Here is a 143,550-nt window from a genome sequence, read left to right as displayed (position 1 = left end):
GTTGAAGCCAGATGTCCTGCAGAAAAGATGTCCCTTCCCTTCACCCCTCTCTGGGGTTCCTTTCTCTCCACAAACAGAAGTAATGCAGCCGTGATGGTACCTGCCTCTGGTGTCAGGATGCAATTTCAAACTCTGGGCTACTGTCAGCCATTTATCTTATTGGATTATAAGCCTTCCTTAATGCCGCGAGTGTGCCTGACCTACTGTTCAATTCTCTTGTTCTTTGTGCTTTTTTGTTGCAACATTTTTGGGTTATTCTTACATGCCCTTCCTGAAATGTTTGTTGTGTAGATATTGTCATGAGCCTCTGAGCAGTCACTTGCCAGGGTGTTCCTTGCAAGCCTGAGTGCAGGAGGCCTTTGGGGCAAGAAGGGCTATTTTGCAGCATGGAGCATCTTAATCTGAATCATCCCGTGTCCAACTACTGCATAAGGAAGGATCGATGTTCAAAGGCACAGAAAAACAATCCAAGACCAAAGAGAAACATCAGGCTTCCGGAAACATCTCCATGGTTTAATTATGGCTCAACTCAGAGCCAAGTTTTTCTGTCCATGAAAGTAGAAAGCACACAGGATGCAATAAATCCTGGTGCAATGATGACCACCTTTATCATCACAGACATTAAATAATGCCCTGCCCAGGCATTTAAATCACAATTTTCTCATGATTTTATTTCCTGGCTTTCATGACTTGTGCACAATTCATACCACCAATGGCCTGACCCATTTAAAAACTTCTGAACACATTTTATGTTTTACATAAGATATCCATAATACGATTTGTTCCTTTTGCATTAAGTTAATGAAAACCTGTGCATTTTCTAAAAATGAAAAAAATTATTTTATGGAAAGTATCAACAGTTTCTAAAGCCCTTTGTATCAGCGATAAGTATATCTAGATCGGCTAGTAGGAACCAATATTCTGACTCACATTTTTCTGTGCCAGATTAGTCTTTACATTTGTTTTGATAGAAAAGCAGGCAACAGCCTATTTCATGGACAATAAATTCAAGGTAGTAATGAGGAGATAGTATTGCCTCAGCTAACTGCACACAGATTTGACACAAATCTAGTATGGCCCTTAATGAATCTATAGACTTGATTAGAGTTCCTGTCTTTTGTAGGACTAAATAGCTTTGCACAGAAAAGTAGCTCATTTCAAATAGGGTTAAGGGAGTCACTCTGTTCTAAAAGAAAATAAACTTTAGAAACTTTCAAGAAAGTTCCATGTTTCTTGTGAATTGTTTCGAATCATTTCCTATCAAAAAATTCAGAGAGATTCTTCTCTCTGGGATTCGGAGACAAAGAATGTCTCCAAATATAAAAACGTCAATGAAACACTAAGTGGCCGTATTATAGTAAAAGATCTGGGTTATTTTAGCCTGAAATCTCCATATTACCCACTTTCTTTTTTTACTTGTCAGAAATTTTTCCTTTTTTATCGTCTTCTTTATTATTTGCAGTGAGCACTTTTTCTACCGCAAATAACCCTGGTCTATGAATTTCTTAAAATTTCCCTTTCTCTCATCTTGATTTCACACCAGTTGTCAGTTTCCCACTTCAAGATCTTATTTTCTTTTCCAAGATATTTGTCTCCATCTTCCAACTCTTTTTTTTATTTTTTATTTTCTCTCTGCTGTTGTAGGTTGCCTATTTTGTAAATCTAATTTTCCCTCAGGAAATGTAACTCTCTTCCTTTATTAGCTTATATAAGACTTCATATTAAATAGAGGCTAACTTGGAGGGTGAAAATATGGCTCCGCAAAGATCAATAGCAGACCTTGTCCCGAGTCAGGACTTCAACCTAGGAATGGAGGTGGCATCATCAACAATTTCAGCCTACATAATACGACTGGGCTAATAACTCAGCAAAAGGAATTCCTGTCTCTAATTTAACAGATCGTAAACGGCTCATGCCCTATTCCAAGCCATTTCCCAAGAAAGCTGCACGAGTAGCAATCCACGCATGTCACATATGGAATCTGCATAAAATCAGAATAATAGGGTGCAATTTGTAACTCTTTACAGGTGAACCATCCCACACATAAAGAGCAATTTCCAGCTGAGACAAGCTTGGCTTGGCCGGGAAGATAAACCCCTTGTGGCTCAACCTACTAAAGCTGCTGTCTACGCACGAAGCAGGGTCCCATGTGGAGCTGTAGCTCTTGCAGCGCAGGGCACAAGATGTACAGGTTATAGCGCAAGCACACAGTTTGGGATAAAAAACCCAGTTACAACATCTAACCTCAGATTACAGCAGAGAAGTTTTAGTCTCAAATTCCATCTGTTTTGTAACAGAGCCCCAGGACAGATTACAACCAAATTTGAGAAGAGCATATAGAAAACACACTTCCCTTGATGATGTCTGACCTTATTCCTTGGGGAAATATCCCTATGTTTATACATCTTGGAATAAATTGCTCTTTTGCCATGTAGATAATTTTTGTCACCGGTCTTGATGGGTAGGTGCCTGAGAAGAGCCATTTTACTGTAAGACTAGATAGAGTGAGACCTGTCATAAGCTTTGTTTTTCTTTGTACTCTGGGGAAAGCAAAAGATTTGCTGTGCCATCACACCCCTTTGAATCTCTACTTCCAGGCCAGCTGTGTGAAAATGAACAGTTGGACTATGATTTATTTCTCTTTGTATCACCCTAGCAATGTGTTAAGGACAAGTGTTTGTCTTCTATTGAAATATCTCTGTCTCGCTCTTAAAACTTTATGGTATTATGCCACAAGGCTACTAATTAGGGTTTGGGTTTGGTTTGGGTTTTTTTTTTTTTCTAATGTGTTTCGTTTTTTTCATCCCTGACAAAAATCTTAACCCCTTTCTGCCTCTAAAAAGTACCTATAGAAATAAAGAAATTGAGGTGTGCATATTCCTAGACAGTCTGGCAGGACTGTCATGGTTTAGTTATCTGAATTACACAGACACCACATGGAGAAGTGCAGAATGAAATAAAAATAGCTGCCTTAGTCTTTTCCCAGAGATGACCAGGCCCATCCTTCTGGGATTCTCACTCGTATCACAAACAGGTTCATAAACACATGTAAAAAATGATGTGTAGAATGTTACAAAACCTTCTCTGTTTCAGATGGAACAGAATATTTTGGTTCCTAAATATAAGATTTTAAATCCTTATATAGAAGTATTTGAAGTATGTGCATTCACATGCATGTATATGCACACAGACGTTGTAAATACATTAGTTTTAAAGTGGATTAATCAGCTCAGGTAAATCAGCCTACCACTTCTTGTGGCAAAAAATTATGCTGCATTTTACTCTGGATCTCACTTACAAAATATCCCTTTGCAATGAAACTGAGACCAAGGGTCTGATGATCCAACCCCACTTGGCTTACGTCTAATGGACAAATACACTTCAGATTGCTGATACATAACACCATAGAAAGGGAGATGCAAGACTAGCATTGAAGAAGGGGTTCTGGTTGATACCAAAGTGATTCTGATTGATTGGAAAATTTTGTTCAGGCTCACAGTTTTTGAGCTCTGAAAGAAGGAGAAGAACCCGTATGGAGGTTAGCCTGTGGTTCTGCACAGTGCAAGCATCTCTTCATACCCAGTATCACAGGCTGCGCTAGGTATTAAATATTCTGTTTTCTACTCAAAGAGATAGACGGAGAACTACCAAAAACAAAACAGGACATGCAATTTCATGATGCTGAGTATGGCCCTCGCTCTGCATTCATAATAGCACTTTGGTTACACAAAAAGCTCCTTAAGTTTCCAGAGAAATCCTGACACATACAACATTAAACATTATTTACATATAATTAGGCAGAATCAAATCCTGCAAGTTAGTTCATCAGATTTCGCCAAGGCCAGTTGTTTCTGTAAGCACTGAATCATTAATACATTAATATGCAGATACTTCTATAATTATAAGGCTGTCAGATAAGAAACCTGCTGCCTCAGACAGATAAAGAAACTTGGAGCTAGTCACAGATAGAAACTTTGATTCAGCCCAACTGTGTTTGGACAAACCTACACTTTTAGATGTAAACCAGCAGCAGAGAAATGAAACAATGAATCCCACATTAAAGAAACTTGGACAAAGAAGCAGAAGATAAAATAATGATCGCAAATTCTCACTGCATTTTTGGAAAGAAGAAAAAGTCTAAGAAGGAGAGCTATAGTGTTATGTATAATTCTGCATTCATAAAGGCAGTGAAACCATATTTTCTGCTTTGCCGTGCAAGAGTTTTCTTTTTTGTTGGATCTTTATTTAGGCAGCAGCATCTCTGAACGATATGGTCAAATTGAAGACAGGGACAGTATTTTCCTACAGAGTGCAGCCCAGCATACTTGGGAAAGTGACTTAAGAGGAGAAAGACAGATCTAAAGAGACACACATTTTTCCCACGTCTTGTGTCCTATCTGCCAGTTTCGTGCACATCCCTGGGACACGGGGCTTTAAGACAGTGCTACCTCGGTATGTTGAATGCCTGAATTGCTTCCCAGTGTTTAGACACAAAATTTGTGTCAGAAATAGCGTGGACAGCAGGACTAGGGAATTGGCCATCCCTTTGTACCAGGCACCGGGGAGGTCGCACCTCAAGGGCCGTGTCCAGTTTTGGGCCCCTCACAACAGGAAAGACATTGAGGGGTTGGAGTGTGTCCAGAGAAGGGCAACAGAGCTGGTAAGGGGTCTGGAGCACAAGTCTTGTGAGGAGCGGCTGAGGGAGCTGGGGGTGTTCAGCCTGGAGAAAAGGAGGCTGAGGAAAGACCTTCTCGCTCTCTACAACTCCCTGAAAGGAGGGTGTAGCCAGGGGAGATCGTCTCTCCTCCCAAGGAACAGGCAATGGGACAAGAGGGAACGGCCTCAAGTTGCACCAGGGGAGCTTTAGGATGGATATTAGGAACTATTTCTTCACACAAAGGGTTATTAAGCGTTGGAACAGGCTGCCCAGGGAAGTGGTGGAGTCATCATCCCTGGTGGTATTTAAAAGACACGTAGACGTGGTGCTGAGGGACATGGGTTAGTGGTGGAGTTGGCAGTGTTAGGTCTATGGTTGGACTCGATGATCTTAAGGGTTTTTTACAACCTAAATGGTTCCACGATGCTGTGACTTATGTGACTGCGCCATCACGCTGAGCTCCACCTGGGTCTGCCCTGGCCCTGGAAGCCAGGATGAGGCCCAGGGGACAGGGGTGAGGCAAAAAGGTGAGGGGCAATGAGACGACCACACTCCCGAGTCAAGAGGCTGTCACCGCACAGACAGGAGTGACCCTGACCTCTCAACAACATTTGTCCCATTGGACTGAGTTACGGGCTTTGTCCATGCCGCTGTCTCTAAGTAAACGCTGAAGCGTGACAGCCATTTGCCCCAGGCAGCCAAGGCCTGAGCCTTCCATCACCCCTGGACATGCTGTGGCCATGCAACAGCGAAAGAATGCTGGAAGTGGCCCTGTCACAAAGCGTTGCTGGGAAGCACGGGCGGTGAGCTGTCACAGCGTAGAGGCCAAGCAGACCAGTGAGAAGCCAGACAGCCAGCTATTCCATGCGTTATAAAAGCACATGGACAATAAGTTAAGGATTCAAGAGTATGGCAGAAAGCTAGGCAGGGATTCTGCATGGTGTCAGATGCCCTCTACTGCCTTTCTTAGTTGATATTAACCTGCTTTTTATGGCAGAAGACTACAAAGAAAAAGGACAAGACCATGCGACACTATCACACTCAGCCACACAGCCACAGATTTTCTACCTTCCACACGGACAGAGACACAAAGTTAAGGATACAAGACTGTGGCAGAGATCTGTGCAGAAGTGTTCATTGTGACTATCATGTCAAAGCCTATCATGCTTTCTCTTTTTTAAAATTTCCTGCCATTTAGAGCTACAGAGACAGAGAGGAATGGGAGAGGAGCATGCTGTACTCCAATTCTCAACCACCCAGGGATTCTATACCTTCTACAAGAACACGGGCAAAAACCGAAGGATTAAAGAGGGGGCAGAGACCTTGTCACTGGTGTCAAGGGTCACTGATGGCCTCTGCTGCCTTAGTTTGTTGCTATTATCCTGATTGTTTTGGCAGAAGGCCAGACAGGGAAAGGACAATACCATGGGACACTCTTATGTTCAGTAAGAGCGATAGAGATTCTCTACCTTCTACGAAGACAGAGAAAGTTAGTGATTAAAGAGTCCGGCAGAGACGTAAGCAGGGGTGTCCATCGCAATGGATAGTCTCTAATGCCTTTATTATTTCCCAATTGCCTGCCATTTAGAGCTGCAAGGAGAGATGGGAACCGGAGCAGAGCAGGGTGCACTGCCATCCTCAAGCACCCAGAGATTCTCTACCTTCCATAAGAACACTGGCACCAAGTTAAGGATTCAAGAGGGTGGCAGAGACCTGGGCAGGGGTGGTCTGTGGTGAGTCAGGGTGCATGCCCCATTGTTTCTATTCTCTCTCATACAGCCACAGGCCCCGAAAAGGAGAGGAGCAGACCATGGCACAGTGCCATCCTCAGCCAGAAATCCAGAGCTTCTCTACCTTCTACGAAGACACAGAAAGTTAAGGATTCAAGAGTGTGGCCGAAACCTGAGCAGGGGTGTCCTTCGTGAACGGATGGTCTCTAATGCCTTTATTTTTTCCCAATTGCCTGCCATTTAGAGCTGCAAGGAGAGATGGGAACCGGAGCAGAGCAGGGTGCACTGCCATCCTCAAGCACCCAGAGATTCTCTACCTTGTGCGAGAACACGGCCACAAAGGTAAGGATTCAAGAGTGTGGCAGAGACCTGGGCAGGGGTGGTCCGTGGTGAGTCAGGGTGCATGCCCCATTGGTTTTATTCTCTCTCATACAGCCACAGGCCCCGAAAAGGAGAGGAGGAGACCATGGCACAGTGCCATCCTCAGCCAGAAATCCAGAGATTCTCTACCTTCTACGAAGACACAGAAAGTTAAGGATTCAAGAGGGTGGCCGAAACCTGGGCACGGGTGTCCATCGTGACGGATGGTCTCTAATGCCTTTATTTTTTTCCAATTGCCTGCCATTTAGAGCTGCAAGGAGAGATGGGAAGCGGAGCAGAGCAGGGTGCACTGCCATCCTCAAGCACCCAGAGATTCTCTACCTTCTACAAGAACATGGACACAAAGTTAGGGATTCAAGAGTGTGGCAGAGACCTGGGCAGGGGTGGTCCGTGGTGAGTCAGGGTGCATGCCCCATTGGTTTTATTCTCTCTCATACAGCCACAGGCCATGAAAAGAAGAGGAGCAGACGATGTCACAGTTCCATCCTCAGCCAGAAATCCAGAGATTCTCTACCTTCTACGAAGACGCAGAAAGTTAAGGATTCAAGAGTGTGGCCAAAACCTAGGCAGGGGTATCCATCGTGAACGGATGGTCTCTAATGCCTTTATTTTTTCCCAATTGCCTGCCATTTAGAGCTGCAAGGACAGACGGGAACCGGAGCAGAGCAGGGTGCACTGCCATCCTCAAGCACCCAGAGATTCTCTACCTTCTACAAGAATACTGGCACCAAGTTAAGGATTCAAGAGTGTGGCAGAGACCAGGGCAGGGGTGGCCGTGGTGAGTCAGGGTGCATGCCCCATTGTTTTTATTCACTCTCATACAGCCACAGGCCATGAAAAGAGGAGCAGACGATGTCACAGTTCCATCCTCAGCCAGAAATCCAGAGATTCTCTACCTTCTACGAAGACACAGAAAGTTAAGGATTCAAGAGTGTGGCCGAAACCTGGGCAGGGCTATCTATCGTGATCAATGGTCTCTAATGCCTTTATTATTTCCCAATTGCCTGCCATTTAGAGCTGCAAGGACAGATGGGAACTGGAGCAGAGCAGGGTGCACTGCCATCCTCAAGCACCCAGAGATTCTCTACCTTCCATAAGAACACTGGCACCAAGTTAGGGATTCAAGAGTGTGGCAGAGACCTGGGCAGGGGTGGTCCGTGGTGAGTGAGCATGGCTGACCTCCTGTTTGTTATCCTGTCTCTTACAGTTGCAGGCCCAGACCATGACAAACTCCCATCTTGAATCACAGCGATTCTCTACCTTTGAAAAGGACCGAGACACAAGGTTAAAGATTCAAGAGTGTGGCAGAGACCTGGGAGGGGTGGTCCGTGGTGAGTCAGGGTGCATGCCCCATTGGTTTTATTCTCTCTCATACAGCCACAGGCCCCGAAAAGGAGAGGAGCAGACCATGGCACAGTGCCATCCTCAGCCAGAAATCCAGAGCTTCTCTACCTTCTACGAAGACACAGAAAGTTAAGGATTCAAGAGGGTGGCCGAAACCTGGGCAGGGGTGTCCTTCGAGACGGATGGTCTCTAATGCCTTTATTTTTTCCCAATTGCCTGCCATTTAGAGCTGCAAGGAGAGATGGGAACCGGAGCAGAGCAGGGTGCACTGCCATCCTCAAGCACCCAGAGATTCTCTACCTTCTACAAGAACATGGACACAAAGGTAAGGATTCAAGAGTGTGGCAGAGACCTGGGCAGGGGTGGTCCGTGGTGAGTCAGGGTGCATGCCCCATTGTTTTTATTCTCTCTCATACAGCCACAGGCCCCGAAAAGGAGAGGAGCAGACCATGGCACAGTGCCATCCTCAGCCAGAAATCCAGAGATTCTCTACCTTCTACGAAGACACAGAAAGTTTAGGATTCAAGAGTGTGGTCGAAACCTGGGCAGGCGTGTCCTTCGTGACGGATGGTCTCTAATGCCTTTATTTTTTCCCAATTGCCTGCCATTTAGAGCTGCAAGGAGAGATGGGAAGCGGAGCAGAGCAGGGTGCACTGCCATCCTCAAGCACCCAGAGATTCTCTACCTTCCTTAAGAACACTGGCACCAAGTTAAGGATTCAAGAGGGTGGCAGAGACCTGGGCAGGGGTGGTCCGTGGTGAGTGAGCATGGCTGACCTCCTGTTTGTTATCCTGTCTCTTACAGTTGCAGGCCCAGACCATGACAAATTCCCATCATGAATCACAGCGATTCTCTACCTTTGAAAAGGACGCAGACAAATAGTTAGGGATTCAAGAGTGTGGCAGAGACCTGGGCAGGGGTGGTCCGTGGTGAGTCAGGGTGCATGCCCCATTGGTTTTATTCTCTCTCATACAGCCACAGGCCCTGAAAAGGAGAGGAGCAGACCATGGCACAGTGCCATCCTCAGCCAGAAATCCAGAGATTCTCTACCTTCTACGAAGACACAGAAAGTTAAGGATTCAAGAGGGTGGCCGAAACCTGGGCAGGCGTGTCCTTCGTGAACGGATCGTCTCTAATGCCTTTATTTTTTCCCAATTGCCTGCCATTTAGAGCTGCAAGGAGAGATGGGAACCGGAGCAGAGCAGGGTGCACTGCCATCCTCAAGCACCCAGAGATTCTCTACCTTCTACAAGAACATGGACGCAAAGTTAGGGACTCAAGAGTGTGGCGGAGACCTGGGCAGGGGTGGTCCGTGGTGAGTCAGGCTGCATGCCCCATTGGTTTTATCCTCTCTCATACAGCCACAGGCCATGAAAAGAAGAGGAGCAGACGATGTCACAGTTCCATCCTCAGCCAGAAATCCAGAGATTCTCTACCTTCTACGAAGACACAGAAAGTTAAGGATTCAAGAGGGTGGCCGAAACCTGGGCAGGGGTGTCCTTCGTGAACGGATGGTCTCTAATGCCTTTATTTTTTCCCAATTGCCTGCCATTTAGAGCTGCAAGGACAGATGGGAACCGGAGCAGAGCAGGGTGCACTGCCATCCTCAAGCACCCAGAGATTCTCTACCTTGTGCGAGAATACGGCCACAAAGGTAAGGATTCAAGAGTCTGGTAGTGACCTGGGCAGGGGTGGTCCGTGGTGAGTCAGGGTGCATGCCCCATTGTTTTTATTCTCTCTCATACAGCCACAGGCCCCGAAAAGGAGAGGAGCAGACCATGGCACAGTTCCATCCTCAGCCAGAAATCCAGAGATTCTCTACCTTCTACGAAGACACAGAAAGTTAAGGATTCAAGAGTGTGGCCGAAACCTGGGCAGGGCTATCTATCGTGATCAATGGTCTCTAATGCCTTTATTTTTTCCCAATTGCCTGCCATTTAGAGCTGCAAGGAGAGATGGGAACCGGAGCAGAGCAGGGTGCACTGCCATCCTCAAGCACCCAGAGATTCTCTACCTTGTGCGAGAACACGGCCACAAAGGTAAGGATTCAAGAGTGTGGCAGAGACCTGGGCAGGGGTGGTCCGTGGTGAGTCAGGGTGCATGCCCCATTGGTTTTATTCTCTCTCATACAGCCACAGGCCCCGAAAAGGAGAGGAGCAGACCATGGCACAGTGCCATCCTCAGCCAGAAATCCAGAGCTTCTCTACCTTCTACGAAGACACAGAAAGTTAAGGATTCAAGAGTGTGGCCGAAACCTGGGCAGGGGTGTCCTTCGTGACGGATGGTCTCTAATGCCTTTATTTTTTCCCAATTGCCTGCCATTTAGAGCTGCAAGGAGAGATGGGAACCGGAGCAGAGCAGGGTGCACTGCCATCCTCAAGCACCCAGAGATTCTCTACCTTGTGCGAGAACACGGCCACAAAGTTAAGGATTCAAGAGTCTGGCAGTGACCTGGGCAGGGGTGGTCCGTGGTGAGTCAGGGTGCATGTCCCATTGTTTTTATTCTCTCCTATACAGCCACAGGCCCCGAAAAGGAGAGGAGCAGACCATGGCACAGTGCCATCCTCAGCCAGAAATCCAGAGATTCTCTACCTTCTACGAAGACACAGAAAGTTAAGGATTCAAGAGTGTGGCCGAAACCTGGGCAGGGGTGTCCTTCGTGACGGATGGTCTCTAATGCCTTTATTTTTTCCCAATTGCCTGCCATTTAGAGCTGCAAGGAGAGATGGGAACCGGAGCAGAGCAGGGTGCACTGCCATCCTCAAGCACCCAGAGATTCTGTACCTTGTGCGAGAATACGGCCACAAAGGTAAGGATTCAAGAGTGTGGCAGAGACCTGGGCAGGGGTGGTCCGTGGTGAGTCAGGGTGCATGCCCCATTGTTTTTATTCTCTCCTATACAGCCACAGGCCCCGAAAAGGAGAGGAGCAGACCATGGCACAGTGCCATCCTCAGCCAGAAATCCAGAGATTCTCTACCTTCTACGAAGACACAGAAAGTTAAGGATTCAAGAGGGTGGCCGAAACCTGGGCAGGGCTAGCTATCGTGATCAATGGTCTCTAATGCCTTTATTTTTTCCCAATTGCCTGCCATTTAGAGCTGCAAGGAGAGATGGGAACCGGAGCAGAGCAGGGTGCACTGCCATCCTCAAGCACCCAGAGATTCTCTACCTTGTGCGAGAACACGGCCACAAAGGTAAGGATTCAAGAGTGTGGCAGAGACCTGGGCAGGGGTGGTCCGTGGTGAGTCAGGGTGCATGCCCCATTGGTTTTATTCTCTCTCATACAGCCACAGGCCCCGAAAAGGAGAGGAGCAGACCATGGCACAGTGCCATCCTCAGCCAGAAATCCAGAGCTTCTCTACCTTCTACGAAGACACAGAAAGTTAAGGATTCAAGAGTGTGGCCGAAACCTGGGCAGGGGTGTCCTTCGTGACGGATGGTCTCTAATGCCTTTATTTTTTCTCAATTGCCTGCCATTTAGAGCTGCAAGGAGAGATGGGAACCGGAGCAGAGCAGGGTGCACTGCCATCCTCAAGCACCCAGAGATTCTCTACCTTCTACAAGAACATGGACACAAATGCAAGGATTCAAGAGTGTGGCAGAGACCTGGGCAGGGGTGGTCCGTGGTGAGTCAGGGTGCATGCCCCATTGGTTTTATTCTCTCTCATACAGCCACAGGCCCCGAAAAGGAGAGGAGCAGACCATGGCACAGTGCCATCCTCAGCCAGAAATCCAGAGCTTCTCTTCCTTCTACAAAGACAGAGAAAGTTAAGGATTCAAGAGTGTGGCAGAGACCTGGGCAGGGGTGTCCTTCGTGAAGGATGGTCTCTAATGCCTTTATTTTTTCCCAATTGCCTGCCATTTAGAGCTGCAAGGAGAGATGGGAACCGGAGCGGAGCAGAGCAGGGTGCACTGCCATCCTCAAGCACCCAGAGATTCTCTACTTTCTACAAGAACATGGACACAAAGTTAGGGATTCCAGAGTGTGGCAGAGACCTGGGCAGGGGTGGTCCGTGGTGAGTCAGGGTGCATGCCCCATTGGTTTTATTCTCTCTCATACAGCCACAGGCCCCGAAAAGGAGAGGAGCAGACCATGGCACAGTGCCATCCTCAGCCAGAAATCCAGAGCTTCTCTACCTTTTACGAAGACACAGAAAGTTAACGATTCAAGAGGGTGGCTGAATCCTGGGCACGGGTGTCCATCGTGACGGATGGTCTCTAATGCCTTTATTTTTTCCAAATTGCCTGCCATTTAGAGCTGCAAGGACAGATGGGAAGCGGAGCAGAGCAGGGTGCACTGCCATCCTCAAGCACCCAGAGATTCTCTACCTTGTGCGAGAACACGGCCACAAAGGTAAGGATTCAAGAGTGTGGCAGAGACCTGGGCAGGGGTGGTCCGTGGTGAGTCAGGGTGCATGCCCCATTGGTTTTATTCTCTCTCATACAGCCACAGGCCCCGAAAAGGAGAGGAGCAGACCATGGCACAGTGCCATCCTCAGCCAGAAATCCAGAGCTTCTCTACCTTCTACGAAGACACAGAAAGTTAAGGATTCAAGAGTGTGGCCGAAACCTGGGCAGGGGTGTCCTTCGTGACGGATGGTCTCTAATGCCTTTATTTTTTCTCAATTGCCTGCCATTTAGAGCTGCAAGGAGAGATGGGAACCGGAGCAGAGCAGGGTGCACTGCCATCCTCAAGCACCCAGAGATTCTCTACCTTCTACAAGAACATGGACACAAATGCAAGGATTCAAGAGTGTGGCAGAGACCTGGGCAGGGGTGGTCCGTGGTGAGTCAGGGTGCATGCCCCATTGGTTTTATTCTCTCTCATACAGCCACAGGCCCCGAAAAGGAGAGGAGCAGACCATGGCACAGTGCCATCCTCAGCCAGAAATCCAGAGCTTCTCTTCCTTCTACAAAGACAGAGAAAGTTAAGGATTCAAGAGTGTGGCAGAGACCTGGGCAGGGGTGTCCTTCGTGAAGGATGGTCTCTAATGCCTTTATTTTTTCCCAATTGCCTGCCATTTAGAGCTGCAAGGAGAGATGGGAACCGGAGCGGAGCAGAGCAGGGTGCACTGCCATCCTCAAGCACCCAGAGATTCTCTACTTTCTACAAGAACATGGACACAAAGTTAGGGATTCCAGAGTGTGGCAGAGACCTGGGCAGGGGTGGTCCGTGGTGAGTCAGGGTGCATGCCCCATTGGTTTTATTCTCTCTCATACAGCCACAGGCCCCGAAAAGGAGAGGAGCAGACCATGGCACAGTGCCATCCTCAGCCAGAAATCCAGAGCTTCTCTACCTTTTACGAAGACACAGAAAGTTAACGATTCAAGAGGGTGGCTGAATCCTGGGCACGGGTGTCCATCGTGACGGATGGTCTCTAATGCCTTTATTTTTTCCAAATTGCCTGCCATTTAGAGCTGCAAGGACAGATGGGAAGCGGAGCAGAGCAGGGTGCACTGCCATCCTCAAGCACCCAGAGATTCTCTACCTTCTACAAGAACATGGACACAAAGGCAAGGATTCAAGAGTGTGGCAGAGACCTGGGCAGGGGTGGTCCGTGGTGAGTCAGGGTGCATGCCCCATTGGTTTTATTCTCTCTCATACAGCCACAGGCCCCAAAAAGGAGAGGAGCAGACCATGGCACAGTGCCATCCTCAGCCAGAAATCCAGAGCTTCTCTACCTTTTACGAAGACACAGAAAGTTAAGGATGCAAGAGTGTGGCTGAAACCTGGGCACGGGTGTCCATCGTGACGGATGGTCTCTAATGCCTTTATTTTTTCCCAATTGCCTGCCATTTAGAGCTGCAAGGAGAGATGGGAACCAGACCAGAGCAGGGTGCACTGCCATCCTCAAGCACCCAGAGATTCTCTACCTTCTACAAGAACATGGACACAAATGCAAGGATTCAAGAGTGTGGCAGAGACCTGGGCAGGGGTGGTCCGTGGTGAGTCAGGGTGCATGCCCCATTGGTTTTATTCTCTCTCATACAGCCACAGGCCCCAAAAAGGAGAGGAGCAGACCATGGCACAGTGCCATCCTCAGCCAGAAATCCAGAGCTTCTCTACCTTCTACGAAGACACAGAAAGTTAAGGATTCAAGAGGGTGGCCGAAACCTGGTCACACGTGTCCTTCGTGAAGGATGGTCTCTAATGCCTTTATTTTTTCCCAATTGCCTGCCATTTAGAGCTGCAAGGAGAGATGGGAACCGGAGCAGAGCAGGGTGCACTGCCATCCTCAAGCACCCAGAGATTCTCTACCTTCTACAAGAACATGGACACAAATGCAAGGATTCAAGAGTGTGGCAGAGACCTGGGCAGGGGTGGTCCGTGGTGAGTCAGGGTGCATGCCCCATTGGTTTTATTCTCTCTCATACAGCCACAGGCCCCAAAAAGGAGAGGAGCAGACCATGGCACAGTGCCATCCTCAGCCAGAAATCCAGAGCTTCTCTACCTTTTACGAAGACACAGAAAGTTAAGGATGCAAGAGTGTGGCTGAAACCTGGGCACGGGTGTCCATCGTGACGGATGGTCTCTAATGCCTTTATTTTTTCCCAATTGCCTGCCATTTAGAGCTGCAAGGAGAGATGGGAACCAGACCAGAGCAGGGTGCACTGCCATCCTCAAGCACCCAGAGATTCTCTACCTTCTACAAGAACATGGACACAAAGGCAAGGATTCAAGAGTGTGGCAGAGACCTGGGCAGGGGTGGTCCGTGGTGAGTCAGGGTGCATGCCCCATTGCTTTTATTCTCTCTCATACAGCCACAGGCCCCAAAAAGGAGAGGAGCAGACCATGGCACAGTGCCATCCTCAGCCAGAAATCCAGAGATTCTCTACCTTCTACGAAGACACAGAAAGTTAAGGATTCAAGAGTGTGGCCGAAACCTGGGCAGGGCTATCTATAGTGATCAATGGTCTCTAATGCCTTTATTATTTCCCAATTGCCTGCCATTTAGAGCTGCAAGGAGAGATGGGAACCGGAGCAGAGCAGGGTGCACTGCCATCCTCAAGCACCCAGAGATTCTCTACCTTCTACAAGAACATGGACACAAAGTTAGGGATTCCAGAGTGTGGCAGAGACCTGGGCAGGGGTGGTCCGTGGTGAGTCAGGGTGCATGCCCCATTGGTTTTATTCTCTCTCATACAGCCACAGGCCCCAAAAAGGAGAGGAGCAGACCATGGCACAGTGCCATCCTCAGCCAGAAATCCAGAGCTTCTCTACCTTTTACGAAGACACAGAAAGTTAAGGATGCAAGAGTGTGGCTGAAACCTGGGCAGGGGTGTCCATCGTGACGGATGGTCTCTAATGCCTTTATTTTTTCCCAATTGCCTGCCATTTAGAGCTGCAAGGAGAGATGGGAACCAGACCAGAGCAGGGTGCACTGCCATCCTCAAGCACCCAGAGATTCTCTACCTTCTACAAGAACATGGACACAAATGCAAGGATTCAAGAGTGTGGCAGAGACCTGGGCAGGGGTGGTCCGTGGTGAGTCAGGGTGCATGCCCCATTGGTTTTATTCTCTCTCATACAGCCACAGGCCCCAAAAAGGAGAGGAGCAGACCATGGCACAGTGCCATCCTCAGCCAGAAATCCAGAGATTCTCTACCTTCTACGAAGACACAGAAAGTTAAGGATTCAAGAGGGTGGCCGAAACCTGGGCAGGGGTGTCCTTCGTGAACGGATGGTCTCTAATGCCTTTATTTTTTCCCAATTGCCTGCCATTTAGAGCTGCAAGGAGAGATGGGAACCGGAGCAGAGCAGGGTGCACTGCCATCCTCAAGCACCCAGAGATTCTCTACCTTCTACAAGAACATGGACACAAATGCAAGGATTCAAGAGTGTGGCAGAGACCTGGGCAGGGGTAGTCCGTGGTGAGTCAGGGTGCATGCCCCATTGGTTTTATTCTCTCTCATACAGCCACAGGCCCCAAAAAGGAGAGGAGCAGACCATGGCACAGTGCCATCCTCAGCCAGAAATCCAGAGCTTCTCTACCTTTTACGAAGACACAGAAAGTTAAGGATGCAAGAGTGTGGCTGAAACCTGGGCACGGGTGTCCATCGTGACGGATGGTCTCTAATGCCTTTATTTTTTCCCAATTGCCTGCCATTTAGAGCTGCAAGGAGAGATGGGAACCAGACCAGAGCAGGGTGCACTGCCATCCTCAAGCACCCAGAGATTCTCTACGTTCTACAAGAACATGGACACAAATGCAAGGATTCAAGAGTGTGGCAGAGACCTGGGCAGGGGTGGTCCGTGGTGAGTCAGGGTGCATGCCCCATTGGTTTTATTCTCTCTCATACAGCCACAGGCCCCAAAAAGGAGAGGAGCAGACCATGGCACAGTGCCATCCTCAGCCAGAAATCCAGAGCTTCTCTACCTTCTACGAAGACACAGAAAGTTAAGGATTCAAGAGGGTGGCCGAAACCTGGTCACACGTGTCCTTCGTGAAGGATGGTCTCTAATGCCTTTATTTTTTCCCAATTGCCTGCCATTTAGAGCTGCAAGGAGAGATGGGAACCGGAGCAGAGCAGGGTGCACTGCCATCCTCAAGCACCCAGAGATTCTCTACCTTCTACAAGAACATGGACACAAATGCAAGGATTCAAGAGTGTGGCAGAGACCTGGGCAGGGGTGGTCCGTGGTGAGTCAGGGTGCATGCCCCATTGGTTTTATTCTCTCTCATACAGCCACAGGCCCCAAAAAGGAGAGGAGCAGACCATGGCACAGTGCCATCCTCAGCCAGAAATCCAGAGCTTCTCTACCTTTTACGAAGACACAGAAAGTTAAGGATGCAAGAGTGTGGCTGAAACCTGGGCACGGGTGTCCATCGTGACGGATGGTCTCTAATGCCTTTATTTTTTCCCAATTGCCTGCCATTTAGAGCTGCAAGGAGAGATGGGAACCAGACCAGAGCAGGGTGCACTGCCATCCTCAAGCACCCAGAGATTCTCTACCTTCTACAAGAACATGGACACAAATGCAAGGATTCAAGAGTGTGGCAGAGACCTGGGCAGGGGTGGTCCGTGGTGAGTCAGGGTGCATGCCCCATTGGTTTTATTCTCTCTCATACAGCCACAGGCCCCAAAAAGGAGAGGAGCAGACCATGGCACAGTGCCATCCTCAGCCAGAAATCCAGAGCTTCTCTACCTTCTACGAAGACACAGAAAGTTAAGGATTCAAGAGGGTGGCCGAAACCTGGGCAGGGGTGTCCTTCGTGAAGGATGGTCTCTAATGCCTTTATTTTTTCCCAATTGCCTGCCATTTAGAGCTGCAAGGAGAGATGGGAACCGGAGCAGAGCAGGGTGCACTGCCATCCTCAAGCACCCAGAGATTCTCTACCTTCTACAAGAACATGGACACAAATGCAAGGATTCAAGAGTGTGGCAGAGACCTGGGCAGGGGTAGTCCGTGGTGAGTCAGGGTGCATGCCCCATTGGTTTTATTCTCTCTCATACAGCCACAGGCCCCAAAAAGGAGAGGAGCAGACCATGGCACAGTGCCATCCTCAGCCAGAAATCCAGAGCTTCTCTACCTTTTACGAAGACACAGAAAGTTAAGGATGCAAGAGTGTGGCTGAAACCTGGGCACGGGTGTCCATCGTGACGGATGGTCTCTAATGCCTTTATTTTTTCCCAATTGCCTGCCATTTAGAGCTGCAAGGAGAGATGGGAACCAGACCAGAGCAGGGTGCACTGCCATCCTCAAGCACCCAGAGATTCTCTACCTTCTACAAGAACATGGACACAAATGCAAGGATTCAAGAGTGTGGCAGAGACCTGGGCAGGGGTGGTCCGTGGTGAGTCAGGGTGCATGCCCCATTGGTTTTATTCTCTCTCATACAGCCACAGGCCCCAAAAAGGAGAGGAGCAGACCATGGCACAGTGCCATCCTCAGCCAGAAATCCAGAGCTTCTCTACCTTCTACGAAGACACAGAAAGTTAAGGATTCAAGAGGGTGGCCGAAACCTGGTCACACGTGTCCTTCGTGAAGGATGGTCTCTAATGCCTTTATTTTTTCCCAATTGCCTGCCATTTAGAGCTGCAAGGAGAGATGGGAACCGGAGCAGAGCAGGGTGCACTGCCATCCTCAAGCACCCAGAGATTCTCTACCTTCTACAAGAACATGGACACAAAGTTAGGGATTCCAGAGTGTGGCAGAGACCTGGGCAGGGGTGGTCCGTGGTGAGTCAGGGTGCATGCCCCATTGGTTTTATTCTCTCTCATACAGCCACAGGCCCCAAAAAGGAGAGGAGCAGACCATGGCACAGTGCCATCCTCAGCCAGAAATCCAGAGCTTCTCTACCTTTTACGAAGACACAGAAAGTTAAGGATGCAAGAGTGTGGCTGAAACCTGGGCAGGGGTGTCCATCGTGACGGATGGTCTCTAATGCCTTTATTTTTTCCCAATTGCCTGCCATTTAGAGCTGCAAGGAGAGATGGGAACCAGACCAGAGCAGGGTGCACTGCCATCCTCAAGCACCCAGAGATTCTCTACCTTCTACAAGAACATGGACACAAATGCAAGGATTCAAGAGTGTGGCAGAGACCTGGGCAGGGGTGGTCCGTGGTGAGTCAGGGTGCATGCCCCATTGGTTTTATTCTCTCTCATACAGCCACAGGCCCCAAAAAGGAGAGGAGCAGACCATGGCACAGTGCCATCCTCAGCCAGAAATCCAGAGCTTCTCTACCTTCTACGAAGACACAGAAAGTTAAGGATTCAAGAGGGTGGCCGAAACCTGGGCAGGGGTGTCCTTCGTGAAGGATGGTCTCTAATGCCTTTATTTTTTCCCAATTGCCTGCCATTTAGAGCTGCAAGGAGAGATGGGAACCGGAGCAGAGCAGGGTGCACTGCCATCCTCAAGCACCCAGAGATTCTCTACCTTCTACAAGAACATGGACACAAATGCAAGGATTCAAGAGTGTGGCAGAGACCTGGGCAGGGGTAGTCCGTGGTGAGTCAGGGTGCATGCCCCATTGGTTTTATTCTCTCTCATACAGCCACAGGCCCCAAAAAGGAGAGGAGCAGACCATGGCACAGTGCCATCCTCAGCCAGAAATCCAGAGCTTCTCTACCTTTTACGAAGACACAGAAAGTTAAGGATGCAAGAGTGTGGCTGAAACCTGGGCACGGGTGTCCATCGTGACGGATGGTCTCTAATGCCTTTATTTTTTCCCAATTGCCTGCCATTTAGAGCTGCAAGGAGAGATGGGAACCAGACCAGAGCAGGGTGCACTGCCATCCTCAAGCACCCAGAGATTCTCTACCTTCTACGAGAACATGGACACAAATGCAAGGATTCAAGAGTGTGGCAGAGACCTGGGCAGGGGTGGTCCGTGGTGAGTCAGGGTGCATGCCCCATTGGTTTTATTCTCTCTCATACAGCCACAGGCCCCAAAAAGGAGAGGAGCAGACCATGGCACAGTGCCATCCTCAGCCAGAAATCCAGAGCTTCTCTACCTTCTACGAAGACACAGAAAGTTAAGGATTCAAGAGGGTGGCCGAAACCTGGTCACACGTGTCCTTCGTGACGGATGGTCTCTAATGCCTTTATTTTTTCCCAATTGCCTGCCATTTAGAGCTGCAAGGAGAGATGGGAACCGGAGCAGAGCAGGGTGCACTGCCATCCTCAAGCACCCAGAGATTCTCTACCTTCTACAAGAACATGGACGCAAAGTTAGGGATTCAAGAGTGTGGCGGAGACCTGGGCAGGGGTGGTCCGTGGTGAGTCAGGGTGCATGCCCCATTGGTTTTATTCTCTCTCATACAGCCACAGGCCCCGAAAAGGAGAGGAGCAGACCATGGCACAGTGCCATCCTCAGCCAGAAATCCAGAGCTTCTCTACCTTTTACGAAGACACAGAAAGTTAAGGATTCAAGAGTGTGGCCGAAACCTGGGCAGGGGTGTCCATCGTGACGGATGGTCTCTAATGCCTTTATTTTTTCCAAATTGCCTGCCATTTAGAGCTGCAAGGACAGATGGGAAGCGGAGCAGAGCAGGGTGCACTGCCATCCTCAAGCACCCAGAGATTCTCTACCTTCTACAAGAACATGGACACAAATGCAAGGATTCAAGAGTGTGGCAGAGACCTGGGCAGGGGTGGTCCGTGGTGAGTCAGGGTGCCTGCCCCATTGGTTTTATTCTCTCTCATACAGCCAGAGGCCCCAAAAAGGAGAAGAGCAGACCATGGCACAGTGCCATCCTCAGCCAGAAATCCAGAGCTTCTCTTCCTTCTACAAAGACAGAGAATGTTAAGGATTCAAGAGTGTGGCAGAGACCTGGGCAGGGGTGGTCCGTGGTGAGTCAGGGTGCATGCCCCATTGTTTTTATTCTCTCTCATACAGCCACAGGCCCCAAAAAGGAGAGGAGCAGACCATGGCACAGTGCCATCCTCAGCCAGAAATCCAGAGATTCTCTACCTTCTACGAAGACACAGAAAGTTAAGGATTCAAGAGGGTGGCCGAAACCTGGGCAGGGGTGTCCTTCGTGACGGATGGTCTCTAATGCCTTTATTTTTTCCCAATTGCCTGCCATTTAGAGCTGCAAGGAGAGATGGGAACCGGAGCAGAGCAGGGTGCACTGCCATCCTCAAGCACCCAGAGATTCTCTACCTTCTACAAGAACATGGACACAAAGTTAGGGATTCAAGAGTGTGGCAGAGACCTGGGCAGGGGTGGTCCGTGGTGAGTCAGGGTGCATGCCCCATTGGTTTTATTCTCTCTCATACAGCCACAGGCCCCAAAAAGGAGAGGAGCAGACCATGGCACAGTGCCATCCTCAGCCAGAAATCCAGAGATTCTCTACCTTTTACGAAGACACAGAAAGTTAACGATTCAAGAGGGTGGCTGAAACCTGAGCACGGGTGTCCATCGTGACGGATGGTCTCTAATGCCTTTATTTTTTCCCAATTGCCTGCCATTTAGAGCTGGAAGGACAGATGGGAAGCGGAGCAGAGCAGGGTGCACTGCCATCCTCAAGCACCCAGAGATTCTATGCCTTCTACAAGAACATGGACACAAATGCAAGGATTCAAGAGTGTGGCAGAGACCTGGGCAGGGGTGGTCTGTGGTGAGTCAGGGTGCATGCCCCATTGTTTTTATTCTGTCTCATACAGCCACAGGCCCTGAAAAGGAGAGGAGCAGACCATGGCACAGTGCCATCCTCAGCCAGAAATCCAGAGATTCTCTACCTTCTACGAAGACACAGAAAGTTAAGGATTCAAGAGGGTGGCCGAAACCTGGGCAGGAGTGTCCTCCGTGACGGATGGTCTCTAATGCCTTTATTTTTTCCCAATTGCCTGCCATTTAGAGCTGCAAGGACAGATGGGAACCGGAGCAGAGCAGGGTGCACTGCCATCCTCAAGCACCCAGAGATTCTCTACCTTCTACAAGAACACTGGCACAAAGTTAAGGATTCAAGAGGGTGGCAGAGAGCTTGGGAGGGGTCTCAATAGACACTGATGGCCTCTGCTGCCTTAGTTTGTTTATATTATCCTGCTTTCTATGGGAGAAGGGCAGAGAAGGGAAGGATAAGAGCATGGGGCACTCTTATCTTAGGAGAAAGCCACAGAGATTCTCTACCTTCTAGAAGGACATAAACAGAAGTTAAGGATATAGTGGTCTGCAACAGACCTTGGGAGGAGAGGACAGCAGCTAAACAAGTGACCCCAGTTCAGCGTTTCGCCTTGCAGAGATGTCTCACAATCTTGGGGGAGGATGACAAAGACAAGCCCCTCCAAGGCCACTGTCACATTTGCTTTCGGTGAGGGAGGCTCCTCTTGGTCTTCCCCCTTTGGATGCTCGGAATCTGAAAACACACAGACCTCTCTGCTCTCACTCCTCCCGATGGAGATTGAAGAACTACCAGAGAGACAAGCACTCCTGTGTCACTGCCCTACAGCACCCAGCAGCAGCAGCACTGGCCTTTAGGATCGAGCAGCACAGCCACAGCAGGGGGGCCTCTTCCATCACCACCATTTGCTGACACCCCTCCATTTCCCACCCCTGGGTCCGTGAGCTCCCCCCTCCCAAGCACCAACTTCATCTTTGTCTCCCATCACCCTGCCCAAGCCATACCCACCTGTGGGGGTCATCATGGGGGCATCTAGTCCTGACAGTGGCATCCAGGGCTCTAAGGTGGCCTCAGAGAGACAGAAAACACTACAACAGCCAAGGGCTAACTTGGGCAACGCGCCCAACTCCCCACCATACTGGTCCTAAGGGCAATATGCAAACAGGACTCTTAAGTCATCATCTCAGCCCCATCAACACTGAACAGCTCAAGAGGCTTTGGAGCTCTCCTGAAGGGCAGGGGCTGCACACCAGCATCTCCCCTCAAGCAGGGATGCTGCTCAGGATTACTCCTCCAGGTTAAGAGGTCCCTGGCCACAACAGACCCTTGCTAAGTGCTTTAGAGCAGGCTGAGCTTTGCAATTCTGTGACAGAAAGGATTGATTGCGCACACAGAATCCTGTAGCCATGAACCACTGACCAAGCCTGGGACTAGGATTGGATCCAGCCGCACCCAGACCCCTCTCTGAGAAGGAGGTCAGAAAGGGTCTTTTCTGAAACCTTGACTCAAGGGGAGAGTCCCCAGCAGCTCTGTCTGACCCTGGCCTCTGTGCAGTGAGTAACCCAGTCTACCTTGCCATCGAATCGTGTTAAACCTGTCGCTTCTACTATCAGCTTTGTTAAACCATTGTTTCATATCAATAAACATATTGCTGCTTCTCTTTTCCGAGTGAAGGCTATCGCTCTGTCCGCGACAGCTCCTCTCTTCTGCTCCTCAACACCAACACATCCTCAACACCACCACAACCTTCTCACTGCAAGGCCTCTAGGCCAGAAATAAAACACATTCTCGTGCCACGCTGGCATCACCTCGGACATTCCCGCAGCTCGTCCTCACCTCACGTTCCCGGTGCCATTCTCTCTCCTTCGCTTCCAGCTCCTCCCGTGCCCTCATCCGATTCGACCTCAGTTTTCCAGCATCTCCTTTAAGGGCTGAATTCACCTCATTCGCGTTCTCGAGGTGCTCCCGCAGGACAGCATTCCCTTTGGCCAGATCTTCACACCTTGGGAAAGGAGGAACAGCCAGGGGGCCACTGAACAACCCCCATCCACAAGCAGCAGCCCCGGGATTTCCCTGCTCCCCCAACACTGACTTTGGTGTCAAACTGAGAGGCAGGAAAAGCGCTTTCTCAGGTGAACTAAGATCTCTCGGGGGGCGGCAAACTCATGTGCTTCTCCTTTAGCCTTCAGTGTCCATCTACAATTCTGGTTTCCCTTCCTCTCCAACTCGGATGATGCCCACGGGTAACGGCTGCCTCCCCTTCGTGCTGCCTCATCACTGGATGCATCACCTTTCTCTGGCCTTGTCCCCACTCCCTAACCTACTGCTCCAGGGCATAACTTACGCTGGAAAGGGACCCTTGGAGCCCACCCGGAAGAAACCCCCTGCTCAGAACAGAGCCATGCAGCACACACCCCTATTACTGCCCCACAGAACAGGTTGTGGACCTTTCTCCTTTCAAAAGGGCTTGCCCCACCACTTCCCTTGGGGACACTGGGGAGCTCTGACACCTTTTCCCTTGAAACAGAAAACAGAGGGATTAACCATGACAGGGACGTATATCTCAACCTTGGAGGGGAGGAAAGAAAACAAAGAATTTCCCAATTAGCGGAGGCGGGCCTCAGCCTTGAAGGAACACTTCGCAAGCAAATGGGAACATCCTGACTGATAACAGGAGAAGATAACCAGAGACTTTACGACCCCTGCCAGACCACGCAGAAGACAAGCGGAACATCCTGATCGACTACAGGAAGATAGCAAGAGACTTTTACGGCCTCTATCAGCAAAACAATCGAATCGGTTCAGTGATCGTGGAACTTACTCCCTAAGACGCCCCCCCAAAGAAAAACACCAGGAGAAGATACGCACATGCCTGAAGGAGGAGACTTATTATAATGAGGCTCCGGAAATAATTAACATAGTCACACCTATTGTTAGAACTTATTGTATTAGCCCATCCCATAGTTTGCATATGTATGATTTACCTTATAAATAACTACGGGTTTAGCCGAAGGGTGTGCAAGTTAGGAGGAGAAATCCCCCTTGCACCCGGCGCCGCAATAAACATACCTGCTTTATAACTCTCTGCGAGTTGTAAGGTTTGTTTCCGCGCGTCACCCTCCCTTCCAGGAGCATCCAGGACACCCAGTAGGAGGAAACGCTTCTTCCTTCTGCCTTTGCTGTTCCTCTTCCACCCGAGGCAGGGCTTTCTCCAGGCTGTGGTCTTCTGTCGCTTCCCACCTGCCTGGGAAGGATCCCTGAAGAAGAAAGGGAATGTTTAGTCCAATTCTTGTGTTCCCTTCACTGCTGTTCGCACCCATCGCTTTCCCCTCCATTCCTGGGGTAAGCCCAAGCCCCGGCGAGCGGCTCGGGGGGAACGGCGGCGCGCCCCCCGAGGGCTCCGCCGTCGACTCCCCTCTGCGGGCGGCCCGGGCACCCCGACCCCGCCACCGCGGCGCGGCCCCGCCCCGGGCAGCTCCCCCCGGGCGGGCGCCCCCGCTCCTCACCTTCAGCTTCCGCACCAGCACCGCTTGCCGGGGCCGCCCCTCCTGCCAGCTCTGCCGCCGGCGCCGCAGGGAGCCCGGGCCCGGCGCCGCCGTGGCCCCGCTCGCCAGCCGGGCTCCGCCGCCGGACGGGCCCCGCGTCGGGGGCTGCTCCGCCGCCTGCCCCGGCGGCCCGCCGCCTGCCGGGGCGGGCGGAGCGGCTGCCCCTGCCCGCCGGGCGCCGCCGGGAGCCGCGGGGCGGGAGGGCCGGGCTCGCTCGGGGCCGCTCTGCGGCGGTGCTGCCTTCGGGGCTGCCGGGCTGCCGCGGGGGAGAGGCCGCCCCGGCCGCGGGTGGCTCCGGCAGCTCCGCTCGGAGGCCGGCCACGGCCCCGGCGAAGCGGGGGGAAGCGGTTCCCGCCAGCGGGGGGTCCCCCAGGGAGGGAGGGCGAGAGCCGGGGCCGGGCGGCGGCCGCCCGGGGAAGGCAGCGGCGCCGCCGGAGGCTCCGCCGGAGGCTCCAACTCCAGCCTCGGCTGCCGCGGCAGCGGGAGGCCTCAGACGAAGGCGAAAGCCCGACGTGCCCGGGGGCAGCTCCCGAACCTTCTCCTCCCCGACGGGCAGCGTGAGGGGCACCGGCTGCCAGCAGGGAACGGCGGGGTGCTCTCCCCTTTTTTCCCCCTCTTCCTGTTACCGCAAACCGGCAGATAAAACTCTCAGACTCAGTTTGGAGTTTCAGAAAGCAGGCATTCTTTATGGCAGCGCCGGGCGCACAGGGGATCGCTCCTCCTATTGTGCACCCCGAATGCTGTCGTCAAACCTGAGTTATACACCAGGTACACATTTTCTGTGTAACTCCAAGAAAACGTTAGCATATTCATTACATTTCCGAGAAGTCATTTACGTATTATAATGAGCTTTGGGGCATGCGTAGTCACGCCTTCTGGTGGTTCTCATGTTGAGTGAGGGTCCTTTCTTCCTCCATCTTCTTCGTCTGTCCTTTGGCTCGCTTTTCTTGATGGCAAAACAGTCTAACTGTTTAATTAGCCCTTAAAACTAATGATCTTCTTGCTACCTACCACCTGTTTGTCAGACAATGTCCATATTTATTCCATCCTTGTCTTAGGTCGCCATGTTCTCAAGGCCACGTACATCCTTTCTTACCTGACTAAGTCCTTGAAACAATTTGGGATGGTTACTAGAGTAGCTGCATTTCTGCTCTAAGAGAACATTCTCTACAGCTTAACCATTTATAGAATACATAAAGTCTGCTTCAGGTATCAAAGGAAGTAGCATGGCTGTCATCTGAAAGGTATTCAAGGGGAATTTGGATCGATGCGTTATGACATGGAAATGACCCACCTATTTTAACTTGGATTTCAACTACAAATTAAAATGGGATATAACTTACTTTGTTTCTAGCATCTGTAGGGATGGATGGAACGTAGCCGAGGGAGACAGGCAGTTGTAGCGGAGCAGCCTGCTCGGGGAATCCTCAGATTTTCACTGGTGCACAGCAAGTCTCTTGGAAAAACACACAGACTTTGAGAAGTCGCTGTGAGAAGCCTCCCTTTTCCCTAAGGCAGTGGACACACACAATAAACTGCACTCTTCAAACAGCTACAACAACCCGTCCTAAAGCTCCTCCTCTCTCCTCACATGCTGCCCTGCCCCAGCAATTTTGCCTTTTGTGTTTGAGAGGCAACAGGAACAGTTACAGCTGTTTTTATCCAGAACTGGCAAAAGGTTACAGAAAATTTGGAAACACCCGCGAAGAGAACACAGAACTATTGGAAACAAAGCCAAGGCTCCCAAGGGTTATGTTCTGGGCTCATCCGAAGGAAGCGCTGCTCGCAAGGTGGAAACCTGCAATCCTGATGCCCAGGCTTTCCTGAGAGAAGGCTCCAAAACAAAAGTTCCTGGTGAACTCGTGCCAAAACCCAGCAAAAGGATGGAGAGCGGCTGCGTATCAAAGGCAACTTTCTAGGGCAGAATTAAATACGGAGGACAGAAAGCCTCTGTCCCCAACCCAAACAAGAGCTGCAGGGCTTCTCTCCAGGCTAAAGGCATCTCTTGACAGAAGGCACCCGGCAACAGCTGCCTTTTCCCTGGACTTCCTGGAAAGAGTAGGAAAGGAAAGAGAGGAAAGAAAGAGGAAAGGGACAAAGAAGGAAAGAAGAGGAATTAAATCAGACTCGCTGATCGTCAAAGTAGAGCCATCGAGGCTGAAAGGAGCACCCTGGCATTTCTTTAAATCCTTCCTTTCTGCCCCTTGGCTCTGTCATCATCCTGCCAGCCTCTGCTTTCAGCAGCAGCTCTTCTCTCCACGCTGGAAGCGGAGCGCTTGAGCTGGTGCTTCGCTGCCCTTGAGCATCTGCCGGTAACAGCACAGTCACCAAACTTCACACATCTCCAGGCGCAGGGAACCCAATCCCAAAGGAATGCGCCCAGCAGCTCTCTCCTCCCCCAGACACCCTCCCTGGAACGTCACCGAATTCAGCAGGGATGATGTGAACCCAGCAAAACTTAACACGCGCACACACACACGGAGAGAAAAGTCCTTCCCAGCTCGTCCTCCACCTGGTGCTTCATCCCGTGGTTTGTGAACTCCTCTCTGCACTTGTTTTACCCACTGATGCTTGCAAACAGGATTCAGAGCGCTGACAGCAACCCGCTGAAAAAGGCCAGCAAATCATCCCTGTTCCATGCAAAGACAAAATGAAGAGTCGGGGCTGGCAAAGTTTCCACAGAAGGCCAGCAGCAAGCCAGGTCCCAGAAATCTGGGCAAGCCTTTTCTTTTTTCTGTGAAACACAAACATGGTACTGAAGTGCTCCAGATTTTCTGGTCCCCAGGCACGCATTCCAGTCTGCTTTCCCAAACGACCCCAACAGAGTTCCCTGCAGGTACAGCACATCTTCCGTGCTTCCACTGCCAGGCGGGACCAATATAGATTGGTAGGCAGGTCTTGGGGCTGCAGTTCAGTGCCGTGCAGAGCAATCCATGGATGTCATTTGCAGACCACCTGGGGATCCTGTGAGATGAAAAGCACAGTGTGAGTTGAAACTATCTAGTAGTAGAGGAATGAAACCAATGATGCATCCAACCTTCCGTCCTCCAACAGACGCTAGAGGATGGTGTGAAACTACAGCCACCTCAATGAACAAAAAGGCAACACCCTCTTCCTGTCCCTAGTCCGTCTGTTTCTGCCCCGCAAGGGAAAAAGCCAGATGATTCCTCTAAATTTGTCTCAGCGAGAGTGAAAGGTTTTTCATTGCAGTTTACACCCAAATACTTTTCCCAGGATAAGCTTTGGGAATCAACTGGAGAAATGGGTGATGTTTCTGTCTCCAGGTGTGACTGGTGAAGCAGGAATGCTTTACGGCTGATGAAGAACAGGATTTCAGCTTTCAAGCAGCAACTTAATGGGGGAAAAAAGGAACTGGGCTTTCCAGGCCACACCTCTAGACCTGGACTGCAATTCCACAACCATGCTCTGTCTGCCCCTCTGCAAAAGGACAGAGTGCAAATGGCAGAAAAACATGAGGCACAAGCGCTCAGGAACAGGCAGAGCAAAGCTCGAGGACACAGGCAGAATTCCTAGCGGACACGCCAGCTGGTCTGATGCCACCACTTCAGACCTTCTGGGCATCCTCTGGGCACAGGAGGGGAGCTGGAGGGCAGACCTGGTGCCCCAGGGGCTGCCTTGTTCTCTGGCAAGCAAGAGGGCTGGCCAGCATGGGGCCTGCAGGGCCTCATGGGCCACCCTCCCAGACACAGAAAGGTCCGTTGGTGACGTCAGCGGCCGGCCGTTGGCCAACTGGCACCCCTGTGGCTGACCCACAGCTCGCCCAGCAGCCAGAGATTCCGGCACCAAGCCTGCTTGGTAGAGGAGGAGGTGGCAAAGGGAGGCCAGCGCCGACATTGGGTGGGACGAGTGCCCACACTGAGTGTGCCCAGACACACGGGGCTCATTGGAAGCCCGGAGGATGCCCAAACAGCTCCAGAAACGCAAGTGGGCTGAGGCCCGCAGCAGCGATGGCCAAGGAGTCGAGCCCATGGAGGTCGACCCACCCCAGAAGAGGGAGAAGGAAGAGCCCATGGAGGTCGACCCACCCCAGAAGAGGGACGAGGGAGAGCCCATGGAGGTGGATCCACCAGCAGAGGAGCCAATGGAGGTGGATGCCTCTCCGGCAGGCCTGATGGGGCACACCTCCACTGTGGCCAGGCTGCCTCCAGCAGCACCGGGCCCAAAGCGCCGCAGGACCCCCGCCGGCTCAAAGGGGCCCTCCGCAAAGCCAGGGCCCAGGAAGCGGCGCCAGCCCCGCGGCCGACGCTAACCGTAAGTGGGCCATCCACACCGCCATGCGGCAGGCTCAGCAGGAACATCAGCCGGCTGTCAAGCCGCTGAGGAGCCCTGCTTTCCCTCCCCACACCCCTGCCCCTCAGCAAGGGGGGCCATCTCCTCTGCCCTCAGGCCTGGGCGAGAGGAGAGGAGAGGAGAGGGGCTGCCCTCTTCTGCCCGGCAGCCCCACAGCACCAGCACCAGACCTTACCAGGAGCCAGGTGGCTGTCGCTCTCTTCTCCCGAGGCATGAGGGACAGGGCAAGGGGAAACGGCCTCACGTTGCACCAGGGGAGGTTGAGATGGGAGATGAGGAAAGAGTTCTTCCCTGAAAGGCTTGACAAGCATTGGAACAGGCTGCCCAGGAAAGGGCTTGAATCACCGTCCCAGGAGGGATTTCAAAGACCTGTAGATGTGGGCCTTAGGAACGTGGTTGAGCTGTGGACTTGGCAGTGCCAGGCTAACAGCTGGACTCCATGAGCTTCGATTTCTTTTCCAACCTAAATGATTCCGTGATTTCTATTTCAGAGCCATGGGGAAGAGGCGAGGAGAGGGGCTGCCTTCTTCAGGCCAGCAGCCCCACAGGACCAGGAGGAGTCCGTTGGAGATGGCTGAGACTGCTGGAGAGCATCAGAGACCACGAGAGACCGTTGGAGACCACAGGACACCATGGGAGACCGCCGGAGAGGACCAGACACTGGCGGTGTCCTGCGGCCTCCGGTGGTCTCACACTGGAGACCACTGGAGTCTGCCGGAAACCGCCAGAGTCCATCGGAGACCACCAGAGACTGCCAGACATCGCTGAAGACCGCTGCAGACAACCAGAGACCATCGGAGACCGCCAGACACTGCTAGAGATTGCCAGAGACCATCAGAGAACACCAAAGACCACCAGAGACCGCCAGAGACCACTGCAGCCAGCCACAGCCTGTTGGACTCCCCTGGAGCGCCACCCAGGTTATTGGGGCCTGGAGTTGGCATTATTTCAGTCTGAGGATGAGAAAGCCAGTGGCAGGGTGCTGTCCTCAGCCAGATCTCGCCTCAGCCACCGCATGGGTGGGGGAAAAAAGCCAGACCCGCTCTGGCCGTGCACAGAGAAGAGCATCAAAGACAGTAGATGCCAGAAACATGCCAGATGCAGAGATAGCTCTTCCTTTGGAGAATCAGAAGAGTTGCCTTCTGACAGAAAGAAGTTTGGCCAAGGCTGGCCAAGAAACAATTCAAAACCCAATCAAATACAATAAAAGCCCACAAAAACACAATCAAAAAGCCAGGAAAAAGGGGCAGCCCTTGGCATTGCACAGCTTCCTCCAAAGCATCCCCACCAAGTTCCTCATCATCGATGTCTAATGAGGACTGGATGCCAGCCATGGAGAGGAGGAGCAAGCAGGCCGACATGGGAGAGCTGAAAGCGTAAGCGTGGGCAGCAGCCTGCCTGTTGAGCAGGAGCCCTGAGTGCTGGCTGAAAGCACCTGGAAAGCTGGGCAACACAGCCACTGGCTCCCAGCTTCCTTGGCCAAGCTTTGGGCATGGCTGTGGGAAACCTCTGCTTTCTTCACCTTGTGCTCCTGTTCCCCCAGGGTGGCTGAGAACTTGCCAGCAGCAAATGGCCTCTTCCTGAGACGGCTGCTCCCCTTCGTGCACAACATGGGCCACAATGCCTCCACCAGCAGGATGAGCTGCAAACACCTGGCCTTTTGAGCCTCAACAGATCCTGGGGTCATGCAACTTGGCCAGCACCGAGGGATTCTCGGAGCGAACCCTGATCCCCGGACTGACCAGCCTCAAAGCAAGGATCACTGATTTGCAAGTGTAAGGTACTCTTTTAAAGTCCCTGCTTGAATTAAAAAAAAAAACAAAAGGGGGAGTTAGAAACTTAAGTGATTGCTATAACTGCAGTAATTGCTATTATAACTGTATGTTTGTTTATTGTAATTGTTGGATGTTGGTACAGCTATAGCTGTCAGGAAAATTCCTGTGAGTATATTATCCCGTGTGTATAATAATGGGTGTGGGATTATCTACAGGTGGAATTTTGAAAAAGTCCCCTTTGGGTTGTATTTTGAGTCACTAGAAACAAGTTGCTTGACTCCCCTGCTGGGGTTGCAAAAAGAGGTGATTTCATTAAGTGTTGCAATCAGTGGTGGCCGCTATATAAATTCGGGAGTGGAGAGAAGTGGCCAGTAAATGGTACTATAAGCTATAACACCTTGTTACAATTAATGTTGTTTTAAGGAGGGAAGAAAAATGGGATGAGGTAATGTATGCTGAAATGTTGTTTACATTACGATAGCATCCTGCGTGGCAGAAGAAGTGTGGAACCAGTTTGGCCCCAACGGATCCTCTAGTGTTGGCATTAGAAAATGACAGGCGAGAGAGAGAGAGAAAGGGAAAGTGTTCAAGAGGTGTTGTTCGGCACGAAGTATTGGACAGAGGGAGTTGACTCAGAGTGAGGGGGAAGAGGATGTGGAGATGTTGATGGCTCCAGGGTTGAGACAGAGGCCTCCAAATCATGGGCCTGAACCCTCAAGAGTGGAAGGATCAGAGGACGAGTCCGAGGGAGGGGCTGCAGGAGCAACGCCGGTGGCAGAGAGAACTGGCAGCCGGCAGGAAACTGTGTTGCAAGACCCCTTGAGGCAAGCAGTTGGAAAGAATGGTGCGGTTGTGGTGAAGGTGCCCTTTTCCATTCCGGATGTAAATAATTGGGGTGTAGCTGCAGGTAGTTATAGAGAAGATCCTGATCAGGTGGCCAGTGCCTTTGAAATGATGATCAAGACACAGAATCCAGATTAGAAAGATATTGAAACAATCCAAGTCTTATTTGATAAATAATTGGGGTGTAGCTGCAGGTAGTTATAGAGAAGATCCTGATCAGGTGGCCAGTGCCTTTGAAATGATGATCAAGACACAGAATCCAGATTAGAAAGATATTGAAACAATCCAAGTCTTATTTGATAGTACGGAAAGGGAGATGATTTGTAGACCCACAAGAACTCAAGTGAAGCACAGATAGTAGCAGGGGGATTACAAGGACGCCAGAACACCATTTTCCCTCAGTAGATCCCGGTTGGGACCCTAATGATGCTGGAGACAAATTGTGATTAACACCACATCAAAAGTGGGTTTTGTTCGGTATAAGAAATGCCGTACCAAAAGCAGTGAATTGGTCAAAACTACATGAAATTAGGCAAGATAGAAAGGAATCCCCAACCGATTTTCTAAATGAATTGAAAGATGCTGCTCAGAAGTATGCAACTCTTGATCCCGAGTCAGAAGAAGGGAAGAACCAGCTGGCGACTTTGTTTACTGCACAATTTACTGATGACGTTTGGAGAAAGTCACAAAAATTACAGGGAGCAGATTGTAGAGGCTTAGGGAAATGGCTGGATATGGCTTGGGTAGTCTACAGGAATAGAGGTCAGCGGAAGGAAAAAGGGAAAACGCTCGGCTCATTGCTGTCCTAGGAGGGACTTATAGTCCTCGGGGAGGACCCAGAGGTGGATCCAGAAGTAGTTATCGAGGAAGCGGACGTGGCAGAGGATTCCCTAAATCCAGAGTAGAGGAGAACTGGCATGCTTATTGCAAAAAGGAGTGGCATTGGAGACGAGAATGCCCATCTTTACAGAGCTCTGGGGAACTAGACGCTTCCATGCTAGCTAGAGAAGCTAGAGATTGACGGGGACCGGAGGAATCTTCCCCAGCAGAACCTCGGGTTAGCATTAAGCTGGGGAAGATGAAACAGAGACAGAATGCTTAGCTGATATAGGAGCTTCCTATTCGGTTCGCAATACAAAAAGATATGAATTAGGTTACGACACTGGAAGAGTTATTGGTGCGACAGGGAAGCTGGAAACCAGACCTTTCTTTAAACCTTTAACATTCAAGCAATTCAACACCCATGGAAAGCAATGGGTGACACACCAGCTTTTGGACTTGCCAGGGGCACCGAGGCCCTTGATTGATCGGGACTTGTTAGAAAATTAGAAGCTGAAATAAGATTGAAAAACAGAGATGCAGAGGTGCTTCTACCTGAGTCTAAATTTGTGGAAGCTATGGTATTATTGTCACAGGAAGTCGAGCAGGTAAAGAAAGGAATCCCACCCGAAGTTGAGGCTGCCGCAGTACCTACCATCCGGGCAGGAGAAGTGCCGGGAAAATCTGAAAGAGCTGAACCAGTAAGGACAGATCTAAAACCAGGATCAGCACCGGTAACATTGAAGCAATATCCTATAAAGTTAGATGCTAAGATTGGATTAGTACCTCTTATACAGAAATTCTTAAAATGTGGTTTGTTGACGAAATGCGAATCTAAATATAATACCTCCATTTTACCAGTTAAGGAGGCAGATGGAAAATCATATAGATCAGTTCAAGGTTTAAGAGCTATTAATCAGATTGTTCAGGACATCCACGCTGTAGTGGCAAATCCCTGCACATTATTGACCGCTCTAACTGAGGAGCAAGGGTGCTTTACTGTATTAGATTTGAGAGATGCCTTTTTCTGCATTCCCCTTGAAACTGAAAGTCAGGTATTGTTTGCTTTTGAGTGGGAGAATCCAGAGACAGGAAGGAAAAACCAACATACCTGGACTGTATTACCACAAGGACTTAAGAATCCTCTGCCACGTCCGCTTCCTCGATAACTACTTCTGGATCCACCTCTGGGTCCTCCCCGAGGACTATAAGTCCCTCCTAGGACAGCAATGAGCCGAGCGTTTTCCCTTTTTCCTTCCGCTGACCTCTATTCCTGTAGACTACCCAAGCCATATCCAGCCATTTCCCTAAGCCTCTACAATCTGCTCCCTGTAATTTTTGTGACTTTCTCCAAACGTCATCAGTAAATTGTGCAGTAAACAAAGTCGCCAGCTGGTTCTTCCCTTCTTCTGACTCGGGATCAAGAGTTGCATACTTCTGAGCAGCATCTTTCAATTCATTTAGAAAATCGGTTGGGGATTCCTTTCTATCTTGCCTAATTTCATGTAGTTTTGACCAATTCACTGCTTTTGGTACGGCATTTCTTATACTGAACAAAACCCACTTTTGATGTGGTGTTAATCACAATTTGTCTCCAGCATCATTAGGGTCCCAACCGGGATCTACTGAGGGAAAATGGTGTTCTGGCGTCCTTGTAATCCCCCTGCTACTATCTGTGCTTCACTTGAGTTCTTGTGGGTCTACAAATCATCTCCCTTTCCGTACTATCAAATAAGACTTGGATTGTTTCAATATCTTTCTAATCTGGATTCTGTGTCTTGATCATCATTTCAAAGGCACTGGCCACCTGATCAGGATCTTCTCTATAACTACCTGCAGCTACTCCCCAATTATTTACATCCGGAATGGAAAAGGGCACCTTCACCACAACCGCACCATTCTTTCCAACTGCTTGCCTCAAGGGGTCTTGCAACACAGTTTCCTGCCGGCTGCCAGTTCTCTCTGCCACCGGCGTTGCTCCTGCAGCCCCTCCCTCGGACTCGTCCTCTGATCCTTCCACTCTTGAGGGTTCAGGCCCATGATTTGGAGGCCTCTGTCTCAACCCTGGAGCCATCAACATCTCCACATCCTCTTCCCCCTCACTCTGAGTCAACTCCCTCTGTCCAATACTTCGTGCCGAACAACACCTCTTGAACACTTTCCCTTTCTCTCTCTCTCTCGCCTGTCATTTTCTAATGCCAACACTAGAGGATCCGTTGGGGCCAAACTGGTTCCACACTTCTTCTGCCACGCAGGATGCTATCGTAATGTAAACAACATTTCAGCATACATTACCTCATCCCATTTTTCTTCCCTCCTTAAAACAACATTAATTGTAACAAGGTGTTATAGCTTATAGTACCATTTACTGGCCACTTCTCTCCACTCCCGAATTTATATAGCGGCCACCACTGATTGCAACACTTAATGAAATCACCTCTTTTTGCAACCCCAGCAGGGGAGTCAAGCAACTTGTTTCTAGTGACTCAAAATACAACCCAAAGGGGACTTCTTAAGGATTTCTCTATGCGTAGACGATCCAGCGCCCATTTTAAATACAAGGGAAAACACACATGGAGGAGTCTTTCATACACCAATAATACAAACAATCAATTGCTATAACAAACAAACAAACAAACACTTACAGTAACAGTTACCATGGTTACATTCACTATTTACCTTAAACGGGGACTCTAACCCCAGCCCTGGTCCTAAACACAACCCTGCAAAGCTTTCACTGCATCTTATGGGCAGGAATCCAAAACATCCGAAAGAATGCCTTAGTAATTACAAAACAGTCGTCCTTGCTCAGGGGCTCTTCGGTCCAGGGATCAGGGTCCTCTCGGAGAATCCCTCGGTGCCAGCTAAGGTTCCGCAATCCCACAATCCATCGAGGGTCAAGGGCAGTGTCCCAGCTGGGTCGCCAAAACTGTTACCGCAAACTGGCAGATAAAACTCTCTCAGACTCAGTTTGGAGTTTCAGAAAGCAGGCATTCTTTATGGCAGCGCCGGGCGCACAGGGGATCGCTCCTCCTATTGTGCACCCCGAATGCTGTCGTCAAACCTGATTTATACACGATGTGTATACATAGTCAATGTAACTCCAAGAAGACATTAGCATATTCATTACATTTCCGAGAAGTCATTTACATAATATAATGAGCTTTGGGGCATGCGTAGTCACGCCTTCTGGTGGTCCTCATGTTGACTGTGGGTTGTTTCTTCCTCAATCTTCATCTTCTTCATCTGTCCTTTGGCTCGCTTTTCATGATGGCAAAACGGTCTAACTGCTTAATTGGCCCTTAAAACTAATGATCTTCCTGCTACCACCTGTTTGTCAGACAATGTCCATATTTATTCCATCTTTGTCTTAGGTCGCCATGTTCTCAGGGCCAGGTACATCCTTTCTTATCTTACTAAGTCCTTGAAATGATTTGGGATGGTTACAAAAATAGCTACATTTCTTCTCTAAAAAGTTTGATTCAAATGGAGGGTGAAAATTTGCCAATCCACAGGAGAGGCCATTGTCTTTGGTAAGGGTAGATGTGCTCTAATTTGACTCACATTGTAGATTTTCCCAAATGACTGCATGAGCTGCAAAACTAATTTATTATTACAGATCTGTATATTTTGATAAATCAGCATCAGCAACATCATCCTGACCTTTCTTTTTGACTCTTCCTGTTTCTTTTATACAGAATTTTTGAAAAAGTTTTTTTTCTACAAATAGCGGTCAAAGGCACCATAAACCAAATAGTGAAAAAATCCCAATCAATAAACAGCCATTTTCCCAAATACAACTCATTAAATTTTGGAAAATTTCAGTCATAAGGGTTCTGTCTCTTCAGATTTCCAGTAATTTTTTACACTCATACCTAGTGCATGTGCTCCTGTGTGTAGCTCCTGCTGTAATCTTTTGAGTAGGGCTTCCACCATCTTCTCAGAAATCAATAATTGTTTTAATGGAGTCACCCACCATCCTCGATCATTTTTGGAACAGTCCGATTGCTCTGCCAACTGGTTTTCTTTTTCAGTATATTTCAGGGGGATGACAGTCCTAAATGAGGTGCCAAAATCAGTGCTCCTTCGATTTTTGATTCTTTCAATGGGACCTCCTTCACCAACTGATCTGCTTTCCGATTTCCCAATATGATTTCACTATTTGCCTTTTGTTGGGCTTTACAATGCATTATTGCAACTTCTTCTGGCTGCAAGACCGCTTATAAAAGTTTCTTTATTTCTGTTCCGTATCTGATTGGAGCTCCCTGTGAGCTTACAAGTCCCCTTTCTCTTGAAATGGCTCCACGTGCAGGAACTACTCCGAACGCATCTTTAGAATCTGTGTAAATGTTAACTCTTTTTCCTTGACTGAGTTCCAAGGCCTGTGTTAATGGACTCAGTTCAGCCTTTTGAGCAGAAGTATTATGAGGCAGAGATTTAGTCTCTAGGGTCTGAGTATCCAGCCCTTCGTTTTCCTTCTGACGTGAAGCTGCTTCCGTCCGTCAATAGCTCCAATTCCGCATTAGGAAAGGGTTCCTCCCGTAGGCCCGGCCTGCTGGAACGTGCTTGTTTGATAGTGGTTAAACAAGCGTCCAGTCTGAGTTTCCTTTTTAGAAACTTGATATCCTGCCAGTCCCAAAAAATTAAGCAACTTAATTAAGGTGGCTTCCAAACATGTTTTGTAGTTACCGGTGCCAATTAACAAATAATTCCCACACTGCAATAATGTCACAGCATTACGGTCACTTTGCCATTGTTCGAGTTCTGTGGCAAATCCATCACCAAATAATGTTGGTGAGTTGGAAGAGTTGTTGCCAAAGAATAGCCATGAGCAGGTAGAAAGCTTATGGGTAGGAATTAGAGATCGGGACAACAAAGGGAACTTTGTGGTAGGAGTCTACTACAGGCCGCTTGACTAGGCAGAGCCTGTCGACGATGCCTTCTTACTCCAGCTGGAAGAGGCATCACGATCACAGGCTCTCATCCTGCTGGGCGACTTTAACCACCCTGACATCTGTTGGAAAAGCAACACGGCTGGCTGCAGGCACTCCAGGAAGCTTCTAGAGTGCCTAGACGACAACTTCTTGAGACAAGAAATCACCAGCCCTACTCGAGGAGATGCATTGTTGGACCTGTTGGTCACAAATGCAAGTGAGGTCATCAGGGATATCAAAGCTGAAGGCAGTCTGGGCTGCAGTGGTCATGCTCTAGTGCAGTTCACTCTCTTAAGAAGTTTGCAGCCCACGAGAAGCACAGTTAGGATGCTCAATTTTAAGAAAGCAAACTTCCAGCTCTTCAAGGAGTTAGTAAATAGGACCCCGTGGGAAACTGCCCTTAGGGCCAAGGGAGCAGAACAAAGCTGGCAGATCTTTAAGGATGCTCTCTATAGAGCACAAAAGATCTCAATCCCGACATGTAGGAAATTGGGCAAGGAAGGCAAGAGACCACCATGGTTGAGCTGGGAGCTGCTGGTCAAACTAAGGGGCAAGATGGGGCTACACAGGAAATGGAAGAAGGGACAGGCATCCTGGGAAGAGTATAGGGACGTTGCCCGGCTGTGTAGGGGTGAGGTCAGGAAGGCCAAGGCACAGTTAGAATTGAACTTGGCAAGGGACGTAAAGAAAAACAAGAAAGGCTTCTACAGGTACATTAACCAGAAAAGGAAGGTTAAAGAAAACGTACCCCCCCCTAATGAGCAGCAGTGGGGAACTTGTATCAACGGAGGAGGAGAAGGCGGAAGTTCTCAATAATTTTTTTGCCTCAGTCTTCACTGGCAACCCCTCTCCTCCTAGCTCTTGTGTTGATGGCCCACAAGTTGAGGACCCAGGTGACAAAGTCCATCCCACTATAACTGAAGACATGGTACGTGATCACCTAAGGAATCTGAAGATAGACAAGTCCATGGGACCTGATGAAATACATCCCAGAGTCCCGAAGGAACTGGCTGATGAAGTTGCAAAGCCACTTTCCATGATATTTGAAAAGTCATGGCACTCAGGTGAAGTCCCTGCAGACTGGAAGAAAGGAAACATCACACCCATTTTTAAAAAGGGTAGAAAGGAGGACCCTGGGAACTACCGACCTGTCAGCCTCACCTCTGTACCTGGGAAGATCATGGAGCAGATCCTTCTGGACGCCATGCTTGGGCACATGGAGGACAGGGGGATGATTCAGGACAGCCAACATGGCTTTACTAGGGGCAGGTCCTGCCTGACTAACCTAGTGGCCTTCTATGATGGAGTGACTATGTCACTAGACAAGGGACGACCTATGGATGTGATCCATCTGGACTTCTGTAAGGCCTTTGACACGGTCCCCCATGACATCCTGCTCGCCAAACTGGAGAGATACGGATTTGATGGGTGGACGGTTCAGTGGATAAGGAATTGGCTGGATGGTCGCATTCAGAGGGTAGTACTCAATGGCTTTAAGTCCAGATGGAGAGCAGTGACAAGTGGTGTCCCTCAAGGGTCTGTGCTGGGACCGGTACTGTTCAACATTTTTATCAACGATATAGACAGAGGGATGGAGTGCACCATCAGCAAGTTTGCGGACGACACCAAGCTGTGTGGTCTTGTCGATACACCAGAGGGACGGGATGTCATCCAGAGGGACCTGGACAGGCTGGAGAGGTGGGCTCAAGTAAACCTCATGAGGTTCAACAAGAGCAAGTGCAGAGTTATGCACCTGGGCTGGAACAATCCTCGCTATCAGTACAGACTAGGGGATGAGGTATTAGAAAGCAGCCCTGAGGAAAGGGACTTGGGGGTGCTGATGGATGAAAAGCTGGACATGAGCAGGCAGTGTGCACTTGCAGCCCAGAAGGCCAATCGTATCCTGGGCTGCATCAAGAGATGTGTTGCCAGCAGATCCAGAGAAGTGATTCTGCCACTTTCCACTGCTCTGGTGAGATCTCACCTGGAGTACTGTGTGCAGGTCTGGAGCCCTCAATATAAGAAGGACATGGACCTGATAGAGAGGGTCCAGAGGAGGGCCACGAAAATGATCAGAGGGTTGGAGCACCTCTGCTATGAGGACAGGCCGAGGGAGCTGGGGTTGTTCAGCCTGGAGAAGAGGAGGCTCCGGGGAGACCTAATAGCAGCCTTCCAGTACCTGAATGGGGCCTACAGGAAGGCTGGAGACAGTCTGTTTACAAAGGCCGGCAATGACAGAACAAGGGGTAATGGCTTTAAACTGGAAAAAAGCAGATTTAGATTAGACATTAGGAATAAGTTCTTTACCATGAGGGTGGTGGAGCACTGGAATAGGTTGCCAAGAGAGGTGGTTGAGGCCCCTTCCCTGGAGACATTCAAGGTAAGGCTCGACGAGGCCCTGGGCGACCTGGTCTAGTTGGGGGTGTCCCCGCTGACTGCGGGGGGGGTCGGACTAGATGACCTTTGAAGGTCCCTTCCGGCCCAGATGATTCTATGATTCTATAATGTAGGGCTGGTTTTAAACCCTTGAGGAAGGACAGTCCAACAGAGTTGTGTCTTTGGTTCCGTAGTAGGATTCTCCCACTCGAAGGCAGAGATGGTCTGGCTCTGCTCATCCACAGGTATATAGAGGAAGGCATCTTTTAAATCCAGTACTGTGCAGTAAATATTGCTGGTAGGAGTTGAAGCAAGTGTGTTTGGGACCACAGCGTGGACCTCTATCATCCTTGTATTCCGTTGCATGAGGTTTCTTCACAGATAGGATTGGAGTATTAAATTCCAGTTGTCATTCTCCTAACAGTCTGTGCTTTAAGAAAGAATTTATTACAGGTTCTAATGCTTTTCCAGCCTTCAATTTCATGGAATACTGTTTTTTTTCTTACCGGCTGAGCTCCCAGTTTCCATGGTGTCTACCAGAGTCACGTTCTTCACTTGTCCAGGTATCTTTGATTCCCACACTAGAGGTGAGACTGCATTCAATACTTCCTCTGGAATATTCATTTTTTCATTTGGACCCTTTTTGGTTAACAAACATATCAGGGCTTTCCCGGCAGCTTCTGGAGGAACATGCAGTTGAGCAGTCTTCAGTACAGGTTAGTTGGGCATTCACTTTACAAAGTAAATCCCGTCCAAGCAAGGGGAGGGGGCATAATGGCATATAGAATTACAGAATTGCCTGGGTTGGAAGGGACCTTTCAGATCCTCAAGTCCAACCATCAACCTAACACTGACAAAAACCACCACTAAACCGTATTTCTAAGCACTCTGTCTACCTGGCTTTTAAATAACCTCCAGGGATGGTGACTCAACCACTTCCCTGGGCAACCTGTTCCAGTGCTTACTAACCCTTTCAGTGTAAAAATTTTTCCTAATATCCAACCTAAGCCTCCTCTAGTACAACTTAGGGCTGTTTCCTCTTGTCCTGTCACCTGTTCCTTGAGAGAAGAGACTGACCTCCCCTGGCTCCACCCTCCTTTGAGGGAGTTGTAGAGAGCGAGAAGGTCTCCTCTCAGCCTCCTATTCTCCAGGCTGAACACCCCCAGCTCCCTCAGCCGCTCCTCACAAGACTTTTGGTGGAACTCATGAACTAATTCAGTATCTCCAGTTCCGTAGGGTGTAAAAACAGCCTTAAAGTCTTTTTTGCTCTTGCACCAACAACGCTTATTTAAGCTTTAGTCAAGGGTCCCTCACAGCCAGTTACAACAGAGTGTGTGGCCCTGCTGTCAGTTTTCCCAAGCTCGCACCCCCCCAGCTCTGGATGGTGGTTGGACTCAATGATCCGAAAGGTCTCTTCCAACCTAGGCAGTTCTATGACTCTAATTCTATACGATTTCTTTTTTTTTTTTTTTTTTTTTAAAATACTCCACACAAATGTAGGGTTACTATAACTCATGTGCATTTCTATTTAATCCTATAGTTCTATTTTGCAGTTTCATTTTGTCAGAAGTGAAGGTATAAATGACTGATATTTGCTAATAAATGTTTAAATCTTCCTCTTGCCAGGACGACTTCTCAACAAATTAATAGAAGAGAGGAGGAGAAGACAAGTGGGGCTGCAGCCCCTAAACCCTGGGGGCCATTTGTAAATTGGCAAATTTCCTCCATTCAGGTGCTCTAATGGTGTAACTTGGAGAGCGTCCCTGTCACCTGGGATATGTTCTCAGGATGCAGGCCTGGCCTTGGGAACCTGCAGGTGGAACAACTGTGGCAAAAAACCATTGCGGAGCTCTATTTCCGGGGTTTAGTGTCCCCTGAGACGAGAGAGCAAGAAGGGGACCAGTTTTACTGGCCAAGGAATGCAGAAAACGTGGGAAGCCCTACAGGGAGACCCAAAGTGTCCCTGTGCCCATCACCCCCCATCCCGTGGGGCTGCAGAGAGGAAAAACTCCCCATTTTAAAAGGAAAACGGTTACAGCTTGTGCAGAAAGTAGCCTGAGACGTTGAGATGCGTTCCCTCTGCCAGGGATGGAGGTGAGCAGCAGTGTGAACAGAAAAGGTGGGCTGTCATCTCCTGGGACTTTCCTGGGCAGCCCCAGGTGAGCATCTGACACAGCACCCGAGCTGCCGTGCAGTCAACCGGGGCACTGGCAGAGGAGGCTTTCCTGAAATATTGCCAGGGACTGATGAAATGGGGGAGGCCTTTCCACACCCAGCTGGAAGGAGCTTGTCCAGAGCCCCCCACTGAAGCCTCAGGGGGTCAAAGGCCCGGCAGATGCTGCCTGGAGACCGGGCTGGCACTTGTCCATGAGGACGGGCTGGGTTATTCCTTGGCATTTCCATACATCCAGACCTCTTTGGGAAGGATGGGCACCACTTGCCCCAGTGTCCCACAGACAGTCTGCAACGCTCTGGGCAAAACCCACTTGTTCAAGGAGGGGATGGTTGGGAAGAACGGCTTAAAACAGGAAGGAAGTGAAATGTGTTGGGATTATTAACTTTGGGGGTGTGTATGTATTAAGCTGCCCCCCTTTAAGGGGGCTCAACCCCATCCCTGCTGTGCATCCCGTTGCCATGGCCCGTGCTCCATCTGCAACTGCCAGTGCCTGGTGACGGGCACAACGCACCCTTCTGCCCTGCGCCCCACAGCCCTTCTGCCCTGCTCCTCATGCGTTGAACCCATAACCCAGCCCTTCCCTTCCCGACTTCTCCCAGCGACTCCTTCCCGTCTCTCTGTTGCCATCTGGCATCATGAAAGCCCAGAAGAGAGCTCTTGCGCTGCCCGAGGTATGTCGCCGCTCCATGGAGGTGGGCACCCCCCCAGCCCGAGCAGGCTGGAGCAGGCACCGTGGGGATGGGGTGGGGTGGGGACCTCGCTCTGGGGAGCTCGAGGGGCCGGGAGCTTGGCTCGCCCTCTCCCCCCAGCCCTGCAAGGCCAGGGGCTGGCAGAAGCCCTTCTGGGATGCTCATGCCCTGCTGGGATGGAGCATCCCTGCGCGGGGGGACACGAGCCCTGCCCAGGGAGCAGCATCGAGCCCAAAGGGCAGCTGAACAGAGTAAGGAGCTTCTGGGCGCCCAGGCAGGCGTGGGGCCGGGGTCTGCACGTGGGGGGCACGGTCTGTGCCCAGGCCCCATGGGGCAGGGAGCAGGGCCACTCACTCCTGCCCCCTCTGCTCCAGCAGATCCTTTATGATGGGCAAGAAAACCCTGTGAGGAAGGGTTTGACTTCTGTGTCCTTCACAGCTTTATTGCTGGGGAGCGTTTTGTCCTGGGTCTCAGGAGAGGGCTGTGCTGCCTGTTCCGTTCTAGGGCTGGCTCTGGGAAAGAATCAGATGAAACGTAGTGTTTTGGAAGGCAAGAATGCTGGTGTCCGACACAGAGAGCTGCCTCTGTGCTTCTCCTTCTGCTTCAGGGCTAATGCAGACCAGGGAAAGGAAGGGTGGGAGAGCAGGAGAGCATTCCTGGGGTTCAGGCGGCAGCGAGCACTCGTGGTCATGAGCTGAGGATACCCAGCTGTGACAGTGCAACAGTGGGAGACTGAGGAGAGCTGCTGGCAGTGAGTGACACCTTCCCCTCCCTTCCTCTCCGTAGTCACCACACCGTTATGCCTGGAAGAAGCCACCAGCTCCTGAGATACCCCAGGAATGGAGGGGAAAGCGATGGGTGCGAACAGCAGTGAAGGGAACACAAGAATTGGACTAAACATTCCCTTTCTTCTTCAGGGATCCTTCCCAGGCAGGTGGGAAGCGACAGAAGACCACAGCCTGGAGAAAGCCCTGCCTCGGGTGGAAGAGGAACAGCAAAGGTAGAAGGAAGAAGCGTTTCCTCCTACTGGGTGTCCTGGATGCTCCTGGAAGGGAGGGAAAAGGTGTCAGAGCTCCCCAGTGTCCCCAAGGGAAGTGGTGGGGCAAGCCCTTTTGAAAGGAGAAAGGTCCACAACCTGTTCTGTGGGGCAGTAATAGGGGTGTGTGCTGCATGGCTCTGTTCTGAGCAGGGGGTTTCTTCCGGGTGGGCTCCAAGGGTCCCTTTCCAGCGTAAGTTATGCCCTGGAGCAGTAGGTTAGGGAGTGGGGACAAGGCCAGAGAAAGGTGATGCATCCAGTGATGAGGCAGCACGAAGGGGAGGCAGCCGTTACCTGTGGGCATCATCCGAGTTGGAGAGGAAGGGAAACCAGAATTGTAGATGGACACTGAAGGCTAAAGGAGAAGCACATGAGTTTGCCGCCCCCCGAGAGATCTTAGTTCACCTGAGAAAGCGCTTTTCCTGCCTCTCAGTTTGACACCAAAGTCAGTGTTGGGGGAGCTGGGAAATCCTGGGGCTGCTGCTTGTGGATGGGGGTTGTTCAGTGGCCCCCTGGCTGTTCCTCCCTTCCCAAGGTGTGAAGATCTGGCCAAAGGGAATGCTGTCCTGCGGGAGCACCTCGAGAACGCGAATGAGGTGAATTCAGCCCTTAAAGGAGATGCTGGAAAACTGAGGTCGAATCGGATGAGGGCACGGGAGGAGCTGGAAGCGAAGGAGAGAGAATGGCACCGGGAACGTGAGGTGAGGACGAGCTGCGGGAATGTCCGAGGTGATGCCAGCGTGGCACGAGAATGTGTTTTATTTCTGGCCTAGAGGCCTTGCAGTGAGAAGGTTGTGGTGGTGTTGAGGATGTGTTGGTGTTGAGGAGCAGAAGAGAGGAGCTGTCGCGGACAGAACGATAGCCTTCACTCGGAAAAGAGAAGCAGCAATATGTTTATTGATATGAAACAATGGAGGTGAGGACGGGCTGCAGGAATGTCCGAGGTGATGCCAGCGTGGCACGAGAATGTGTTTTATTTCTGGCCTAGAGACCTTGCTGTGAGAGGGTTGTGGGTTGAGGATGTGTTGGTGTTGAGGATGTGCTGGTGTTGGGGAGCAGAAGACACCCGTGGGAGATGGAGGGGTGTCAACAAATGGTGGTGATGGAAGAGGCCCCACTGCTGTCGCTGTGCTGCTCGGTCCTAAAGGCCAGTGCTGCTGCTGCTGGGCGCTGTAGGGTGGTGACACAGGAGTGCTCGTCTCTCTGGTAGTTCTTTAATCTCTGTCTGGAGCAGTGAGAGCAGAGAGGTCCGTGTGTTTTCAGATTCCGAGCATCCAAGGGAAGACCAAGAGGGGCCTCCCTCACCGACAGCAAATATGACAGTGGCCTTGGAGGGGCTTGTCTTTGTTGTCCTCCCCCAAGACTGCGAGACACCTCTGCAAGGCGAGATGCTGAATGGGGTCACTTGCTTTGCTGATGTCCCCTCCTGCAGGAGAAGGGTGGATGTTCCCTTGTGTGCAGTCAGGTGGCAGCTCTGCTGAGGCTGCTCCTGTGGTGCTTTTTCAGTCCTCGATGCCCTGTTGGAGTAGTTATTGAAGGAGACCTGGCGATGGTGGTGCGCCGCTCTCCCAGCTGAAAGACTTGTGCAGTGACGGCGAAGGCTGAGCTGGCATTTCTTTTTGTCTTTGCATCTGTAGCTTTATGACAACTATGTAAGGGGTGAACGTGACCGTCTGCTCGGCCTGTGGCGTCAGGTGGACACCTTCCTCCATCATTTTCTGGAGATGAAGACTGCCATGGGCCGGTGAGTAGAAGTTGAAGCCAGATGTCCTGCAGAAAAGATGTCCCTTCCCTTCACCCCTCTCTGGGGTTCCTTTCTCTCCACAAACAGAAGTAATGCAGCCGTGATGGTACCTGCCTCTGGTGTCAGGATGCAATTTCAAACTCTGGGCTACTGTCAGCCATTTATCTTATTGGATTATAAGCCTTCCTTAATGCCGCGAGTGTGCCTGACCTACTGTTCAATTCTCTTGTTCTTTGTGCTTTTTTGTTGCAACATTTTTGGGTTATTCTTACATGCCCTTCCTGAAATGTTTGTTGTGTAGATATTGTCATGAGCCTCTGAGCAGTCACTTGCCAGGGTGTTCCTTGCAAGCCTGAGTGCAGGAGGCCTTTGGGGCAAGAAGGGCTATTTTGCAGCATGGAGCATCTTAATCTGAATCATCCCGTGTCCAACTACTGCATAAGGAAGGATCGATGTTCAAAGGCACAGAAAAACAATCCAAGACCAAAGAGAAACATCAGGCTTCCGGAAACATCTCCATGGTTTAATTATGGCTCAACTCAGAGCCAAGTTTTTCTGTCCATGAAAGTAGAAAGCACACAGGATGCAATAAATCCTGGTGCAATGATGACCACCTTTATCATCACAGACATTAAATAATGCCCTGCCCAGGCATTTAAATCACAATTTTCTCATGATTTTATTTCCTGGCTTTCATGACTTGTGCACAATTCATACCACCAATGGCCTGACCCATTTAAAAACTTCTGAACACATTTTATGTTTTACATAAGATATCCATAATACGATTTGTTCCTTTTGCATTAAGTTAATGAAAACCTGTGCATTTTCTAAAAATGAAAAAAATTATTTTATGGAAAGTATCAACAGTTTCTAAAGCCCTTTGTATCAGCGATAAGTATATCTAGATCGGCTAGTAGGAACCAATATTCTGACTCACATTTTTCTGTGCCAGATTAGTCTTTACATTTGTTTTGATAGAAAAGCAGGCAACAGCCTATTTCATGGACAATAAATTCAAGGTAGTAATGAGGAGATAGTATTGCCTCAGCTAACTGCACACAGATTTGACACAAATCTAGTATGGCCCTTAATGAATCTATAGACTTGATTAGAGTTCCTGTCTTTTGTAGGACTAAATAGCTTTGCACAGAAAAGTAGCTCATTTCAAATAGGGTTAAGGGAGTCACTCTGTTCTAAAAGAAAATAAACTTTAGAAACTTTCAAGAAAGTTCCATGTTTCTTGTGAATTGTTTCGAATCATTTCCTATCAAAAAATTCAGAGAGATTCTTCTCTCTGGGATTCGGAGACAAAGAATGTCTCCAAATATAAAAACGTCAATGAAACACTAAGTGGCCGTATTATAGTAAAAGATCTGGGTTATTTTAGCCTGAAATCTCCATATTACCCACTTTCTTTTTTTACTTGTCAGAAATTTTTCCTTTTTTATCGTCTTCTTTATTATTTGCAGTGAGCACTTTTTCTACCGCAAATAACCCTGGTCTATGAATTTCTTAAAATTTCCCTTTCTCTCATCTTGATTTCACACCAGTTGTCAGTTTCCCACTTCAAGATCTTATTTTCTTTTCCAAGATATTTGTCTCCATCTTCCAACTCTTTTTTTTATTTTTTATTTTCTCTCTGCTGTTGTAGGTTGCCTATTTTGTAAATCTAATTTTCCCTCAGGAAATGTAACTCTCTTCCTTTATTAGCTTATATAAGACTTCATATTAAATAGAGGCTAACTTGGAGGGTGAAAATATGGCTCCGCAAAGATCAATAGCAGACCTTGTCCCGAGTCAGGACTTCAACCTAGGAATGGAGGTGGCATCATCAACAATTTCAGCCTACATAATACGACTGGGCTAATAACTCAGCAAAAGGAATTCCTGTCTCTAATTTAACAGATCGTAAACGGCTCATGCCCTATTCCAAGCCATTTCCCAAGAAAGCTGCACGAGTAGCAATCCACGCATGTCACATATGGAATCTGCATAAAATCAGAATAATAGGGTGCAATTTGTAACTCTTTACAGGTGAACCATCCCACACATAAAGAGCAATTTCCAGCTGAGACAAGCTTGGCTTGGCCGGGAAGATAAACCCCTTGTGGCTCAACCTACTAAAGCTGCTGTCTACGCACGAAGCAGGGTCCCATGTGGAGCTGTAGCTCTTGCAGCGCAGGGCACAAGATGTACAGGTTATAGCGCAAGCACACAGTTTGGGATAAAAAACCCAGTTACAACATCTAACCTCAGATTACAGCAGAGAAGTTTTAGTCTCAAATTCCATCTGTTTTGTAACAGAGCCCCAGGACAGATTACAACCAAATTTGAGAAGAGCATATAGAAAACACACTTCCCTTGATGATGTCTGACCTTATTCCTTGGGGAAATATCCCTATGTTTATACATCTTGGAATAAATTGCTCTTTTGCCATGTAGATAATTTTTGTCACCGGTCTTGATGGGTAGGTGCCTGAGAAGAGCCATTTTACTGTAAGACTAGATAGAGTGAGACCTGTCATAAGCTTTGTTTTTCTTTGTACTCTGGGGAAAGCAAAAGATTTGCTGTGCCATCACACCCCTTTGAATCTCTACTTCCAGGCCAGCTGTGTGAAAATGAACAGTTGGACTATGATTTATTTCTCTTTGTATCACCCTAGCAATGTGTTAAGGACAAGTGTTTGTCTTCTATTGAAATATCTCTGTCTCGCTCTTAAAACTTTATGGTATTATGCCACAAGGCTACTAATTAGGGTTTGGGTTTGGTTTGGGTTTTTTTTTTTTTCTAATGTGTTTCGTTTTTTTCATCCCTGACAAAAATCTTAACCCCTTTCTGCCTCTAAAAAGTACCTATAGAAATAAAGAAATTGAGGTGTGCATATTCCTAGACAGTCTGGCAGGACTGTCATGGTTTAGTTATCTGAATTACACAGACACCACATGGAGAAGTGCAGAATGAAATAAAAATAGCTGCCTTAGTCTTTTCCCAGAGATGACCAGGCCCATCCTTCTGGGATTCTCACTCGTATCACAAACAGGTTCATAAACACATGTAAAAAATGATGTGTAGAATGTTACAAAACCTTCTCTGTTTCAGATGGAACAGAATATTTTGGTTCCTAAATATAAGATTTTAAATCCTTATATAGAAGTATTTGAAGTATGTGCATTCACATGCATGTATATGCACACAGACGTTGTAAATACATTAGTTTTAAAGTGGATTAATCAGCTCAGGTAAATCAGCCTACCACTTCTTGTGGCAAAAAATTATGCTGCATTTTACTCTGGATCTCACTTACAAAATATCCCTTTGCAATGAAACTGAGACCAAGGGTCTGATGATCCAACCCCACTTGGCTTACGTCTAATGGACAAATACACTTCAGATTGCTGATACATAACACCATAGAAAGGGAGATGCAAGACTAGCATTGAAGAAGGGGTTCTGGTTGATACCAAAGTGATTCTGATTGATTGGAAAATTTTGTTCAGGCTCACAGTTTTTGAGCTCTGAAAGAAGGAGAAGAACCCGTATGGAGGTTAGCCTGTGGTTCTGCACAGTGCAAGCATCTCTTCATACCCAGTATCACAGGCTGCGCTAGGTATTAAATATTCTGTTTTCTACTCAAAGAGATAGACGGAGAACTACCAAAAACAAAACAGGACATGCAATTTCATGATGCTGAGTATGGCCCTCGCTCTGCATTCATAATAGCACTTTGGTTACACAAAAAGCTCCTTAAGTTTCCAGAGAAATCCTGACACATACAACATTAAACATTATTTACATATAATTAGGCAGAATCAAATCCTGCAAGTTAGTTCATCAGATTTCGCCAAGGCCAGTTGTTTCTGTAAGCACTGAATCATTAATACATTAATATGCAGATACTTCTATAATTATAAGGCTGTCAGATAAGAAACCTGCTGCCTCAGACAGATAAAGAAACTTGGAGCTAGTCACAGATAGAAACTTTGATTCAGCCCAACTGTGTTTGGACAAACCTACACTTTTAGATGTAAACCAGCAGCAGAGAAATGAAACAATGAATCCCACATTAAAGAAACTTGGACAAAGAAGCAGAAGATAAAATAATGATCGCAAATTCTCACTGCATTTTTGGAAAGAAGAAAAAGTCTAAGAAGGAGAGCTATAGTGTTATGTATAATTCTGCATTCATAAAGGCAGTGAAACCATATTTTCTGCTTTGCCGTGCAAGAGTTTTCTTTTTTGTTGGATCTTTATTTAGGCAGAAGCATCTCTGAACGATATGGTCAAATTGAAGACAGGGACAGTATTTTCCTACAGAGTGCAGCCCAGCATACTTGGGAAAGTGACTTAAGAGGAGAAAGACAGATCTAAAGAGACACACATTTTTCCCACGTCTTGTGTCCTATCTGCCAGTTTCGTGCACATCCCTGGGACACGGGGCTTTAAGACAGTGCTACCTCGGTATGTTGAATGCCTGAATTGCTTCCCAGTGTTTAGACACAAAATTTGTGTCAGAAATAGCGTGGACAGCAGGACTAGGGAATTGGCCATCCCTTTGTACCAGGCACCGGGGAGGTCGCACCTCAAGGGCCGTGTCCAGTTTTGGGCCCCTCACAACAGGAAAGACATTGAGGGGTTGGAGTGTGTCCAGAGAAGGGCAACAGAGCTGGTAAGGGGTCTGGAGCACAAGTCTTGTGAGGAGCGGCTGAGGGAGCTGGGGGTGTTCAGCCTGGAGAAAAGGAGGCTGAGGAAAGACCTTCTCGCTCTCTACAACTCCCTGAAAGGAGGGTGTAGCCAGGGGAGATCGTCTCTCCTCCCAAGGAACAGGCAATGGGACAAGAGGGAACGGCCTCAAGTTGCACCAGGGGAGCTTTAGGATGGATATTAGGAACTATTTCTTCACACAAAGGGTTATTAAGCGTTGGAACAGGCTGCCCAGGGAAGTGGTGGAGTCATCATCCCTGGTGGTATTTAAAAGACACGTAGACGTGGTGCTGAGGGACATGGGTTAGTGGTGGAGTTGGCAGTGTTAGGTCTATGGTTGGACTCGATGATCTTAAGGGTTTTTTACAACCTAAATGGTTCCACGATGCTGTGACTTATGTGACTGCGCCATCACGCTGAGCTCCACCTGGGTCTGCCCTGGCCCTGGAAGCCAGGATGAGGCCCAGGGGACAGGGGTGAGGCAAAAAGGTGAGGGGCAATGAGACGACCACACTCCCGAGTCAAGAGGCTGTCACCGCACAGACAGGAGTGACCCTGACCTCTCAACAACATTTGTCCCATTGGACTGAGTTACGGGCTTTGTCCATGCCGCTGTCTCTAAGTAAACGCTGAAGCGTGACAGCCATTTGCCCCAGGCAGCCAAGGCCTGAGCCTTCCATCACCCCTGGACATGCTGTGGCCATGCAACAGCGAAAGAATGCTGGAAGTGGCCCTGTCACAAAGCGTTGCTGGGAAGCACGGGCGGTGAGCTGTCACAGCGTAGAGGCCAAGCAGACCAGTGAGAAGCCAGACAGCCAGCTATTCCATGCGTTATAAAAGCACATGGACAATAAGTTAAGGATTCAAGAGTATGGCAGAAAGCTAGGCAGGGATTCTGCATGGTGTCAGATGCCCTCTACTGCCTTTCTTAGTTGATATTAACCTGCTTTTTATGGCAGAAGACTACAAAGAAAAAGGACAAGACCATGCGACACTATCACACTCAGCCACACAGCCACAGATTTTCTACCTTCCACACGGACAGAGACACAAAGTTAAGGATACAAGACTATGGCAGAGATCTGTGCAGAAGTGTTCATTGTGACTATCATGTCAAAGCCTATCATGCTTTCTCTTTTTTAAAATTTCCTGCCATTTAGAGCTACAGAGACAGAGAGGAATGGGAGAGGAGCATGCTGTACTCCAATTCTCAACCACCCAGGGATTCTATACCTTCTACAAGAACACGGGCAAAAACCGAAGGATTAAAGAGGGGGCAGAGACCTTGTCACTGGTGTCAAGGGTCACTGATGGCCTCTGCTGCCTTAGTTTGTTGCTATTATCCTGATTGTTTTGGCAGAAGGCCAGACAGGGAAAGGACAAGACCATGGGACACTCTTATGTTCAGTAAGAGCGATAGAGATTCTCTACCTTCTACGAAGACAGAGAAAGTTAGTGATTAAAGAGTCCGGCAGAGACGTAAGCAGGGGTGTCCATCGCAATGGATAGTCTCTAATGCCTTTATTATTTCCCAATTGCCTGCCATTTAGAGCTGCAAGGAGAGATGGGAACCGGAGCAGAGCAGGGTGCACTGCCATCCTCAAGCACCCAGAGATTCTCTACCTTCTACAAGAACATGGACACAAAGTTAGGGATTCAAGAGTGTGGCAGAGACCTGGGCAGGGGTGGTCCGTGGTGAGTCAGGGTGCATGCCCCATTGGTTTTATTCTCTCTCATACAGCCACAGGCCATGAAAAGAAGAGGAGCAGACGATGTCACAGTTCCATCCTCAGCCAGAAATCCAGAGATTCTCTACCTTCTACGAAGACACAGAAAGTTAAGGATTCAAGAGGGTGGCCGAAACCTGGGCAGGGGTGTCCTTCGAGACGGATGGTCTCTAATGCCTTTATTTTTTCCCAATTGCCTGCCATTTAGAGCTGCAAGGAGAGATGGGAACCGGAGCAGAGCAGGGTGCACTGCCATCCTCAAGCACCCAGAGATTCTCTACCTTGTGCGAGAACACGGCCACAAAGGTAAGGATTCAAGAGTGTGGCAGAGACCTGGGCAGGGGTGGTCCGTGGTGAGTCAGGGTGCATGCCCCATTGTTTTTATTCTCTCTCATACAGCCACAGGCCCTGAAAAGGAGAGGAGGAGACCATGGCACAGTGCCATCCTCAGCCAGAAATCCAGAGCTTCTCTACCTTCTACGAAGACACAGAAAGTTAAGGATTCAAGAGTGTGGCCGAAACCTGGGCAGGCGTGTCCTTCGTGAACGGATCGTCTCTAATGCCTTTATTTTTTCCCAATTGCCTGCCATTTAGAGCTGCAAGGACAGACGGGAACCGGAGCAGAGCAGGGTGCACTGCCATCCTCAAGCACCCAGAGATTTTCTACCTTCTACAAGAATACTGGCACCAAGTTAAGGATTCAAGAGTGTGGCAGAGACCAGGGCAGGGGTGGCCGTGGTGAGTCAGGGTGCATGCCCCATTGTTTTTATCCTCTCTCATACAGCCACAGGCCATGAAAAGAGGAGCAGACGATGTCACAGTTCCATCCTCAGCCAGAAATCCAGAGATTCTCTACCTTCTACAAAGACACAGAAAGTTAAGGATTCAAGAGTGTGGCCGAAACCTGGGCAGGGCTATCTATCGTGATCAATGGTCTCTAATGCCTTTATTTTTCCCAATTGCCTGCCATTTAGAGCTGCAAGGAGAGATGGGAACCGGAGCAGAGCAGGGTGCACTGCCATCCTCAAGCACCCAGAGATTCTCTACCTTCCATAAGAACACTGGCACCAAGTTAGGGATTCAAGAGTGTGGCAGAGACCTGGGCAGGGGTGGTCCGTGGTGAGTGAGCATGGCTGACCTCCTGTTTGTTATCCTGTCTCTTACAGTTGCAGGCCCAGACCATGACAAACTCCCATCTTGAATCATAGCGATTCTCTACCTTTGAAAAGGACCGAGACACAAGGTTAAAGATTCAAGAGTGTGGCAGAGACCTGGGAGGGGTGGTCCGTGGTGAGTCAGGGTGCATGCCCCATTGGTTTTATTCTCTCTCATACAGCCACAGGCCCCGAAAAGGAGAGGAGCAGACCATGGCACAGTGCCATCCTCAGCCAGAAATCCAGAGATTCTCTACCTTCTACGAAGACACAGAAAGTTAAGGATTCAAGAGGGTGGCCGAAACCTGGGCAGGGGTGTCCTTCGAGACGGATGGTCTCTAATGCCTTTATTTTTTCCCAATTGCCTGCCATTTAGAGCTGCAAGGAGAGATGGGAACCGGAGCAGAGCAGGGTGCACTGCCATCCTCAAGCACCCAGAGATTCTCTACCTTGTGCGAGAATACGGCCACAAAGGTAAGGATTCAAGAGTCTGGCAGTGACCTGGGCAGGGGTGGTCCGTGGTGAGTCAGGGTGCATGCCCCATTGTTTTTATTCTCTCCTATACAGCCACAGGCCCCGAAAAGGAGAGGAGCAGACCATGGCACAGTGCCATCCTCAGCCAGAAATCCAGAGATTCTCTACCTTCTACGAAGACACAGAAAGTTAAGGATTCAAGAGGGTGGCCGAAACCTGGGCAGGGCTATCTATCGTGATCAATGGTCTCTAATGCCTTTATTATTTCCCAATTGCCTGCCATTTAGAGCTGCAAGGAGAGATGGGAACCGGAGCAGAGCAGGGTGCACTGCCATCCTCAAGCACCCAGAGATTCTCTACCTTGTGCGAGAACACGGCCACAAAGGTAAGGATTCAAGAGTGTGGCAGAGACCTGGGCAGGGGTGGTCCGTGGTGAGTCAGGGTGCATGCCCCATTGGTTTTATTCTCTCTCATACAGCCACAGGCCCCGAAAAGGAGAGGAGCAGACCATGGCACAGTGCCATCCTCAGCCAGAAATCCAGAGCTTCTCTACCTTCTACGAAGACACAGAAAGTTAAGGATTCAAGAGTGTGGCCAAAACCTGGGCAGGGGTGTCCTTCGTGACGGATGGTCTCTAATGCCTTTATTTTTTCCCAATTGCCTGCCATTTAGAGCTGCAAGGAGAGATGGGAACCGGAGCAGAGCAGGGTGCACTGCCATCCTCAAGCACCCAGAGATTCTCTACCTTGTGCGAGAACACGGCCACAAAGTTAAGGATTCAAGAGTCTGGCAGTGACCTGGGCAGGGGTGGTCCGTGGTGAGTCAGGGTGCATGTCCCATTGTTTTTATTCTCTCCTATACAGCCACAGGCCCCGAAAAGGAGAGGAGCAGACCATGGCACAGTGCCATCCTCAGCCAGAAATCCAGAGATTCTCTACCTTCTACGAAGACACAGAAAGTTAAGGATTCAAGAGTGTGGCCGAAACCTGGGCAGGGGTGTCCTTCGTGACGGATGGTCTCTAATGCCTTTATTTTTTCCCAATTGCCTGCCATTTAGAGCTGCAAGGAGAGATGGGAACCGGAGCAGAGCAGGGTGCACTGCCATCCTCAAGCACCCAGAGATTCTCTACCTTGTGCGAGAATACGGCCACAAAGGTAAGGATTCAAGAGTGTGGCAGAGACCTGGGCAGGGGTGGTCCGTGGTGAGTCAGGGTGCATGCCCCATTGGTTTTATTCTCTCTCATACAGCCACAGGCCCCGAAAAGGAGAGGAGCAGACCATGGCACAGTGCCATCCTCAGCCAGAAATCCAGAGATTCTCTACCTTCTACGAAGACACAGAAAGTTAAGGATTCAAGAGTGTGGCCGAAACCTGGGCAGGGCTATCTATCGTGATCAATGGTCTCTAATGCCTTTATTATTTCCCAATTGCCTGCCATTTAGAGCTGCAAGGAGAGATGGGAACCGGAGCAGAGCAGGGTGCACTGCCATCCTCAAGCACCCAGAGATTCTCTACCTTGTGCGAGAACACGGCCACAAAGGTAAGGATTCAAGAGTGTGGCAGAGACCTGGGCAGGGGTGGTCCGTGGTGAGTCAGGCTGCATGCCCCATTGGTTTTATCCTCTCTCATACAGGCACAGGCCATGAAAAGAAGAGGAGCAGACGATGTCACAGTTCCATCCTCAGCCAGAAATCCAGAGATTCTCTACCTTCTACGAAGACACAGAAAGTTAAGGATTCAAGAGGGTGGCCGAAACCTGGGCAGGGGTGTCCTTCGTGAACGGATGGTCTCTAATGCCTTTATTTTTTCCCAATTGCCTGCCATTTAGAGCTGCAAGGACAGATGGGAACCGGAGCAGAGCAGGGTGCACTGCCATCCTCAAGCACCCAGAGATTCTCTACCTTGTGCGAGAATACGGCCACAAAGGTAAGGATTCAAGAGTCTGGTAGTGACCTGAGCAGGGGTGGTCCATGGTGAGTCAGGGTGCATGCCCCATTGTTTTTATTCTCTCTTATACAGCCACAGGCCCTGAAAAGGAGAGGAGCAGACCATGGCACAGTGCCATCCTCAGCCAGAAATCCAGAGATTCTCTACCTTCTACGAAGACACAGAAAGTTAAGGATTCAAGAGGGTGGCCGAAACCTGGGCAGGCGTGTCCTTCGTGAACGGATGGTCTCTAATGCCTTTATTTTTTCCCAATTGCCTGCCATTTAGAGCTGCAAGGACAGATGGGAACCGGAGCAGAGCAGGGTGCACTGCCATCCTCAAGCACCCAGAGATTCTCTACCTTGTGCGAGAATACGGCCACAAAGGTAAGGATTCAAGAGTCTGGCAGTGACCTGGGCAGGGGTGGTCCGTGGTGAGTCAGGGTGCATGCCCCATTGTTTTTATTCTCTCCTATACAGCCACAGGCCCCGAAAAGGAGAGGAGCAGACCATGGCACAGTGCCATCCTCAGCCAGAAATCCAGAGATTCTCTACCTTCTACGAAGACACAGAAAGTTAAGGATTCAAGAGGGTGGCCGAAACCTGGGCAGGGCTATCTATCGTGATCAATGGTCTCTAATGCCTTTATTATTTCCCAATTGCCTGCCATTTAGAGCTGCAAGGAGAGATGGGAACCGGAGCAGAGCAGGGTGCACTGCCATCCTCAAGCACCCAGAGATTCTCTACCTTGTGCGAGAACACGGCCACAAAGGTAAGGATTCAAGAGTGTGGCAGAGACCTGGGCAGGGGTGGTCCGTGGTGAGTCAGGGTGCATGCCCCATTGGTTTTATTCTCTCTCATACAGCCACAGGCCCCGAAAAGGAGAGGAGCAGACCATGGCACAGTGCCATCCTCAGCCAGAAATCCAGAGCTTCTCTACCTTCTACGAAGACACAGAAAGTTAAGGATTCAAGAGTGTGGCCGAAACCTGGGCAGGGGTGTCCTTCGTGACGGATGGTCTCTAATGCTTTTATTTTTTCTCAATTGCCTGCCATTTAGAGCTGCAAGGAGAGATGGGAACCGGAGCAGAGCAGGGTGCACTGCCATCCTCAAGCACCCAGAGATTCTCTACCTTGTGCGAGAACACGGCCACAAAGGTAAGGATTCAAGAGTGTGGCAGAGACCTGGGCAGGGGTGGTCCGTGGTGAGTCAGGGTGCATGCCCCATTGGTTTTATTCTCTCTCATACAGCCACAGGCCCCGAAAAGGAGAGGAGCAGACCATGGCACAGTGCCATCCTCAGCCAGAAATCCAGAGATTCTCTACCTTCTACGAAGACACAGAAAGTTAAGGATTCAAGAGGGTGGCCGAAACCTGGGCAGGGCTATCTATCGTGATCAATGGTCTCTAATGCCTTTATTTTTCCCAATTGCCTGCCATTTAGAGCTGCAAGGAGAGATGGGAACCGGAGCAGAGCAGGGTGCACTGCCATCCTCAAGCACCCAGAGATTCTCTACCTTCCATAAGAACACTGGCACAAAGTTAGGGATTCAAGAGTGTGGCAGAGACCTGGGCAGGGGTGGTCCGTGGTGAGTGAGCATGGCTGACCTCCTGTTTGTTATCCTGTCTCTTACAGTTGCAGGCCCAGACCATGACAAACTCCCATCTTGAATCACAGCGATTCTCTACCTTTGAAAAGGACCGAGACACAAGGTTAAAGATTCAAGAGTGTGGCAGAGACCTGGGAGGGGTGGTCCGTGGTGAGTCAGGGTGCATGCCCCATTGGTTTTATTCTCTCTCATACAGCCACAGGCCCCGAAAAGGAGAGGAGCAGACCATGGCACAGTGCCATCCTCAGCCAGAAATCCAGAGATTCTCTACCTTCTACGAAGACACAGAAAGTTAAGGATTCAAGAGGGTGGCCGAAACCTGGGCAGGGGTGTCCTTCGAGACGGATGGTCTCTAATGCCTTTATTTTTTCCCAATTGCCTGCCATTTAGAGCTGCAAGGAGAGATGGGAACCGGAGCAGAGCAGGGTGCACTGCCATCCTCAAGCACCCAGAGATTCTCTACCTTGTGCGAGAACACGGCCACAAAGGTAAGGATTCAAGAGTGTGGCAGAGACCTGGGCAGGGGTGGTCCGTGGTGAGTCAGGGTGCATGCCCCATTGTTTTTATTCTCTCTCATACAGCCACAGGCCCTGAAAAGGAGAGGAGGAGACCATGGCACAGTGCCATCCTCAGCCAGAAATCCAGAGCTTCTCTACCTTCTACGAAGACACAGAAAGTTAAGGATTCAAGAGTGTGGCCGAAACCTGGGCAGGCGTGTCCTTCGTGAACGGATCGTCTCTAATGCCTTTATTTTTTCCCAATTGCCTGCCATTTAGAGCTGCAAGGACAGACGGGAACCGGAGCAGAGCAGGGTGCACTGCCATCCTCAAGCACCCAGAGATTTTCTACCTTCTACAAGAATACTGGCACCAAGTTAAGGATTCAAGAGTGTGGCAGAGACCAGGGCAGGGGTGGCCGTGGTGAGTCAGGGTGCATGCCCCATTGTTTTTATCCTCTCTCATACAGCCACAGGCCATGAAAAGAGGAGCAGACGATGTCACAGTTCCATCCTCAGCCAGAAATCCAGAGATTCTCTACCTTCTACAAAGACACAGAAAGTTAAGGATTCAAGAGTGTGGCCGAAACCTGGGCAGGGCTATCTATCGTGATCAATGGTCTCTAATGCCTTTATTTTTCCCAATTGCCTGCCATTTAGAGCTGCAAGGAGAGATGGGAACCGGAGCAGAGCAGGGTGCACTGCCATCCTCAAGCACCCAGAGATTCTCTACCTTCCATAAGAACACTGGCACCAAGTTAGGGATTCAAGAGTGTGGCAGAGACCTGGGCAGGGGTGGTCCGTGGTGAGTGAGCATGGCTGACCTCCTGTTTGTTATCCTGTCTCTTACAGTTGCAGGCCCAGACCATGACAAACTCCCATCTTGAATCACAGCGATTCTCTACCTTTGAAAAGGACCGAGACACAAGGTTAAAGATTCAAGAGTGTGGCAGAGACCTGGGAGGGGTGGTCCGTGGTGAGTCAGGGTGCATGCCCCATTGGTTTTATTCTCTCTCATACAGCCACAGGCCCCGAAAAGGAGAGGAGCAGACCATGGCACAGTGCCATCCTCAGCCAGAAATCCAGAGATTCTCTACCTTCTACGAAGACACAGAAAGTTAAGGATTCAAGAGGGTGGCCGAAACCTGGGCAGGGGTGTCCTTCGAGACGGATGGTCTCTAATGCCTTTATTTTTTCCCAATTGCCTGCCATTTAGAGCTGCAAGGAGAGATGGGAACCGGAGCAGAGCAGGGTGCACTGCCATCCTCAAGCACCCAGAGATTCTCTACCTTGTGCGAGAATACGGCCACAAAGGTAAGGATTCAAGAGTCTGGCAGTGACCTGGGCAGGGGTGGTCCGTGGTGAGTCAGGGTGCATGCCCCATTGTTTTTATTCTCTCCTATACAGCCACAGGCCCCGAAAAGGAGAGGAGCAGACCATGGCACAGTGCCATCCTCAGCCAGAAATCCAGAGATTCTCTACCTTCTACGAAGACACAGAAAGTTAAGGATTCAAGAGGGTGGCCGAAACCTGGGCAGGGCTATCTATCGTGATCAATGGTCTCTAATGCCTTTATTATTTCCCAATTGCCTGCCATTTAGAGCTGCAAGGAGAGATGGGAACCGGAGCAGAGCAGGGTGCACTGCCATCCTCAAGCACCCAGAGATTCTCTACCTTGTGCGAGAACACGGCCACAAAGGTAAGGATTCAAGAGTGTGGCAGAGACCTGGGCAGGGGTGGTCCGTGGTGAGTCAGGGTGCATGCCCCATTGGTTTTATTCTCTCTCATACAGCCACAGGCCCCGAAAAGGAGAGGAGCAGACCATGGCACAGTGCCATCCTCAGCCAGAAATCCAGAGCTTCTCTACCTTCTACGAAGACACAGAAAGTTAAGGATTCAAGAGTGTGGCCGAAACCTGGGCAGGGGTGTCCTTCGTGACGGATGGTCTCTAATGCCTTTATTTTTTCCCAATTGCCTGCCATTTAGAGCTGCAAGGAGAGATGGGAACCGGAGCAGAGCAGGGTGCACTGCCATCCTCAAGCACCCAGAGATTCTCTACCTTGTGCGAGAACACGGCCACAAAGTTAAGGATTCAAGAGTCTGGCAGTGACCTGGGCAGGGGTGGTCCGTGGTGAGTCAGGGTGCATGTCCCATTGTTTTTATTCTCTCCTATACAGCCACAGGCCCCGAAAAGGAGAGGAGCAGACCATGGCACAGTGCCATCCTCAGCCAGAAATCCAGAGATTCTCTACCTTCTACGAAGACACAGAAAGTTAAGGATTCAAGAGTGTGGCCGAAACCTGGGCAGGGGTGTCCTTCGTGACGGATGGTCTCTAATGCCTTTATTTTTTCCCAATTGCCTGCCATTTAGAGCTGCAAGGAGAGATGGGAACCGGAGCAGAGCAGGGTGCACTGCCATCCTCAAGCACCCAGAGATTCTCTACCTTGTGCGAGAATACGGCCACAAAGGTAAGGATTCAAGAGTGTGGCAGAGACCTGGGCAGGGGTGGTCCGTGGTGAGTCAGGGTGCATGCCCCATTGGTTTTATTCTCTCTCATACAGCCACAGGCCCCGAAAAGGAGAGGAGCAGACCATGGCACAGTGCCATCCTCAGCCAGAAATCCAGAGATTCTCTACCTTCTACGAAGACACAGAAAGTTAAGGATTCAAGAGTGTGGCCGAAACCTGGGCAGGGCTATCTATCGTGATCAATGGTCTCTAATGCCTTTATTATTTCCCAATTGCCTGCCATTTAGAGCTGCAAGGAGAGATGGGAACCGGAGCAGAGCAGGGTGCACTGCCATCCTCAAGCACCCAGAGATTCTCTACCTTGTGCGAGAACACGGCCACAAAGGTAAGGATTCAAGAGTGTGGCAGAGACCTGGGCAGGGGTGGTCCGTGGTGAGTCAGGCTGCATGCCCCATTGGTTTTATCCTCTCTCATACAGGCACAGGCCATGAAAAGAAGAGGAGCAGACGATGTCACAGTTCCATCCTCAGCCAGAAATCCAGAGATTCTCTACCTTCTACGAAGACACAGAAAGTTAAGGATTCAAGAGGGTGGCCGAAACCTGGGCAGGGGTGTCCTTCGTGAACGGATGGTCTCTAATGCCTTTATTTTTTCCCAATTGCCTGCCATTTAGAGCTGCAAGGACAGATGGGAACCGGAGCAGAGCAGGGTGCACTGCCATCCTCAAGCACCCAGAGATTCTCTACCTTGTGCGAGAATACGGCCACAAAGGTAAGGATTCAAGAGTCTGGTAGTGACCTGAGCAGGGGTGGTCCATGGTGAGTCAGGGTGCATGCCCCATTGTTTTTATTCTCTCTTATACAGCCACAGGCCCTGAAAAGGAGAGGAGCAGACCATGGCACAGTGCCATCCTCAGCCAGAAATCCAGAGATTCTCTACCTTCTACGAAGACACAGAAAGTTAAGGATTCAAGAGGGTGGCCGAAACCTGGGCAGGCGTGTCCTTCGTGAACGGATGGTCTCTAATGCCTTTATTTTTTCCCAATTGCCTGCCATTTAGAGCTGCAAGGACAGATGGGAACCGGAGCAGAGCAGGGTGCACTGCCATCCTCAAGCACCCAGAGATTCTCTACCTTGTGCGAGAATACGGCCACAAAGGTAAGGATTCAAGAGTCTGGCAGTGACCTGGGCAGGGGTGGTCCGTGGTGAGTCAGGGTGCATGCCCCATTGTTTTTATTCTCTCCTATACAGCCACAGGCCCCGAAAAGGAGAGGAGCAGACCATGGCACAGTGCCATCCTCAGCCAGAAATCCAGAGCTTCTCTACCTTCTACGAAGACACAGAAAGTTAAGGATTCAAGAGTGTGGCCGAAACCTGGGCAGGGCTATCTATCGTGATCAATGGTCTCTAATGCCTTTATTATTTCCCAATTGCCTGCCATTTAGAGCTGCAAGGAGAGATGGGAACCGGAGCAGAGCAGGGTGCACTGCCATCCTCAAGCACCCAGAGATTCTCTACCTTGTGCGAGAATACGGCCACAAAGGTAAGGATTCAAGAGTCTGGCAGTGACCTGGGCAGGGGTGGTCCGTGGTGAGTCAGGGTGCATGCCCCATTGTTTTTATTCTCTCCTATACAGCCACAGGCCCCGAAAAGGAGAGGAGCAGACCATGGCACAGTGCCATCCTCAGCCAGAAATCCAGAGATTCTCTACCTTCTACGAAGACACAGAAAGTTAAGGATTCAAGAGGGTGGCCGAAACCTGGGCAGGGCTATCTATCGTGATCAATGGTCTCTAATGCCTTTATTATTTCCCAATTGCCTGCCATTTAGAGCTGCAAGGAGAGATGGGAACCGGAGCAGAGCAGGGTGCACTGCCATCCTCAAGCACCCAGAGATTCTCTACCTTGTGCGAGAACACGGCCACAAAGGTAAGGATTCAAGAGTGTGGCAGAGACCTGGGCAGGGGTGGTCCGTGGTGAGTCAGGGTGCATGCCCCATTGGTTTTATTCTCTCTCATACAGCCACAGGCCCCGAAAAGGAGAGGAGCAGACCATGGCACAGTGCCATCCTCAGCCAGAAATCCAGAGCTTCTCTACCTTCTACGAAGACACAGAAAGTTAAGGATTCAAGAGTGTGGCCGAAACCTGGGCAGGGGTGTCCTTCGTGACGGATGGTCTCTAATGCCTTTATTTTTTCCCAATTGCCTGCCATTTAGAGCTGCAAGGAGAGATGGGAACCGGAGCAGAGCAGGGTGCACTGCCATCCTCAAGCACCCAGAGATTCTCTACCTTGTGCGAGAACACGGCCACAAAGTTAAGGATTCAAGAGTCTGGCAGTGACCTGGGCAGGGGTGGTCCGTGGTGAGTCAGGGTGCATGTCCCATTGTTTTTATTCTCTCCTATACAGCCACAGGCCCCGAAAAGGAGAGGAGCAGACCATGGCACAGTGCCATCCTCAGCCAGAAATCCAGAGATTCTCTACCTTCTACGAAGACACAGAAAGTTAAGGATTCAAGAGGGTGGCCGAAACCTGGGCAGGGGTGTCCTTCGTGACGGATGGTCTCTAATGCCTTTATTTTTTCCCAATTGCCTGCCATTTAGAGCTGCAAGGAGAGATGGGAACCGGAGCAGAGCAGGGTGCACTGCCATCCTCAAGCACCCAGAGATTCTCTACCTTGTGCGAGAATACGGCCACAAAGGTAAGGATTCAAGAGTGTGGCAGAGACCTGGGCAGGGGTGGTCCGTGGTGAGTCAGGGTGCATGCCCCATTGGTTTTATTCTCTCTCATACAGCCACAGGCCCCGAAAAGGAGAGGAGCAGACCATGGCACAGTGCCATCCTCAGCCAGAAATCCAGAGATTCTCTACCTTCTACGAAGACACAGAAAGTTAAGGATTCAAGAGTGTGGCCGAAACCTGGGCAGGGCTATCTATCGTGATCAATGGTCTCTAATGCCTTTATTATTTCCCAATTGCCTGCCATTTAGAGCTGCAAGGAGAGATGGGAACCGGAGCAGAGCAGGGTGCACTGCCATCCTCAAGCACCCAGAGATTCTCTACCTTGTGCGAGAACACGGCCACAAAGGTAAGGATTCAAGAGTGTGGCAGAGACCTGGGCAGGGGTGGTCCGTGGTGAGTCAGGCTGCATGCCCCATTGGTTTTATCCTCTCTCATACAGGCACAGGCCATGAAAAGAAGAGGAGCAGACGATGTCACAGTTCCATCCTCAGCCAGAAATCCAGAGATTCTCTACCTTCTACGAAGACACAGAAAGTTAAGGATTCAAGAGGGTGGCCGAAACCTGGGCAGGGGTGTCCTTCGTGAACGGATGGTCTCTAATGCCTTTATTTTTTCCCAATTGCCTGCCATTTAGAGCTGCAAGGACAGATGGGAACCGGAGCAGAGCAGGGTGCACTGCCATCCTCAAGCACCCAGAGATTCTCTACCTTGTGCGAGAATACGGCCACAAAGGTAAGGATTCAAGAGTCTGGTAGTGACCTGAGCAGGGGTGGTCCATGGTGAGTCAGGGTGCATGCCCCATTGTTTTTATTCTCTCTTATACAGCCACAGGCCCTGAAAAGGAGAGGAGCAGACCATGGCACAGTGCCATCCTCAGCCAGAAATCCAGAGATTCTCTACCTTCTACGAAGACACAGAAAGTTAAGGATTCAAGAGGGTGGCCGAAACCTGGGCAGGCGTGTCCTTCGTGAACGGATGGTCTCTAATGCCTTTATTTTTTCCCAATTGCCTGCCATTTAGAGCTGCAAGGACAGATGGGAACCGGAGCAGAGCAGGGTGCACTGCCATCCTCAAGCACCCAGAGATTCTCTACCTTGTGCGAGAATACGGCCACAAAGGTAAGGATTCAAGAGTCTGGCAGTGACCTGGGCAGGGGTGGTCCGTGGTGAGTCAGGGTGCATGCCCCATTGTTTTTATTCTCTCCTATACAGCCACAGGCCCCGAAAAGGAGAGGAGCAGACCATGGCACAGTGCCATCCTCAGCCAGAAATCCAGAGCTTCTCTACCTTCTACGAAGACACAGAAAGTTAAGGATTCAAGAGTGTGGCCGAAACCTGGGCAGGGCTATCTATCGTGATCAATGGTCTCTAATGCCTTTATTATTTCCCAATTGCCTGCCATTTAGAGCTGCAAGGAGAGATGGGAACCGGAGCAGAGCAGGGTGCACTGCCATCCTCAAGCACCCAGAGATTCTCTACCTTGTGCGAGAACACGGCCACAAAGGTAAGGATTCAAGAGTGTGGCAGAGACCTGGGCAGGGGTGGTCCGTGGTGAGTCAGGGTGCATGCCCCATTGGTTTTATTCTCTCTCATACAGCCACAGGCCCCGAAAAGGAGAGGAGCAGACCATGGCACAGTGCCATCCTCAGCCAGAAATCCAGAGATTCTCTACCTTCTACGAAGACACAGAAAGTTAAGGATTCAAGAGTGTGGCCGAAACCTGGGCAGGGGTGTCCTTCGTGACGGATGGTCTCTAATGCCTTTATTTTTTCTCAATTGCCTGCCATTTAGAGCTGCAAGGAGAGATGGGAACCGGAGCAGAGCAGGGTGCACTGCCATCCTCAAGCACCCAGAGATTCTCTACCTTGTGCGAGAACACGGCCACAAAGTTAAGGATTCAAGAGTGTGGCAGAGACCTGGGCAGGGGTGGTCCGTGGTGAGTCAGGGTGCATGCCCCATTGGTTTTATTCTCTCTCATACAGCCACAGGCCCCAAAAAGGAGAGGAGCAGACCATGGCACAGTGCCATCCTCAGCCAGAAATCCAGAGATTCTCTACCTTCTACGAAGACACAGAAAGTTAAGGATTCAAGAGGGTGGCCGAAACCTGGGCAGGGCTATCTATCGTGATCAATGGTCTCTAATGCCTTTATTTTTCCCAATTGCCTGCCATTTAGAGCTGCAAGGAGAGATGGGAACCGGAGCAGAGCAGGGTGCACTGCCATCCTCAAGCACCCAGAGATTCTCTACCTTCCATAAGAACACTGGCACCAAGTTAGGGATTCAAGAGTGTGGCAGAGACCTGGGCAGGGGTGGTCCGTGGTGAGTGAGCATGGCTGACCTCCTGTTTGTTATCCTGTCTCTTACAGTTGCAGGCCCAGACCATGACAAACTCCCATCTTGAATCACAGCGATTCTCTACCTTTGAAAAGGACCGAGACACAAGGTTAAAGATTCAAGAGTGTGGCAGAGACCTGGGAGGGGTGGTCCGTGGTGAGTCAGGGTGCATGCCCCATTGGTTTTATTCTCTCTCATACAGCCACAGGCCCCGAAAAGGAGAGGAGCAGACCATGGCACAGTGCCATCCTCAGCCAGAAATCCAGAGATTCTCTACCTTCTACGAAGACACAGAAAGTTAAGGATTCAAGAGGGTGGCCGAAACCTGGGCAGGGGTGTCCTTCGTGAACGGATGGTCTCTAATGCCTTTATTTTTTCCCAATTGCCTGCCATTTAGAGCTGCAAGGAGAGATGGGAACCGGAGCAGAGCAGGGTGCACTGCCATCCTCAAGCACCCAGAGATTCTCTACCTTCTACAAGAACATGGACACAAAGGTAAGGATTCAAGAGTGTGGCAGAGACCTGGGCAGGGGTGGTCCGTGGTGAGTCAGGGTGCATGCCCCATTGGTTTTATTCTCTCTCATACAGCCACAGGCCCCGAAAAGGAGAGGAGCAGACCATGGCACAGTGCCATCCTCAGCCAGAAATCCAGAGATTCTCTACCTTCTACGAAGACACAGAAAGTTTAGGATTCAAGAGTGTGGTCGAAACCTGGGCAGGCGTGTCCTTCGTGACGGATGGTCTCTAATGCCTTTATTTTTTCCCAATTGCCTGCCATTTAGAGCTGCAAGGAGAGATGGGAACCGGAGCAGAGCAGGGTGCACTGCCATCCTCAAGCACCCAGAGATTCTCTACCTTCCTTAAGAACACTGGCACCAAGTTAAGGATTCAAGAGGGTGGCAGAGACCTGGGCAGGGGTGGTCCGTGGTGAGTGAGCATGGCTGACCTCCTGTTTGTTATCCTGTCTCTTACAGTTGCAGGCCCAGACCATGACAAATTCCCATCATGAATCACAGTGATTCTCTACCTTTGAAAAGGACGCAGACAAAAAGTTAGGGATTCAAGAGTGTGGCAGAGACCTGGGCAGGGGTGGTCCGTGGTGAGTCAGGGTGCATGCCCCATTGTTTTTATTCTCTCTCATACAGCCACAGGCCCTGAAAAGGAGAGGAGCAGACCATGGCACAGTGCCATCCTCAGCCAGAAATCCAGAGATTCTCTACCTTCTACGAAGACACAGAAAGTTAAGGATTCAAGAGGGTGGCCGAAACCTGGGCAGGCGTGTCCTTCGTGAACGGATCGTCTCTAATGCCTGTATTTTTTCCCAATTGCCTGCCATTTAGAGCTGCAAGGAGAGATGGGAAGCGGAGCAGAGCAGGGTGCACTGCCATCCTCAAGCACCCAGAGATTCTCTACCTTCTACAAGAACATGGACGCAAAGTTAGGGACTCAAGAGTGTGGCGGAGACCTGGGCAGGGGTGGTCCGTGGTGAGTCAGGGTGCATGCCCCATTGGTTTTATTCTCTCTCATACAGCCACAGGCCCCGAAAAGGAGAGGAGCAGACCATGGCACAGTGCCATCCTCAGCCAGAAATCCAGAGATTCTCTACCTTCTACGAAGACACAGAAAGTTAAGGATTCAAGAGGGTGGCCGAAACCTGGGCAGGGCTATCTATCGTGATCAATGGTCTCTAATGCCTTTATTATTTCCCAATTGCCTGCCATTTAGAGCTGCAAGGAGAGATGGGAACCGGAGCAGAGCAGGGTGCACTGCCATCCTCAAGCACCCAGAGATTCTCTACCTTGTGCGAGAACACGGCCACAAAGGTAAGGATTCAAGAGTGTGGCAGAGACCTGGGCAGGGGTGGTCCGTGGTGAGTCAGGGTGCATGCCCCATTGGTTTTATTCTCTCTCATACAGCCACAGGCCCCGAAAAGGAGAGGAGCAGACCATGGCACAGTGCCATCCTCAGCCAGAAATCCAGAGCTTCTCTACCTTCTACGAAGACACAGAAAGTTAAGGATTCAAGAGGGTGGCCGAAACCTGGGCAGGGGTGTCCTTCGTGACGGATGGTCTCTAATGCCTTTATTTTTTCTCAATTGCCTGCCATTTAGAGCTGCAAGGAGAGATGGGAACCGGAGCAGAGCAGGGTGCACTGCCATCCTCAAGCACCCAGAGATTCTCTACCTTCTACAAGAACATGGACACAAAGGTAAGGATTCAAGAGTGTGGCAGAGACCTGGGCAGGGGTGGTCCGTGGTGAGTCAGGGTGCATGCCCCATTGGTTTTATTCTCTCTCATACAGCCACAGGCCCCGAAAAGGAGAGGAGCAGACCATGGCACAGTGCCATCCTCAGCCAGAAATCCAGAGATTCTCTACCTTCTACGAAGACACAGAAAGTTTAGGATTCAAGAGTGTGGTCGAAACCTGGGCAGGCGTGTCCTTCGTGACGGATGGTCTCTAATGCCTTTATTTTTTCCCAATTGCCTGCCATTTAGAGCTGCAAGGAGAGATGGGAACCGGAGCAGAGCAGGGTGCACTGCCATCCTCAAGCACCCAGAGATTCTCTACCTTCCATAAGAACACTGGCACCAAGTTAGGGATTCAAGAGTGTGGCAGAGACCTGGGCAGGGGTGGTCCGTGGTGAGTGAGCATGGCTGACCTCCTGTTTGTTATCCTGTCTCTTACAGTTGCAGGCCCAGACCATGACAAACTCCCATCTTGAATCACAGCGATTCTCTACCTTTGGAAAGGACCGAGACACAAGGTTAAAGATTCAAGAGTGTGGCAGAGACCTGGGCAGGGGTGGTCCGTGGTGAGTCAGGGTGCATGCCCCATTGGTTTTATTCTCTCTCATACAGCCACAGGCCCCGAAAAGGAGAGGAGCAGACCATGGCACAGTGCCATCCTCAGCCAGAAATCCAGAGATTCTCTACCTTCTACGAAGACACAGAAAGTTAAGGATTCAAGAGGGTGGCCGAAACCTGGGCAGGGGTGTCCTTCGAGACGGATGGTCTCTAATGCCTTTATTTTTTCCCAATTGCCTGCCATTTAGAGCTGCAAGGAGAGATGGGAACCGGAGCAGAGCAGGGTGCACTGCCATCCTCAAGCACCCAGAGATTCTCTACCTTCTACAAGAACATGGACACAAAGGTAAGGATTCAAGAGTGTGGCAGAGACCTGGGCAGGGGTGGTCCGTGGTGAGTCAGGGTGCATGCCCCATTGGTTTTATTCTCTCTCATACAGCCACAGGCCCCGAAAAGGAGAGGAGCAGACCATGGCACAGTGCCATCCTCAGCCAGAAATCCAGAGATTCTCTACCTTCTACGAAGACACAGAAAGTTTAGGATTCAAGAGTGTGGTCGAAACCTGGGCAGGCGTGTCCTTCGTGACGGATGGTCTCTAATGCCTTTATTTTTTCCCAATTGCCTGCCATTTAGAGCTGCAAGGAGAGATGGGAACCGGAGCAGAGCAGGGTGCACTGCCATCCTCAAGCACCCAGAGATTCTCTACCTTCCTTAAGAACACTGGCACCAAGTTAAGGATTCAAGAGGGTGGCAGAGACCTGGGCAGGGGTGGTCCGTGGTGAGTGAGCATGGCTGACCTCCTGTTTGTTATCCTGTCTCTTACAGTTGCAGGCCCAGACCATGACAAATTCCCATCATGAATCACAGCGATTCTCTACCTTTGAAAAGGACGCAGACAAAAAGTTAGGGATTCAAGAGTGTGGCAGAGACCTGGGCAGGGGTGGTCCGTGGTGAGTCAGGGTGCATGCCCCATTGTTTTTATTCTCTCTCATACAGCCACAGGCCCTGAAAAGGAGAGGAGCAGACCATGGCACAGTGCCATCCTCAGCCAGAAATCCAGAGATTCTCTACCTTCTACGAAGACACAGAAAGTTAAGGATTCAAGAGGGTGGCCGAAACCTGGGCAGGCGTGTCCTTCGTGAACGGATCGTCTCTAATGCCTTTATTTTTTCCCAATTGCCTGCCATTTAGAGCTGCAAGGAGAGATGGGAAGCGGAGCAGAGCAGGGTGCACTGCCATCCTCAAGCACCCAGAGATTCTCTACCTTCTACAAGAACATGGACGCAAAGTTAGGGACTCAAGAGTGTGGCGGAGACCTGGGCAGGGGTGGTCCGTGGTGAGTCAGGGTGCATGCCCCATTGGTTTTATTCTCTCTCATACAGCCACAGGCCCCGAAAAGGAGAGGAGCAGACCATGGCACAGTGCCATCCTCAGCCAGAAATCCAGAGATTCTCTACCTTCTACGAAGACACAGAAAGTTAAGGATTCAAGAGGGTGGCCGAAACCTGGGCAGGGCTATCTATCGTGATCAATGGTCTCTAATGCCTTTATTATTTCCCAATTGCCTGCCATTTAGAGCTGCAAGGAGAGATGGGAACCGGAGCAGAGCAGGGTGCACTGCCATCCTCAAGCACCCAGAGATTCTCTACCTTCTACAAGAACATGGACACAAAGTTAGGGATTCAAGAGTGTGGCAGAGACCTGGGCAGGGGTGGTCCGTGGTGAGTCAGGGTGCATGCCCCATTGGTTTTATTCTCTCTCATACAGCCACAGGCCCCGAAAAGGAGAGGAGCAGACCATGGCACAGTGCCATCCTCAGCCAGAAATCCAGAGATTCTCTACCTTCTACGAAGACACAGAAAGTTAAGGATTCAAGAGGGTGGCCGAAACCTGGGCAGGGCTATCTATCGTGATCAATGGTCTCTAATGCCTTTATTTTTCCCAATTGCCTGCCATTTAGAGCTGCAAGGAGAGATGGGAACCGGAGCAGAGCAGGGTGCACTGCCATCCTCAAGCACCCAGAGATTCTCTACCTTCCATAAGAACACTGGCACCAAGTTAGGGATTCAAGAGTGTGGCAGAGACCTGGGCAGGGGTGGTCCGTGGTGAGTGAGCATGGCTGACCTCCTGTTTGTTATCCTGTCTCTTACAGTTGCAGGCCCAGACCATGACAAACTCCCATCTTGAATCACAGCGATTCTCTACCTTTGAAAAGGACCGAGACACAAGGTTAAAGATTCAAGAGTGTGGCAGAGACCTGGGAGGGGTGGTCCGTGGTGAGTCAGGGTGCATGCCCCATTGGTTTTATTCTCTCTCATACAGCCACAGGCCCCGAAAAGGAGAGGAGCAGACCATGGCACAGTGCCATCCTCAGCCAGAAATCCAGAGATTCTCTACCTTCTACGAAGACACAGAAAGTTAAGGATTCAAGAGGGTGGCCGAAACCTGGGCAGGGGTGTCCTTCGAGACGGATGGTCTCTAATGCCTTTATTATTTCCCAATTGCCTGCCATTTAGAGCTGCAAGGAGAGATGGGAACCGGAGCAGAGCAGGGTGCACTGCCATCCTCAAGCACCCAGAGATTCTCTACCTTCTACAAGAACATGGACACAAAGGTAAGGATTCAAGAGTGTGGCAGAGACCTGGGCAGGGGTGGTCCGTGGTGAGTCAGGGTGCATGCCCCATTGGTTTTATTCTCTCTCATACAGCCACAGGCCCCGAAAAGGAGAGGAGCAGACCATGGCACAGTGCCATCCTCAGCCAGAAATCCAGAGATTCTCTACCTTCTACGAAGACACAGAAAGTTTAGGATTCAAGAGTGTGGTCGAAACCTGGGCAGGCGTGTCCTTCGTGACGGATGGTCTCTAATGCCTTTATTTTTTCCCAATTGCCTGCCATTTAGAGCTGCAAGGAGAGATGGGAACCGGAGCAGAGCAGGGTGCACTGCCATCCTCAAGCACCCAGAGATTCTCTACCTTCCTTAAGAACACTGGCACCAAGTTAAGGATTCAAGAGGGTGGCAGAGACCTGGGCAGGGGTGGTCCGTGGTGAGTGAGCATGGCTGACCTCCTGTTTGTTATCCTGTCTCTTACAGTTGCAGGCCCAGACCATGACAAATTCCCATCATGAATCACAGCGATTCTCTACCTTCGAAAAGGACGCAGACAAAAAGTTAGGGATTCAAGAGTGTGGCAGAGACCTGGGCAGGGGTGGTCCGTGGTGAGTCAGGGTGCATGCCCCATTGTTTTTATTCTCTCTCATACAGCCACAGGCCCTGAAAAGGAGAGGAGCAGACCATGGCACAGTGCCATCCTCAGCCAGAAATCCAGAGATTCTCTACCTTCTACGAAGACACAGAAAGTTAAGGATTCAAGAGGGTGGCCGAAACCTGGGCAGGCGTGTCCTTCGTGAACGGATCGTCTCTAATGCCTTTATTTTTTCCCAATTGCCTGCCATTTAGAGCTGCAAGGAGAGATGGGAAGCGGAGCAGAGCAGGGTGCACTGCCATCCTCAAGCACCCAGAGATTCTCTACCTTCTACAAGAACATGGACGCAAAGTTAGGGACTCAAGAGTGTGGCGGAGACCTGGGCAGGGGTGGTCCGTGGTGAGTCAGGGTGCATGCCCCATTGTTTTTATTCTCTCTCATACAGCCACAGGCCATGAAAAGAGGAGGAGCAGACGATGTCACAGTTCCATCCTCAGCCAGAAATCCAGAGATTCTCTACCTTCTACGAAGACACAGAAAGTTAAGGATTCAAGAGGGTGGCCGAAACCTGGGCAGGGGTGTCCTTCGTGAACGGATGGTCTCTAATGCCTTTATTTTTTCCCAATTGCCTGCCATTTAGAGCTGCAAGGAGAGATGGGAACCGGAGCAGAGCAGGGTGCACTGCCATCCTCAAGCACCCAGAGATTCTCTACCTTGTGCGAGAATACGGCCACAAAGGTAAGGATTCAAGAGTCTGGTAGTGACCTGGGCAGGGGTGGTCCGTGGTGAGTCAGGCTGCATGCCCCATTGTTTTTATTCTCTCTCATACAGCCACAGGCCCCGAAAAGGAGAGGAGCAGACCATGGCACAGTGCCATCCTCAGCCAGAAATCCAGAGATTCTCTACCTTCTACGAAGACACAGAAAGTTAAGGATTCAAGAGTGTGGCCGAAACCTGGGCAGGGCTATCTATCGTGATCAATGGTCTCTAATGCCTTTATTATTTCCCAATTGCCTGCCATTTAGAGCTGCAAGGAGAGATGGGAACCGGAGCAGAGCAGGGTGCACTGCCATCCTCAAGCACCCAGAGATTCTCTACCTTGTGCGAGAACACGGCCACAAAGGTAAGGATTCAAGAGTGTGGCAGAGACCTGGGCAGGGGTGGTCCGTGGTGAGTCAGGGTGCATGCCCCATTGGTTTTATTCTCTCTCATACAGCCACAGGCCCCGAAAAGGAGAGGAGCAGACCATGGCACAGTGCCATCCTCAGCCAGAAATCCAGAGCTTCTCTACCTTCTACGAAGACACAGAAAGTTAAGGATTCAAGAGTGTGGCCGAAACCTGGGCAGGGGTGTCCTTCGTGACGGATGGTCTCTAATGCCTTTATTTTTTCCCAATTGCCTGCCATTTAGAGCTGCAAGGAGAGATGGGAACCGGAGCAGAGCAGGGTGCACTGCCATCCTCAAGCACCCAGAGATTCTCTACCTTGTGCGAGAACACGGCCACAAAGTTAAGGATTCAAGAGTCTGGCAGTGACCTGGGCAGGGGTGGTCCGTGGTGAGTCAGGGTGCATGTCCCATTGTTTTTATTCTCTCCTATACAGCCACAGGCCCCGAAAAGGAGAGGAGCAGACCATGGCACAGTGCCATCCTCAGCCAGAAATCCAGAGATTCTCTACCTTCTACGAAGACACAGAAAGTTAAGGATTCAAGAGTGTGGCCGAAACCTGGGCAGGGGTGTCCTTCGTGACGGATGGTCTCTAATGCCTTTATTTTTTCCCAATTGCCTGCCATTTAGAGCTGCAAGGAGAGATGGGAACCGGAGCAGAGCAGGGTGCACTGCCATCCTCAAGCACCCAGAGATTCTCTACCTTGTGCGAGAATACGGCCACAAAGGTAAGGATTCAAGAGTGTGGCAGAGACCTGGGCAGGGGTGGTCCGTGGTGAGTCAGGGTGCATGCCCCATTGGTTTTATTCTTTCTCATACAGCCACAGGCCCCGAAAAGGAGAGGAGCAGACCATGGCACAGTGCCATCCTCAGCCAGAAATCCAGAGATTCTCTACCTTCTACGAAGACACAGAAAGTTAAGGATTCAAGAGTGTGGCCGAAACCTGGGCAGGGCTATCTATCGTGATCAATGGTCTCTAATGCCTTTATTATTTCCCAATTGCCTGCCATTTAGAGCTGCAAGGAGAGATGGGAACCGGAGCAGAGCAGGGTGCACTGCCATCCTCAAGCACCCAGAGATTCTCTACCTTGTGCGAGAACACGGCCACAAAGGTAAGGATTCAAGAGTGTGGCAGAGACCTGGGCAGGGGTGGTCCGTGGTGAGTCAGGCTGCATGCCCCATTGGTTTTATCCTCTCTCATACAGGCACAGGCCATGAAAAGAAGAGGAGCAGACGATGTCACAGTTCCATCCTCAGCCAGAAATCCAGAGATTCTCTACCTTCTACGAAGACACAGAAAGTTAAGGATTCAAGAGGGTGGCCGAAACCTGGGCAGGGGTGTCCTTCGTGAACGGATGGTCTCTAATGCCTTTATTTTTTCCCAATTGCCTGCCATTTAGAGCTGCAAGGACAGATGGGAACCGGAGCAGAGCAGGGTGCACTGCCATCCTCAAGCACCCAGAGATTCTCTACCTTGTGCGAGAATACGGCCACAAAGGTAAGGATTCAAGAGTCTGGCAGTGACCTGGGCAGGGGTGGTCCGTGGTGAGTCAGGGTGCATGCCCCATTGTTTTTATTCTCTCCTATACAGCCACAGGCCCCGAAAAGGAGAGGAGCAGACCATGGCACAGTGCCATCCTCAGCCAGAAATCCAGAGATTCTCTACCTTCTACGAAGACACAGAAAGTTAAGGATTCAAGAGGGTGGCCGAAACCTGGGCAGGGCTATCTATCGTGATCAATGGTCTCTAATGCCTTTATTATTTCCCAATTGCCTGCCATTTAGAGCTGCAAGGAGAGATGGGAACCGGAGCAGAGCAGGGTGCACTGCCATCCTCAAGCACCCAGAGATTCTCTACCTTGTGCGAGAACACGGCCACAAAGGTAAGGATTCAAGAGTGTGGCAGAGACCTGGGCAGGGGTGGTCCGTGGTGAGTCAGGGTGCATGCCCCATTGGTTTTATTCTCTCTCATACAGCCACAGGCCCCGAAAAGGAGAGGAGCAGACCATGGCACAGTGCCATCCTCAGCCAGAAATCCAGAGCTTCTCTACCTTCTACGAAGACACAGAAAGTTAAGGATTCAAGAGTGTGGCCGAAACCTGGGCAGGGGTGTCCTTCGTGACGGATGGTCTCTAATGCCTTTATTTTTTCTCAATTGCCTGCCATTTAGAGCTGCAAGGAGAGATGGGAACCGGAGCAGTGCAGGGTGCACTGCCATCCTCAAGCACCCAGAGATTCTCTACCTTCTACAAGAACATGGACACAAAGTTAGGGATTCAAGAGTGTGGCAGAGACCTGGGCAGGGGTGGTCCGTGGTGAGTCAGGGTGCATGCCCCATTGGTTTTATTCTCTCTCATACAGCCACAGGCCCCGAAAAGGAGAGGAGCAGACCATGGCACAGTGCCATCCTCAGCCAGAAATCCAGAGATTCTCTACCTTCTACGAAGACACAGAAAGTTAAGGATTCAAGAGGGTGGCCGAAACCTGGGCAGGGGTGTCCTTCGTGAACGGATGGTCTCTAATGCCTTTATTTTTTCCCAATTGCCTGCCATTTAGAGCTGCAAGGAGAGATGGGAACCGGAGCAGAGCAGGGTGCACTGCCATCCTCAAGCACCCAGAGATTCTCTACCTTCCATAAGAACACTGGCACCAAGTTAAGGATTCAAGAGGGTGGCAGAGACCTGGGCAGGGGTGGTCCGTGGTGAGTGAGCATGGCTGACCTCCTGTTTGTTATCCTGTCTCTTACAGTTGAAGGCCCAGACCATGACAAACTCCCATCTTGAATCACAGCGATTCTCTACCTTTGAAAAGGACCGAGACACAAGGTTAAAGATTCAAGAGTGTGGCAGAGACCTGGGAGGGGTGGTCCGTGGTGAGTCAGGGTGCATGCCCCATTGGTTTTATTCTCTCTCATACAGCCACAGGCCCCGAAAAGGAGAGGAGCAGACCATGGCACAGTGCCATCCTCAGCCAGAAATCCAGAGATTCTCTACCTTCTACGAAGACACAGAAAGTTAAGGATTCAAGAGTGTGGCCGAAACCTGGGCAGGGGTGTCCTTCGTGACGGATGGTCTCTAATGCCTTTATTTTTTCCCAATTGCCTGCCATTTAGAGCTGCAAGGAGAGATGGGAACCGGAGCAGAGCAGGGTGCACTGCCATCCTCAAGCACCCAGAGATTCTCTACCTTGTGCGAGAATACGGCCACAAAGGTAAGGATTCAAGAGTGTGGCAGAGACCTGGGCAGGGGTGGTCCGTGGTGAGTCAGGGTGCATGCCCCATTGGTTTTATTCTCTCTCATACAGCCACAGGCCCCGAAAAGGAGAGGAGCAGGCCATGGCACAGTGCCATCCTCAGCCAGAAATCCAGAGATTCTCTACCTTCTACGAAGACACAGAAAGTTAAGGATTCAAGAGGGTGGCCGAAACCTGGGCAGGGCTAGCTATCGTGATCAATGGTCTCTAATGCCTTTATTTTTTCCCAATTGCCTGCCATTTAGAGCTGCAAGGAGAGATGGGAACCGGAGCAGAGCAGGGTGCACTGCCATCCTCAAGCACCCAGAGATTCTCTACCTTGTGCGAGAACACGGCCACAAAGTTAAGGATTCAAGAGTCTGGCAGTGACCTGGGCAGGGGTGGTCCGTGGTGAGTCAGGGTGCATGCCCCATTGGTTTTATTCTCTCTCATACAGCCACAGGCCCCGAAAAGGAGAGGAGCAGACCATGGCACAGTGCCATCCTCAGCCAGAAATCCAGAGATTCTCTACCTTCTACGAAGACACAGAAAGTTAAGGATTCAAGAGTGTGGCCGAAACCTGGGCAGGCGTGTCCTTCGTGAACGGATGGTCTCTAATGCCTTTATTTTTTCCCAATTGCCTGCCATTTAGAGCTGCAAGGATAGATGGGAACTGGAGCAGAGCAGGGTGCACTGCCATCCTCAAGCACCCAGAGATTCTCTACCTTCTACAAGAACATGGACGCAAAGTTAGGGACTCAAGAGTGTGGCGGAGACCTGGGCAGGGGTGGTCCGTGGTGAGTCAGGCTGCATGCCCCATTGGTTTTATCCTCTCTCATACAGCCACAGGCCATGAAAAGAAGAGGAGCAGACGATGTCACAGTTCCATCCTCAGCCAGAAATCCAGAGATTCTCTACCTTCTACGAAGACACAGAAAGTTAAGGATTCAAGAGGGTGGCCGAAACCTGGGCAGGGGTGTCCTTCGTGAACGGATGGTCTCTAATGCCTTTATTTTTTCCCAATTGCCTGCCATTTAGAGCTGCAAGGAGAGATGGGAACCGGAGCAGAGCAGGGTGCACTGCCATCCTCAAGCACCCAGAGATTCTCTACCTTGTGCGAGAATACGGCCACAAAGGTAAGGATTCAAGAGTCTGGCAGTGACCTGGGCAGGGGTGGTCCGTGGTGAGTCAGGGTGCATGCCCCATTGTTTTTATTCTCTCCTATACAGCCACAGGCCCCGAAAAGGAGAGGAGCAGACCATGGCACAGTGCCATCCTCAGCCAGAAATCCAGAGATTCTCTACCTTCTACGAAGACACAGAAAGTTAAGGATTCAAGAGTGTGGCCGAAACCTGGGCAGGGCTATCTATCGTGATCAATGGTCTCTAATGCCTTTATTATTTCCCAATTGCCTGCCATTTAGAGCTGCAAGGAGAGATGGGAACCGGAGCAGAGCAGGGTGCACTGCCATCCTCAAGCACCCAGAGATTCTCTACCTTGTGCGAGAACACGGCCACAAAGGTAAGGATTCAAGAGTGTGGCAGAGACCTGGGCAGGGGTGGTCCGTGGTGAGTCAGGGTGCATGCCCCATTGTTTTTATTCTCTCTCATACAGCCACAGGCCCCGAAAAGGAGAGGAGCAGACCATGGCACAGTGCCATCCTCAGCCAGAAATCCAGAGCTTCTCTACCTTCTACGAAGACACAGAAAGTTAAGGATTCAAGAGTGTGGCCGAAACCTGGGCAGGGGTGTCCTTCGTGACGGATGGTCTCTAATGCCTTTATTTTTTCTCAATTGCCTGCCATTTAGAGCTGCAAGGAGAGATGGGAACCGGAGCAGAGCAGGGTGCACTGCCATCCTCAAGCACCCAGAGATTCTCTACCTTCTACAAGAACATGGACACAAATGCAAGGATTCAAGAGTCTGGCAGAGACCTGGGCAGGGGTGGTCCGTGGTGAGTCAGGGTGCATGCCCCATTGGTTTTATTCTCTCTCATACAGCCACAGGCCCCGAAAAGGAGAGGAGCAGACCATGGCACAGTGCCATCCTCAGCCAGAAATCCAGAGATTCTCTACCTTCTACGAAGACACAGAAAGTTAAGGATTCAAGAGTGTGGCCGAAACCTGGGCAGGGGTGTCCTTCGTGAACGGATGGTCTCTAATGCCTTTATTTTTTCCCAATTGCCTGCCATTTAGAGCTGCAAGGAGAGATGGGAACCGGAGCAGAGCAGGGTGCACTGCCATCCTCAAGCACCCAGAGATTCTCTACCTTCCATAAGAACACTGGCACCAAGTTAAGGATTCAAGAGTGTGGCAGAGACCTGGGCAGGGGTGGTCCGTGGTGAGTGAGCATGGCTGACCTCCTGTTTGTTATCCTGTCTCTTACAGTTGAAGGCCCAGACCATGACAAACTCCCATCTTGAATCACAGCGATTCTCTACCTTTGAAAAGGACCGAGACACAAGGTTAAAGATTCAAGAGTGTGGCAGAGACCTGGGAGGGGTGGTCCGTGGTGAGTCAGGGTGCATGCCCCATTGGTTTTATTCTCTCTCATACAGCCACAGGCCCCGAAAAGGAGAGGAGCAGACCATGGCACAGTGCCATCCTCAGCCAGAAATCCAGAGATTCTCTACCTTCTACGAAGACACAGAAAGTTAAGGATTCAAGAGTGTGGCCGAAACCTGGGCAGGGGTGTCCTTCGTGACGGATGGTCTCTAATGCCTTTATTTTTTCCCAATTGCCTGCCATTTAGAGCTGCAAGGAGAGATGGGAACCGGAGCAGAGCAGGGTGCACTGCCATCCTCAAGCACCCAGAGATTCTCTACCTTGTGCGAGAATACAGCCACAAAGGTAAGGATTCAAGAGTGTGGCAGAGACCTGGGCAGGGGTGGTCCGTGGTGAGTCAGGGTGCATGCCCCATTGGTTTTATTCTCTCTCATACAGCCACAGGCCCCGAAAAGGAGAGGAGCAGACCATGGCACAGTGCCATCCTCAGCCAGAAATCCAGAGCTTCTCTACCTTCTACGAAGACACAGAAAGTTAAGGATTCAAGAGTGTGGCCGAAACCTGGGCAGGGGTATCCTTCGTGACGGATGGTCTCTAATGCCTTTATTTTTTCCCAATTGCCTGCCATTTAGAGCTGCAAGGAGAGATGGGAACCGGAGCAGAGCAGGGTGCACTGCCATCCTCAAGCACCCAGAGATTCTCTACCTTGTGCGAGAACACGGCCACAAAGTTAAGGATTCAAGAGTGTGGCAGAGACCTGGGCAGGGGTGGTCCGTGGTGAGTCAGGGTGCATGCCCCATTGTTTTTATTCTCTCCTATACAGCCACAGGCCCCGAAAAGGAGAGGAGCAGACCATGGCACAGTGCCATCCTCAGCCAGAAATCCAGAGATTCTCTACCTTCTACGAAGACACAGAAAGTTAAGGATTCAAGAGTGTGGCCGAAACCTGGGCAGGGCTATCTATCGTGATCAATGGTCTCTAATGCCTTTATTATTTCCCAATTGCCTGCCATTTAGAGCTGCAAGGAGAGATGGGAACCGGAGCAGAGCAGGGTGCACTGCCATCCTCAAGCACCCAGAGATTCTCTACCTTCTACAAGAACATGGACACAAATGCAAGGATTCAAGAGTGTGGCAGAGACCTGGGCAGGGGTGGTCCGTGGTGAGTCAGGGTGCATGCCCCATTGGTTTTATTCTCTCTCATACAGCCACAGGCCCCGAAAAGGAGAGGAGCAGACCATGGCACAGTGCCATCCTCAGCCAGAAATCCAGAGCTTCTCTCCCTTCTACGAAGACACAGAAAGTTAAGGATTCAAGAGGGTGGCCGAAACCTGGGCAGGCGTGTCCTTCGTGACGGGTGGTCTCTAATGCCTTTATTTTTTCCCAATTGCCTGCCATTTAGAGCTGCAAGGAGAGATGGGAACCGAAGCAGAGCAGGGTGCACTGCCATCCTCAAGCACCCAGAGATTCTCTACCTTCTACAAGAACGCGGACACAAAGGCAAGGATTCAAGATTGTGGCAGAGACCTGGGCAGGGGTGGCCGTGGTGAGTCAGGGTGCATGCCCCATTGGTTTTATCCTCTCTCATACAGCCACAGGCCCCGAAAAGGAGAGGAGCAGACCATGGCACAGTGCCATCCTCAGCCAGAAATCCAGAGATTCTCTACCTTCTACGAAGACACAGAAAGTTAAGGATTCAAGAGGGTGGCCGAAACCTGGGCAGGGGTGTCCTTCGTGACGGATGGTCTCTAATGCCTTTATTTTTTCCCAATTGCCTGCCATTTAGAGCTGCAAGGAGAGATGGGAACCGGAGCAGAGCAGGGTGCACTGCCATCCTCAAGCACCCAGAGATTCTCTACCTTGTGCGAGAATACGGCCACAAAGGTAAGGATTCAAGAGTGTGGCAGAGACCTGGGCAGGGGTGGTCCGTGGTGAGTCAGGGTGCATGCCCCATTGGTTTTATTCTCTCTCATACAGCCACAGGCCCCGAAAAGGAGAGGAGCAGACCATGGCACAGTGCCATCCTCAGCCAGAAATCCAGAGCTTCTCTACCTTCTACGAAGACACAGAAAGTTAAGGATTCAAGAGTGTGGCCGAAACCTGGGCAGGGCTAACTATCGTGATCAATGGTCTCTAATGCCTTTATTTTTTCCCAATTGCCTGCCATTTAGAGCTGCAAGGAGAGATGGGAACCGGAGCAGAGCAGGGTGCACTGCCATCCTCAAGCACCCAGAGATTCTCTACCTTGTGCGAGAACACGGCCACAAAGGTAAGGATTCAAGAGTGTGGCAGAGACCTGGGCAGGGGTGGTCCGTGGTGAGTCAGGCTGCATGCCCCATTGGTTTTATCCTCTCTCATACAGGCACAGGCCATGAAAAGAAGAGGAGCAGACGATGTCACAGTTCCATCCTCAGCCAGAAATCCAGAGATTCTCTACCTTCTACGAAGACACAGAAAGTTAAGGATTCAAGAGTGTGGCCGAAACCTGGGCAGGGGTGTCCTTCGTGACGGATGGTCTCTAATGCCTTTATTTTTTCCCAATTGCCTGCCATTTAGAGCTGCAAGGAGAGATGGGAACCGGAGCAGAGCAGGGTGCACTGCCATCCTCAAGCACCCAGAGATTCTCTACCTTGTGCGAGAATACGGCCACAAAGGTAAGGATTCAAGAGTGTGGCAGAGACCTGGGCAGGGGTGGTCCGTGGTGAGTCAGGGTGCATGCCCCATTGGTTTTATTCTCTCTCATACAGCCACAGGCCCCGAAAAGGAGAGGAGCAGACCATGGCACAGTGCCATCCTCAGCCAGAAATCCAGAGATTCTCTACCTTCTACGAAGACACAGAAAGTTAAGGATTCAAGAGGGTGGCCGAAACCTGGGCAGGGGTGTCCTTCGTGAACGGATGGTCTCTAATGCCTTTATTTTTTCCCAATTGCCTGCCATTTAGAGCTGCAAGGAGAGATGGGAACCGGAGCAGAGCAGGGTGCACTGCCATCCTCAAGCACCCAGAGATTCTCTACCTTGTGCGAGAATACGGCCACAAAGGTAAGGATTCAAGAGTGTGGCAGAGACCTGGGCAGGGGTGGTCCGTGGTGAGTCAGGGTGCATGCCCCATTGGTTTTATTCTCTCTCATACAGCCACAGGCCCCGAAAAGGAGAGGAGCAGACCATGGCACAGTGCCATCCTCAGCCAGAAATCCAGAGCTTCTCTACCTTCTACGAAGACACAGAAAGTTAAGGATTCAAGAGTGTGGCCGAAACCTGGGCAGGGCTAACTATCGTGATCAATGGTCTCTAATGCCTTTATTTTTTCCCAATTGCCTGCCATTTAGAGCTGCAAGGAGAGATGGGAACCGGAGCAGAGCAGGGTGCACTGCCATCCTCAAGCACCCAGAGATTCTCTACCTTGTGCGAGAATACGGCCACAAAGGTAAGGATTCAAGAGTGTGGCAGAGACCTGGGCAGGGGTGGTCCGTGGTGAGTCAGGCTGCATGCCCCATTGGTTTTATTCTCTCTCATACAGCCACAGGCCCCGAAAAGGAGAGGAGCAGACCATGGCACAGTGCCATCCTCAGCCAGAAATCCAGAGATTCTCTACCTTCTACGAAGACACAGAAAGTTAAGGATTCAAGAGTGTGGCCGAAACCTGGGCAGGGGTGTCCTTCGTGAACGGATGGTCTCTAATGCCTTTATTTTTTCCCAATTGCCTGCCATTTAGAGCTGCAAGGAGAGATGGGAACCGGAGCAGAGCAGGGTGCACTGCCATCCTCAAGCACCCAGAGATTCTCTACCTTTTGCGAGAATACGGCCACAAAGGTAAGGATTCAAGAGTCTGGTAGTGACCTGAGCAGGGGTGGTCCATGGTGAGTCAGGGTGCATGCCCCATTGTTTTTATTCTCTCCTATACAGCCACAGGCCCCGAAAAGGAGAGGAGCAGGCCATGGCACAGTGCCATCCTCAGCCAGAAATCCAGAGCTTCTCTACCTTCTACGAAGACACAGAAAGTTAAGGATTCAAGAGGGTGGCCGAAACCTGGGCAGGCGTGTCCTTCGTGAACGGATGGTCTCTAATGCCTTTATTTTTTCCCAATTGCCTGCCATTTAGAGCTGCAAGGACAGATGGGAACCGGAGCAGAGCAGGGTGCACTGCCATCCTCAAGCACCCAGAGATTCTCTACCTTGTGCGAGAATACGGCCACAAAGGTAAGGATTCAAGAGTCTGGCAGTGACCTGGGCAGGGGTGGTCCGTGGTGAGTCAGGGTGCATGTCCCATTGTTTTTATTCTCTCCTATACAGCCACAGGCCCCGAAAAGGAGAGGAGCAGACCATGGCACAGTGCCATCCTCAGCCAGAAATCCAGAGATTCTCTACCTTCTACGAAGACACAGAAAGTTAAGGATTCAAGAGTGTGGCCGAAACCTGGGCAGGGCTATCTATCGTGATCAATGGTCTCTAATGCCTTTATTATTTCCCAATTGCCTGCCATTTAGAGCTGCAAGGAGAGATGGGAACCGGAGCAGAGCAGGGTGCACTGCCATCCTCAAGCACCCAGAGATTCTCTACCTTGTGCGAGAACACGGCCACAAAGGTAAGGATTCAAGAGTGTGGCAGAGACCTGGGCAGGGGTGGTCCGTGGTGAGTCAGGGTGCATGCCCCATTGGTTTTATTCTCTCTCATACAGCCACAGGCCCCGAAAAGGAGAGGAGCAGACCATGGCACAGTGCCATCCTCAGCCAGAAATCCAGAGCTTCTCTACCTTCTACGAAGACACAGAAAGTTAAGGATTCAAGAGTGTGGCCGAAACCTGGGCAGGGGTGTCCTTCGTGACGGATGGTCTCTAATGCCTTTATTTTTTCTCAATTGCCTGCCATTTAGAGCTGCAAGGAGAGATGGGAACCGGAGCAGAGCAGGGTGCACTGCCATCCTCAAGCACCCAGAGATTCTCTACCTTCTACAAGAACATGGACACAAATGGAAGGATTCAAGAGGGTGGCAGTGACCTGGGCAGGGGTGGTCCGTGGTGAGTCAGGGTGCATGTCCCATTGTTTTTATTCTCTCCTATACAGCCACAGGCCCCGAAAAGGAGAGGAGCAGACCATGGCACAGTGCCATCCTCAGCCAGAAATCCAGAGCTTCTCTACCTTCTACGAAGACACAGAAAGTTAAGGATTCAAGAGGGTGGCCGAAACCTGGGCAGGGGTGTCCTTCGTGAACGGATGGTCTCTAATGCCTTTATTTTTTCCCAATTGCCTGCCATATAGAGCTGCAAGGAGAGATGGGAACCGGAGCAGAGCAGGGTGCACTGCCATCCTCAAGCACCCAGAGATTCTCTACCTTCCATAAGAACACTGGCACCAAGTTAAGGATTCAAGAGTGTGGCAGAGACCTGGGCAGGGGTGGTCCGTGGTGAGTGAGCATGGCTGACCTCCTGTTTGTTATCCTGTCTCTTACAGTTGAAGGCCCAGACCATGACAAACTCCCATCTTGAATCACAGCGATTCTCTACCTTTGAAAAGGACCGAGACACAAGGTTAAAGATTCAAGAGTGTGGCAGAGACCTGGGAGGGGTGGTCCGTGGTGAGTCAGGGTGCATGCCCCATTGGTTTTATTCTCTCTCATACAGCCACAGGCCCCGAAAAGGAGAGGAGCAGACCATGGCACAGTGCCATCCTCAGCCAGAAATCCAGAGATTCTCTACCTTCTACGAAGACACAGAAAGTTAAGGATTCAAGAGGGTGGCCGAAACCTGGGCAGGGGTGTCCTTCGTGACGGATGGTCTCTAATGCCTTTATTTTTTCCCAATTGCCTGCCATTTAGAGCTGCAAGGAGAGATGGGAACCGGAGCAGAGCAGGGTGCACTGCCATCCTCAAGCACCCAGAGATTCTCTACCTTGTGCGAGAATACGGCCACAAAGGTAAGGATTCAAGAGTGTGGCAGAGACCTGGGCAGGGGTGGTCCGTGGTGAGTCAGGGTGCATGCCCCATTGGTTTTATTCTCTCTCATACAGCCACAGGCCCCGAAAAGGAGAGGAGCAGACCATGGCACAGTGCCATCCTCAGCCAGAAATCCAGAGATTCTCTACCTTCTACGAAGACACAGAAAGTTAAGGATTCAAGAGTGTGGCCGAAACCTGGGCAGGGCTATCTATCGTGATCAATGGTCTCTAATGCCTTTATTATTTCCCAATTGCCTGCCATTTAGAGCTGCAAGGAGAGATGGGAACCGGAGCAGAGCAGGGTGCACTGCCATCCTCAAGCACCCAGAGATTCTCTACCTTGTGCGAGAACACGGCCACAAAGGTAAGGATTCAAGAGTGTGGCAGAGACCTGGGCAGGGGTGGTCCGTGGTGAGTCAGGGTGCATGCCCCATTGGTTTTATTCTCTCTCATACAGCCACAGGCCCCGAAAAGGAGAGGAGCAGACCATGGCACAGTGCCATCCTCAGCCAGAAATCCAGAGCTTCTCTCCCTTCTACGAAGACACAGAAAGTTAAGGATTCAAGAGGGTGGCCGAAACCTGGGCAGGCGTGTCCTTCGTGACGGGTGGTCTCTAATGCCTTTATTTTTTCCCAATTGCCTGCCATTTAGAGCTGCAAGGAGAGATGGGAACCGAAGCAGAGCAGGGTGCACTGCCATCCTCAAGCACCCAGAGATTCTCTACCTTCTACAAGAACGCGGACACAAAGGCAAGGATTCAAGATTGTGGCAGAGACCTGGGCAGGGGTGGCCGTGGTGAGTCAGGGTGCATGCCCCATTGGTTTTATCCTCTCTCATACAGCCACAGGCCCCGAAAAGGAGAGGAGCAGACCATGGCACAGTGCCATCCTCAGCCAGAAATCCAGAGATTCTCTACCTTCTACGAAGACACAGAAAGTTAAGGATTCAAGAGGGTGGCCGAAACCTGGGCAGGGGTGTCCTTCGTGACGGATGGTCTCTAATGCCTTTATTTTTTCCCAATTGCCTGCCATTTAGAGCTGCAAGGAGAGATGGGAACCGGAGCAGAGCAGGGTGCACTGCCATCCTCAAGCACCCAGAGATTCTCTACCTTGTGCGAGAATACGGCCACAAAGGTAAGGATTCAAGAGTGTGGCAGAGACCTGGGCAGGGGTGGTCCGTGGTGAGTCAGGGTGCATGCCCCATTGGTTTTATTCTCTCTCATACAGCCACAGGCCCCGAAAAGGAGAGGAGCAGACCATGGCACAGTGCCATCCTCAGCCAGAAATCCAGAGCTTCTCTACCTTCTACGAAGACACAGAAAGTTAAGGATTCAAGAGTGTGGCCGAAACCTGGGCAGGGCTAACTATCGTGATCAATGGTCTCTAATGCCTTTATTTTTTCCCAATTGCCTGCCATTTAGAGCTGCAAGGAGAGATGGGAACCGGAGCAGAGCAGGGTGCACTGCCATCCTCAAGCACCCAGAGATTCTCTACCTTGTGCGAGAACACGGCCACAAAGGTAAGGATTCAAGAGTGTGGCAGAGACCTGGGCAGGGGTGGTCCGTGGTGAGTCAGGCTGCATGCCCCATTGGTTTTATCCTCTCTCATACAGGCACAGGCCATGAAAAGAAGAGGAGCAGACGATGTCACAGTTCCATCCTCAGCCAGAAATCCAGAGATTCTCTACCTTCTACGAAGACACAGAAAGTTAAGGATTCAAGAGTGTGGCCGAAACCTGGGCAGGGGTGTCCTTCGTGACGGATGGTCTCTAATGCCTTTATTTTTTCCCAATTGCCTGCCATTTAGAGCTGCAAGGAGAGATGGGAACCGGAGCAGAGCAGGGTGCACTGCCATCCTCAAGCACCCAGAGATTCTCTACCTTGTGCGAGAATACGGCCACAAAGGTAAGGATTCAAGAGTGTGGCAGAGACCTGGGCAGGGGTGGTCCGTGGTGAGTCAGGGTGCATGCCCCATTGGTTTTATTCTCTCTCATACAGCCACAGGCCCCGAAAAGGAGAGGAGCAGACCATGGCACAGTGCCATCCTCAGCCAGAAATCCAGAGATTCTCTACCTTCTACGAAGACACAGAAAGTTAAGGATTCAAGAGGGTGGCCGAAACCTGGGCAGGGGTGTCCTTCGTGAACGGATGGTCTCTAATGCCTTTATTTTTTCCCAATTGCCTGCCATTTAGAGCTGCAAGGAGAGATGGGAACCGGAGCAGAGCAGGGTGCACTGCCATCCTCAAGCACCCAGAGATTCTCTACCTTGTGCGAGAATACGGCCACAAAGGTAAGGATTCAAGAGTGTGGCAGAGACCTGGGCAGGGGTGGTCCGTGGTGAGTCAGGGTGCATGCCCCATTGGTTTTATTCTCTCTCATACAGCCACAGGCCCCGAAAAGGAGAGGAGCAGACCATGGCACAGTGCCATCCTCAGCCAGAAATCCAGAGCTTCTCTACCTTCTACGAAGACACAGAAAGTTAAGGATTCAAGAGTGTGGCCGAAACCTGGGCAGGGCTAACTATCGTGATCAATGGTCTCTAATGCCTTTATTTTTTCCCAATTGCCTGCCATTTAGAGCTGCAAGGAGAGATGGGAACCGGAGCAGAGCAGGGTGCACTGCCATCCTCAAGCACCCAGAGATTCTCTACCTTGTGCGAGAATACGGCCACAAAGGTAAGGATTCAAGAGTGTGGCAGAGACCTGGGCAGGGGTGGTCCGTGGTGAGTCAGGCTGCATGCCCCATTGGTTTTATTCTCTCTCATACAGCCACAGGCCCCGAAAAGGAGAGGAGCAGACCATGGCACAGTGCCATCCTCAGCCAGAAATCCAGAGATTCTCTACCTTCTACGAAGACACAGAAAGTTAAGGATTCAAGAGGGTGGCCGAAACCTGGGCAGGGGTGTCCTTCGTGAACGGATGGTCTCTAATGCCTTTATTTTTTCCCAATTGCCTGCCATTTAGAGCTGCAAGGACAGATGGGAACCGGAGCAGAGCAGGGTGCACTGCCATCCTCAAGCACCCAGAGATTCTCTACCTTTTGCGAGAATACGGCCACAAAGGTAAGGATTCAAGAGTCTGGTAGTGACCTGAGCAGGGGTGGTCCATGGTGAGTCAGGGTGCATGCCCCATTGTTTTTATTCTCTCTTATACAGCCACAGGCCCCGAAAAGGAGAGGAGCAGGCCATGGCACAGTGCCATCCTCAGCCAGAAATCCAGAGCTTCTCTACCTTCTACGAAGACACAGAAAGTTAAGGATTCAAGAGGGTGGCCGAAACCTGGGCAGGCGTGTCCTTCGTGAACGGATGGTCTCTAATGCCTTTATTTTTTCCCAATTGCCTGCCATTTAGAGCTGCAAGGACAGATGGGAACCGGAGCAGAGCAGGGTGCACTGCCATCCTCAAGCACCCAGAGATTCTCTACCTTGTGCGAGAATACGGCCACAAAGGTAAGGATTCAAGAGTCTGGCAGTGACCTGGGCAGGGGTGGTCCGTGGTGAGTCAGGGTGCATGTCCCATTGTTTTTATTCTCTCCTATACAGCCACAGGCCCCGAAAAGGAGAGGAGCAGACCATGGCACAGTGCCATCCTCAGCCAGAAATCCAGAGATTCTCTACCTTCTACGAAGACACAGAAAGTTAAGGATTCAAGAGTGTGGCCGAAACCTGGGCAGGGCTATCTATCGTGATCAATGGTCTCTAATGCCTTTATTATTTCCCAATTGCCTGCCATTTAGAGCTGCAAGGAGAGATGGGAACCGGAGCAGAGCAGGGTGCACTGCCATCCTCAAGCACCCAGAGATTCTCTACCTTGTGCGAGAACACGGCCACAAAGGTAAGGATTCAAGAGTGTGGCAGAGACCTGGGCAGGGGTGGTCCGTGGTGAGTCAGGGTGCATGCCCCATTGGTTTTATTCTCTCTCATACAGCCACAGGCCCCGAAAAGGAGAGGAGCAGACCATGGCACAGTGCCATCCTCAGCCAGAAATCCAGAGCTTCTCTACCTTCTACGAAGACACAGAAAGTTAAGGATTCAAGAGTGTGGCCGAAACCTGGGCAGGGGTGTCCTTCGTGACGGATGGTCTCTAATGCCTTTATTTTTTCTCAATTGCCTGCCATTTAGAGCTGCAAGGAGAGATGGGAACCGGAGCAGAGCAGGGTGCACTGCCATCCTCAAGCACCCAGAGATTCTCTACCTTCTACAAGAACATGGACACAAATGGAAGGATTCAAGAGGGTGGCAGTGACCTGGGCAGGGGTGGTCCGTGGTGAGTCAGGGTGCATGTCCCATTGTTTTTATTCTCTCCTATACAGCCACAGGCCCCGAAAAGGAGAGGAGCAGACCATGGCACAGTGCCATCCTCAGCCAGAAATCCAGAGCTTCTCTACCTTCTACGAAGACACAGAAAGTTAAGGATTCAAGAGGGTGGCCGAAACCTGGGCAGGGGTGTCCTTCGTGAACGGATGGTCTCTAATGCCTTTATTTTTTCCCAATTGCCTGCCATATAGAGCTGCAAGGAGAGATGGGAACCGGAGCAGAGCAGGGTGCACTGCCATCCTCAAGCACCCAGAGATTCTCTACCTTCCATAAGAACACTGGCACCAAGTTAAGGATTCAAGAGTGTGGCAGAGACCTGGGCAGGGGTGGTCCGTGGTGAGTGAGCATGGCTGACCTCCTGTTTGTTATCCTGTCTCTTACAGTTGAAGGCCCAGACCATGACAAACTCCCATCTTGAATCACAGCGATTCTCTACCTTTGAAAAGGACCGAGACACAAGGTTAAAGATTCAAGAGTGTGGCAGAGACCTGGGAGGGGTGGTCCGTGGTGAGTCAGGGTGCATGCCCCATTGGTTTTATTCTCTCTCATACAGCCACAGGCCCCGAAAAGGAGAGGAGCAGACCATGGCACAGTGCCATCCTCAGCCAGAAATCCAGAGATTCTCTACCTTCTACGAAGACACAGAAAGTTAAGGATTCAAGAGGGTGGCCGAAACCTGGGCAGGGGTGTCCTTCGTGACGGATGGTCTCTAATGCCTTTATTTTTTCCCAATTGCCTGCCATTTAGAGCTGCAAGGAGAGATGGGAACCGGAGCAGAGCAGGGTGCACTGCCATCCTCAAGCACCCAGAGATTCTCTACCTTGTGCGAGAATACGGCCACAAAGGTAAGGATTCAAGAGTGTGGCAGAGACCTGGGCAGGGGTGGTCCGTGGTGAGTCAGGGTGCATGCCCCATTGGTTTTATTCTCTCTCATACAGCCACAGGCCCCGAAAAGGAGAGGAGCAGACCATGGCACAGTGCCATCCTCAGCCAGAAATCCAGAGATTCTCTACCTTCTACGAAGACACAGAAAGTTAAGGATTCAAGAGTGTGGCCGAAACCTGGGCAGGGCTATCTATCGTGATCAATGGTCTCTAATGCCTTTATTATTTCCCAATTGCCTGCCATTTAGAGCTGCAAGGAGAGATGGGAACCGGAGCAGAGCAGGGTGCACTGCCATCCTCAAGCACCCAGAGATTCTCTACCTTGTGCGAGAACACGGCCACAAAGGTAAGGATTCAAGATTGTGGCAGAGACCTGGGCAGGGGTGGTCCGTGGTGAGTCAGGGTGCATGCCCCATTGGTTTTATTCTCTCTCATACAGCCACAGGCCCCGAAAAGGAGAGGAGCAGACCATGGCACAGTGCCATCCTCAGCCAGAAATCCAGAGCTTCTCTACCTTCTACGAAGACACAGAAAGTTAAGGATTCAAGAGTGTGGCCGAAACCTGGGCAGGGGTGTCCTTCGTGACGGATGGTCTCTAATGCCTTTATTTTTTCCCAATTGCCTGCCATTTAGAGCTGCAAGGAGAGATGGGAACCGGAGCAGAGCAGGGTGCACTGCCATCCTCAAGCACCCAGAGATTCTCTACCTTGTGCGAGAACACGGCCACAAAGTTAAGGATTCAAGAGTCTGGCAGTGACCTGGGCAGGGGTGGTCCGTGGTGAGTCAGGGTGCATGCCCCATTGGTTTTATTCTCTCTCATACAGCCACAGGCCCCGAAAAGGAGAGGAGCAGACCATGGCACAGTGCCATCCTCAGCCAGAAATCCAGAGCTTCTCTACCTTCTACGAAGACACAGAAAGTTAAGGATTCAAGAGTGTGGCCGAAACCTGGGCAGGGCTATCTATCGTGATCAATGGTCTCTAATGCCTTTATTATTTCCCAATTGCCTGCCATTTAGAGCTGCAAGGAGAGATGGGAACCGGAGCAGAGCAGGGTGCACTGCCATCCTCAAGCACCCAGAGATTCTCTACCTTCTACAAGAACGCGGACACAAAGGCAAGGATTCAAGAGTGTGGCAGAGACCTGGGCAGGGGTGGTCCGTGGTGAGTCAGGGTGCATGCCCCATTGGTTTTATTCTCTCTCATACAGCCACAGGCCCCGAAAAGGAGAGGAGCAGACCATGGCACAGTGCCATCCTCAGCCAGAAATCCAGAGCTTCTCTACCTTCTACGAAGACACAGAAAGTTAAGGATTCAAGAGTGTGGCCGAAACCTGGGCAGGCGTGTCCTTCGTGAACGGATGGTCTCTAATGCCTTTATTTTTTCCCAATTGCCTGCCATTTAGAGCTGCAAGGACAGATGGGAACTGGAGCAGAGCAGGGTGCACTGCCATCCTCAAGCACCCAGAGATTCTCTACCTTCTACAAGAACATGGACGCAAAGTTAGGGACTCAAGAGTGTGGCGGAGACCTGGGCAGGGGTGGTCCGTGGTGAGTCAGGGTGCATGCCCCATTGGTTTTATCCTCTCTCATACAGCCACAGGCCCCGAAAAGGAGAGGAGCAGACCATGGCACAGTGCCATCCTCAGCCAGAAATCCAGAGCTTCTCTCCCTTCTACGAAGACACAGAAAGTTAAGGATTCAAGAGTGTGGCCGAAACCTGGGCAGGCGTGTCCTTCGTGACGGATGGTCTCTAATGCCTTTATTTTTTCCCAATTGCCTGCCATTTAGAGCTGCAAGGAGAGATGGGAACCGGAGCAGAGCAGGGTGCACTGCCATCCTCAAGCACCCAGAGATTCTCTACCTTGTGCGAGAACACGGCCACAAAGTTAAGGATTCAAGAGGGTGGCAGTGACCTGGGCAGGGGTGGTCCGTGGTGAGTCAGGGTGCATGTCCCATTGTTTTTATTCTCTCCTATACAGCCACAGGCCCCGAAAAGGAGAGGAGCAGACCATGGCACAGTGCCATCCTCAGCCAGAAATCCAGAGATTCTCTACCTTCTACGAAGACACAGAAAGTTAAGGATTCAAGAGTGTGGCCGAAACCTGGGCAGGGGTGTCCTTCGTGACGGATGGTCTCTAATGCCTTTATTTTTTCCCAATTGCCTGCCATTTAGAGCTGCAAGGAGAGATGGGAACCGGAGCAGAGCAGGGTGCACTGCCATCCTCAAGCACCCAGAGATTCTCTACCTTGTGCGAGAATACGGCCACAAAGTTAAGGATTCAAGATTGTGGCAGAGACCTGGGCAGGGGTGGTCCGTGGTGAGTCAGGGTGCATGCCCCATTGGTTTTATTCTCTCTCATACAGCCACAGGCCCCGAAAAGGAGAGGAGCAGACCATGGCACAGTGCCATCCTCAGCCAGAAATCCAGAGATTCTCTACCTTCTACGTAGACACAGAAAGTTAAGGATTCAAGAGGGTGGCCGAAACCTGGGCAGGGCTATCTATCGTGATCAATGGTCTCTAATGCCTTTATTATTTCCCAATTGCCTGCCATTTAGAGCTGCAAGGAGAGATGGGAACCGGAGCAGAGCAGGGTGCACTGCCATCCTCAAGCACCCAGAGATTCTCTACCTTGTGCGAAAACACGGCCACAAAGGTAAGGATTCAAGAGTGTGGCAGAGACCTGGGCAGGGGTGGTCCGTGGTGAGTCAGGGTGCATGCCCCATTGGTTTTATCCTCTCTCATACAGGCACAGGCCATGAAAAGAAGAGGAGCAGACGATGTCACAGTTCCATCCTCAGCCAGAAATCCAGAGATTCTCTACCTTCTACGAAGACACAGAAAGTTAAGGATTCAAGAGTGTGGCCGAAACCTGGGCAGGGGTGTCCTTCGTGAACGGATGGTCTCTAATGCCTTTATTTTTTCCCAATTGCCTGCCATTTAGAGCTGCAAGGACAGATGGGAACCGGAGCAGAGCAGGGTGCACTGCCATCCTCAAGCACCCAGAGATTCTCTACCTTGTGCGAGAATACGGCCACAAAGGTAAGGATTCAAGAGTCTGGTAGTGACCTGAGCAGGGGTGGTCCATGGTGAGTCAGGGTGCATGCCCCATTGTTTTTATTCTCTCTTATACAGCCACAGGCCCCGAAAAGGAGAGGAGCAGACCATGGCACAGTGCCATCCTCAGCCAGAAATCCAGAGATTCTCTACCTTCTACGAAGACACAGAAAGTTAAGGATTCAAGAGGGTGGCCGAAACCTGGGCAGGCGTGTCCTTCGTGAACGGATGGTCTCTAATGCCTTTATTTTTTCCCAATTGCCTGCCATTTAGAGCTGCAAGGAGAGATGGGAACCGGAGCAGAGCAGGGTGCACTGCCATCCTCAAGCACCCAGAGATTCTCTACCTTGTGCGAGAATACGGCCACAAAGGTAAGGATTCAAGAGTCTGGCAGTGACCTGGGCAGGGGTGGTCCGTGGTGAGTCAGGGTGCATGCCCCATTGTTTTTATTCTCTCCTATACAGCCACAGGCCCCGAAAAGGAGAGGAGCAGACCATGGCACAGTGCCATCCTCAGCCAGAAATCCAGAGCTTCTCTACCTTCTACGAAGACACAGAAAGTTAAGGATTCAAGAGTGTGGCCGAAACCTGGGCAGGCGTGTCCTTCGTGAACGGATGGTCTCTAATGCCTTTATTTTTTCCCAATTGCCTGCCATTTAGAGCTGCAAGGACAGATGGGAACTGGAGCAGAGCAGGGTGCACTGCCATCCTCAAGCACCCAGAGATTCTCTACCTTCTACAAGAACATGGACGCAAAGTTAGGGACTCAAGAGTGTGGCGGAGACCTGGGCAGGGGTGGTCCGTGGTGAGTCAGGCTGCATGCCCCATTGGTTTTATCCTCTCTCATACAGCCACAGGCCATGAAAAGAAGAGGAGCAGACGATGTCACAGTTCCATCCTCAGCCAGAAATCCAGAGATTCTCTACCTTCTACGAAGACACAGAAAGTTAAGGATTCAAGAGGGTGGCCGAAACCTGGGCAGGGGTGTCCTTCGTGAACGGATGGTCTCTAATGCCTTTATTTTTTCCCAATTGCCTGCCATTTAGAGCTGCAAGGACAGATGGGAACCGGAGCAGAGCAGGGTGCACTGCCATCCTCAAGCACCCAGAGATTCTCTACCTTGTGCGAGAACACGGCCACAAAGGTAAGGATTCAAGAGTGTGGCAGAGACCTGGGCAGGGGTGGTCCGTGGTGAGTCAGGGTGCATGCCCCATTGGTTTTATTCTCTCTCATACAGCCACAGGCCCCGAAAAGGAGAGGAGCAGACCATGGCACAGTGCCATCCTCAGCCAGAAATCCAGAGCTTCTCTCCCTTCTACGAAGACACAGAAAGTTAAGGATTCAAGAGTGTGGCCGAAACCTGGGCAGGCGTGTCCTTCGTGACGGATGGTCTCTAATGCCTTTATTTTTTCCCAATTGCCTGCCATTTAGAGCTGCAAGGACAGATGGGAACCGGAGCAGAGCAGGGTGCACTGCCATCCTCAAGCACCCAGAGATTCTCTACCTTGTGCGAGAACACGGCCACAAAGTTAAGGATTCAAGAGGGTGGCAGTGACCTGGGCAGGGGTGGTCCGTGGTGAGTCAGGGTGCATGCCCCATTGGTTTTATCCTCTCTCATACAGGCACAGGCCATGAAAAGAAGAGGAGCAGACGATGTCACAGTTCCATCCTCAGCCAGAAATCCAGAGATTCTCTACCTTCTACGAAGACACAGAAAGTTAAGGATTCAAGAGGGTGGCCGAAACCTGGGCAGGGGTGTCCTTCGTGAACGGATGGTCTCTAATGCCTTTATTTTTTCCCAATTGCCTGCCATTTAGAGCTGCAAGGACAGATGGGAACCGGAGCAGAGCAGGGTGCACTGCCATCCTCAAGCACCCAGAGATTCTCTACCTTGTGCGAGAATACGGCCACAAAGGTAAGGATTCAAGAGTCTGGTAGTGACCTGAGCAGGGGTGGTCCATGGTGAGTCAGGGTGCATGCCCCATTGTTTTTATTCTCTCTTATACAGCCACAGGCCCTGAAAAGGAGAGGAGCAGACCATGGCACAGTGCCATCCTCAGCCAGAAATCCAGAGATTCTCTACCTTCTACGAAGACACAGAAAGTTAAGGATTCAAGAGTGTGGCCGAAACCTGGGCAGGCGTGTCCTTCGTGAACGGATGGTCTCTAATGCCTTTATTTTTTCCCAATTGCCTGCCATTTAGAGCTGCAAGGACAGATGGGAACCGGAGCAGAGCAGGGTGCACTGCCATCCTCAAGCACCCAGAGATTCTCTACCTTGTGCGAGAATACGGCCACAAAGGTAAGGATTCAAGAGTCTGGCAGTGACCTGGGCAGGGGTGGTCCGTGGTGAGTCAGGGTGCATGCCCCATTGTTTTTATTCTCTCCTATACAGCCACAGGCCCCGAAAAGGAGAGGAGCAGACCATGGCACAGTGCCATCCTCAGCCAGAAATCCAGAGATTCTCTACCTTCTACGAAGACACAGAAAGTTAAGGATTCAAGAGTGTGGCCGAAACCTGGGCAGGGCTATCTATCGTGATCAATGGTCTCTAATGCCTTTATTATTTCCCAATTGCCTGCCATTTAGAGCTGCAAGGAGAGATGGGAACCGGAGCAGAGCAGGGTGCACTGCCATCCTCAAGCACCCAGAGATTCTCTACCTTGTGCGAGAACACGGCCACAAAGGTAAGGATTCAAGAGTGTGGCAGAGACCTGGGCAGGGGTGGTCCGTGGTGAGTCAGGGTGCATGCCCCATTGTTTTTATTCTCTCCTATACAGCCACAGGCCCCGAAAAGGAGAGGAGCAGACCATGGCACAGTGCCATCCTCAGCCAGAAATCCAGAGCTTCTCTACCTTCTACGAAGACACAGAAAGTTAAGGATTCAAGAGTGTGGCCGAAACCTGGGCAGGGGTGTCCTTCGTGACGGATGGTCTCTAATGCCTTTATTTTTTCTCAATTGCCTGCCATTTAGAGCTGCAAGGAGAGATGGGAACCGGAGCAGAGCAGGGTGCACTGCCATCCTCAAGCACCCAGAGATTCTCTACCTTCTACAAGAACGCGGACACAAAGGCAAGGATTCAAGAGTGTGGCAGAGACCTGGGCAGGGGTGGTCCGTGGTGAGTCAGGGTGCATGCCCCATTGGTTTTATTCTCTCTCATACAGCCACAGGCCATGAAAAGAAGAGGAGCAGACGATGTCACAGTTCCATCCTCAGCCAGAAATCCAGAGATTCTCTACCTTCTACGAAGACACAGAAAGTTAAGGATTCAAGAGGGTGGCCGAAACCTGGGCAGGCGTGTCCTTCGTGAACGGATGGTCTCTAATGCCTTTATTTTTTCCCAATTGCCTGCCATTTAGAGCTGCAAGGAGAGATGGGAACCGGAGCAGAGCAGGGTGCACTGCCATCCTCAAGCACCCAGAGATTCTCTACCTTGTGCGAGAATACGGCCACAAAGGTAAGGATTCAAGAGTCTGGTAGTGACCGGGGCAGGGGTGGTCCGTGGTGAGTCAGGCTGCATGCCCCATTGTTTTTATTCTCTCTCATACAGCCACAGGCCCCGAAAAGGAGAGGAGCAGACCATGGCACAGTGCCATCCTCAGCCAGAAATCCAGAGCTTCTCTACCTTCTACGAAGACACAGAAAGTTAAGGATTCAAGAGTGTGGCCGAAACCTGGGCAGGGCTATCTATCGTGATCAATGGTCTCTAATGCCTTTATTATTTCCCAATTGCCTGCCATTTAGAGCTGCAAGGAGAGATGGGAACCGGAGCAGAGCAGGGTGCACTGCCATCCTCAAGCACCCAGAGATTCTCTACCTTGTGCGAGAACACGGCCACAAAGGTAAGGATTCAAGAGTGTGGCAGAGACCTGGGCAGGGGTGGTCCGTGGTGAGTCAGGGTGCATGCCCCATTGGTTTTATTCTCTCTCATACAGCCACAGGCCCCGAAAAGGAGAGGAGCAGACCATGGCACAGTGCCATCCTCAGCCAGAAATCCAGAGCTTCTCTCCCTTCTACGAAGACACAGAAAGTTAAGGATTCAAGAGTGTGGCCGAAACCTGGGCAGGCGTGTCCTTCGTGACGGATGGTCTCTAATGCCTTTATTTTTTCCCAATTGCCTGCCATTTAGAGCTGCAAGGAGAGATGGGAACCGGAGCAGAGCAGGGTGCACTGCCATCCTCAAGCACCCAGAGATTCTCTACCTTGTGCGAGAACACGGCCACAAAGTTAAGGATTCAAGAGGGTGGCAGTGACCTGGGCAGGGGTGGTCCGTGGTGAGTCAGGGTGCATGTCCCATTGGTTTTATTCTCTCCTATACAGCCACAGGCCCCGAAAAGGAGAGGAGCAGACCATGGCACAGTGCCATCCTCAGCCAGAAATCCAGAGATTCTCTACCTTCTACGAAGACACAGAAAGTTAAGGATTCAAGAGTGTGGCCGAAACCTGGGCAGGGGTGTCCTTCGTGACGGATGGTCTCTAATGCCTTTATTTTTTCCCAATTGCCTGCCATTTAGAGCTGCAAGGAGAGATGGGAACCGGAGCAGAGCAGGGTGCACTGCCATCCTCAAGCACCCAGAGATTCTCTACCTTGTGCGAGAATACGGCCACAAAGTTAAGGATTCAAGAGTGTGGCAGAGACCTGGGCAGGGGTGGTCCGTGGTGAGTCAGGGTGCATGCCCCATTGGTTTTATTCTCTCTCATACAGCCACAGGCCCCGAAAAGGAGAGGAGCAGACCATGGCACAGTGCCATCCTCAGCCAGAAATCCAGAGATTCTCTACCTTCTACGAAGACACAGAAAGTTAAGGATTCAAGAGTGTGGCCGAAACCTGGGCAGGGCTATCTATCGTGATCAATGGTCTCTAATGCCTTTATTTTTTCCCAATTGCCTGCCATTTAGAGCTGCAAGGAGAGATGGGAACCAGAGCAGAGCAGGGTGCACTGCCATCCTCAAGCACCCAGAGATTCTCTACCTTGTGCGAGAACACGGCCACAAAGGTAAGGATTCAAGAGTGTGGCAGAGACCTGGGCAGGGGTGGTCCGTGGTGAGTCAGGGTGCATGCCCCATTGGTTTTATCCTCTCTCATACAGGCACAGGCCATGAAAAGAAGAGGAGCAGACGATGTCACAGTTCCATCCTCAGCCAGAAATCCAGAGATTCTCTACCTTCTACGAAGACACAGAAAGTTAAGGATTCAAGAGGGTGGCCGAAACCTGGGCAGGGGTGTCCTTCGTGAACGGATGGTCTCTAATGCCTTTATTTTTTCCCAATTGCCTGCCATTTAGAGCTGCAAGGACAGATGGGAACCGGAGCAGAGCAGGGTGCACTGCCATCCTCAAGCACCCAGAGATTCTCTACCTTGTGCGAGAATACGGCCACAAAGGTAAGGATTCAAGAGTCTGGTAGTGACCTGAGCAGGGGTGGTCCATGGTGAGTCAGGGTGCATGCCCCATTGTTTTTATTCTCTCTTATACAGCCACAGGCCCTGAAAAGGAGAGGAGCAGACCATGGCACAGTGCCATCCTCAGCCAGAAATCCAGAGATTCTCTACCTTCTACGAAGACACAGAAAGTTAAGGATTCAAGAGTGTGGCCGAAACCTGGGCAGGCGTGTCCTTCGTGAACGGATGGTCTCTAATGCCTTTATTTTTTCCCAATTGCCTGCCATTTAGAGCTGCAAGGACAGATGGGAACCGGAGCAGAGCAGGGTGCACTGCCATCCTCAAGCACCCAGAGATTCTCTACCTTGTGCGAGAATACGGCCACAAAGGTAAGGATTCAAGAGTCTGGCAGTGACCTGGGCAGGGGTGGTCCGTGGTGAGTCAGGGTGCATGCCCCATTGTTTTTATTCTCTCCTATACAGCCACAGGCCCCGAAAAGGAGAGGAGCAGACCATGGCACAGTGCCATCCTCAGCCAGAAATCCAGAGATTCTCTACCTTCTACGAAGACACAGAAAGTTAAGGATTCAAGAGTGTGGCCGAAACCTGGGCAGGGCTATCTATCGTGATCAATGGTCTCTAATGCCTTTATTATTTCCCAATTGCCTGCCATATAGAGCTGCAAGGAGAGATGGGAACCGGAGCAGAGCAGGGTGCACTGCCATCCTCAAGCACCCAGAGATTCTCTACCTTGTGCGAGAACACGGCCACAAAGGTAAGGATTCAAGAGTGTGGCAGAGACCTGGGCAGGGGTGGTCCGTGGTGAGTCAGGGTGCATGCCCCATTGTTTTTATTCTCTCCTATACAGCCACAGGCCCCGAAAAGGAGAGGAGCAGACCATGGCACAGTGCCATCCTCAGCCAGAAATCCAGAGCTTCTCTCCCTTCTACGAAGACACAGAAAGTTAAGGATTCAAGAGTGTGGCCGAAACCTGGGCAGGCGTGTCCTTCGTGACGGATGGTCTCTAATGCCTTTATTTTTTCCCAATTGCCTGCCATTTAGAGCTGCAAGGAGAGATGGGAACCAGAGCAGAGCAGGGTGCACTGCCATCCTCAAGCACCCAGAGATTCTCTACCTTGTGCGAGAACACGGCCACAAAGGTAAGGATTCAAGAGTGTGGCAGAGACCTGGGCAGGGGTGGTCCGTGGTGAGTCAGGGTGCATGCCCCATTGGTTTTATCCTCTCTCATACAGGCACAGGCCATGAAAAGAAGAGGAGCAGACGATGTCACAGTTCCATCCTCAGCCAGAAATCCAGAGATTCTCTACCTTCTACGAAGACACAGAAAGTTAAGGATTCAAGAGGGTGGCCGAAACCTGGGCAGGGGTGTCCTTCGTGAACGGATGGTCTCTAATGCCTTTATTTTTTCCCAATTGCCTGCCATTTAGAGCTGCAAGGACAGATGGGAACCGGAGCAGAGCAGGGTGCACTGCCATCCTCAAGCACCCAGAGATTCTCTACCTTGTGCGAGAATACGGCCACAAAGGTAAGGATTCAAGAGTCTGGTAGTGACCTGAGCAGGGGTGGTCCATGGTGAGTCAGGGTGCATGCCCCATTGTTTTTATTCTCTCTTATACAGCCACAGGCCCTGAAAAGGAGAGGAGCAGACCATGGCACAGTGCCATCCTCAGCCAGAAATCCAGAGATTCTCTACCTTCTACGAAGACACAGAAAGTTAAGGATTCAAGAGTGTGGCCGAAACCTGGGCAGGCGTGTCCTTCGTGAACGGATGGTCTCTAATGCCTTTATTTTTTCCCAATTGCCTGCCATTTAGAGCTGCAAGGACAGATGGGAACCGGAGCAGAGCAGGGTGCACTGCCATCCTCAAGCACCCAGAGATTCTCTACCTTGTGCGAGAATACGGCCACAAAGGTAAGGATTCAAGAGTCTGGCAGTGACCTGGGCAGGGGTGGTCCGTGGTGAGTCAGGGTGCATGCCCCATTGTTTTTATTCTCTCCTATACAGCCACAGGCCCCGAAAAGGAGAGGAGCAGACCATGGCACAGTGCCATCCTCAGCCAGAAATCCAGAGATTCTCTACCTTCTACGAAGACACAGAAAGTTAAGGATTCAAGAGTGTGGCCGAAACCTGGGCAGGGCTATCTATCGTGATCAATGGTCTCTAATGCCTTTATTATTTCCCAATTGCCTGCCATATAGAGCTGCAAGGAGAGATGGGAACCGGAGCAGAGCAGGGTGCACTGCCATCCTCAAGCACCCAGAGATTCTCTACCTTGTGCGAGAACACGGCCACAAAGGTAAGGATTCAAGAGTGTGGCAGAGACCTGGGCAGGGGTGGTCCGTGGTGAGTCAGGGTGCATGCCCCATTGTTTTTATTCTCTCCTATACAGCCACAGGCCCCGAAAAGGAGAGGAGCAGACCATGGCACAGTGCCATCCTCAGCCAGAAATCCAGAGCTTCTCTCCCTTCTACGAAGACACAGAAAGTTAAGGATTCAAGAGTGTGGCCGAAACCTGGGCAGGCGTGTCCTTCGTGACGGATGGTCTCTAATGCCTTTATTTTTTCCCAATTGCCTGCCATTTAGAGCTGCAAGGAGAGATGGGAACCGGAGCAGAGCAGGGTGCACTGCCATCCTCAAGCACCCAGAGATTCTCTACCTTGTGCGAGAACACGGCCACAAAGTTAAGGATTCAAGAGGGTGGCAGTGACCTGGGCAGGGGTGGTCCGTGGTGAGTCAGGGTGCATGTCCCATTGTTTTTATTCTCTCCTATACAGCCACAGGCCCCGAAAAGGAGAGGAGCAGACCATGGCACAGTGCCATCCTCAGCCAGAAATCCAGAGATTCTCTACCTTCTACGAAGACACAGAAAGTTAAGGATTCAAGAGTGTGGCCGAAACCTGGGCAGGGGTGTCCTTCGTGACGGATGGTCTCTAATGCCTTTATTTTTTCCCAATTGCCTGCCATTTAGAGCTGCAAGGAGAGATGGGAACCGGAGCAGAGCAGGGTGCACTGCCATCCTCAAGCACCCAGAGATTCTCTACCTTGTGCGAGAATACGGCCACAAAGTTAAGGATTCAAGAGTGTGGCAGAGACCTGGGCAGGGGTGGTCCGTGGTGAGTCAGGGTGCATGCCCCATTGGTTTTATTCTCTCTCATACAGCCACAGGCCCCGAAAAGGAGAGGAGCAGACCATGGCACAGTGCCATCCTCAGCCAGAAATCCAGAGATTCTCTACCTTCTACGAAGACACAGAAAGTTAAGGATTCAAGAGTGTGGCCGAAACCTGGGCAGGGCTATCTATCGTGATCAATGGTCTCTAATGCCTTTATTTTTTCCCAATTGCCTGCCATTTAGAGCTGCAAGGAGAGATGGGAACCAGAGCAGAGCAGGGTGCACTGCCATCCTCAAGCACCCAGAGATTCTCTACCTTGTGCGAGAACACGGCCACAAAGGTAAGGATTCAAGAGTGTGGCAGAGACCTGGGCAGGGGTGGTCCGTGGTGAGTCAGGGTGCATGCCCCATTGGTTTTATCCTCTCTCATACAGGCACAGGCCATGAAAAGAAGAGGAGCAGACGATGTCACAGTTCCATCCTCAGCCAGAAATCCAGAGATTCTCTACCTTCTACGAAGACACAGAAAGTTAAGGATTCAAGAGGGTGGCCGAAACCTGGGCAGGGGTGTCCTTCGTGAACGGATGGTCTCTAATGCCTTTATTTTTTCCCAATTGCCTGCCATTTAGAGCTGCAAGGACAGATGGGAACCGGAGCAGAGCAGGGTGCACTGCCATCCTCAAGCACCCAGAGATTCTCTACCTTGTGCGAGAATACGGCCACAAAGGTAAGGATTCAAGAGTCTGGTAGTGACCTGAGCAGGGGTGGTCCATGGTGAGTCAGGGTGCATGCCCCATTGTTTTTATTCTCTCTTATACAGCCACAGGCCCTGAAAAGGAGAGGAGCAGACCATGGCACAGTGCCATCCTCAGCCAGAAATCCAGAGATTCTCTACCTTCTACGAAGACACAGAAAGTTAAGGATTCAAGAGTGTGGCCGAAACCTGGGCAGGCGTGTCCTTCGTGAACGGATGGTCTCTAATGCCTTTATTTTTTCCCAATTGCCTGCCATTTAGAGCTGCAAGGACAGATGGGAACCGGAGCAGAGCAGGGTGCACTGCCATCCTCAAGCACCCAGAGATTCTCTACCTTGTGCGAGAATACGGCCACAAAGGTAAGGATTCAAGAGTCTGGCAGTGACCTGGGCAGGGGTGGTCCGTGGTGAGTCAGGGTGCATGCCCCATTGTTTTTATTCTCTCCTATACAGCCACAGGCCCCGAAAAGGAGAGGAGCAGACCATGGCACAGTGCCATCCTCAGCCAGAAATCCAGAGATTCTCTACCTTCTACGAAGACACAGAAAGTTAAGGATTCAAGAGTGTGGCCGAAACCTGGGCAGGGCTATCTATCGTGATCAATGGTCTCTAATGCCTTTATTATTTCCCAATTGCCTGCCATTTAGAGCTGCAAGGAGAGATGGGAACCGGAGCAGAGCAGGGTGCACTGCCATCCTCAAGCACCCAGAGATTCTCTACCTTGTGCGAGAACACGGCCACAAAGGTAAGGATTCAAGAGTGTGGCAGAGACCTGGGCAGGGGTGGTCCGTGGTGAGTCAGGGTGCATGCCCCATTGGTTTTATTCTCTCTCATACAGCCACAGGCCCCGAAAAGGAGAGGAGCAGACCATGGCACAGTGCCATCCTCAGCCAGAAATCCAGAGCTTCTCTACCTTCTACGAAGACACAGAAAGTTAAGGATTCAAGAGTGTGGCCGAAACCTGGGCAGGGGTGACCTTCGTGACGGATGGTCTCTAATGCCTTTATTTTTTCTCAATTGCCTGCCATTTAGAGCTGCAAGGAGAGATGGGAACCGGAGCGGAGCAGGGTGCACTGCCATCCTCAAGCACCCAGAGATTCTCTACCTTCTACAAGAACGCGGACACAAAGGCAAGGATTCAAGAGTGTGGCAGAGACCTGGGCAGGGGTGGTCCGTGGTGAGTCAGGGTGCATGCCCCATTGGTTTTATTCTCTCTCATACAGCCACAGGCCATGAAAAGAAGAGGAGCAGACGATGTCACAGTTCCATCCTCAGCCAGAAATCCAGAGATTCTCTACCTTCTACGAAGACACAGAAAGTTAAGGATTCAAGAGGGTGGCCGAAACCTGGGCAGGGGTGGTCCGTGGTGAGTCAGGCTGCATGCCCCATTGTTTTTATTCTCTCTCATACAGCCACAGGCCCCGAAAAGGAGAGGAGCAGACCATGGCACAGTGCCATCCTCAGCCAGAAATCCAGAGATTCTCTACCTTCTACGAAGACACAGAAAGTTAAGGATTCAAGAGTGTGGCCGAAACCTGGGCAGGGCTATCTATCGTGATCAATGGTCTCTAATGCCTTTATTATTTCCCAATTGCCTGCCATTTAGAGCTGCAAGGAGAGATGGGAACCGGAGCAGAGCAGGGTGCACTGCCATCCTCAAGCACCCAGAGATTCTCTACCTTGTGCGAGAACACGGCCACAAAGGTAAGGATTCAAGAGTGTGGCAGAGACCTGGGCAGGGGTGGTCCGTGGTGAGTCAGGGTGCATGCCCCATTGGTTTTATTCTCTCTCATACAGCCACAGGCCCCGAAAAGGAGAGGAGCAGACCATGGCACAGTGCCATCCTCAGCCAGAAATCCAGAGCTTCTCTACCTTCTACGAAGACACAGAAAGTTAAGGATTCAAGAGTGTGGCAGAAACCTGGGCAGGGGTGTCCTTCGTGACGGATGGTCTCTAATGCCTTTATTTTTTCCCAATTGCCTGCCATTTAGAGCTGCAAGGAGAGATGGGAACCGGAGCAGAGCAGGGTGCACTGCCATCCTCAAGCACCCAGAGATTCTCTACCTTGTGCGAGAACACGGCCACAAAGGTAAGGATTCAAGAGTCTGGCAGTGACCTGGGCAGGGGTGGTCCGTGGTGAGTCAGGGTGCATGTCCCATTGTTTTTATTCTCTCCTATACAGCCACAGGCCCCGAAAAGGAGAGGAGCAGACCATGGCACAGTGCCATCCTCAGCCAGAAATCCAGAGATTCTCTACCTTCTACGAAGACACAGAAAGTTAAGGATTCAAGAGTGTGGCCGAAACCTGGGCAGGGGTGTCCTTCGTGACGGATGGTCTCTAATGCCTTTATTTTTTCCCAATTGCCTGCCATTTAGAGCTGCAAGGAGAGATGGGAACCGGAGCAGAGCAGGGTGCACTGCCATCCTCAAGCACCCAGAGATTCTCTACCTTGTGCGAGAATACGGCCACAAAGTTAAGGATTCAAGAGTGTGGCAGAGACCTGGGCAGGGGTGGTCCGTGGTGAGTCAGGGTGCATGCCCCATTGGTTTTATTCTCTCTCATACAGCCACAGGCCCCGAAAAGGAGAGGAGCAGACCATGGCACAGTGCCATCCTCAGCCAGAAATCCAGAGATTCTCTACCTTCTACGAAGACACAGAAAGTTAAGGATTCAAGAGTGTGGCCGAAACCTGGGCAGGGGTGTCCTTCGTGACGGATGGTCTCTAATGCCTTCTTTTTTCCCAATTGCCTGCCATTTAGAGCTGCAAGGAGAGATGGGAACCGGAGCAGAGCAGGGTGCACTGCCATCCTCAAGCACCCAGAGATTCTCTACCTTGTGCGAGAACACGGCCACAAAGGTAAGGATTCAAGAGTGTGGCAGAGACCTGGGCAGGGGTGGTCCGTGGTGAGTCAGGCTGCATGCCCCATTGGTTTTATCCTCTCTCATACAGGCACAGGCCATGAAAAGAAGAGGAGCAGACGATGTCACAGTTCCATCCTCAGCCAGAAATCCAGAGATTCTCTACCTTCTACGAAGACACAGAAAGTTAAGGATTCAAGAGGGTGGCCGAAACCTGGGCAGGGGTGTCCTTCGTGAACGGATGGTCTCTAATGCCTTTATTTTTTCCCAATTGCCTGCCATTTAGAGCTGCAAGGACAGATGGGAACCGGAGCAGAGCAGGGTGCACTGCCATCCTCAAGCACCCAGAGATTCTCTACCTTGTGCGAGAATACGGCCACAAAGGTAAGGATTCAAGAGTCTGGTAGTGACCTGAGCAGGGGTGGTCCATGGTGAGTCAGGGTGCATGCCCCATTGTTTTTATTCTCTCTTATACAGCCACAGGCCCCGAAAAGGAGAGGAGCAGACCATGGCACAGTGCCATCCTCAGCCAGAAATCCAGAGATTCTCTACCTTCTACGAAGACACAGAAAGTTAAGGATTCAAGAGGGTGGCCGAAACCTGGGCAGGCGTGTCCTTCGTGAACGGATGGTCTCTAATGCCTTTATTTTTTCCCAATTGCCTGCCATTTAGAGCTGCAAGGAGAGATGGGAACCGGAGCAGAGCAGGGTGCACTGCCATCCTCAAGCACCCAGAGATTCTCTACCTTGTGCGAGAACACGGCCACAAAGGTAAGGATTCAAGAGTGTGGCAGAGACCTGGGCAGGGGTGGTCCGTGGTGAGTCAGGGTGCATGCCCCATTGGTTTTATTCTCTCTCATACAGCCACAGGCCCCGAAAAGGAGAGGAGCAGACCATGGCACAGTGCCATCCTCAGCCAGAAATCCAGAGCTTCTCTACCTTCTACGAAGACACAGAAAGTTAAGGATTCAAGAGTGTGGCCGAAACCTGGGCAGGGGTGTCCTTCGTGAACGGATGGTCTCTAATGCCTTTATTTTTTCCCAATTGCCTGCCATATAGAGCTGCAAGGAGAGATGGGAACTGGAGCAGAGCAGGGTGCACTGCCATCCTCAAGCACCCAGAGATTCTCTACCTTCCATAAGAACACTGGCACCAAGTTAAGGATTCAAGAGGGTGGCAGAGACCTGGGCAGGGGTGGTCCGTGGTGAGTGAGCATGGCTGACCTCCTGTTTGTTATCCTGTCTCTTACAGTTGAAGGCCCAGACCATGACAAACTCCCATCTTGAATCACAGCGATTCTCTACCTTTGAAAAGGACCGAGACACAAGGTTAAAGATTCAAGAGTGTGGCAGAGACCTGGGAGGGGTGGTCCGTGGTGAGTCAGGGTGCATGCCCCATTGGTTTTATTCTCTCTCATACAGCCACAGGCCCCGAAAAGGAGAGGAGCAGACCATGGCACAGTGCCATCCTCAGCCAGAAATCCAGAGATTCTCTACCTTCTACGAAGACACAGAAAGTTAAGGATTCAAGAGTGTGGCCGAAACCTGGGCAGGGGTGTCCTTCGTGACGGATGGTCTCTAATGCCTTTATTTTTTCCCAATTGCCTGCCATTTAGAGCTGCAAGGAGAGATGGGAACCGGAGCAGAGCAGGGTGCACTGCCATCCTCAAGCACCCAGAGATTCTCTACCTTGTGCGAGAATACGGCCACAAAGGTAAGGATTCAAGAGTGTGGCAGAGACCTGGGCAGGGGTGGTCCGTGGTGAGTCAGGGTGCATGCCCCATTGGTTTTATTCTCTCTCATACAGCCACAGGCCCCGAAAAGGAGAGGAGCAGACCATGGCACAGTGCCATCCTCAGCCAGAAATCCAGAGATTCTCTACCTTCTACGAAGACACAGAAAGTTAAGGATTCAAGAGTGTGGCCGAAACCTGGGCAGGGCTATCTATCGTGATCAATGGTCTCTAATGCCTTTATTATTTCCCAATTGCCTGCCATTTAGAGCTGCAAGGAGAGATGGGAACCGGAGCAGAGCAGGGTGCACTGCCATCCTCAAGCACCCAGAGATTCTCTACCTTGTGCGAGAACACGGCCACAAAGGTAAGGATTCAAGAGTGTGGCAGAGACCTGGGCAGGGGTGGTCCGTGGTGAGTCAGGGTGCATGCCCCATTGGTTTTATTCTCTCTCATACAGCCACAGGCCCCGAAAAGGAGAGGAGCAGACCATGGCACAGTGCCATCCTCAGCCAGAAATCCAGAGCTTCTCTACCTTCTACGAAGACACAGAAAGTTAAGGATTCAAGAGTGTGGCCGAAACCTGGGCAGGGGTGTCCTTCGTGACGGATGGTCTCTAATGCCTTTATTTTTTCCCAATTGCCTGCCATTTAGAGCTGCAAGGAGAGATGGGAACCGGAGCAGAGCAGGGTGCACTGCCATCCTCAAGCACCCAGAGATTCTCTACCTTGTGCGAGAACACGGCCACAAAGTTAAGGATTCAAGAGTGTGGCAGAGACCTGGGCAGGGGTGGTCCGTGGTGAGTCAGGGTGCATGCCCCATTGTTTTTATTCTCTCCTATACAGCCACAGGCCCCGAAAAGGAGAGGAGCAGACCATGGCACAGTGCCATCCTCAGCCAGAAATCCAGAGATTCTCTACCTTCTACGAAGACACAGAAAGTTAAGGATTCAAGAGTGTGGCCGAAACCTGGGCAGGGCTAACTATCGTGATCAATGGTCTCTAATGCCTCTATTTTTTCCCAATTGCCTGCCATATAGAGCTGCAAGGAGAGATGGGAAGCGGAGCAGAGCAGGGTGCACTGCCATCCTCAAGCACCCAGAGATTCTCTACCTTGTGCGAGAACACGGCCACAAAGGTAAGGATTCAAGAGTGTGGCAGAGACCTGGGCAGGGGTGGTCCGTGGTGAGTCAGGCTGCATGCCCCATTGGTTTTATCCTCTCTCATACAGGCACAGGCCATGAAAAGAAGAGGAGCAGACGATGTCACAGTTCCATCCTCAGCCAGAAATCCAGAGATTCTCTACCTTCTACGAAGACACAGAAAGTTAAGGATTCAAGAGTGTGGCCGAAACCTGGGCAGGGGTGTCCTTCGTGACGGATGGTCTCTAATGCCTTTATTTTTTCCCAATTGCCTGCCATTTAGAGCTGCAAGGAGAGATGGGAACCGGAGCAGAGCAGGGTGCACTGCCATCCTCAAGCACCCAGAGATTCTCTACCTTGTGCGAGAATACGGCCACAAAGGTAAGGATTCAAGAGTGTGGCAGAGACCTGGGCAGGGGTGGTCCGTGGTGAGTCAGGGTGCATGCCCCATTGGTTTTATTCTCTCTCATACAGCCACAGGCCCCGAAAAGGAGAGGAGCAGACCATGGCACAGTGCCATCCTCAGCCAGAAATCCAGAGATTCTCTACCTTCTACGAAGACACAGAAAGTTAAGGATTCAAGAGGGTGGCCGAAACCTGGGCAGGGGTGTCCTTCGTGAACGGATGGTCTCTAATGCCTTTATTTTTTCCCAATTGCCTGCCATTTAGAGCTGCAAGGACAGATGGGAACCGGAGCAGAGCAGGGTGCACTGCCATCCTCAAGCACCCAGAGATTCTCTACCTTGTGCGAGAATACGGCCACAAAGGTAAGGATTCAAGAGTCTGGTAGTGACCTGAGCAGGGGTGGTCCATGGTGAGTCAGGGTGCATGCCCCATTGTTTTTATTCTCTCTTATACAGCCACAGGCCCCGAAAAGGAGAGGAGCAGGCCATGGCACAGTGCCATCCTCAGCCAGAAATCCAGAGATTCTCTACCTTCTACGAAGACACAGAAAGTTAAGGATTCAAGAGGGTGGCCGAAACCTGGGCAGGCGTGTCCTTCGTGAACGGATGGTCTCTAATGCCTTTATTTTTTCCCAATTGCCTGCCATTTAGAGCTGCAAGGAGAGATGGGAACCGGAGCAGAGCAGGGTGCACTGCCATCCTCAAGCACCCAGAGATTCTCTACCTTGTGCGAGAACACGGCCACAAAGGTAAGGATTCAAGAGTGTGGCAGAGACCTGGGCAGGGGTGGTCCGTGGTGAGTCAGGGTGCATGCCCCATTGGTTTTATTCTCTCTCATACAGCCACAGGCCCCGAAAAGGAGAGGAGCAGACCATGGCACAGTGCCATCCTCAGCCAGAAATCCAGAGCTTCTCTACCTTCTACGAAGACACAGAAAGTTAAGGATTCAAGAGTGTGGCCGAAACCTGGGCAGGGGTGTCCTTCGTGACGGATGGTCTCTAATGCCTTTATTTTTTCTCAATTGCCTGCCATTTAGAGCTGCAAGGAGAGATGGGAACCGGAGCAGAGCAGGGTGCACTGCCATCCTCAAGCACCCAGAGATTCTCTACCTTCTACAAGAACATGGACACAAATGCAAGGATTCAAGAGTGTGGCAGAGACCTGGGCAGGGGTGGTCCGTGGTGAGTCAGGGTGCATGCCCCATTGGTTTTATTCTCTCTCATACAGCCACAGGCCCCGAAAAGGAGAGGAGCAGACCATGGCACAGTGCCATCCTCAGCCAGAAATCCAGAGATTCTCTACCTTCTACGAAGACACAGAAAGTTAAGGATTCAAGAGGGTGGCCGAAACCTGGGCAGGCGTGTCCTTCGTGAACGGATGGTCTCTAATGCCTTTATTTTTTCCCAATTGCCTGCCATTTAGAGCTGCAAGGAGAGATGGGAACCGGAGCAGAGCAGGGTGCACTGCCATCCTCAAGCACCCAGAGATTCTCTACCTTGTGCGAGAATACGGCCACAAAGGTAAGGATTCAAGAGTCTGGCAGTGACCTGGGCAGGGGTGGTCCGTGGTGAGTCAGGGTGCATGCCCCATTGTTTTTATTCTCTCCTATACAGCCACAGGCCCCGAAAAGGAGAGGAGCAGACCATGGCACAGTGCCATCCTCAGCCAGAAATCCAGAGATTCTCTACCTTCTACGAAGACACAGAAAGTTAAGGATTCAAGAGTGTGGCCGAAACCTGGGCAGGGCTATCTATCGTGATCAATGGTCTCTAATGCCTTTATTATTTCCCAATTGCCTGCCATTTAGAGCTGCAAGGAGAGATGGGAACCGGAGCAGAGCAGGGTGCACTGCCATCCTCAAGCACCCAGAGATTCTCTACCTTGTGCGAGAACACGGCCACAAAGTTAAGGATTCAAGAGTGTGGCAGAGACCTGGGCAGGGGTGGTCCGTGGTGAGTCAGGGTGCATGCCCCATTGTTTTTATTCTCTCCTATACAGCCACAGGCCCCGAAAAGGAGAGGAGCAGACCATGGCACAGTGCCATCCTCAGCCAGAAATCCAGAGATTCTCTACCTTCTACGAAGACACAGAAAGTTAAGGATTCAAGAGTGTGGCCGAAACCTGGGCAGGGCTAACTATCGTGATCAATGGTCTCTAATGCCTCTATTTTTTCCCAATTGCCTGCCATATAGAGCTGCAAGGAGAGATGGGAAGCGGAGCAGAGCAGGGTGCACTGCCATCCTCAAGCACCCAGAGATTCTCTACCTTGTGCGAGAACACGGCCACAAAGGTAAGGATTCAAGAGTGTGGCAGAGACCTGGGCAGGGGTGGTCCGTGGTGAGTCAGGCTGCATGCCCCATTGGTTTTATCCTCTCTCATACAGGCACAGGCCATGAAAAGAAGAGGAGCAGACGATGTCACAGTTCCATCCTCAGCCAGAAATCCAGAGATTCTCTACCTTCTACGAAGACACAGAAAGTTAAGGATTCAAGAGTGTGGCCGAAACCTGGGCAGGGGTGTCCTTCGTGACGGATGGTCTCTAATGCCTTTATTTTTTCCCAATTGCCTGCCATTTAGAGCTGCAAGGAGAGATGGGAACCGGAGCAGAGCAGGGTGCACTGCCATCCTCAAGCACCCAGAGATTCTCTACCTTGTGCGAGAATACGGCCACAAAGGTAAGGATTCAAGAGTGTGGCAGAGACCTGGGCAGGGGTGGTCCGTGGTGAGTCAGGGTGCATGCCCCATTGGTTTTATTCTCTCTCATACAGCCACAGGCCCCGAAAAGGAGAGGAGCAGACCATGGCACAGTGCCATCCTCAGCCAGAAATCCAGAGATTCTCTACCTTCTACGAAGACACAGAAAGTTAAGGATTCAAGAGGGTGGCCGAAACCTGGGCAGGGGTGTCCTTCGTGAACGGATGGTCTCTAATGCCTTTATTTTTTCCCAATTGCCTGCCATTTAGAGCTGCAAGGACAGATGGGAACCGGAGCAGAGCAGGGTGCACTGCCATCCTCAAGCACCCAGAGATTCTCTACCTTGTGCGAGAATACGGCCACAAAGGTAAGGATTCAAGAGTCTGGTAGTGACCTGAGCAGGGGTGGTCCATGGTGAGTCAGGGTGCATGCCCCATTGTTTTTATTCTCTCTTATACAGCCACAGGCCCCGAAAAGGAGAGGAGCAGGCCATGGCACAGTGCCATCCTCAGCCAGAAATCCAGAGATTCTCTACCTTCTACGAAGACACAGAAAGTTAAGGATTCAAGAGGGTGGCCGAAACCTGGGCAGGCGTGTCCTTCGTGAACGGATGGTCTCTAATGCCTTTATTTTTTCCCAATTGCCTGCCATTTAGAGCTGCAAGGAGAGATGGGAAGCGGAGCAGAGCAGGGTGCACTGCCATCCTCAAGCACCCAGAGATTCTCTACCTTGTGCGAGAACACGGCCACAAAGGTAAGGATTCAAGAGTGTGGCAGAGACCTGGGCAGGGGTGGTCCGTGGTGAGTCAGGGTGCATGCCCCATTGGTTTTATTCTCTCTCATACAGCCACAGGCCCCGAAAAGGAGAGGAGCAGACCATGGCACAGTGCCATCCTCAGCCAGAAATCCAGAGCTTCTCTACCTTCTACGAAGACACAGAAAGTTAAGGATTCAAGAGTGTGGCCGAAACCTGGGCAGGGGTGTCCTTCGTGACGGATGGTCTCTAATGCCTTTATTTTTTCTCAATTGCCTGCCATTTAGAGCTGCAAGGAGAGATGGGAACCGGAGCAGAGCAGGGTGCACTGCCATCCTCAAGCACCCAGAGATTCTCTACCTTCTACAAGAACATGGACACAAATGCAAGGATTCAAGAGTGTGGCAGAGACCTGGGCAGGGGTGGTCCGTGGTGAGTCAGGGTGCATGCCCCATTGGTTTTATTCTCTCTCATACAGCCACAGGCCCCGAAAAGGAGAGGAGCAGACCATGGCACAGTGCCATCCTCAGCCAGAAATCCAGAGATTCTCTACCTTCTACGAAGACACAGAAAGTTAAGGATTCAAGAGTGTGGCCGAAACCTGGGCAGGCGTGTCCTTCGTGAACGGATGGTCTCTAATGCCTTTATTTTTTCCCAATTGCCTGCCATTTAGAGCTGCAAGGACAGATGGGAACCGGAGCAGAGCAGGGTGCACTGCCATCCTCAAGCACCCAGAGATTCTCTACCTTGTGCGAGAATACGGCCACAAAGTTAAGGATTCAAGAGTCTGGCAGTGACCTGGGCAGGGGTGGTCCGTGGTGAGTCAGGGTGCATGTCCCATTGTTTTTATTCTCTCCTATACAGCCACAGGCCCCGAAAAGGAGAGGAGCAGACCATGGCACAGTGCCATCCTCAGCCAGAAATCCAGAGATTCTCTACCTTCTACGAAGACACAGAAAGTTAAGGATTCAAGAGTGTGGCCGAAACCTGGGCAGGGCTATCTATCGTGATCAATGGTCTCTAATGCCTTTATTATTTCCCAATTGCCTGCCATTTAGAGCTGCAAGGAGAGATGGGAACCGGAGCAGAGCAGGGTGCACTGCCATCCTCAAGCACCCAGAGATTCTCTACCTTGTGCGAGAACACGGCCACAAAGGTAAGGATTCAAGAGTGTGGCAGAGACCTGGGCAGGGGTGGTCCGTGGTGAGTCAGGGTGCATGCCCCATTGGTTTTATTCTCTCTCATACAGCCACAGGCCCCGAAAAGGAGAGGAGCAGACCATGGCACAGTGCCATCCTCAGCCAGAAATCCAGAGCTTCTCTACCTTCTACGAAGACACAGAAAGTTAAGGATTCAAGAGTGTGGCCGAAACCTGGGCAGGGGTGTCCTTCGTGACGGATGGTCTCTAATGCCTTTATTTTTTCTCAATTGCCTGCCATTTAGAGCTGCAAGGAGAGATGGGAACCGGAGCAGAGCAGGGTGCACTGCCATCCTCAAGCACCCAGAGATTCTCTACCTTCTACAAGAACGCGGACACAAAGGCAAGGATTCAAGAGTGTGGCAGAGACCTGGGCAGGGGTGGTCCGTGGTGAGTCAGGGTGCATGCCCCATTGGTTTTATTCTCTCTCATACAGCCACAGGCCATGAAAAGAAGAGGAGCAGACGATGTCACAGTTCCATCCTCAGCCAGAAATCCAGAGATTCTCTACCTTCTACGAAGACACAGAAAGTTAAGGATTCAAGAGGGTGGCCGAAACCTGGGCAGGGGTGTCCTTCGTGAACGGATGGTCTCTAATGCCTTTATTTTTTCCCAATTGCCTGCCATTTAGAGCTGCAAGGAGAGATGGGAACCGGAGCAGAGCAGGGTGCACTGCCATCCTCAAGCACCCAGAGATTCTCTACCTTGTGCGAGAATACGGCCACAAAGGTAAGGATTCAAGAGTCTGGTAGTGACCTGGGCAGGGGTGGTCCGTGGTGAGTCAGGCTGCATGCCCCATTGTTTTTATTCTCTCTCATACAGCCACAGGCCCCGAAAAGGAGAGGAGCAGACCATGGCACAGTGCCATCCTCAGCCAGAAATCCAGAGATTCTCTACCTTCTACGAAGACACAGAAAGTTAAGGATTCAAGAGTGTGGCCGAAACCTGGGCAGGGCTATCTATCGTGATCAATGGTCTCTAATGCCTTTATTATTTCCCAATTGCCTGCCATTTAGAGCTGCAAGGAGAGATGGGAACCGGAGCAGAGCAGGGTGCACTGCCATCCTCAAGCACCCAGAGATTCTCTACCTTGTGCGAGAACACGGCCACAAAGGTAAGGATTCAAGAGTGTGGCAGAGACCTGGGCAGGGGTGGTCCGTGGTGAGTCAGGGTGCATGCCCCATTGGTTTTATTCTCTCTCATACAGCCACAGGCCCCGAAAAGGAGAGGAGCAGACCATGGCACAGTGCCATCCTCAGCCAGAAATCCAGAGCTTCTCTACCTTCTACGAAGACACAGAAAGTTAAGGATTCAAGAGTGTGGCAGAAACCTGGGCAGGCGTGTCCTTCGTGACGGATGGTCTCTAATGCCTTTATTTTTTCCCAATTGCCTGCCATTTAGAGCTGCAAGGAGAGATGGGAACCGGAGCAGAGCAGGGTGCACTGCCATCCTCAAGCACCCAGAGATTCTCTACCTTGTGCGAGAACACGGCCACAAAGGTAAGGATTCAAGAGTGTGGCAGAGACCTGGGCAGGGGTGGTCCGTGGTGAGTCAGGGTGCATGCCCCATTGGTTTTATTCTCTCTCATACAGCCACAGGCCCCGAAAAGGAGAGGAGCAGACCATGGCACAGTGCCATCCTCAGCCAGAAATCCAGAGCTTCTCTCCCTTCTACGAAGACACAGAAAGTTAAGGATTCAAGAGTGTGGCCGAAACCTGGGCAGGCGTGTCCTTCGTGACGGATGGTCTCTAATGCCTTTATTTTTTCCCAATTGCCTGCCATTTAGAGCTGCAAGGAGAGATGGGAACCGGAGCAGAGCAGGGTGCACTGCCATCCTCAAGCACCCAGAGATTCTCTACCTTGTGCGAGAACACGGCCACAAAGTTAAGGATTCAAGAGGGTGGCAGTGACCTGGGCAGGGGTGGTCCGTGGTGAGTCAGGGTGCATGTCCCATTGTTTTTATTCTCTCCTATACAGCCACAGGCCCCGAAAAGGAGAGGAGCAGACCATGGCACAGTGCCATCCTCAGCCAGAAATCCAGAGATTCTCTACCTTCTACGAAGACACAGAAAGTTAAGGATTCAAGAGTGTGGCCGAAACCTGGGCAGGGCTATCTATCGTGATCAATGGTCTCTAATGCCTTTATTATTTCCCAATTGCCTGCCATTTAGAGCTGCAAGGAGAGATGGGAACCGGAGCAGAGCAGGGTGCACTGCCATCCTCAAGCACCCAGAGATTCTCTACCTTGTGCGAGAACACGGCCACAAAGGTAAGGATTCAAGAGTGTGGCAGAGACCTGGGCAGGGGTGGTCCGTGGTGAGTCAGGGTGCATGCCCCATTGGTTTTATCCTCTCTCATACAGGCACAGGCCATGAAAAGAAGAGGAGCAGACGATGTCACAGTTCCATCCTCAGCCAGAAATCCAGAGATTCTCTACCTTCTACGAAGACACAGAAAGTTAAGGATTCAAGAGGGTGGCCGAAACCTGGGCAGGGGTGTCCTTCGTGAACGGATGGTCTCTAATGCCTTTATTTTTTCCCAATTGCCTGCCATTTAGAGCTGCAAGGACAGATGGGAACCGGAGCAGAGCAGGGTGCACTGCCATCCTCAAGCACCCAGAGATTCTCTACCTTGTGCGAGAATACGGCCACAAAGGTAAGGATTCAAGAGTCTGGTAGTGACCTGAGCAGGGGTGGTCCATGGTGAGTCAGGGTGCATGCCCCATTGTTTTTATTCTCTCTTATACAGCCACAGGCCCTGAAAAGGAGAGGAGCAGACCATGGCACAGTGCCATCCTCAGCCAGAAATCCAGAGATTCTCTACCTTCTACGAAGACACAGAAAGTTAAGGATTCAAGAGTGTGGCCGAAACCTGGGCAGGCGTGTCCTTCGTGAACGGATGGTCTCTAATGCCTTTATTTTTTCCCAATTGCCTGCCATTTAGAGCTGCAAGGACAGATGGGAACCGGAGCAGAGCAGGGTGCACTGCCATCCTCAAGCACCCAGAGATTCTCTACCTTGTGCGAGAATACGGCCACAAAGGTAAGGATTCAAGAGTCTGGCAGTGACCTGGGCAGGGGTGGTCCGTGGTGAGTCAGGGTGCATGCCCCATTGTTTTTATTCTCTCCTATACAGCCACAGGCCCCGAAAAGGAGAGGAGCAGACCATGGCACAGTGCCATCCTCAGCCAGAAATCCAGAGATTCTCTACCTTCTACGAAGACACAGAAAGTTAAGGATTCAAGAGTGTGGCCGAAACCTGGGCAGGGCTATCTATCGTGATCAATGGTCTCTAATGCCTTTATTATTTCCCAATTGCCTGCCATTTAGAGCTGCAAGGAGAGATGGGAACCGGAGCAGAGCAGGGTGCACTGCCATCCTCAAGCACCCAGAGATTCTCTACCTTGTGCGAGAACACGGCCACAAAGGTAAGGATTCAAGAGTGTGGCAGAGACCTGGGCAGGGGTGGTCCGTGGTGAGTCAGGGTGCATGCCCCATTGGTTTTATTCTCTCTCATACAGCCACAGGCCCCGAAAAGGAGAGGAGCAGACCATGGCACAGTGCCATCCTCAGCCAGAAATCCAGAGATTCTCTACCTTCTACGAAGACACAGAAAGTTAAGGATTCAAGAGTGTGGCCGAAACCTGGGCAGGGGTGTCCTTCGTGACGGATGGTCTCTAATGCCTTTATTTTTTCTCAATTGCCTGCCATTTAGAGCTGCAAGGAGAGATGGGAACCGGAGCAGAGCAGGGTGCACTGCCATCCTCAAGCACCCAGAGATTCTCTACCTTCTACAAGAACGCGGACACAAAGGCAAGGATTCAAGAGTGTGGCAGAGACCTGGGCAGGGGTGGTCCGTGGTGAGTCAGGGTGCATGCCCCATTGGTTTTATTCTCTCTCATACAGCCACAGGCCATGAAAAGAAGAGGAGCAGACGATGTCACAGTTCCATCCTCAGCCAGAAATCCAGAGATTCTCTACCTTCTACGAAGACACAGAAAGTTAAGGATTCAAGAGGGTGGCCGAAACCTGGGCAGGGGTGGTCCGTGGTGAGTCAGGCTGCATGCCCCATTGTTTTTATTCTCTCTCATACAGCCACAGGCCCCGAAAAGGAGAGGAGCAGACCATGGCACAGTGCCATCCTCAGCCAGAAATCCAGAGATTCTCTACCTTCTACGAAGACACAGAAAGTTAAGGATTCAAGAGTGTGGCCGAAACCTGGGCAGGGCTATCTATCGTGATCAATGGTCTCTAATGCCTTTATTATTTCCCAATTGCCTGCCATTTAGAGCTGCAAGGAGAGATGGGAACCGGAGCAGAGCAGGGTGCACTGCCATCCTCAAGCACCCAGAGATTCTCTACCTTGTGCGAGAACACGGCCACAAAGGTAAGGATTCAAGAGTGTGGCAGAGACCTGGGCAGGGGTGGTCCGTGGTGAGTCAGGGTGCATGCCCCATTGGTTTTATTCTCTCTCATACAGCCACAGGCCCCGAAAAGGAGAGGAGCAGACCATGGCACAGTGCCATCCTCAGCCAGAAATCCAGAGCTTCTCTACCTTCTACGAAGACACAGAAAGTTAAGGATTCAAGAGTGTGGCAGAAACCTGGGCAGGCGTGTCCTTCGTGACGGATGGTCTCTAATGCCTTTATTTTTTCCCAATTGCCTGCCATTTAGAGCTGCAAGGAGAGATGGGAACCGGAGCAGAGCAGGGTGCACTGCCATCCTCAAGCACCCAGAGATTCTCTACCTTGTGCGAGAACACGGCCACAAAGTTAAGGATTCAAGAGTCTGGCAGTGACCTGGGCAGGGGTGGTCCGTGGTGAGTCAGGGTGCATGTCCCATTGTTTTTATTCTCTCCTATACAGCCACAGGCCCCGAAAAGGAGAGGAGCAGACCATGGCACAGTGCCATCCTCAGCCAGAAATCCAGAGATTCTCTACCTTCTACGAAGACACAGAAAGTTAAGGATTCAAGAGTGTGGCCGAAACCTGGGCAGGGGTGTCCTTCGTGACGGATGGTCTCTAATGCCTTTATTTTTTCCCAATTGCCTGCCATTTAGAGCTGCAAGGAGAGATGGGAACCGGAGCAGAGCAGGGTGCACTGCCATCCTCAAGCACCCAGAGATTCTCTACCTTGTGCGAGAACACGGCCACAAAGTTAAGGATTCAAGAGGGTGGCAGTGACCTGGGCAGGGGTGGTCCGTGGTGAGTCAGGGTGCATGTCCCATTGTTTTTATTCTCTCCTATACAGCCACAGGCCCCGAAAAGGAGAGGAGCAGACCATGGCACAGTGCCATCCTCAGCCAGAAATCCAGAGATTCTCTACCTTCTACGAAGACACAGAAAGTTAAGGATTCAAGAGTGTGGCCGAAACCTGGGCAGGGCTATCTATCGTGATCAATGGTCTCTAATGCCTTTATTATTTCCCAATTGCCTGCCATTTAGAGCTGCAAGGAGAGATGGGAACCGGAGCAGAGCAGGGTGCACTGCCATCCTCAAGCACCCAGAGATTCTCTACCTTGTGCGAGAACACGGCCACAAAGGTAAGGATTCAAGAGTGTGGCAGAGACCTGGGCAGGGGTGGTCCGTGGTGAGTCAGGGTGCATGCCCCATTGGTTTTATCCTCTCTCATACAGGCACAGGCCATGAAAAGAAGAGGAGCAGACGATGTCACAGTTCCATCCTCAGCCAGAAATCCAGAGATTCTCTACCTTCTACGAAGACACAGAAAGTTAAGGATTCAAGAGGGTGGCCGAAACCTGGGCAGGGGTGTCCTTCGTGAACGGATGGTCTCTAATGCCTTTATTTTTTCCCAATTGCCTGCCATTTAGAGCTGCAAGGACAGATGGGAACCGGAGCAGAGCAGGGTGCACTGCCATCCTCAAGCACCCAGAGATTCTCTACCTTGTGCGAGAATACGGCCACAAAGGTAAGGATTCAAGAGTCTGGTAGTGACCTGAGCAGGGGTGGTCCATGGTGAGTCAGGGTGCATGCCCCATTGTTTTTATTCTCTCTTATACAGCCACAGGCCCTGAAAAGGAGAGGAGCAGACCATGGCACAGTGCCATCCTCAGCCAGAAATCCAGAGATTCTCTACCTTCTACGAAGACACAGAAAGTTAAGGATTCAAGAGTGTGGCCGAAACCTGGGCAGGCGTGTCCTTCGTGAACGGATGGTCTCTAATGCCTTTATTTTTTCCCAATTGCCTGCCATTTAGAGCTGCAAGGACAGATGGGAACCGGAGCAGAGCAGGGTGCACTGCCATCCTCAAGCACCCAGAGATTCTCTACCTTGTGCGAGAATACGGCCACAAAGGTAAGGATTCAAGAGTCTGGCAGTGACCTGGGCAGGGGTGGTCCGTGGTGAGTCAGGGTGCATGCCCCATTGTTTTTATTCTCTCCTATACAGCCACAGGCCCCGAAAAGGAGAGGAGCAGACCATGGCACAGTGCCATCCTCAGCCAGAAATCCAGAGATTCTCTACCTTCTACGAAGACACAGAAAGTTAAGGATTCAAGAGTGTGGCCGAAACCTGGGCAGGGCTATCTATCGTGATCAATGGTCTCTAATGCCTTTATTATTTCCCAATTGCCTGCCATTTAGAGCTGCAAGGAGAGATGGGAACCGGAGCAGAGCAGGGTGCACTGCCATCCTCAAGCACCCAGAGATTCTCTACCTTGTGCGAGAACACGGCCACAAAGGTAAGGATTCAAGAGTGTGGCAGAGACCTGGGCAGGGGTGGTCCGTGGTGAGTCAGGGTGCATGCCCCATTGGTTTTATTCTCTCTCATACAGCCACAGGCCCCGAAAAGGAGAGGAGCAGACCATGGCACAGTGCCATCCTCAGCCAGAAATCCAGAGATTCTCTACCTTCTACGAAGACACAGAAAGTTAAGGATTCAAGAGTGTGGCCGAAACCTGGGCAGGGGTGTCCTTCGTGACGGATGGTCTCTAATGCCTTTATTTTTTCTCAATTGCCTGCCATTTAGAGCTGCAAGGAGAGATGGGAACCGGAGCAGAGCAGGGTGCACTGCCATCCTCAAGCACCCAGAGATTCTCTACCTTCTACAAGAACGCGGACACAAAGGCAAGGATTCAAGAGTGTGGCAGAGACCTGGGCAGGGGTGGTCCGTGGTGAGTCAGGGTGCATGCCCCATTGGTTTTATTCTCTCTCATACAGCCACAGGCCATGAAAAGAAGAGGAGCAGACGATGTCACAGTTCCATCCTCAGCCAGAAATCCAGAGATTCTCTACCTTCTACGAAGACACAGAAAGTTAAGGATTCAAGAGGGTGGCCGAAACCTGGGCAGGGGTGGTCCGTGGTGAGTCAGGCTGCATGCCCCATTGTTTTTATTCTCTCTCATACAGCCACAGGCCCCGAAAAGGAGAGGAGCAGACCATGGCACAGTGCCATCCTCAGCCAGAAATCCAGAGATTCTCTACCTTCTACGAAGACACAGAAAGTTAAGGATTCAAGAGTGTGGCCGAAACCTGGGCAGGGCTATCTATCGTGATCAATGGTCTCTAATGCCTTTATTATTTCCCAATTGCCTGCCATTTAGAGCTGCAAGGAGAGATGGGAACCGGAGCAGAGCAGGGTGCACTGCCATCCTCAAGCACCCAGAGATTCTCTACCTTGTGCGAGAACACGGCCACAAAGGTAAGGATTCAAGAGTGTGGCAGAGACCTGGGCAGGGGTGGTCCGTGGTGAGTCAGGGTGCATGCCCCATTGGTTTTATTCTCTCTCATACAGCCACAGGCCCCGAAAAGGAGAGGAGCAGACCATGGCACAGTGCCATCCTCAGCCAGAAATCCAGAGCTTCTCTACCTTCTACGAAGACACAGAAAGTTAAGGATTCAAGAGTGTGGCAGAAACCTGGGCAGGCGTGTCCTTCGTGACGGATGGTCTCTAATGCCTTTATTTTTTCCCAATTGCCTGCCATTTAGAGCTGCAAGGAGAGATGGGAACCGGAGCAGAGCAGGGTGCACTGCCATCCTCAAGCACCCAGAGATTCTCTACCTTGTGCGAGAACACGGCCACAAAGTTAAGGATTCAAGAGTCTGGCAGTGACCTGGGCAGGGGTGGTCCGTGGTGAGTCAGGGTGCATGTCCCATTGTTTTTATTCTCTCCTATACAGCCACAGGCCCCGAAAAGGAGAGGAGCAGACCATGGCACAGTGCCATCCTCAGCCAGAAATCCAGAGATTCTCTACCTTCTACGAAGACACAGAAAGTTAAGGATTCAAGAGTGTGGCCGAAACCTGGGCAGGGGTGTCCTTCGTGACGGATGGTCTCTAATGCCTTTATTTTTTCCCAATTGCCTGCCATTTAGAGCTGCAAGGAGAGATGGGAACCGGAGCAGAGCAGGGTGCACTGCCATCCTCAAGCACCCAGAGATTCTCTACCTTGTGCGAGAATACGGCCACAAAGTTAAGGATTCAAGAGTGTGGCAGAGACCTGGGCAGGGGTGGTCCGTGGTGAGTCAGGGTGCATGCCCCATTGGTTTTATTCTCTCTCATACAGCCACAGGCCCCGAAAAGGAGAGGAGCAGACCATGGCACAGTGCCATCCTCAGCCAGAAATCCAGAGATTCTCTACCTTCTACGAAGACACAGAAAGTTAAGGATTCAAGAGTGTGGCCGAAACCTGGGCAGGGCTATCTATCGTGATCAATGGTCTCTAATGCCTTTATTATTTCCCAATTGCCTGCCATTTAGAGCTGCAAGGAGAGATGGGAACCGGAGCAGAGCAGGGTGCACTGCCATCCTCAAGCACCCAGAGATTCTCTACCTTGTGCGAGAACACGGCCACAAAGGTAAGGATTCAAGAGTGTGGCAGAGACCTGGGCAGGGGTGGTCCGTGGTGAGTCAGGCTGCATGCCCCATTGGTTTTATCCTCTCTCATACAGGCACAGGCCATGAAAAGAAGAGGAGCAGACGATGTCACAGTTCCATCCTCAGCCAGAAATCCAGAGATTCTCTACCTTCTACGAAGACACAGAAAGTTAAGGATTCAAGAGGGTGGCCGAAACCTGGGCAGGGGTGTCCTTCGTGAACGGATGGTCTCTAATGCCTTTATTTTTTCCCAATTGCCTGCCATTTAGAGCTGCAAGGACAGATGGGAACCGGAGCAGAGCAGGGTGCACTGCCATCCTCAAGCACCCAGAGATTCTCTACCTTGTGCGAGAATACGGCCACAAAGGTAAGGATTCAAGAGTCTGGTAGTGACCTGAGCAGGGGTGGTCCATGGTGAGTCAGGGTGCATGCCCCATTGTTTTTATTCTCTCTTATACAGCCACAGGCCCCGAAAAGGAGAGGAGCAGACCATGGCACAGTGCCATCCTCAGCCAGAAATCCAGAGATTCTCTACCTTCTACGAAGACACAGAAAGTTAAGGATTCAAGAGGGTGGCCGAAACCTGGGCAGGCGTGTCCTTCGTGAACGGATGGTCTCTAATGCCTTTATTTTTTCCCAATTGCCTGCCATTTAGAGCTGCAAGGACAGATGGGAACCGGAGCAGAGCAGGGTGCACTGCCATCCTCAAGCACCCAGAGATTCTCTACCTTGTGCGAGAATACGGCCACAAAGGTAAGGATTCAAGAGTCTGGCAGTGACCTGGGCAGGGGTGGTCCGTGGTGAGTCAGGGTGCATGCCCCATTGTTTTTATTCTCTCCTATACAGCCACAGGCCCCGAAAAGGAGAGGAGCAGACCATGGCACAGTGCCATCCTCAGCCAGAAATCCAGAGCTTCTCTACCTTCTACGAAGACACAGAAAGTTAAGGATTCAAGAGTGTGGCCGAAACCTGGGCAGGGCTATCTATCGTGATCAATGGTCTCTAATGCCTTTATTATTTCCCAATTGCCTGCCATTTAGAGCTGCAAGGACAGATGGGAACCGGAGCAGAGCAGGGTGCACTGCCATCCTCAAGCACCCAGAGATTCTCTACCTTGTGCGAGAACACGGCCACAAAGGTAAGGATTCAAGAGTGTGGCAGAGACCTGGGCAGGGGTGGTCCGTGGTGAGTCAGGGTGCATGCCCCATTGGTTTTATTCTCTCTCATACAGCCACAGGCCCCGAAAAGGAGAGGAGCAGACCATGGCACAGTGCCATCCTCAGCCAGAAATCCAGAGCTTCTCTACCTTCTACGAAGACACAGAAAGTTAAGGATTCAAGAGTGTGGCCGAAACCTGGGCAGGGGTGTCCTTCGTGAACGGATGGTCTCTAATGCCTTTATTTTTTCCCAATTGCCTGCCATATAGAGCTGCAAGGAGAGATGGGAACTGGAGCAGAGCAGGGTGCACTGCCATCCTCAAGCACCCAGAGATTCTCTACCTTCCATAAGAACACTGGCACCAAGTTAAGGATTCAAGAGGGTGGCAGAGACCTGGGCAGGGGTGGTCCGTGGTGAGTGAGCATGGCTGACCTCCTGTTTGTTATCCTGTCTCTTACAGTTGAAGGCCCAGACCATGACAAACTCCCATCTTGAATCACAGCGATTCTCTACCTTTGAAAAGGACCGAGACACAAGGTTAAAGATTCAAGAGTGTGGCAGAGACCTGGGAGGGGTGGTCCGTGGTGAGTCAGGGTGCATGCCCCATTGGTTTTATTCTCTCTCATACAGCCACAGGCCCCGAAAAGGAGAGGAGCAGACCATGGCACAGTGCCATCCTCAGCCAGAAATCCAGAGATTCTCTACCTTCTACGAAGACACAGAAAGTTAAGGATTCAAGAGTGTGGCCGAAACCTGGGCAGGGGTGTCCTTCGTGACGGATGGTCTCTAATGCCTTTATTTTTTCCCAATTGCCTGCCATTTAGAGCTGCAAGGAGAGATGGGAACCGGAGCAGAGCAGGGTGCACTGCCATCCTCAAGCACCCAGAGATTCTCTACCTTGTGCGAGAATACGGCCACAAAGGTAAGGATTCAAGAGTGTGGCAGAGACCTGGGCAGGGGTGGTCCGTGGTGAGTCAGGGTGCATGCCCCATTGGTTTTATTCTCTCTCATACAGCCACAGGCCCCGAAAAGGAGAGGAGCAGACCATGGCACAGTGCCATCCTCAGCCAGAAATCCAGAGATTCTCTACCTTCTACGAAGACACAGAAAGTTAAGGATTCAAGAGTGTGGCCGAAACCTGGGCAGGGCTATCTATCGTGATCAATGGTCTCTAATGCCTTTATTATTTCCCAATTGCCTGCCATTTAGAGCTGCAAGGAGAGATGGGAACCGGAGCAGAGCAGGGTGCACTGCCATCCTCAAGCACCCAGAGATTCTCTACCTTGTGCGAGAACACGGCCACAAAGGTAAGGATTCAAGAGTGTGGCAGAGACCTGGGCAGGGGTGGTCCGTGGTGAGTCAGGGTGCATGCCCCATTGGTTTTATTCTCTCTCATACAGCCACAGGCCCCGAAAAGGAGAGGAGCAGACCATGGCACAGTGCCATCCTCAGCCAGAAATCCAGAGCTTCTCTACCTTCTACGAAGACACAGAAAGTTAAGGATTCAAGAGTGTGGCCGAAACCTGGGCAGGGGTGTCCTTCGTGACGGATGGTCTCTAATGCCTTTATTTTTTCCCAATTGCCTGCCATTTAGAGCTGCAAGGAGAGATGGGAACCGGAGCAGAGCAGGGTGCACTGCCATCCTCAAGCACCCAGAGATTCTCTACCTTGTGTGAGAACACGGCCACAAAGTTAAGGATTCAAGAGTGTGGCAGAGACCTGGGCAGGGGTGGTCCGTGGTGAGTCAGGGTGCATGCCCCATTGGTTTTATTCTCTCTCATACAGCCACAGGCCCCGAAAAGGAGAGGAGCAGACCATGGCACAGTGCCATCCTCAGCCAGAAATCCAGAGATTCTCTACCTTCTACGAAGACACAGAAAGTTAAGGATTCAAGAGTGTGGCCGAAACCTGGGCAGGGCTAACTATCGTGATCAATGGTCTCTAATGCCTCTATTTTTTCCCAATTGCCTGCCATATAGAGCTGCAAGGAGAGATGGGAAGCGGAGCAGAGCAGGGTGCACTGCCATCCTCAAGCACCCAGAGATTCTCTACCTTGTGCGAGAACACGGCCACAAAGGTAAGGATTCAAGAGTGTGGCAGAGACCTGGGCAGGGGTGGTCCGTGGTGAGTCAGGCTGCATGCCCCATTGGTTTTATCCTCTCTCATACAGGCACAGGCCATGAAAAGAAGAGGAGCAGACGATGTCACAGTTCCATCCTCAGCCAGAAATCCAGAGATTCTCTACCTTCTACGAAGACACAGAAAGTTAAGGATTCAAGAGTGTGGCCGAAACCTGGGCAGGGGTGTCCTTCGTGACGGATGGTCTCTAATGCCTTTATTTTTTCCCAATTGCCTGCCATTTAGAGCTGCAAGGAGAGATGGGAACCGGAGCAGAGCAGGGTGCACTGCCATCCTCAAGCACCCAGAGATTCTCTACCTTGTGCGAGAATACGGCCACAAAGGTAAGGATTCAAGAGTCTGGTAGTGACCTGAGCAGGGGTGGTCCATGGTGAGTCAGGGTGCATGCCCCATTGTTTTTATTCTCTCTTATACAGCCACAGGCCCCGAAAAGGAGAGGAGCAGGCCATGGCACAGTGCCATCCTCAGCCAGAAATCCAGAGATTCTCTACCTTCTACGAAGACACAGAAAGTTAAGGATTCAAGAGGGTGGCCGAAACCTGGGCAGGCGTGTCCTTCGTGAACGGATGGTCTCTAATGCCTTTATTTTTTCCCAATTGCCTGCCATTTAGAGCTGCAAGGAGAGATGGGAACCGGAGCAGAGCAGGGTGCACTGCCATCCTCAAGCACCCAGAGATTCTCTACCTTGTGCGAGAACACGGCCACAAAGGTAAGGATTCAAGAGTGTGGCAGAGACCTGGGCAGGGGTGGTCCGTGGTGAGTCAGGGTGCATGCCCCATTGGTTTTATTCTCTCTCATACAGCCACAGGCCCCGAAAAGGAGAGGAGCAGACCATGGCACAGTGCCATCCTCAGCCAGAAATCCAGAGCTTCTCTACCTTCTACGAAGACACAGAAAGTTAAGGATTCAAGAGTGTGGCCGAAACCTGGGCAGGGGTGTCCTTCGTGACGGATGGTCTCTAATGCCTTTATTTTTTCTCAATTGCCTGCCATTTAGAGCTGCAAGGAGAGATGGGAACCGGAGCAGAGCAGGGTGCACTGCCATCCTCAAGCACCCAGAGATTCTCTACCTTCTACAAGAACATGGACACAAATGCAAGGATTCAAGAGTGTGGCAGAGACCTGGGCAGGGGTGGTCCGTGGTGAGTCAGGGTGCATGCCCCATTGGTTTTATTCTCTCTCATACAGCCACAGGCCCCGAAAAGGAGAGGAGCAGACCATGGCACAGTGCCATCCTCAGCCAGAAATCCAGAGATTCTCTACCTTCTACGAAGACACAGAAAGTTAAGGATTCAAGAGGGTGGCCGAAACCTGGGCAGGGGTGTCCTTCGTGAACGGATGGTCTCTAATGCCTTTATTTTTTCCCAATTGCCTGCCATTTAGAGCTGCAAGGACAGATGGGAACCGGAGCAGAGCAGGGTGCACTGCCATCCTCAAGCACCCAGAGATTCTCTACCTTCCATAAGAACACTGGCACCAAGTTAAGGATTCAAGAGGGTGGCAGAGACCTGGGCAGGGGTGGTCCGTGGTGAGTGAGCATGGCTGACCTCCTGTTTGTTATCCTGTCTCTTACAGTTACAGGCCCAGACCATGACAAACTCCCATCTTGAATCACAGCGATTCTCTACCTTTGAAAAGGACCGAGACACAAGGTTAAAGATTCAAGAGTGTGGCAGAGACCTGGGAGGGGTGGTCCGTGGTGAGTCAGGGTGCATGCCCCATTGGTTTTATTCTCTCTCATACAGCCACAGGCCCCGAAAAGGAGAGGAGCAGACCATGGCACAGTGCCATCCTCAGCCAGAAATCCAGAGATTCTCTCCCTTCTACGAAGACACAGAAAGTTAAGGATTCAAGAGTGTGGCCGAAACCTGGGCAGGGGTGTCCTTCGTGACGGATGGTCTCTAATGCCTTTATTTTTTCCCAATTGCCTGCCATTTAGAGCTGCAAGGAGAGATGGGAACCGGAGCAGAGCAGGGTGCACTGCCATCCTCAAGCACCCAGAGATTCTCTACCTTGTGCGAGAATACGGCCACAAAGGTAAGGATTCAAGAGTGTGGCAGAGACCTGGGCAGGGGTGGTCCGTGGTGAGTCAGGGTGCATGCCCCATTGGTTTTATTCTCTCTCATACAGCCACAGGCCCCGAAAAGGAGAGGAGCAGACCATGGCACAGTGCCATCCTCAGCCAGAAATCCAGAGATTCTCTACCTTCTACGAAGACACAGAAAGTTAAGGATTCAAGAGTGTGGCCGAAACCTGGGCAGGGGTGTCCTTCGTGACGGATGGTCTCTAATGCCTTTATTTTTTCCCAATTGCCTGCCATTTAGAGCTGCAAGGAGAGATGGGAACCGGAGCAGAGCAGGGTGCACTGCCATCCTCAAGCACCCAGAGATTCTCTACCTTGTGCGAGAATACGGCCACAAAGGTAAGGATTCAAGAGTGTGGCAGAGACCTGGGCAGGGGTGGTCCGTGGTGAGTCAGGGTGCATGCCCCATTGGTTTTATTCTCTCTCATACAGCCACAGGCCCCGAAAAGGAGAGGAGCAGACCATGGCACAGTGCCATCCTCAGCCAGAAATCCAGAGATTCTCTACCTTCTACGAAGACACAGAAAGTTAAGGATTCAAGAGGGTGGCCGAAACCTGGGCAGGGGTGTCCTTCGTGAACGGATGGTCTCTAATGCCTTTATTTTTTCCCAATTGCCTGCCATTTAGAGCTGCAAGGACAGATGGGAACCGGAGCAGAGCAGGGTGCACTGCCATCCTCAAGCACCCAGAGATTCTCTACCTTGTGCGAGAATACGGCCACAAAGGTAAGGATTCAAGAGTGTGGCAGAGACCTGGGCAGGGGTGGTCCGTGGTGAGTCAGGGTGCATGCCCCATTGGTTTTATTCTCTCTCATACAGCCACAGGCCCCGAAAAGGAGAGGAGCAGACCATGGCACAGTGCCATCCTCAGCCAGAAATCCAGAGATTCTCTACCTTCTACGAAGACACAGAAAGTTAAGGATTCAAGAGGGTGGCCGAAACCTGGGCAGGGGTGTCCTTCGTGAACGGATGGTCTCTAATGCCTTTATTTTTTCCCAATTGCCTGCCATTTAGAGCTGCAAGGAGAGATGGGAACCGGAGCAGAGCAGGGTGCACTGCCATCCTCAAGCACCCAGAGATTCTCTACCTTGTGCGAGAATACGGCCACAAAGGTAAGGATTCAAGAGTCTGGTAGTGACCTGAGCAGGGGTGGTCCATGGTGAGTCAGGGTGCATGCCCCATTGTTTTTATTCTCTCTTATACAGCCACAGGCCCCGAAAAGGAGAGGAGCAGGCCATGGCACAGTGCCATCCTCAGCCAGAAATCCAGAGATTCTCTACCTTCTACGAAGACACAGAAAGTTAAGGATTCAAGAGTGTGGCCGAAACCTGGGCAGGGGTGTCCTTCGTGACGGATGGTCTCTAATGCCTTTATTTTTTCCCAATTGCCTGCCATTTAGAGCTGCAAGGAGAGATGGGAACCGGAGCAGAGCAGGGTGCACTGCCATCCTCAAGCACCCAGAGATTCTCTACCTTGTGCGAGAACACGGCCACAAAGTTAAGGATTCAAGAGTCTGGCAGTGACCTGGGCAGGGGTGGTCCGTGGTGAGTCAGGGTGCATGCCCCATTGGTTTTATTCTCTCTCATACAGCCACAGGCCCCGAAAAGGAGAGGAGCAGACCATGGCACAGTGCCATCCTCAGCCAGAAATCCAGAGCTTCTCTACCTTCTACGAAGACACAGAAAGTTAAGGATTCAAGAGTGTGGCCGAAACCTGGGCAGGGCTATCTATCGTGATCAATGGTCTCTAATGCCTTTATTATTTCCCAATTGCCTGCCATTTAGAGCTGCAAGGAGAGATGGGAACCGGAGCAGAGCAGGGTGCACTGCCATCCTCAAGCACCCAGAGATTCTCTACCTTCTACAAGAACGCGGACACAAAGGCAAGGATTCAAGAGTGTGGCAGAGACCTGGGCAGGGGTGGTCCGTGGTGAGTCAGGGTGCATGCCCCATTGGTTTTATTCTCTCTCATACAGCCACAGGCCCCGAAAAGGAGAGGAGCAGACCATGGCACAGTGCCATCCTCAGCCAGAAATCCAGAGCTTCTCTACCTTCTACGAAGACACAGAAAGTTAAGGATTCAAGAGTGTGGCCGAAACCTGGGCAGGGCTATCTATCGTGATCAATGGTCTCTAATGCCTTTATTATTTCCCAATTGCCTGCCATTTAGAGCTGCAAGGAGAGATGGGAACCGGAGCAGAGCAGGGTGCACTGCCATCCTCAAGCACCCAGAGATTCTCTACCTTCTACAAGAACGCGGACACAAAGGCAAGGATTCAAGAGTGTGGCAGAGACCTGGGCAGGGGTGGTCCGTGGTGAGTCAGGGTGCATGCCCCATTGGTTTTATTCTCTCTCATACAGCCACAGGCCCCGAAAAGGAGAGGAGCAGACCATGGCACAGTGCCATCCTCAGCCAGAAATCCAGAGATTCTCTACCTTCTACGAAGACACAGAAAGTTAAGGATTCAAGAGGGTGGCCGAAACCTGGGCAGGCGTGTCCTTCGTGAACGGATGGTCTCTAATGCCTTTATTTTTTCCCAATTGCCTGCCATTTAGAGCTGCAAGGACAGATGGGAACTGGAGCAGAGCAGGGTGCACTGCCATCCTCAAGCACCCAGAGATTCTCTACCTTCTACAAGAACGCGGACACAAAGGCAAGGATTCAAGAGTGTGGCAGAGACCTGGGCAGGGGTGGTCCGTGGTGAGTCAGGCTGCATGCCCCATTGGTTTTATCCTCTCTCATACAGCCACAGGCCATGAAAAGAAGAGGAGCAGACGATGTCACAGTTCCATCCTCAGCCAGAAATCCAGAGATTCTCTACCTTCTACAAAGACACAGAAAGTTAAGGATTCAAGAGGGTGGCCGAAACCTGGGCAGGGGTGTCCTTCGTGAACGGATGGTCTCTAATGCCTTTATTTTTTCCCAATTGCCTGCCATTTAGAGCTGCAAGGAGAGATGGGAACCGGAGCAGAGCAGGGTGCACTGCCATCCTCAAGCACCCAGAGATTCTCTACCTTGTGCGAGAACACGGCCACAAAGGTAAGGATTCAAGAGTGTGGCAGAGACCTGGGCAGGGGTGGTCCGTGGTGAGTCAGGGTGCATGCCCCATTGTTTTTATTCTCTCTCATACAGCCACAGGCCCCGAAAAGGAGAGGAGCAGACCATGGCACAGTGCCATCCTCAGCCAGAAATCCAGAGCTTCTCTCCCTTCTACGAAGACACAGAAAGTTAAGGATTCAAGAGTGTGGCCGAAACCTGGGCAGGCGTGTCCTTCGTGACGGATGGTCTCTAATGCCTTTATTTTTTCCCAATTGCCTGCCATTTAGAGCTGCAAGGAGAGATGGGAACCGGAGCAGAGCAGGGTGCACTGCCATCCTCAAGCACCCAGAGATTCTCTACCTTGTGCGAGAATACGGCCACAAAGTTAAGGATTCAAGAGTGTGGCAGAGACCTGGGCAGGGGTGGTCCGTGGTGAGTCAGGGTGCATGCCCCATTGGTTTTATTCTCTCTCATACAGCCACAGGCCCCGAAAAGGAGAGGAGCAGACCATGGCACAGTGCCATCCTCAGCCAGAAATCCAGAGATTCTCTACCTTCTACGAAGACACAGAAAGTTAAGGATTCAAGAGTGTGGCCAAAACCTGGGCAGGGCTATCTATCGTGATCAATGGTCTCTAATGCCTTTATTATTTCCCAATTGCCTGCCATTTAGAGCTGCAAGGAGAGATGGGAACCGGAGCAGAGCAGGGTGCACTGCCATCCTCAAGCACCCAGAGATTCTCTACCTTGTGCGAGAACACGGCCACAAAGGTAAGGATTCAAGAGTGTGGCAGAGACCTGGGCAGGGGTGGTCCGTGGTGAGTCAGGGTGCATGCCCCATTGGTTTTATCCTCTCTCATACAGGCACAGGCCATGAAAAGAAGAGGAGCAGACCATGGCACAGTGCCATCCTCAGCCAGAAATCCAGAGATTCTCTACCTTCTACGAAGACACAGAAAGTTAAGGATTCAAGAGGGTGGCCGAAACCTGGGCAGGCGTGTCCTTCGTGAACGGATGGTCTCTAATGCCTTTATTTTTTCCCAATTGCCTGCCATTTAGAGCTGCAAGGAGAGATGGGAACCGGAGCAGAGCAGGGTGCACTGCCATCCTCAAGCACCCAGAGATTCTCTACCTTGTGCGAGAACACGGCCACAAAGGTAAGGATTCAAGAGTGTGGCAGAGACCTGGGCAGGGGTGGTCCGTGGTGAGTCAGGGTGCATGCCCCATTGGTTTTATTCTCTCTCATACAGCCACAGGCCCCGAAAAGGAGAGGAGCAGACCATGGCACAGTGCCATCCTCAGCCAGAAATCCAGAGCTTCTCTACCTTCTACGAAGACACAGAAAGTTAAGGATTCAAGAGTGTGGCCGAAACCTGGGCAGGGGTGTCCTTCGTGACGGATGGTCTCTAATGCCTTTATTTTTTCTCAATTGCCTGCCATTTAGAGCTGCAAGGAGAGATGGGAACCGGAGCAGAGCAGGGTGCACTGCCATCCTCAAGCACCCAGAGATTCTCTACCTTCTACAAGAACATGGACACAAATGCAAGGATTCAAGAGTGTGGCAGAGACCTGGGCAGGGGTGGTCCGTGGTGAGTCAGGGTGCATGCCCCATTGGTTTTATTCTCTCTCATACAGCCACAGGCCCCGAAAAGGAGAGGAGCAGACCATGGCACAGTGCCATCCTCAGCCAGAAATCCAGAGATTCTCTACCTTCTACGAAGACACAGAAAGTTAAGGATTCAAGAGGGTGGCCGAAACCTGGGCAGGGGTGTCCTTCGTGAACGGATGGTCTCTAATGCCTTTATTTTTTCCCAATTGCCTGCCATTTAGAGCTGCAAGGACAGATGGGAACCGGAGCAGAGCAGGGTGCACTGCCATCCTCAAGCACCCAGAGATTCTCTACCTTCCATAAGAACACTGGCACCAAGTTAAGGATTCAAGAGGGTGGCAGAGACCTGGGCAGGGGTGGTCCGTGGTGAGTGAGCATGGCTGACCTCCTGTTTGTTATCCTGTCTCTTACAGTTACAGGCCCAGACCATGACAAACTCCCATCTTGAATCACAGCGATTCTCTACCTTTGAAAAGGACCGAGACACAAGGTTAAAGATTCAAGAGTGTGGCAGAGACCTGGGAGGGGTGGTCCGTGGTGAGTCAGGGTGCATGCCCCATTGGTTTTATTCTCTCTCATACAGCCACAGGCCCCGAAAAGGAGAGGAGCAGACCATGGCACAGTGCCATCCTCAGCCAGAAATCCAGAGATTCTCTACCTTCTACGAAGACACAGAAAGTTAAGGATTCAAGAGTGTGGCCGAAACCTGGGCAGGGGTGTCCTTCGTGACGGATGGTCTCTAATGCCTTTATTTTTTCCCAATTGCCTGCCATTTAGAGCTGCAAGGAGAGATGGGAACCGGAGCAGAGCAGGGTGCACTGCCATCCTCAAGCACCCAGAGATTCTCTACCTTGTGCGAGAATACGGCCACAAAGTTAAGGATTCAAGAGTGTGGCAGAGACCTGGGCAGGGGTGGTCCGTGGTGAGTCAGGGTGCATGCCCCATTGGTTTTATTCTCTCTCATACAGCCACAGGCCCCGAAAAGGAGAGGAGCAGACCATGGCACAGTGCCATCCTCAGCCAGAAATCCAGAGATTCTCTACCTTCTACGAAGACACAGAAAGTTAAGGATTCAAGAGTGTGGCCGAAACCTGGGCAGGGGTGTCCTTCGTGACGGATGGTCTCTAATGCCTTTATTTTTTCCCAATTGCCTGCCATTTAGAGCTGCAAGGAGAGATGGGAACCGGAGCAGAGCAGGGTGCACTGCCATCCTCAAGCACCCAGAGATTCTCTACCTTGTGCGAGAATACGGCCACAAAGGTAAGGATTCAAGAGTGTGGCAGAGACCTGGGCAGGGGTGGTCCGTGGTGAGTCAGGGTGCATGCCCCATTGGTTTTATTCTCTCTCATACAGCCACAGGCCCCGAAAAGGAGAGGAGCAGACCATGGCACAGTGCCATCCTCAGCCAGAAATCCAGAGATTCTCTACCTTCTACGAAGACACAGAAAGTTAAGGATTCAAGAGGGTGGCCGAAACCTGGGCAGGGGTGTCCTTCGTGAACGGATGGTCTCTAATGCCTTTATTTTTTCCCAATTGCCTGCCATTTAGAGCTGCAAGGACAGATGGGAACCGGAGCAGAGCAGGGTGCACTGCCATCCTCAAGCACCCAGAGATTCTCTACCTTGTGCGAGAATACGGCCACAAAGGTAAGGATTCAAGAGTGTGGCAGAGACCTGGGCAGGGGTGGTCCGTGGTGAGTCAGGGTGCATGCCCCATTGGTTTTATTCTCTCTCATACAGCCACAGGCCCCGAAAAGGAGAGGAGCAGACCATGGCACAGTGCCATCCTCAGCCAGAAATCCAGAGATTCTCTACCTTCTACGAAGACACAGAAAGTTAAGGATTCAAGAGGGTGGCCGAAACCTGGGCAGGCGTGTCCTTCGTGAACGGATGGTCTCTAATGCCTTTATTTTTTCCCAATTGCCTGCCATTTAGAGCTGCAAGGAGAGATGGGAACTGGAGCAGAGCAGGGTGCACTGCCATCCTCAAGCACCCAGAGATTCTCTACCTTGTGCGAGAATACGGCCACAAAGGTAAGGATTCAAGAGTCTGGTAGTGACCTGAGCAGGGGTGGTCCATGGTGAGTCAGGGTGCATGCCCCATTGTTTTTATTCTCTCTTATACAGCCACAGGCCCCGAAAAGGAGAGGAGCAGGCCATGGCACAGTGCCATCCTCAGCCAGAAATCCAGAGATTCTCTACCTTCTACGAAGACACAGAAAGTTAAGGATTCAAGAGTGTGGCCGAAACCTGGGCAGGGGTGTCCTTCGTGACGGATGGTCTCTAATGCCTTTATTTTTTCCCAATTGCCTGCCATTTAGAGCTGCAAGGAGAGATGGGAACCGGAGCAGAGCAGGGTGCACTGCCATCCTCAAGCACCCAGAGATTCTCTACCTTGTGCGAGAACACGGCCACAAAGTTAAGGATTCAAGAGTCTGGCAGTGACCTGGGCAGGGGTGGTCCGTGGTGAGTCAGGGTGCATGCCCCATTGGTTTTATTCTCTCTCATACAGCCACAGGCCCCGAAAAGGAGAGGAGCAGACCATGGCACAGTGCCATCCTCAGCCAGAAATCCAGAGCTTCTCTACCTTCTACGAAGACACAGAAAGTTAAGGATTCAAGAGTGTGGCCGAAACCTGGGCAGGGCTATCTATCGTGATCAATGGTCTCTAATGCCTTTATTATTTCCCAATTGCCTGCCATTTAGAGCTGCAAGGAGAGATGGGAACCGGAGCAGAGCAGGGTGCACTGCCATCCTCAAGCACCCAGAGATTCTCTACCTTCTACAAGAACGCGGACACAAAGGCAAGGATTCAAGAGTGTGGCAGAGACCTGGGCAGGGGTGGTCCGTGGTGAGTCAGGGTGCATGCCCCATTGGTTTTATTCTCTCTCATACAGCCACAGGCCCCGAAAAGGAGAGGAGCAGACCATGGCACAGTGCCATCCTCAGCCAGAAATCCAGAGATTCTCTACCTTCTACGAAGACACAGAAAGTTAAGGATTCAAGAGGGTGGCCGAAACCTGGGCAGGCGTGTCCTTCGTGAACGGATGGTCTCTAATGCCTTTATTTTTTCCCAATTGCCTGCCATTTAGAGCTGCAAGGACAGATGGGAACTGGAGCAGAGCAGGGTGCACTGCCATCCTCAAGCACCCAGAGATTCTCTACCTTCTACAAGAACATGGACGCAAAGTTAGGGACTCAAGAGTGTGGCGGAGACCTGGGCAGGGGTGGTCCGTGGTGAGTCAGGCTGCATGCCCCATTGGTTTTATCCTCTCTCATACAGCCACAGGCCATGAAAAGAAGAGGAGCAGACGATGTCACAGTTCCATCCTCAGCCAGAAATCCAGAGATTCTCTACCTTCTACAAAGACACAGAAAGTTAAGGATTCAAGAGGGTGGCCGAAACCTGGGCAGGGGTGTCCTTCGTGAACGGATGGTCTCTAATGCCTTTATTTTTTCCCAATTGCCTGCCATTTAGAGCTGCAAGGAGAGATGGGAACCGGAGCAGAGCAGGGTGCACTGCCATCCTCAAGCACCCAGAGATTCTCTACCTTGTGCGAGAACACGGCCACAAAGTTAAGGATTCAAGAGTCTGGCAGTGACCTGGGCAGGGGTGGTCCGTGGTGAGTCAGGGTGCATGCCCCATTGGTTTTATTCTCTCTCATACAGCCACAGGCCCCGAAAAGGAGAGGAGCAGACCATGGCACAGTGCCATCCTCAGCCAGAAATCCAGAGCTTCTCTACCTTCTACGAAGACACAGAAAGTTAAGGATTCAAGAGTGTGGCCGAAACCTGGGCAGGGCTATCTATCGTGATCAATGGTCTCTAATGCCTTTATTATTTCCCAATTGCCTGCCATTTAGAGCTGCAAGGAGAGATGGGAACCGGAGCAGAGCAGGGTGCACTGCCATCCTCAAGCACCCAGAGATTCTCTACCTTCTACAAGAACGCGGACACAAAGGCAAGGATTCAAGAGTGTGGCAGAGACCTGGGCAGGGGTGGTCCGTGGTGAGTCAGGGTGCATGCCCCATTGGTTTTATTCTCTCTCATACAGCCACAGGCCCCGAAAAGGAGAGGAGCAGACCATGGCACAGTGCCATCCTCAGCCAGAAATCCAGAGATTCTCTACCTTCTACGAAGACACAGAAAGTTAAGGATTCAAGAGGGTGGCCGAAACCTGGGCAGGCGTGTCCTTCGTGAACGGATGGTCTCTAATGCCTTTATTTTTTCCCAATTGCCTGCCATTTAGAGCTGCAAGGACAGATGGGAACTGGAGCAGAGCAGGGTGCACTGCCATCCTCAAGCACCCAGAGATTCTCTACCTTCTACAAGAACATGGACGCAAAGTTAGGGACTCAAGAGTGTGGCGGAGACCTGGGCAGGGGTGGTCCGTGGTGAGTCAGGCTGCATGCCCCATTGGTTTTATCCTCTCTCATACAGCCACAGGCCATGAAAAGAAGAGGAGCAGACGATGTCACAGTTCCATCCTCAGCCAGAAATCCAGAGATTCTCTACCTTCTACAAAGACACAGAAAGTTAAGGATTCAAGAGGGTGGCCGAAACCTGGGCAGGGGTGTCCTTCGTGAACGGATGGTCTCTAATGCCTTTATTTTTTCCCAATTGCCTGCCATTTAGAGCTGCAAGGAGAGATGGGAACCGGAGCAGAGCAGGGTGCACTGCCATCCTCAAGCACCCAGAGATTCTCTACCTTGTGCGAGAACACGGCCACAAAGGTAAGGATTCAAGAGTGTGGCAGAGACCTGGGCAGGGGTGGTCCGTGGTGAGTCAGGGTGCATGCCCCATTGTTTTTATTCTCTCTCATACAGCCACAGGCCCCGAAAAGGAGAGGAGCAGACCATGGCACAGTGCCATCCTCAGCCAGAAATCCAGAGATTCTCTACCTTCTACGAAGACACAGAAAGTTAAGGATTCAAGAGGGTGGCCGAAACCTGGGCAGGCGTGTCCTTCGTGAACGGATGGTCTCTAATGCCTTTATTTTTTCCCAATTGCCTGCCATTTAGAGCTGCAAGGAGAGATGGGAACCGGAGCAGAGCAGGGTGCACTGCCATCCTCAAGCACCCAGAGATTCTCTACCTTGTGCGAGAATACGGCCACAAAGGTAAGGATTCAAGAGTCTGGCAGTGACCTGGGCAGGGGTGGTCCGTGGTGAGTCAGGGTGCATGCCCCATTGTTTTTATTCTCTCCTATACAGCCACAGGCCCCGAAAAGGAGAGGAGCAGACCATGGCACAGTGCCATCCTCAGCCAGAAATCCAGAGCTTCTCTACCTTCTACGAAGACACAGAAAGTTAAGGATTCAAGAGTGTGGCCGAAACCTGGGCAGGCGTGTCCTTCGTGAACGGATGGTCTCTAATGCCTTTATTTTTTCCCAATTGCCTGCCATTTAGAGCTGCAAGGACAGATGGGAACTGGAGCAGAGCAGGGTGCACTGCCATCCTCAAGCACCCAGAGATTCTCTACCTTCTACAAGAACATGGACGCAAAGTTAGGGACTCAAGAGTGTGGCGGAGACCTGGGCAGGGGTGGTCCGTGGTGAGTCAGGCTGCATGCCCCATTGGTTTTATCCTCTCTCATACAGCCACAGGCCATGAAAAGAAGAGGAGCAGACGATGTCACAGTTCCATCCTCAGCCAGAAATCCAGAGATTCTCTACCTTCTACGAAGACACAGAAAGTTAAGGATTCAAGAGGGTGGCCGAAACCTGGGCAGGGGTGTCCTTCGTGAACGGATGGTCTCTAATGCCTTTATTTTTTCCCAATTGCCTGCCATTTAGAGCTGCAAGGACAGATGGGAACCGGAGCAGAGCAGGGTGCACTGCCATCCTCAAGCACCCAGAGATTCTCTACCTTGTGCGAGAACACGGCCACAAAGGTAAGGATTCAAGAGTGTGGCAGAGACCTGGGCAGGGGTGGTCCGTGGTGAGTCAGGGTGCATGCCCCATTGGTTTTATTCTTTCTCATACAGCCACAGGCCCCGAAAAGGAGAGGAGCAGACCATGGCACAGTGCCATCCTCAGCCAGAAATCCAGAGCTTCTCTCCCTTCTACGAAGACACAGAAAGTTAAGGATTCAAGAGTGTGGCCGAAACCTGGGCAGGCGTGTCCTTCGTGACGGATGGTCTCTAATGCCTTTATTTTTTCCCAATTGCCTGCCATTTAGAGCTGCAAGGAGAGATGGGAACCGGAGCAGAGCAGGGTGCACTGCCATCCTCAAGCACCCAGAGATTTTCTACCTTGTGCGAGAACACGGCCACAAAGTTAAGGATTCAAGAGGGTGGCAGTGACCTGGGCAGGGGTGGTCCGTGGTGAGTCAGGGTGCATGTCCCATTGTTTTTATTCTCTCCTATACAGCCACAGGCCCCGAAAAGGAGAGGAGCAGACCATGGCACAGTGCCATCCTCAGCCAGAAATCCAGAGATTCTCTACCTTCTACGAAGACACAGAAAGTTAAGGATTCAAGAGTGTGGCCGAAACCTGGGCAGGGGTGTCCTTCGTGACGGATGGTCTCTAATGCCTTTATTTTTTCCCAATTGCCTGCCATTTAGAGCTGCAAGGAGAGATGGGAACCGGAGCAGAGCAGGGTGCACTGCCATCCTCAAGCACCCAGAGATTCTCTACCTTGTGCGAGAATACGGCCACAAAGTTAAGGATTCAAGAGTGTGGCAGAGACCTGGGCAGGGGTGGTCCGTGGTGAGTCAGGGTGCATGCCCCATTGGTTTTATTCTCTCTCATACAGCCACAGGCCCCGAAAAGGAGAGGAGCAGACCATGGCACAGTGCCATCCTCAGCCAGAAATCCAGAGATTCTCTACCTTCTACGAAGACACAGAAAGTTAAGGATTCAAGAGTGTGGCCGAAACCTGGGCAGGGCTATCTATCGTGATCAATGGTCTCTAATGCCTTTATTATTTCCCAATTGCCTGCCATTTAGAGCTGCAAGGAGAGATGGGAACCGGAGCAGAGCAGGGTGCACTGCCATCCTCAAGCACCCAGAGATTCTCTACCTTGTGCGAGAACACGGCCACAAAGGTAAGGATTCAAGAGTGTGGCAGAGACCTGGGCAGGGGTGGTCCGTGGTGAGTCAGGGTGCATGCCCCATTGGTTTTATCCTCTCTCATACAGGCACAGGCCATGAAAAGAAGAGGAGCAGACGATGTCACAGTTCCATCCTCAGCCAGAAATCCAGAGATTCTCTACCTTCTACGAAGACACAGAAAGTTAAGGATTCAAGAGGGTGGCCGAAACCTGGGCAGGGGTGTCCTTCGTGAACGGATGGTCTCTAATGCCTTTATTTTTTCCCAATTGCCTGCCATTTAGAGCTGCAAGGAGAGATGGGAACCGGAGCAGAGCAGGGTGCACTGCCATCCTCAAGCACCCAGAGATTCTCTACCTTGTGCGAGAATACGGCCACAAAGGTAAGGATTCAAGAGTCTGGCAGTGACCTGGGCAGGGGTGGTCCGTGGTGAGTCAGGGTGCATGCCCCATTGTTTTTATTCTCTCCTATACAGCCACAGGCCCCGAAAAGGAGAGGAGCAGACCATGGCACAGTGCCATCCTCAGCCAGAAATCCAGAGATTCTCTACCTTCTACGAAGACACAGAAAGTTAAGGATTCAAGAGTGTGGCCGAAACCTGGGCAGGGGTGTCCTTCGTGACGGATGGTCTCTAATGCCTTTATTTTTTCCCAATTGCCTGCCATTTAGAGCTGCAAGGAGAGATGGGAACCGGAGCAGAGCAGGGTGCACTGCCATCCTCAAGCACCCAGAGATTCTCTACCTTCTACAAGAACGCGGACACAAAGGCAAGGATTCAAGAGTGTGGCAGAGACCTGGGCAGGGGTGGTCCGTGGTGAGTCAGGGTGCATGCCCCATTGGTTTTATTCTCTCTCATACAGCCACAGGCCCCGAAAAGGAGAGGAGCAGACCATGGCACAGTGCCATCCTCAGCCAGAAATCCAGAGCTTCTCTACCTTCTACGAAGACACAGAAAGTTAAGGATTCAAGAGTGTGGCCGAAACCTGGGCAGGCGTGTCCTTCGTGAACGGATGGTCTCTAATGCCTTTATTTTTTCCCAATTGCCTGCCATTTAGAGCTGCAAGGACAGATGGGAACTGGAGCAGAGCAGGGTGCACTGCCATCCTCAAGCACCCAGAGATTCTCTACCTTCTACAAGAACATGGACGCAAAGTTAGGGACTCAAGAGTGTGGCGGAGACCTGGGCAGGGGTGGTCCGTGGTGAGTCAGGGTGCATGCCCCATTGGTTTTATCCTCTCTCATACAGCCACAGGCCATGAAAAGAAGAGGAGCAGACGATGTCACAGTTCCATCCTCAGCCAGAAATCCAGAGATTCTCTACCTTCTACGAAGACACAGAAAGTTAAGGATTCAAGAGGGTGGCCGAAACCTGGGCAGGGGTGTCCTTCGTGAACGGATGGTCTCTAATGCCTTTATTTTTTCCCAATTGCCTGCCATTTAGAGCTGCAAGGACAGATGGGAACCGGAGCAGAGCAGGGTGCACTGCCATCCTCAAGCACCCAGAGATTCTCTACCTTGTGCGAGAACACGGCCACAAAGTTAAGGATTCAAGAGTCTGGCAGTGACCTGGGCAGGGGTGGTCCGTGGTGAGTCAGGGTGCATGTCCCATTGTTTTTATTCTCTCCTATACAGCCACAGGCCCCGAAAAGGAGAGGAGCAGACCATGGCACAGTGCCATCCTCAGCCAGAAATCCAGAGATTCTCTACCTTCTACGAAGACACAGAAAGTTAAGGATTCAAGAGTGTGGCCGAAACCTGGGCAGGGGTGTCCTTCGTGACGGATGGTCTCTAATGCCTTTATTTTTTCCCAATTGCCTGCCATTTAGAGCTGCAAGGAGAGATGGGAACCGGAGCAGAGCAGGGTGCACTGCCATCCTCAAGCACCCAGAGATTCTCTACCTTGTGCGAGAATACGGCCACAAAGTTAAGGATTCAAGAGTGTGGCAGAGACCTGGGCAGGGGTGGTCCGTGGTGAGTCAGGGTGCATGCCCCATTGGTTTTATTCTCTCTCATACAGCCACAGGCCCCGAAAAGGAGAGGAGCAGACCATGGCACAGTGCCATCCTCAGCCAGAAATCCAGAGCTTCTCTACCTTCTACGAAGACACAGAAAGTTAAGGATTCAAGAGTGTGGCCGAAACCTGGGCAGGGCTATCTATCGTGATCAATGGTCTCTAATGCCTTTATTATTTCCCAATTGCCTGCCATTTAGAGCTGCAAGGAGAGATGGGAACCGGAGCAGAGCAGGGTGCACTGCCATCCTCAAGCACCCAGAGATTCTCTACCTTGTGCGAGAACACGGCCACAAAGGTAAGGATTCAAGAGTGTGGCAGAGACCTGGGCAGGGGTGGTCCGTGGTGAGTCAGGGTGCATGCCCCATTGGTTTTATTCTCTCTCATACAGGCACAGGCCATGAAAAGAAGAGGAGCAGACGATGTCACAGTTCCATCCTCAGCCAGAAATCCAGAGATTCTCTACCTTCTACGAAGACACAGAAAGTTAAGGATTCAAGAGGGTGGCCGAAACCTGGGCAGGGGTGTCCTTCGTGAACGGATGGTCTCTAATGCCTTTATTTTTTCCCAATTGCCTGCCATTTAGAGCTGCAAGGAGAGATGGGAACCGGAGCAGAGCAGGGTGCACTGCCATCCTCAAGCACCCAGAGATTCTCTACCTTGTGCGAGAATACGGCCACAAAGGTAAGGATTCAAGAGTCTGGTAGTGACCTGAGCAGGGGTGGTCCATGGTGAGTCAGGGTGCATGCCCCATTGTTTTTATTCTCTCTTATACAGCCACAGGCCCCGAAAAGGAGAGGAGCAGACCATGGCACAGTGCCATCCTCAGCCAGAAATCCAGAGATTCTCTACCTTCTACGAAGACACAGAAAGTTAAGGATTCAAGAGGGTGGCCGAAACCTGGGCAGGCGTGTCCTTCGTGAACGGATGGTCTCTAATGCCTTTATTATTTCCCAATTGCCTGCCATTTAGAGCTGCAAGGACAGATGGGAACCGGAGCAGAGCAGGGTGCACTGCCATCCTCAAGCACCCAGAGATTCTCTACCTTGTGCGAGAATACGGCCACAAAGGTAAGGATTCAAGAGTGTGGCAGTGACCTGGGCAGGGGTGGTCCGTGGTGAGTCAGGGTGCATGCCCCATTGGTTTTATTCTCTCTCATACAGCCACAGGCCCCGAAAAGGAGAGGAGCAGACCATGGCACAGTGCCATCCTCAGCCAGAAATCCAGAGCTTCTCTACCTTCTACGAAGACACAGAAAGTTAAGGATTCAAGAGTGTGGCCGAAACCTGGGCAGGGCTATCTATCGTGATCAATGGTCTCTAATGCCTTTATTATTTCCCAATTGCCTGCCATTTAGAGCTGCAAGGAGAGATGGGAACCGGAGCAGAGCAGGGTGCACTGCCATCCTCAAGCACCCAGAGATTCTCTACCTTCTACAAGAACGCGGACACAAAGGCAAGGATTCAAGAGTGTGGCAGAGACCTGGGCAGGGGTGGTCCGTGGTGAGTCAGGGTGCATGCCCCATTGGTTTTATTCTCTCTCATACAGCCACAGGCCCCGAAAAGGAGAGGAGCAGACCATGGCACAGTGCCATCCTCAGCCAGAAATCCAGAGATTCTCTACCTTCTACGAAGACACAGAAAGTTAAGGATTCAAGAGGGTGGCCGAAACCTGGGCAGGCGTGTCCTTCGTGACGGATGGTCTCTAATGCCTTTATTTTTTCCCAATTGCCTGCCATTTAGAGCTGCAAGGAGAGATGGGAACCGGAGCAGAGCAGGGTGCACTGCCATCCTCAAGCACCCAGAGATTCTCTACCTTGTGCGAGAACACGGCCACAAAGTTAAGGATTCAAGAGGGTGGCAGTGACCTGGGCAGGGGTGGTCCGTGGTGAGTCAGGGTGCATGTCCCATTGTTTTTATTCTCTCCTATACAGCCACAGGCCCCGAAAAGGAGAGGAGCAGACCATGGCACAGTGCCATCCTCAGCCAGAAATCCAGAGATTCTCTACCTTCTACGAAGACACAGAAAGTTAAGGATTCAAGAGTGTGGCCGAAACCTGGGCAGGGGTGTCCTTCGTGACGGATGGTCTCTAATGCCTTTATTTTTTCCCAATTGCCTGCCATTTAGAGCTGCAAGGAGAGATGGGAACCGGAGCAGAGCAGGGTGCACTGCCATCCTCAAGCACCCAGAGATTCTCTACCTTGTGCGAGAATACGGCCACAAAGGTAAGGATTCAAGAGTGTGGCAGAGACCTGGGCAGGGGTGGTCCGTGGTGAGTGAGCATGGCTGACCTCCTGTTTGTTATCCTGTCTCTTACAGTTGCAGGCCCAGACCATGACAAACTCCCATCTTGAATCACAGCGATTCTCTACCTTTGAAAAGGACCGAGACACAAGGTTAAAGATTCAAGAGTGTGGCAGAGACCTGGGAGGGGTGGTCCGTGGTGATTCAGGGTGCATGCCCCATTGGTTTTATTCTCTCTCATACAGCCACAGGTCCCGAAAAGGAGAGGAGCAGACCATGGCACAGTGCCATCCTCAGCCAGAAATCCAGAGATTCTCTCCCTTCTACGAAGACACAGAAAGTTAAGGATTCAAGAGTGTGGCCGAAACCTGGGCAGGGGTGTCCTTCGTGACGGATGGTCTCTAATGCCTTTATTTTTTCCCAATTGCCTGCCATTTAGAGCTGCAAGGAGAGATGGGAACCGGAGCAGAGCAGGGTGCACTGCCATCCTCAAGCACCCAGAGATTCTCTACCTTGTGCGAGAATACGGCCACAAAGGTAAGGATTCAAGAGTGTGGCAGAGACCTGGGCAGGGGTGGTCCGTGGTGAGTCAGGGTGCATGCCCCATTGGTTTTATTCTCTCTCATACAGCCACAGGCCCCGAAAAGGAGAGGAGCAGACCATGGCACAGTGCCATCCTCAGCCAGAAATCCAGAGATTCTCTACCTTCTACGAAGACACAGAAAGTTAAGGATTCAAGAGTGTGGCCGAAACCTGGGCAGGGCTATCTATCGTGATCAATGGTCTCTAATGCCTTTATTATTTCCCAATTGCCTGCCATTTAGAGCTGCAAGGAGAGATGGGAACCGGAGCAGAGCAGGGTGCACTGCCATCCTCAAGCACCCAGAGATTCTCTACCTTGTGCGAGAATACGGCCACAAAGGTAAGGATTCAAGAGTGTGGCAGAGACCTGGGCAGGGGTGGTCCGTGGTGAGTCAGGGTGCATGCCCCATTGGTTTTATTCTCTCTCATACAGCCACAGGCCCCGAAAAGGAGAGGAGCAGACCATGGCACAGTGCCATCCTCAGCCAGAAATCCAGAGATTCTCTACCTTCTACGAAGACACAGAAAGTTAAGGATTCAAGAGGGTGGCCGAAACCTGGGCAGGGGTGTCCTTCGTGAACGGATGGTCTCTAATGCCTTTATTTTTTCCCAATTG

The sequence above is a fragment of the Numenius arquata genome, chromosome Z (genome assembly GCF_964106895.1).
Source record: "Numenius arquata chromosome Z, bNumArq3.hap1.1, whole genome shotgun sequence".
Classification (NCBI taxonomy): Eukaryota; Metazoa; Chordata; class Aves; order Charadriiformes; family Scolopacidae; genus Numenius; species Numenius arquata.
This window is presented reverse-complemented; position numbering follows the sequence as displayed.